The sequence below is a fragment of the Molossus molossus genome, unplaced genomic scaffold, assembly GCF_014108415.1.
Source record: "Molossus molossus isolate mMolMol1 unplaced genomic scaffold, mMolMol1.p scaffold_m16_p_1, whole genome shotgun sequence".
Classification (NCBI taxonomy): Eukaryota; Metazoa; Chordata; class Mammalia; order Chiroptera; family Molossidae; genus Molossus; species Molossus molossus.
The window spans coordinates 170447905-170592083 of NW_023425344.1; the positions used below are offsets into that span (position 1 = coordinate 170447905).

A 144179-nucleotide genomic window follows, 5' to 3' on the forward strand; every position below is an offset into this window, starting at 1 on the left:
TGTAAACCAGACAAATGTCAGTATATGGTACTATTCTGTGTATGTTCCTGCAACATAATTAGGAGATCAAGTATAAGAAAATTCAGGACTCTTTAATGCACTTAAAATCACTGTCATGAAGCAATGGATGGCAAATTTGCATGTGAAAGGACTGCGAACAGCATGTAGGAAGAATTGTAAAATTACTATAGTATTTATTATTATAACTTAGTGTCATGCTAGTCTCATTTTAGAATGAACTATAAGAATAGATTAAATTAGTGCCATTTTCTTTCCTTGTTAACATCTTTGTCACAAGAGCAAGCTGTCAGAATTTTAGTATCTAAAATAGTCCACGGACTATGCCTCATGATAGTTGGCCATTTCTAAACTCTGGGCTTTGATTGGTTGTTCTCAACCCTGTCTTTGCAGACATGAGTTGAACACAGGGAAATTATAATTTTTAAGCAACTAATCAGATTGCAGACACCCTGATAAAGGTAGGAAAGACAGTATAATGTTACAATTTTAAAACAGCATTTTGATCATAAAACATTATCTCCTAAGAAAATGCTTTCAACCACTGCCAAAATATGCTGTTTGACACGTGATTTTAGAATCATGACTACTCAGATATGTATAATTCTAATAGCTGTCTCTCTGAGTTTGTTCACTGTCATAAGATAATGTACAATGAACATTTCTCTGAGGGGTCAGGAATACCATGGCCTCGTCAACCTCAAGATAGATGATGATCAAAATTCAACAATTTGTTACTCTCTTAACATGTATCTTTGTCTCCCTCACTGGTCCCCCTGGGTTTTAGTTTCTACATGTAACATGGATGCTGTATTAGTTAGGGTTCTCTAGAGAAACAGAACCAAGAGAATATAAAAGAAGATTTATTATGGAGAGTGACTTACCCAATTATGGAGGCTGAGAAGTGCCACATTCTGCCTTCTGCAAGCTGGAGACTCAGGAATGCTTAGCCAGATGTGTGGGCATCCCCTGATGCAGTCAAATTGACACATAAAATTAACTGTTACAGATGCCCCTCTCCACTGTGATCTTCCTCTCCCACAATTCCCCACAATGAAGGTGACTATAAGTCTTGGTTTGCTGGGGACTGTCCCACTTTATGTCTTGGCTTAATTATCAGCAACATCATCTTTAACTCTCAAAAGCATCCCAGTTTGAACAATACATCATATGATGATTCTACTCATAATGCTTTCTCAGAGCCTCTCTAAGATTTGTCACCGCTTATGCTATATTGTACTAACATATGGATATATATTAGCTTCCTTACTAGGCTATGACTTGAGGACAGAATCTAGCTTCACTCGTCTTTTTTTGTTATCATAAGGCCTTGAACAGAGTAGGTAATCAATAGTCTTTCTTTCCGTCCAGTCAGTTTTAATGAATGACAGTACTGCATCATATACTACACCAGTTCAGAGTGAGAACTTTCTAATAAACCTTTCTGACACTAAAATTGCTTCCTTTCCAATCACCCAAAGGTACATCCCAAGGAGAGGGAAGAGAAGGCTGGATGAGCTCTAAGTTTCTCAGGGGGAAATCCAAGTTGATGTGTTCCCTCTTTGCAGGGAGATGGGACAGGGAACGTGAGTTCTAGCCCACAAAGAAAGGATTAATAAGCAATAAACATACTCCTCCGTCCTTCCTATGGGGCCTGCCTGCCCTCAAAAAAGAAACTACATCCTCAACCCACAGGTACTTTTCCATTGTTACTTGCAGCAGAGAGCCCTGGGCTCCTCCTGGAACCTCTAGCCTCCTTCTACCACCAGCGGTAGGGGCAGGGCACAGTTGGCCTGAGCCATCTTGCACATATCATGGTTCCTCTTGGTCAAAGGACCCTGGTTGTAAAAAGCCGCCAGCAGCTCATGCAACAGCGTCTCTGGCATCAGCATCCACTGGCGCTTCTCCCCCCCGCACTGCATCCACTTCAGTAATCGTTCACTTCATGCTAAGAAGCTACCACGCAGGTCCGCCAGTGGCCCTGGGCCCTGGTGCAAGTGGCCACCAGCCCACTCCCGGCGCGCGGATGCTCAGTGCTTGCTGGAGGCTGCGGAGGGGCTGCCTTCAGAGGTTGCCTGTTCCTCTGCAGACGCAGCATGGTGCTTCTCCAACGACCTCCTTTCACGGCTTCCAGGCTCTGTGTCACGAAGGATCTGGCCAGCACTTTGCCTCCTTTCATCATCGTGTTGGTGAATTGCTGATCAATGGGTCTTCAAACACTGAGCATGTTTTCATGGCTGGGGCAGCTTTCACAAGCAGAGAGTTCCTGAGCCCCCGCCCAAACTTCTCCTTCAGCTCTGCCAAGGGCTTGCTCCTCGCCAGCCTGGGGAATCTCTGTATTCAAGACCAAGCGGCTTCACTTCGTCTGGGTGGGCCCTGAAGCCGCAGGCCGGCGCTCAGCAGCCCCACGCTAAGCGCACGGCCCTCGCACGGCCCTCGCACGGCCCTCGCACGGCCCTCGCACGGCCCTCGCACGGCCCTCGCACGGCCCTCGCACGGCCCTCGCACGGCCCTCGCACGGCCCTCGCACGGCCCTCGCACGGCCCTCGCACGGCCCTCGCACGGCCCTCGCACGGCCCTCGCACGGCCGCCATCTTGGCCTGCGGAGGACCCCGCCGCGAGTGCCCTCCGCGTGCCTGAGCGGTGACGGAAGCCCCCGGGCTTCATGGGCTCCTGGGTCCGCGCATCGCCCGCTATCTGAGCACCTCTCACTCCCAGATCCCAAGGGAAGGATGGAAAGGAAACACTCATCCTCCTATTATCCGTCACGGTCTGACAAAACCCACCATGGCAGCGCTCACTCAATATTTTTTTAATTAATGAAAACATGAGTGCTGAATCACTTCAGTGCCTCAACTACCATCATTAACATAAAAAAAAAAAAAAAGCTCGTACTAGAACGATAGTGTCTAGGAGAAGACAGTGTTGGTTTATACCAAAAAAATTGAGCCCCACTTGAAAGATCTTGTCTAGCAAGTGATGGGGCTGCTGTGTCGAATCTTCGATGTGTGCCTTGTACAGAGGGCACCAGCCCGGGAGCGAGGCAACTGGAATTGGCCTTGCTCCACGTGCCATTCAATGTGCTGTCTGGGGGAGTGGAGACCGCCTACCTGGCTCCCAGAGGCCACAACCGGTTTTATGGGGGCCTGAAGTTTATATAATTGTGGGAGGTGCTTTCAGGAAAAAAAGAAAATATGTGTAAAATTATGAATACAAAACTAGGTATGAAAGTGAATATTTATTTAGAATAAGAAGTCAAGCAAATTTAGAATAAGCTACCAAAGTATCACAAGTCCATAACAATAACATAATATTTGTATTACCTAACTGCCTGACACACTTCTTTAATACTTTTTCTTCTACTTTTGGCTGCATAATACTTAAGTGGTTCTTTGGCATGTGGATATCTAGTTTTCCCAACATCATTTGTTAAAGAGGCTGTTCTTTTCCCACTGAATGGCCTTGGTGCCCTTTTGAAAATCAGTTCACTATATATGAGGGTTTATTTTGGAGTTATCAGGGCTATTCCATTGGTCTATCTCCTTATCCCAGTATCATGCTGTTTAAGTTACTGTAACTTTGTATTAAATTTTGGAATCAGGAAGTGAGTCTTCCAACTTCTTTCTTTTTCATGATTATTTTGGCTGTTCGGGGCCCTCTGAAAGGTCGTGTTTTTTATTTAAAATTTCAAATCAGGACTATGGTGGCTAAAATAATTTAAAATTATTTTAAATGGATACCACTGAATCTAAATAATATGCATTTTAAATTAACGTCCTCTTAGTTATATCCAAGAATTACTCGAGGCCATAATGATGCCACCCTACCTGAAAGGAAGTATGATTGATGAAAAGTTGAATTGGAAAGGTACAGACAGCAGTGGTAATAATATCTTCTTTTAGCTAGTTTTAAAAAGAGATGTGCCCATATAACCACATTACTAGGGCCCCATGTGAGTGAAGTGCCCTGAAATTTAGCTTCGCTGTGACTCTTGTCTTCATGCCTTTACAGAAACAGAAAATATGATTTAAAGCAGAAGAAAAAAAAACAGAATAGAGAAGACCTTATGGAGACATAGAACAACCCTCAAATACCGTCATATAAAAGTTAGATTAGGATTTAACTGAGTGGAACTACGTTGAAGATACTGAATATGTGGATTTTAAACTCTAAGCATGATTGATTTAATAATCTGTATCTTTTCTTTTTTAATCATTTAAAAATTTTTATTTTATTTTATTTTTGTTACAAATGTTTCTCCTTTTTTACCCCATTGACACCCTCCTCCCCATCCCCCCCGCCCCGTCCCCGTCTTTGTTGTCCATGTCCATTGGTTGTGCATACATGCATATAATTTCTGTGGTTTATCTCTTCCCACCCCCCTCTACCCCCTCTTTGAGGGTTGTCAGTCTGTACCCTACTTCCATGTTTCTAAGTCTACCCTATTCCTCAGACTATTATATTCATTATATTCCATATATAAGTGAGATCATGTGGTATTAGGCTTTTTCTGCTTGGCTTGTTTCACTTAGGATAACACTTTCCAGGTCCCTCCATGTTGTCTCAAAGGATAAGAGATCTTTCTTTCTTACCGCTGCATAATACTCCATTGTGTATATGTACCACAGCTTTTTTATCCATTCGTCTACTGATGGACACTTGGGCTGTTTCCAGATCTTAGCTATTGTAAATAGTGCTGCTATGAACATGGGGGTACATATATTCTTCCTGATTGGTGTTTCAGGCTTCTTAGGGTATATTCCCAGCAGTGGGATCACTGGGTCAAATGGAAGTTCAATTTTTAATTTTTTGAGGTAACACCATATTGTTTTCCATAGTGGCTGCACCAGTCTGCATTCCCACCAGCAGTGTATTAGAGTCCCCTTTTCTCCACACCCTCGCCAACACTTGTTGTTTGATGATTTGTTGATGGTGGCCTTTCTGACAGGTGTGAGGTGATACCTCATTGTTGTTTTAATTTGCATCTCTCTGATGATTAGTGATGTTGAGCATTTCTTCATATGTCTTTTGGCAATTTGTATGTGCTGTTTGGCGAGGTGTCTATTCATCTCCTCTGCCTATTTTTTAATTGGGTTTTTTGTCTTCCTTTTGTTGAGTTATATGAGTACTCTATATATTTTGGAAATTAACACCTTATCTGATGTATCATTGGAAATGAAGTTCTCCAATACAGTGGGTTGCCTTTCCATTTGGATAGTTCTTTCTTTTGCTGTGCAGAAGCTTTTTAGTTTGATGTAGTCCCATGTGTTCATTTCTTCCTTTGTTTCTGTTGCCTTAGGTGATGTATCAGTGAAAATTCTGCTGCATACGATGCCCAAATTTTGTTGCCTACATTTTCTTCTAGAATTTTTATGGATTCACGGGTTACATTTAAGTCTTTTATCCATTTTGAGTTTATTCTTGTGTATGGTGTAAGTTGATGGTCTAGTTCCATTTTTTTGCATGTAGCTGTCCAATTTTCCCAATACCATTTATTAAAGAGGCTGTCTTTACTCCACTGTATGCTCTTGCCACCTTTGTCAAATATTAATTGAGCACATTGCCTTGGGTCCATTTCTGGGTTCTCTATTCTGTTCCACTGGTCTATATGCCTGTTCTTGTGCCAGTACCAGGCTGTTTTGATTACAGTCGCTTTGCAGTATAACCTGATATCTGGTATTGTGATCCCACCTACTTTGTCCTTCTTTTTCAAAATTGCTGTGGCTATTTGGGGACTTTTTTGATTCCATATGAACTTTTGAAGTATTTGTTCTAGTTCTGTGAAATATGTCGTTAGTATTTTAATGGGGATTGCATTGAATCTATAGATTGCTTTGGGTAGTACAGTGATACCTCGGTTCTCGAACGCCTCGGATTTCGACCAAATCGGTATTCGACCAGGAGATTCGAGAAACTTTTGTCTTGGAATCCGAACAAATATTTGGAACTCGAACTTCCGAGATGAGCCGAGTTGAGCCGAATGGCATTCATTCGGCCCAGCGCGCCTTGCTTGCGTCATCAGTGTGAGTGCAGAGAGAGAGTCACGCTTTGTGGAGAGAGTCACGCTTTGTGGAGAGAGTCACGCTTTACACTGAATTTAACCCTTAGACATACTGTACACTTTTATTTCTTGCTGAGACTTATGTTTTTCTACATATTATATACAAATTAGGCCAGTAAATAGGCATTTTCTGGGGCTTGGAACGAATTAATCCAGTTTCCATTATTTCCTATTGGGTTTCATTGCTTCGGTTCTCGAACAATTTGGTTCTCGACCGTCCTCCTGGAACGAATTATGTTCGAGAACCGAGGTATCACTGTATAGGCATTTTAATGATGTTAATTTTTCCAATCCATGAACAAGGTATGTGCTTCCACTTTTTTATATCTTCCTCTATTTCTTTTTTCAATGTCCTGTAGTTTTCTGCAAATAGGTCCTTTACTTCTTTGGTTAAGTTTATTCCTAGGTATCTTAAATTTTTTGCTGCAATGGTAAATGGGATTGTTTTTTAGTTTCTCTTTCTGTGAGTTCATCATTGGTGTATAAGAATGCTGTTGATTTCTTGACATTAATTTTGTATCCTGCTACTTTGCCAAATGCATTTATTAAGTCTATTAGATTTTTGATGGAGTCGTTAGGGTTTTCTGTGCATAATATCATGTCATCTGCAAATAATGACAGTTTCATTTCCTCCTTTCCAATTTGGATCCCTTTTATTTTTTCTTCATGTCTGATTGCAGTGGCTAAGACTTCCAGTACTATGTTAAATAAGAGTGGTGAAAGTGGACAGCCCTGTCCTGTTCCTGTTCTTAAGGGAAATGTTTTTAGTTTCTGCCCATTGAGTATGATGTTGGCTGTAGGTCTTTCATATATGGCCTTTATTATGTCGAGATTTGATCCCTCTATTCCCACATTGCTGAGCGTTTTTATCAGAATGGATGCTGGATTTTGTCGAATGCTTTTTCAGCGTCTATTGATATAATTATGTGGTTTTTATTCTTCATTTTGTTTATGTGGTGTATCACATTTATTGATTTGAGAATATTGTACCAGCCTTGCATCCCTGGAATGAATCCCAATTGGTCATGGTGAATAATTTTTTTAATGTATTCCTTGATCCGATTTGCTAGTATTTTGTTCAGGATTTTGGTGTCTATGTTAATCAGGGATATTGGCCTGTAGTTTTCTTTCTTTGTAGTGTCTTTTTCTGGTTTTGGAATTAGAATTATGCTGGCCTCATAAAACTAGTTTGGAAGTATTTCTTCTTCTTGAATTTTTTGAAATAGTTTGAGGAGAATGGGTATTAGTTCTTTGAATGTTTGGAAAAATTCCCCCGTGAAGCCATCGGGCCTGCGCCTTTTTTTTTTCTGTGAGAGTTTTGATTGCATCTTCAATTTTTTTACTTGTTATTGGTCTGTTCAAGTTTTCTATCTCTTCCCAGTCCACTTTTGGGAGACTGTGTGTTTCTAGAAATTTGTCCATTTCACTTAAATTGTTGAATTTGTTGCCATATAATTGTTCATAGTAGCTGTTAACGATCTTTTGTATTTCTGTGCTGTCAGTTGTTACTTCTCATCTTTTGTTTCTGATTTTGTGCATTTGGGTTCTTTCTTTGTTTCTTGGTGAGTCTAGCTAAGGGTCCATCAATCAATCTTGTTTATCTGTTCGAAAAAACAGCTCTTTGTTTCATTGATCCTTTGAATTATTTTTTTGGTCTCTATGTCATTTATTTCTGCTCTGATCTTTACTATTTCCTTCCTTCTATTGCTCTGGGGTTTTCTTTTTGTTTGCTTTCTAATTCTTTAAGTTGTGAGGTTAGACAGTCAATTAGAAATATTTCTTGTTTCTTGAGGTAAGCTGCAGTGCTATAAAATTTCCTTTCAGAACTGCTTTTGCTGCATCCCATAGATTTTGTGTTGTTGTGTGTTCATTTTCATTGGTTTCCAGGAAGTTTTTAATTTCTTCCTTGATCTCCTCGGTAACCCATTCGTTGTTTAATAATATGCTATTTAGCCTCCACGTGTTGAAATGTCTTTGCATGTTCTTGTTGCAATTGATTTCTAGTTTCATGCCATTGTGATCTGAGAAGATGCTTGATATGATTTCAATCTTCTTGAACTTGTAGAGATTTAGTTTGTGTCCTATCATGTGGTCTATCTTTGAGAACGTCCCATGTGTCCTTGAGAAGAATGTGAATTCTGCAGTTTTGGGGTGTAATTCTGTGTAGATATCTATTAAATCCATTTGGTCTAGTGCTTCATTTAGAGTCTCTGTTTCCTTGCTAGTTTTTTGTCTAGACGATCTATGCAGTGCTGTCAACGGGGTGTTGAAATCCCCTGTTATGATTGTATTGCTGTCTATTTCTCCCTTGAAGTCTTCCAGAAGATTTTTAATATATTTTGGTGCTCCTATATTGGGTGCATATATGTTTATCAAGGTTATATCTTCCTGTTGGAGAGATCCTTTCAATATTATGTAGTGGCCTTCTTTGTCTCTAGTTATGGTCTTCATTTTGAAATCTATTTTATTAAATATGAGTATTGCTACCCCAGCTTTTTTGTTTTTTGCTTTTCATTTACTTAGAAAAATTTTTTTTTCATCCCTTCACTTTCTACCTATGTGCGTCTTTTGTTGTGCGTTGGGTCTCTTGTAAATGACATATATGTGAGTCATGCTGTCTTATCCAATCAGCTACTCTGTCTTTTTATTGGAACATTCAGACCATTTACATTTAAGGTGATTATTGATACGTACCTATTTATTGCCCTTTTTGTTTAGTTTGGTTATATTTTTCTTCCTATTTCTTCTACTAATTACAGCAGTCCTTTTAACATTTCTTGCAGTGCTGGTTTGGTGCTAATGTATTCCCTTAGCTTTTTTTTTTTTTTTTGTCTGGGAAGCTCTTTATTTGACCTTCTATTTTTAATGACAGCCTTGCTGGATAGAGTAGTCTTGGATTCAGATTCTTGTTTTTCATGATCTTAATAACCTCATGCCATTTCCTTCTGGCCTGTAGTGTTTCTTGTGAGAAGTCATTTGAGAGCTTTATGGGGTTTCCTTTGTATGTAACCTGTTGCTTATCTCTTGCTGCTTTTAGGATTCTCTCCTTGTCTTTAATTTTTGGTATTTTAATTGCTATGTGTCTTGGTGTGGGCTTGTTTAGGTTCTTCTTACTTGGGGCTCTCTGTGCTTCTTGAACTTGAATGCCTTCTTCCTTCACCAAATTAGGGAAGTTTTCTGTCACTATTTCTTTGAATATATTCTCTAACCCTTCCTCATTTTCTTCTTCGGGGACTCCTATGATGCAAATATATTTATGTTTCCAGTTGTCCCACAGTTCTTAAGCTGTCTTCCTGTTTTTTAATTGTTTTTTCCTTTTGGTTTTCTGATTGGTTGATTTTTTTCTACCCTGTCTTCTAATTCACTGATCCAGTCCTCAACTTTGTTCTTTAGACCTTCCAATGTGTTCTTTATGTCTGATATGTCATTTTTTTATCTCTTCTTGGTGGTTTTAATTTGCAATTGTTTTATTTTCAGCATCTCTATGTCCTTACTCATGCTGTTGAGCTTCCTCAAGATCATGGCTCTGAATTCTAGCTCTATTAACTTGCCTAACTGTTCCACATTGATCTCATCTTCGGTGGAGGTCTCTTGGTCTTTCATTTGGCTTCTGCTTCTGTGTTTCACCATTTTGGCTATCACAGTGGGCTTTTGAGCCCGTCACATTTTCCCTGTGTGTGTTGTTGTTCTGCTGTTTGTGTCTCCCTTTTCTGGGTTTAGATGAGCGAGGGAGGACCCACATTAAATACCAGTGTCAAGTCTTACTTTCCTGGTTAAAGTTGCTAGCCCAGGAAATGTACTGTTATCCTCTAGCTCTTTGTCTGGAGGCTAGCAGTGGAGGATACTTGATGAGTTTGGGTTGTTAGTTGATTGAAAAACTCCCTCAGGTACTCAGGCTAAGGGGATTTCCCGAGGGTGGAGCAGATGCTGGTTGTTAGTGAGCCTCAATTTGCATTTCTATGGCCCACAGGGTGGGTTTGAATTTCTGAGGGCAGGGCTGCTGCCTCTCCCCAGAGTTCTGGGAAGGAGCAATATGGCCACCGTCCTGCATGGCTGCAACTCAGCAAAAGCTCTGAGCGCCCTCCAAATCCCGTGTGTCCCCACACACTTCCAGTCCAGTCTGCCCTTCCTCTGCCAGAGTCCAAGGTGAGTGGCTGTGGGTATTTTAGCCTCTGTTCTGGCTCTGGGCTGTGGAGCCCCCTGGGAGTGTAACCTGAGGGCGCAGCTCACAGCTAAGGCCGCTGTCGAGCTGCCGACCGTGGGCTCCCAGCCCCTGTCTTGCGCCTTCGCAATCCTACCGGGATCGAATCAGTGTCCCTGGTTATATGGTCCTCACAGGCTGTTTTACTGTTGCTTTGTCCCGTCAATTTGTCTGTGTTTTAGTCGTAATTCCAGTTTGGTCCTGGGAGATGGTCTGTGTAGCTTCTGTTCCCTCCACCGCCATTTTGGAATCTCTCTTTTTTTTTTCGTATGTGCCGCTAGCAGGAACCGAACCCGGGACTCTCTGGTCCACAGGCCGACGCTCCAACCGCTGAGCCAAACTGGCCAGGGCAGTAATCTGTATCTTGAGGTATATACCACACCAAAGCAGCATTGTGGAATGTGAGTAATAAACCCAGTCAATCATCTGAGTATATCAATTACACAATCTTGAATAGCCAGATATACACACAAAGCTTTTGGCTCCCCAGTTTAGAAGATTATCAGTGAGAAAGCTACCTTTTTGCATCTTTTGGTCTGTCTCCCTTTATTGCTCTTAGATTTCTTATATCCCCAGCATCTAGCTCAGCATCTAGCCTATACTAGCTATATATTAGAGGTACAAATATTTTTCAAATCAGTCAAGGAATCAATAAAAGTTTAGATTATGAATCTACAATTATTATTTAGCAGTTACTGTACACAAAGCATTATGTGGAAAAACTTATTTTTTATCCCTTAGGAATCACATTTCATTTCAAGAAAATAATAATTATAGCTCTGGCTGGTATTCTCAGTGGTTAGAGCATGGACCTGTGCCCTGAAGGGTTGTCCATTCAATTCCTGGTCAAGGGCAAGCACCTGGGTTGCAAGTTCAATCCAAGCCCTGGTTGGGGCATATACAGGAGACAACCAATCAACGTGTCTCTCTCAAATATCTCTCTCCTTCCCCCCAATCTTCCACTCTCTCTAAAAATCAATGAAAAAAAAATATCCTCAGGTCAGTATTAACAACAAAAAAAGAAAGAAAGAAAAGAAGAATTATAGGGAAAATATGATAGTTAATTCAAAGAAATTAACTGGACCTAAATGAAATAATAGACTATTAGAAGTGGCTTGACCACTAGTTTCTGGCCAATGTCACATTTGCTCAAGTTTATTTAAAGCTTGCAGAGTGCAGATGCTCCATGGATATTTCAGTTAAAAAAGAATCATTCCCTCAATAAGAACTGTGTACAGACTGCATGGCAGCACTGCACTGTCCCTTAGGAATACACTGAGACTTCCATGTGGAGTTAATATTCTAGGAGAACTAGACACACATTACCATAAGGCAAAACTAGGATTCAGCAGCACGATTGAGAAGCTAATGTTATCTTACTATTAAGGGTTATCCTGATCCCAATTTTCAATGGTAGGGGGTTCACTATCAACAACAATATTTACCCAAGATAGCATCAGATTTCACAGGTTAAGAACTCAATCTTACAAGACTGCCCTCACCTCACAATGCACCCTCAGTTTCAAATGCCAATGGCAAGTCCAGGTTGTCATCTAGGTTACAGACCCAAAGGCTGTTGATTGGAGATTTCAGTGATGCCCTCCTTGAGTTTGTTATGTTTAAAAGAGACAAAAAGAGGGAGTTGTCACGGACTTTAGAACAAAAGGTGCCCTCAGTGAGAGGTTGTATGGCTGGAATGATACATGCAGGCCTTAGTAAAACACAGCCTGGGTTGGAATCTCAGCTCTGCTCCTTCCTAACTCTCAAGTTGGAGCATGTAATTTAACCTCTCTGTGCCTCAGCTTCCTTCTCTGCATACTGGACAGAAAGTAAGATAATATTTGTACTCTGTATTACTATATGTAACCGTCTATTGTATTCCTACTTTAATTATACTAACTGGTGTTATGAGGAGTAACTTAGTTGATTCATTCAATCTACTTGGCTCAGTACCTGGCACTTTGTAAACACTCAATAAACTCTCAAAAAAATATCTTTCAGATTTTACTGACATTTTCACCTGGTTCTATAAATTCATAATGTCACTTTTTCTAAGATGAGCTTTAAAAGACTGCTATTATTACTATAAATATTGAGTGCCTATTACTACATCATAAAGTGGGTAAGAGCATCTAAGTACACTGTATGGCAACATTCAGCATTTAATCCAAAAGGGCAATCCTAGACCCTCTTGCAATTTTTTCCATCTAGTAATTTGTTATTAGGTTCATCTGGAGGTGCCATTTGTGAGACCCCACACAACCAAACCATTAATCAGAATTAATCACGGAAGTAAGATAAAAGCCCATGGCCAGCCCTGGGCCAGAGCAGCCTGTTACACAATCAGAATGAATTACAATCACAGACACCGTAATTTCTTATAAAGGCTGCAGGGGAGGGGAGAGAAAATAAGCAAACCTATTTTAAAGATCATAGACAATATGCTCTTCAAATGAACCTAACTTAATGCCTCTTGCAAGGTCAGACCAAGGGTGAAGAAATGAGAATTGGCCAAACACTAGAGCAATTTCCAGCTAAATAGAAAGCCAGATATTCTTTTCTTCACTGACAACAGAAAATACACTGAGAGACAAGAAGGGTTGGTCATTGATGCCAAAAATGTACTTTCCATTCTTTGAGGCGTCTAAAGTCTCTTCTTTTATCCATTTTCTATTTTTCCTCTTATTGCCATTCTCTGTTTTTGTCAATGACCTTACTTCAATCCAACTCAGCCTCTGTCTAATGGCCTGAAGAGGACTTCTTCACATGATGGAAAGCTTTAGATTTAAGATCCCCCTCCTTCATTAGAGGGAAAAGTGAACAGCCTCTATGTGCTGGGTGTTAATGAATGTGAAGAAAGATTTTTTTTGTATGTGTTTTACACATTATGTTCTTGACTCCTAGAGGTGCTACAATAAATTGCCGCGCTTCATTTACAAGGAGCCATAACAGAAGCAAAATGAGAATCTGGCGACAAATTGCTTCTCAGTCACCCTGGGTCAGGCTGTTGGGGCTAATGAGAAGAGGGGCTCTAATTTTAAACTCCTCCTCAACCAAGCCATTCCTGCATTAATGTTCGCTGTTGTAAATTGTAAAGTCAAATGAAGGAGCACTGTTGAAAATTAACCAGTATTTTTATCCTTTGAGTACCCAATAGAGCATATTTTGGCTTCTGTAGCTGGTGGTTATCGAAGGCGGCTCAGCTTACACCAGGGGTGCCAGCCTTCCCTGTGGATCTCCGCTTCCTCCTCACAACACCACTCTCCTTATTCCTCCTCTTTTTATACCCAAGCCTTCCTTCCACCTTCACAAAGAAAAATCCACCAGCAGAAGTAAATAGTATAGATTTTCAACAAGATTATAAAGTGGCCTATAGCAGCAGTGTTTGAAACCAGCCTCTTCGTGGGTCCATTTAGCAAGATACTACATACAGACATTAAAAGTCAGAGAATTATACTATCCATTTAGTCCTGCTGCATGCTTAATGATCTGTAATTGTGCATATGGAGGAAGAGTCAGTAAATCACTGACCCTGTGATGGCTGGAAGCACTTTGTTGCTGGAAGACTAAAGCAGGATTTGAACAAATAATGAGAAACCAATGCAGCACCTGCCTCACATAAAATACTTTCATAATCCCACATTTTACCAGTCTATAAAAGCTAACAGCAGGCAAAAAGAGGTGATAATAAAGAAAGATGTTTTATTAAAGTATGCAGGATTTTGATCCCACATGGATGTCCAGACAATGATTCAAAATTCAGGTTTGTTTTGGGGGTTTTTTGGTCATGTGTTTTAAGTGTGGATTAATGAAATGAAAGTTCCCCTTGTGTGTAAAGTGTCTGTCCGGGTGCATTCTTCCATAAAATCACTACATAAAATACAAATTAACCACACTACCCTAGTCTAATCATTGTAATCAGTTATGTTTTCATGTGTACATTACTGATATATAAGGCTGTTGTAGTTCTTGTGTGTGGTTTAATTGCTTGTTTTTGCATATCTTGTGTGATTGATGATGTTCTAGAAATCTTTTCCCCTAAAGGAGACTTTGTAAATTACTTTGTTTAGATGCTAATGATTGTATTTCATTAGTGGCCCTCTCATCCAGAATCATCTTTAAATGAATGAATATGCCATAATTAAAAATCTGAATTATGAATTACTTTGAAAGGAGACAACATTGTCCCGATTTCCCACTGCGACACAGTGTTATTTCAATTATGTAAATATGTTTAATCATTCCCCTTTTGTTTTTCTAATTATTTAATATTAATGTTGCTTTACCCCTTTATTGCTACAAGAAGGGATATGGCATCTTAAATGAGAGTACTTAGACAAGTGATACACAGATGACTAGATTAAAGCAGACATTTATCAGAATGCATAACCCATTTCAAAAACAAACATGCTATTAACATTCATACTGATATAGCAATACTAGCTATAATTGCACTTCATGAATGTTTTGTCTGTACAAATCTAATGTATTCACAATGAACAATTTCCAATTATTGTATTTTTCTTATAAAAAGTCCTGGTGAAACTTTCTTGAGGTGTACATCTGAGCCCACCATAAGACCACCATTTTTTCTACAGTAGGAAATTTGCAGCTGCTCAAGTACTACTACACTTGACATATTCAAATTTCATCTAACCAACTTTGGGCCTTCAAAAAAATGTTTGCCAAAGAAGAATGTGCTTTTAAGTCCCTCTGCCCTTTTTACTCCCTCCCTGAAGTAAGAGAAATATTAGGAAATGTACTCTTCTACTCAACAGCTCTCACATAAGCCTTCAAGATGCTTCCCTTGCAAGAAAAGCATGAACCCAGCAGTGGAGAACACCAGAGGTCACCGTGTATGACAGTCAATTTTATACATTCACACTTCAGAAATCTTTTTCAAACCAACTGCAGAGGTCTGATTTGTTCTTTGGGAAACATTCCACTAACTTCAATTTAGACATTTCTATTTTAATGCAGCTAGACTACATAGGAGTATGTTTCTCTACCAGTTAGCAATTTAGATACTTTCAGTATTATTATAAACTGACTCTCAACATACAAGAGCCTTAATTATGTTGGTTTAATATTTTGTACTTAAATATTGTTATTTGTAAACTAACAGTGGGAAATGTTACAACTTCCCCCATGTTTCTTTCTTATTTTAATGTTACAATAAAATATGTAATTGTTGATTGAGTTGTGAAGTTACATTAATTATATTAGTAATATTAAGATTATGATTAAAATATTTGGTCTTCCTATACATATTAAAAGTGTGAGCAATCTTTAAAGGCCTCCTTTCCAAATCACTATTTTTTTCTAATTTGAACCCTTAACTTTAGCAATGATAGAGACAAAGATAGGATTTAATAGTGTATCTGGGTATAACTTGCACACAAACACAAATTATTTTGGAAAGAGCATGGGAGATGAGAATTCACAGAAATCTGCGGTTCAGTTTTTAAATCATGATTCTATTGGATTTTTAAAAACTCATCATGGGCTACACCTACAAAGCACTCATGAAGTCTTATAGACAGACAAAATGAAGCAATATTTATTTACATTATAAAGAAAAGTGGGTAAATTATTTTCTGCCTAATTTAACACATTTTATTTCTCATATTTTTTTCTCTCATTGAGAAAAACTTATACTCAGGGAACTAATGATTTTCCCCAAATTAAGGGAAACCTTTCTATTATGAATATTTGTCATGATTAACAGAATAAAGCCACAGGTTGTCAAGATCAAAGAAAAAACAAACTTCTGTGTAGATGACAAGAAATTAAGTCTTTTTACTGACAACACATTGATTTTAATGACAATAATAATCCCTATTGAATTTTTCAGATAGATATAATTGTATAATTATTTTTTTTATTATTTTTTTACACATGTAACTGGAAATCCTGAAATCTTATAACACCAATATAGAGAAACATCCCAAGAATCCTTTAAAACTAATGTTTTGTGTCTACAGATACATTTTGCTTTTGATCAGCTCAATATTCTATCAATTCTATGGAATCCATAGGAAGGAAATTCATGAAAAGAGCATGAGAGATGAGAATTCACAGAAATCTGCAGTTCAGTTTTTAAATCATGATTCTATTGGATTTTTTAAAACTATATAATTAGGATTTGGTCTAAATATGCATTATCAGGAAGAAAGATGAGGGAAGTATTGGGAAAACCATACCTACATTATTTGGATATTTCATTTTAATTAAAATTGAAGAGTAAAGAAGGACCTGGAAAATATATTCTCTTGAAGGCCAGGTCTGTTGCTGTCCAAGACAAAAGACAGACTGGACAGGCCATGAAACTGTGTGACAGCAGCATGTCAGGGGAATCAGTTAAGGCAAGCAATGTCCTTTCTAAAAGCATCTCTGTCTCCAACACAGGAGGAAACCACAATACTTTCCACTGAAGAAGGCTTAGATGGTCTTTCCACTCAAATCTTCCTCAGACCAAAGTGCCCTAGCAACTTGATTTCAGTACCTGAATGGAGACAGACAATTAAAAACAAAAGTACACTTGTACTTATCCAAACCTGGCATTTCAGGAAGATAAGACTCACCAATAAGCTCTTACTAGACATGCTCAAAATAGCCAAAGAAAAGGTCCTAACCTCAGATCCCTAGAAAATTCCTCCCTAGGAGTGTTAAACCCATGGAAAATGGTTTAGGGAGATCCAAGTACAAGCACCAACTCTATTCATCCCACTTCTACCTGAAAAAGTCAGCATGAGGCAATTGTACCCTGATTATTAATCATCACAGTTATGGGAAAGCAAGATGGAAGGCAATCATTTTTCCTTCATTCATTCAATAAATGTTTTGAGTGCCTAAAATGAGCAAAGCTCTCTTCTTGGGGCTTTGGAGGCTACATAAGTGAAACACACACACACACACACACACACACACACACTTATTTTATTTACTCAACGTACTAAATTATGCCTGGTATTTCTTTATCTTGTTTTATTGTACTAGCTAACATTTCCAGTATAATATTGAATAGGAGTGAGGAAAGCAGACATTCTTGCCTTGCTCCCAATCTTAGGTATACATAGCACTCAGTTTTTCACCATTAAGAATGATATTATTGGTAGATTTTTAGTGTGAATGCCTTTTATCAGGTTGAGGAAGTTCACTTCTATTTCTAGTTTTCCGAGAGTTAACTTTTTCCAAGTATGTTCATGAGGGATATTAGTCTGTAGTTTTGGGGATTTTTATTTGTTTTTGTAATACCTCTGACTGATTTTGCTATTAGGGTAATTTGGCCTAATAAAATAAGCTGGAAAGTGTTTCATCTTTCTCTGTTTTTCAGGAGGACATTGTATAGAATTGATGCCAATTCTTTTATAAATTGTTCATAGAATTTGCCTGTGAAACCAATTGGGTGGAGATTTCTTTTGCAGGAAGTTTTAAACTACAAATTCAATTTCTTTAATAGTTATACAGCTGTTGGGGTTATCTATTTATCTGGGGTAAATTTGGGAGGAATTTGTTGTTGTAAGGAGTGCTTTGTTTCATCTAATCTGTTGAAATGATATGCATAGAGTTGTTAGATTCCTTTATTTTCCTTTTAATGTTTGCAGGGTTTTTGGTAATGTCCCTTCCTACTCCTGACATTGGTCTTCTTTTTTATTTGGCAGTCTTGCTAGAGTTTTGTGGGATTTCATTGATCTTTTCAAAGTGTCAGCTTTTGATTTTCTCTGTTATTTTTTTGTTTTCAGTTTTATTATTTCTGGTCTTGTCTTTATAATTTTCTTCCTTCTGACTAATTTGGGTTTGATTTTCTCTTTCTCTACTGTCTTAAGGTAGAAGCTTAAGTTCTTGATTTGAGGCCTTTCTTCTTTTTAAAATATGCACATTTAATGCTATAAATTTCCTTTTAAGCATTACTTTAGTTTTATCCCACAGTTTTCATTTTCATTTTTATATGCCTCAAAATATTTTCAAATTTATTTTGAGACTTACTCTTTGACCCATTAATTATTTAGATATTAAACGATTCATTTTCAAGTATTTAGAGTTTTATTATCTTTCTATAATTGATTTCTAGCTTGATTTAGCATAGTCTTAGAATATAATTTGTGTCATTTCCATTCTTTTCAATTTGTTAAAGTATTTTTATGATCTAGAACATAGTCTATATTGTTGAATGGTCCACATGCAAGTGAAAAGAATTCTGTTTCTGTTGGGTGAAGTGTTCTATACATGTCAGTTAGATCCAGTTGGTTTATGGCATTCTTTATTTCTTCTATATCCTTACTCATTTTACATCTATTCATCATACCTATGACGAAGAGGAGTGTTAAAGTCTCCAACTACAATTGTGAATTTGTTCATTTCTCCTTTTATTTCTATCTTAAAGTTCTGTTATTAGTTACATATACATTTAGTATTTGTATGTATTCTTGATGAATTGATCCTTTTAACAGTATGTAATATCCCTCTTTCTCCCTGTCAATATTCTTTTCTCTGAAGTAGTCTTTGATATTAATATAGTCACTCCAGCTTCTTTTTATTAATGTTCTATGGCACATCTTTTTCTATCCTTTTACTTTTAACCTACCTACATCACTATTAAATTAGAATTGCCTAGAGTGGGGAATGAGGAGACTAGTGAATATGAGATTGAAGAAAAGAGAAAGAGATTGGAAAACAGGAGAGAGGTCATTTCTACACATTCCCTGAGCATTGGGCCTCTCCTTTCCTAGGCCACAAGCCAGGGATGAAAGACTGGAACTCTGTCTGAACTATAGTGCTCGCTTCCATGTTTCTAGGCACACTGAGTGCAGATTAGAGTATACCAGAGGGAGAGAAATGATAAATGCACCACCTATTGGATTGTACTTCAAATTCTATGTTGTTCCAGTCTATTTGCCACTTTCATTCTAAAAATCCTTCAATAGTTTCCCCATACATTCTGTCCACATTGTATAATTATATTTAGTTAGAAAGAGAAGGCAAAATTTGTATACTTCACTTCACTCACAATCATAACTCCAGTTTTGATCTTCTTTTTAAATATCAGACCTGAAAGTGGTCTATATAACTGCTGCCCACGTCTCACTGGCATGCTGAGGCCAGATGTACCTGTTTAAGAGATTTTAGGATAATCTAAAGCATGAGCCAAAACAGGCCATTCTTATGGAATAGCCACTGGAAGCAGGTTGGGGGGACTTGAAAGTTGGGTGGGGCAGGACCTTAGGGTATCACCAAGGTGGGGCAAGCAGTCTCACTGGTCAGGACTCAGTCTATATTGCATAACTATTTGCAGAATCCATCACTTCTGCTAAGAAAATTGACACTGAAAAATGTAATTTTTATATCCAGAAAGAAAAAAACACTATGGTGAATGGATGGGATTCTTTTTCTTATGTACTTTTTCTTTTTAAAAATTTTTTCCCCTTTTATTGATTTTAGAGAGCGAGGAAGTGAGAATGTGAGAGAGAGAGAGAGAGAGAGAGAGAGAGAGAGAACCATCGATGAGAGAGAACATTGATTGGCTGCCTCCTGCATGCCCCCCACCCCCAGCCCAGGGATTGGGCCCACAACCTAGGCATATGTCCTGACTGGGATTTGAAATGGCGACCTCTTAGTGCATGGGTCGACGCTCAACCACTGAGTCATACTGGTCAGACTCGATATGCTTTTGATTACTGAAACATTTCATTCTTCTTTCCATATGAAAACACCCTACTCCATGGAAGAAAACCCAAAGGCCTATCTAACGCTGAACCTAGCTCAAAATCCAGGCTCTCTGGATAATATTCAGTCTTCCCCTTGGGGCTCCCTTTGGGTTAGTAACCTATAACTAAAAAGACTATTCTCTGCTTCCCCCATATCTATTATACAATAAGACAGCAAGGACATGATACCCACAATAAATGTTACTATTATAAATGGGAAATATGAGGAGATATACAGCATTCTCTGGTCTACAGCAATTTTTAAAGCCCTACCAGTAAAAACTGTGAAGCCATTCCCCATTCCCCAATTCCTTGCATCCTGCAGGAAAGGAAGATTCCTTGATCAAACCTGATTCTTCACTCTGGGAGGAGCTCCCTTGTCCATTTTTCTTCCTTTCATACCTTCAGGTACAATCTGAAACTTCAGCAGATAGGTTGTACCCACCAGCATATTAATGCTAAAAAGTGTGTGTAATCTTAAATGATACTAACTCATCTGAAATAAGATTTCCAAAGTGGAAGAACACCTCTATTCTGATAAAGCATTTATCTCAACAACTTGAAGGAAGAGAAATAGTGGATTTTGAAAAAGGGATTCTGAATAGAATGAAACCCTACTTGTACTGGGCTTGAAGGTGCCTAGGTGAGGCCAAGTTGTGAACCAAGACCAGATGCTGTTAGTGCCAGGCCTAAGCCTAGTTAGGGAGAGGTAGGGGGCATGCTGGGGCCAGATGTACCTGTTTAAGAGATTTTAGGATAATCTAAAGCATGAGCCAAAACAGGCCATTCTTATGGAATAACCACTGGAAGCAGGTTGGGGGGACTTGAAAGTTGGGTGGGGCAGGACCTTAGGGTATCACCAAGGTGGGGCAAGCAGTATGAGCCAGGTAAATGGATACTCAGACATGGCACCCACCTGCTGACTCTGTGGTGGAGAGGGCTCATCAAAGGAATAATAGCCTCTGACAACACTTCTGTCTGGAAGAAAGCTGACCTCTGAGTTCTCATCCTGATGCTGGACAATTCAGTTCCTCCCCATATGTCTCTGGTGCCTTTCAAGCTGCTGCCCCAGCTCTGGAGTTCAGAGGAAGTGAGTATGAAAAAGGTCGTGCATAGGTCCTTTAAAATTAACTACCTGGAACTCCTGAAACCCTCTGTCTCCCTCAGTGTCAATTCCCACTGGTTTTTACAGTCAGAAGTTATGAGGAATACTCCACCTGGCACAGAAACTCTGGGCTGAGGCGGGGTAGACAAGGAGCCTGGGGTAGGTCTGGGACTCCTCACTCCTCAGGGTGGACATCTGCTGCCTAGATATCCCTCCCAATTTTATCTGTCACATGTGGGTGTGGGACCAGCCCATTCTGTGTTTTTACCCCTCCTACCAGTCTCGATGTAGCTTCTCCAAGTCCCTAGTTGTAGGACTTCCATTCAGCCAGATTTCAGGCAGTTCTGAATGATGATTGTTCTGTAGTTTAGTTGTAATTATGATGTGGTTGTGGGAGGAGACAAGTTTAGCTAGGCCACCATCTAATAATAAAAGTGTCTGATATTTGTATAGTATCTGATACATTTTCTAGTGTTTCCACATATCCTAAATAATCTGGTAAAGTCAGGAAAAGACTCTTATGGCACACATTCTAGAATATGGAAACCTAAGGCTCAGAGAAGCTAAATGGCACAACTAGTTACAGAGGGTGCAAAGTGGTCCCAAGTTTTATTCAGTACTCTGTCCCCTACACCCTGCTACCATCAACATTATTCTTGACCATAAATGTAAGGCTTTATTTCTAAACAAAACCTAGGATAAAGGTATAGAAATAAGTTAACTTGACTTAATAAACTTCTAGTGCTGTTCACATTCTCTTTTTTAGATAGATTTCAATATGTTTTTGCTTGTTTTGTTTTGTTTGTTTGGTTGGTTAATCCTCACCTGAGGATATTTTTTCCATTGCTCTTTAGATAGAGTGGAAGAGAAGAAGGGGGAGAGGGACAGAGAGAGAGAGAAACATCCATGTGATAGAGACACATAGATTGGCCACCTCCCACACGATCCCAACTGGGGCCAGAGATTAAACCTGCAACCCAGGTACTCACCCTTGACCAGGAATTGAACCCGTGACCCCTCAGTCCACAGGCCAATGCTCAAACCACTGAGCCAAACCGTCCAGGGCAGATTTCAATGTTTTTAAAATAAAAAATTACCATTTATCCCTCAACTTTTTATTTAAAGTTGAAATAATTAGACTGTATTTAAAAACTGAAAATTTATCTCATTCTCCAGTCCATATACACACTTGACTTGTAAGGTGTTGGAGCAGCCATCTAACTCTATCATGCCTTGGTTTTCTCACCCACAAAATCAAGGTAATACTAATAATGCCTCTCACAGGGACGCATGAGTTTTAAATAAAACACTTATTATGACACATGTAGCCCTGTGCTTGGTAGCAAGTGGAAGAACCAGAATTTGACTCAAACTTTTCTTGCTCTAAACCAAATGCTTAACCTCTACCACTATAGCAGGTTTCATGGCACATATTAATAAATAAGAGTAGAAAAGTAGAATACAACATACTAAGCTAAAACAGTTTGGCATTTGGAGCCACTGCAGGTGTTTGAGCAGAAACAAAAATGTTAAAATAAGACATCTAGAAAAATTATTTTGGAAACATACATACATAGGATAGATTAAAAAGATAGTGTAAGAAGTTTGATTTACTAGAAAGAAACTAGTTCACTTTTCTTACCACTAATATAATCAAATTGATCATTATGAACTAATTTTTCATAGCATACAATATTTTCCTAATTTTGTAATAAGTCAAATTAATTCACAGTCTCCTTTAATTGTCAGTTCTTGCCTTTAGTAACTAACTGGTTTATAGATACTCTTTACCACAAAAAAGCTAAGGAGAAAATGAACAAGCAACCAAAGAAACAGCTCACAAAAATAAAAATAAAACAGTTTTAGAGATGGTCTTGGTTTATGAAATCAATTTCTATGAGGAATGTAAAAATAGAATATAAAACTGGAATGTTGATACCTAAAAGATCACTTCTGTTCTAAGAATATTTAAAAAATAAGTTTAGCCCTGGCCGGTTTGGTTCAGCGGTTAGAGCGTCTGCCTGCGGTCCTGAGAGACCCGGGTTCGGTTCCCGCTAAGGGCATGTACTTCGGTTGCAGTTTGTCCCCGGCCCTGGTCGGTTGTGCGGGTGGCAGCCACTCGATGTGTTCCTTTCACATCGATGTTTCTCTCTCTCTCTCTGTTCCTCTTTCTCCCTCCCACTCTACCTGAACAAAAAAAAAAAGTGGAAAAAAAAATATCCTCGGGTGAGGATTAAAAAAAAAAAAAAAAAGTTTATAATAAAGTTAAAATATTTAGCTTTTTATTTTTATATTACATGAACTTTATTTTTCAATGAATATTTATTTAAGAATACTAACTTAAAATTATAGAGCTATAGCTACTTGAATAAAAAGAATCGTAGTATCAATTAAATAACAGTAGCTAAACTAAGAAGAAAGAGATCATCAAAATTGCTTTAAAGAGGAAACAATGCAGATGTTCTGCTTGGTTGTGGGTGTTCAGGATGCAGCTGCTGTGGAAACTGAATCAAACTGGAAGGTAACTCTGGATTCTTGAGCTCTTATTGCATAACCCTCCTCCTTCCTGGGGGATGTAATAACCCAGGGGACCCCCTGACACTTTCTGGCCTCTGTGAACTGTGGGAAGCAGCAGGAACAAAAGGGCCATTTGGGAAAGGCTGGTACTTGGACTTGACTGTGGCCAGCATGTGCTTGTTGTGATCTTTTCTCAGCTCCTTGAGTTTTCTCTCAGTCAACATGGCTGCCATGCAGGTTTCTTGAGCCTCCTTTCCATGGTGGGAAGGGCTTCTCTCCAATTCCCTGCCCATGTCTTCCACCACCTTCCTGTAGAGGTTGGGAATCTGATATAGGGAGCTCGTGTTTTTACACACATTGAGAAGTTTCTTCTCCATCTATAATCAGCTAATTTCCTCCTCAGTTTTTTTCTGAAGTTGCCTTAACTGATCTTCATGTGATTCAGGCAGAATATGAAGCTTCAGCTTCAGCTGCTGGACCTCACATTCTCAGTTTGAATTTCCATTCTGCACTGATGCTTGTTGCACTGCTAACAAGCACAAGGTCTGAAATGTGGGAGGAGTGGGCTCCACCCAGGTGGCCTGAGGGAGTCATTGGCTTGTGTCATTGATCCAACATATTCACGACCTCTTCCACAACTTTGTCACGGGCGGAACACCTTTTGCCTAGCGTCTTCACACTCTTAGAGTGTGCCCTCTGTCTCTTTACTATCAAAGACACCACCACCGCAGCATATACCGGGATCACCCAGGGAAATTCACTGAGCCGTGGGCCCTCTCTCAGGTTTTCAGAAATCACCAGCAGAGCACTGCACAAGTGCTCCAGGATGAGCTGGAAGGTGGATATGGTGGCAGAGAGCAAGCCCTCTATGGCTGGTCAGGCTCACAGCTCTGCCTCCGAGTGCCAGTGTCCCGTGGGCCACAACCGACCACTCAGAACCCTGCAGAGCATCCCGTTACCAAGGGAAGAAGGTATCTAGCAGCCAGAGCAGATCAGTTGGATTGGAGGAGGGGAGGCCAGCCGGTTCTAGAAAAGAGTTTTCCCTTACTTGGCTCTGAAAAAGAAAATGACCTTATGTATACAGGCACTGAGGCAGGTGATGAGGGTTGATTGCAGCCTGGAGTACAGAGTTCACATATATGCATTTGCCTCCCCCACAAAGTGTCCCTTACTAGTAACAGCTGGTATTAGTGTGGCGCATTTGTTATAATTAATGAACCAATATCCTTACATTATTATCAACTAAAGTCCATAGTTTACATTAGGGTTCACTCTTTGTGTTGTGTAGTTCTGTGAGCTTTGACAAATAAATGTCATGTATCCACATTACAGTATCATACAGAATAGTGTCACAGCCCAAAAATCCCCTGTGCTCCACCTATTCATCCCTCCCGCTCTCCTCTTGAACCTCTGGAAACTAATGATGATTTTCATTGTTCTGAAGACTACTCTGCTTGATATTAATATAGCTACACTTGCATTCTTTTTAAATTTAAAAAAAATTTTTTAAATTATTGTTAACATCCAATATTATTTTATATTAGTCTCAGGTTCACAGTATAGTGGTACAGAGACATTTATATAATTTATGAAGTGATCCCCTTGATAAATCTAGTACCTATTTGACACCATAGTTATTACAATATTATTTACTATATTCCCTATGCTGTACTTTACATCCTCATGACTATTTTGTAACTACCAATTTGTACTTCTTAATATTGTCACCCTTTTCACCCAGCCCCCAACTCCCCTCCCATCTGGCAACTCTCACTTTGTTCTCTTTCTATGAGTCTTTTTCTGTTTTATTCATTCGTTTATTTTGTTCTTTAGAGTTCACATATAAGTAAAATCATATAGTCTTTCTCTGATTTATTTCACTTTGCAAAATGCCCTCCGGGTTCATCCATGTTGCTGCTGCAAATGGTAAGATTTTATTCCTTTTTTATGGCTGAGTAATGGTGTATATATATATATATATATATATATATATATATATATTACATATATATGAACATTTGATAGATAGATAGATAAATAGATAGATATAGATAGATAGATAGATAGATAGATAGATAGATAGATAAAAGCACTTTTTTATCTATTTGTCTATTGATGGACACTTAAGTTGCTTCCATATCTGAGCTTTTGTAAATAACGCTGCAATGAACATGGAGGTGCATATATCTTTCAAATTAGTGCTTTGGATTTCTTCAGATAAATACTAAGAAGTGGAATTGCTGGGTCATAACATAGTTATTTCTGTTTTTAATTTTTTGAGGAACCTCTGCACTGTGGCTGCACAAATTTGCAATCCCACCAACAGTGCATGAGTGTTCCCTTTTCTCCATATTCTCACCATTTGTTTGTTGATTTATTGATGAAAGCCATTCTGACAGGTGTGAAGTGGTATTATATTGTGGTTTTAATTTGCTTTTCTCTGATGATGAGTGACATTGAGCATCTTTTCATATGTCTTTGGCTATCTGTATGTCCCATTTGGAGAAATGTCTATTCAGGTTCTCTGCCCACTTTAAAAAAAAAATGTTTTCATTGATTTTAGAGAGAGAGAAAAGGAGAGGGAGAGACAGAAATAAATATCCATGAGAGAGAGAGAAACATCAATCAGCTACCCCCTGCATGGCCCCCTACCGGGGATCGAGCCTGCAACCTGGGCATGTGCCCTAACCAGGAATCAAACTGGTGATTTCTTGGTGCATGGATAATGCTCAACCAACTGAGCCACATGGGCCAGTTTGTTTGTTTGTTTTGGTGTTAAATTGTATGAGTTGTTTTCAAATTTTAGATATTAACCCCTTATAGGATATATCATTGACAAATATCTTCTCCCAATCAGTAGGTTGTCTTTTCATTTTGTTGATGGTTTACTTTGCTGTGCAAAAACGTTTTAGTTTTATATAGTCCTTTTTGTTTAGTTTTTCTTCTGTTTCCTTGCCCAAAAAGATATATCATAGCAAAATATTGCCAAGAACAATGTCTAAGATTTTACTGTCTCTGTTTTCTTCTAGGAGTTTTATGGTTTCAAATCTTACATTTAAGTCTTTAAACCATTTTGAGTTTATTCTTGTACATGATGTAAGAAGGTAGTCTAGTTTTATTTTATTTTGCATGTATCTATCTAGTTTTCCCAACACCATTTATTGAACAGACCAAACCCTATTGTATATCTTAGCCTCTTTTGTCATGTTAATTGGCCACATAAGTATGGATTTATTTCTGGGCTCTCTATTCTATTGATCTTTGTGTCTATACCATGATGTTTTGATTACTGTAGCCTTATAATATAGTTTAATTTCAGGTAGGATGATACCTCCAACTTTGCTCTTCTTTCTCAAGATTGCTGTGGCTATAAGGATTCTCTCATAGTAACATATAAATTTTAGAATTATTTGTTTTAGTTCTGTGAAAAAAATGCCATTGGTATTTTGATAGGGATTGCATTGAAGCTATAGATTACTTTGGGTAGTATGGACATTTTAATGATGCTAATTCTTCTTATCCTTGAACATAGTATATGCTTCCATTTATTTGTATCTTCTTCAGTTTCTTTCTTCAATTTCTTATAATTTTCTGAGTATATATCTTTTAATTCTTTGGTTAAATTTATGCCTAGATATGTCTTTGGGGATGGGGTACAAGTATAAATGGGATTGTTTCCTTAATTTCTCTTTTTTTTTTTTTATCCTTACCGGTGGACATTTTTCCATTTTTTTGTTCAGATAGAGTGGGAGGGAGAGAGAGAGAGAAACGTCGACATGAAAGGGACATATTGAGTGGTTGCCACCCACACAACCCAGCCAGGGCCAGGGACGAACTGAAACCAAGGGAACCAAACCCAGGTCTCTCTGGACCGCAGGCCAATGGTCTAACCACTGAGCCAAACCGGCCAGGGCCTTAATTTCTCTTTCTGATAGTTTGTTATTGGTGTATAGAAATGCAACCAATTTCTGAATATTTATTTTCTGTTCTGTTACTTTACTGAATTCATTTATCAATTCTAGTAGTTTTTTGGTGGAATTTTTAGGGTTCTCTATAGACAGTATCATGTCATCTGCAAATAATGAGAGTTTTACTTCTTCCTTTCCAATTGGATGCCTTTTATTTCTCCTTCTTGCCTGATTCCTGTGGCTAGGACTTCCAATAGTATATTGAATAAAAGTGGTGAAAGTGCACATTCTTGTCTTGTTCCTGATCATAAGGGAAATGCTTTTAGTTTTTCCCCAGTGAATGTAATAGTAGCTGTGGGTTTGTCATATATGGCCTTTATTATATTGAGGTACCTCCCCTCTAATCCCACTTTGCTGAGTGTTTTTATCTTAAATGGATGCTGGATTTTGTCAACGCTTTTTCTGTCTCTATTGATATGATCATAATATTTTTATCCTATATTTTGTTTATATGGTGTATCATGTTAATTGCTTTGCGGGTATTGTATCAACCTTGCTTCCCAGGAATAAATCCCGCTTGATCATGGTGCATGATCTTTTTAGTGTATTGTTGAATTCAGTTTGCTAATATTTTGTTGGGGATTTTTGCATCTATGTTCATCAGGGACATTGGTCTGTAATTTTCTTTTTATGTAATATCTTTGTCTGATCTTGGAATCAGTATAATGCTGGCCTTACAAAATGAACTTGAGAGCCTTCTGTCCTCTTGAATTTTTTGGAATAGTTTGAGAATGATAGGTGTTAATTGTTCTTTGAATGTTTGATAAAATTCATCTGTGAAGCCATCTGGTCCAGGACTTTGTGTGTTGAGAGTTTTTTGATTATTCATTTGATTTTGTTGGTAGTAATTGGTCTGTTTTGGTTTTTTGTTTCTTCTTAATTCATTCTTGGAAGATTGTATGTTTCTAGAAATTTATCCATTTCTTTCAGATTGTCCAATTTGTTGGCATATAATTGTTTGCAATATTTTCTTACAACCTTTTGCATTTCTGTGGTGTTCGATGTCACTTCTTTCACTTAATTTCTGATTTAATTTATTTGGGCCCTCTCTCTTTTTCTTAATGAGTCAGGTTAAAGGTTGATCAGATTCAGCTTTCTTTAATATAAATTTTCACCATTTAAGCATGGGGGCCGTTTTTTAAAAAAATATTCTGAATGTTTATAACTATTATAATGAAGGTACTAGAAATTAAGGAGATTAAGAAAAGTAAATATTTATAGAAGTTACTATAAGTTTGTTAATGCTTTTTAAAAATTACATTATTTGCAATAGTATCTACCTATATCTTTTAAATAGTTGTGTGCATATGTGAAAATGTATTATTTAATCAATCTACATACAATGTTCAACATTTTTATGAATTTAAGGATCCTTTGTAATAAATTCAGAGTCACCCAGGAGATTGAAGCTTCCAACTTTTCTTATAAATATTACTATCTTCAAAAAAATATCAAGAGTACCTCTCATTGTAGAACTGTGAATAGAATTTTTTAAAAGTGTCTTTCAATACAATGAAACTGTTAGGAATACTAGTAAGTGACATGGTTCTCATAGTATTTTTCAAATAGCAATTTTTTTTTTACCTATTCTGCTCTCATCCCATCTTCTATCAATATTTATTTTAGGGTCCAATTTAAAATCTGAGAGTCGTTCATTCTATTCCTTCTCTTAACAAATAATTTACTTTGAGTTCAATATGTGCCAGGCAGCGATAATGAACTAACCAGTCTTAGTCTTTGCCTCATAATACATTCTAGAAAAAGATAGACAATGTTCCAAGCATAATACAAATAAACACTTCTGATAATGCCATAAGGGAAAAGTACAAGGTGTTAAGAATGTGGGGGCAGGGGAACTGACAGAATTTCATATTGTGAGTTGGTCAGGAAAGAAGTGACTTTGAGCTAACATTTGAGGATGATAAATGAGACTAGAAAAAGGGATACAATACTAGTGTGGAGAAAATCATTGTATCATTAAGAAATTAAAAGAAGGTCAGTATGTTTGGCTATAGCAGTATGGTAGATTTGTACACCAGAACCAGATCATATAGGATTTTGTGAGGTACTTTAAGGTATCTGGTCTTCATCTTAAAAGCAATGGGGAACTCCTGAGTGTTTCATTTACTAGTTGTGGAATCAAGACAATTTATTTACCCCCATGCATCTCAGTTTCTTTTTTTGTTAAATAAAAATAATACAAGTAGTTATCTCATATAGATATAATGATGATTACATGAGATTATATGGGTCAGTGCCAGACACATAGTAAACACCATTTAATATTACCTATTTTTATAACAATGTTGTGTTTTTTGCCACTCTCCTTGCTTTTGAGCTAGTTTTTCCAAGTACATACACTAATGAGATCTTTTCTTTCTAATCCACTGCCACTCTGTTGGATATTCTGGGACCCATCTGCATGCTATTTGGTTTACAAATCTTCAGGTACTTTATGTATATGAGGAGGGAGGGAGGAAGAGAGAGAGAGAGAGAAGTTCAACTTGTTTAAGCTCTATAGTAACCAACCAAAGTCTTGAAACACACATAAGTATCAAGCTCAGTCAACAGAAGACTGACTAGCTACTGTGGAAAGGACCAAGTCTGAAAATAGCATACATCATTTTGACTGATATTTCATTTTCCAAAATTCAGCCATATGGTCCCAAATCTATCTAAAAGGGAGGCTAGAAAAGGTAACCTTTCTGTGTGGTAAAAAGACAGCGCCAAGTGTGCAGAGCACTGTCTCTGGCAGTGGGTGAGGGAGAGTGCTCTTTCTCGGGATGTTTTTTACATGCCCTGAGTCCTTTTCTTTCCAACAAAGTAGACTCATAGACTCACTAAACATTCAAACCTACAGCTTACGCTTACCATTCTTACCTAATGAAAAATGTTTTATCTCCATCTTAAAAGTGGAAAAACGGAGAATTAGAGAGTAAAATGGAGTCAGTGACTAGCCTAGACATGCCTGAAAAACCTCAAGTCTTGAGAAGAAAAAGAACCGTAGGCTCCCTCAAGAATAACCATTATCATTTTTAAAGATTTTATTATATTAGAATCTGCATGTCAACTTGATATTTGAATTTAATTCATCCACTATATTTATGGTGTGCTAACTCTCTCTAAAACTGCCATTGGCAACTATGGTTATACAAAGATGAAACCCACATAGACCTTGCCCTCAAAGAATTTATAGTCGAATGGGGAGCAGGAAAGACAACATTTAACAACTAAATATAAATTTTTTTTATTATTTTTATCATTATTTTACTTAGATTTTTTTGATATGTTATAATAAGCCAAAAGTATGGAGAGAGACCCATATATTAAAGCCCAAAATTATTAAATATCCTTCAGAAAATTTGGTAAAAGTTCAGTGATGAAATATTTTGAAACAGGAGTACATTTAAAAAAAAAAAAATCCAGCCATCTCTAATCAATATCTAGAATGGAAACTTTGATTCCACATGAATACGAGACACAGAAAAAGCCCTAGAGCCCCATTACATAACCACAGAATGGACCTGAGGATCCCAGGGATGAACCTCAGCTGAGAATTACTCTGTGAATCTCAGCTTTTCTTCCTTTAAGAAAAGGAAGCTTGATCATTGCCAACTCACTGCCAAACTTAAAAATTTTATTATAATTTAAATTCTGCTAAGTAAAGTTAACTTTGAATTCCACCAATCAATGGAATCATTCAACTAGAACCAAACAAACTAAAAATGCAAATGACAGGTGCTTGCTCTGCAAAGTGTGGGTATTCCAGAACAATCAGCAGCAACAGGAACTTGTCAGAAATGCAGAATCTGGGGCCCTGTCCAATACTTACTGAATTAGAATTGCATTTTAACAAGATCCCCAGGTGATTTGTATGCACATTAAACTTGGAGAAGCACTGGTATAAAAAAAATTATATCTCTATGCAAATTTGGGATAATACTTCCAAGATCCTGCAAAGATTTATAATCACCAAATGTATATTTTGCTTCAACATAGCATTTTGCTTTTAGTGTTTCCCCTATATTATGAAACAGATGAGAATTTCCTACACCAATAAGCAATAAGATTCTATTACAGTGGCCTAAATTTTAGCATTTCTAAAAACAAATGGCAAATATTTAAATTCGTGCAAATGAAATCCAACAAAAGCAAGAATATAAATAAATAAAATGGAAGGTAGTGTTTCCAGGTAGATACCAGTTTATGAACTCAACTACTGTGTTTATTTTAAATATATTTTTATTGATTTTTTTTTTTTTTTAGAGAAAGAGAAAGGTAACGAGAGAGAAACATCAATAATTGTCTGTCTCCAGTACTCTCCCCACCCCCTCTGGGGATCAAGACCAAAACCTAAGCGAACCCTGAAGGGGAATCAAACTGGTGACCTCTTGGTGCATAGGATGACTTTGAACCCACTGAGTCAAATTAGTCGGGCTACTGTGTATATTTTAATAAATATTTTTTCCTTTTGGTGGTCATCTTTTATTATTAAGGGCACAGAATTTCTTACAAATGCACAAATTAATAAATTACAAGTGTTCAAAAGTCCATAGTAATTTGTGGGTGATGGCTAAAACAGACATGAATTGATAAAAAATATTGTCTTGAAGCATCCATCCCTATTACAGCTAAATACTCAGACAGCAGGATGAAAAGAAAAATAAAAGAGCATTTTTTCCACGGTCTCCATTCTCGGGACAGGAGAGTGAAAAGAGAAGGGAATGGCCAAGAGTGTTGGAGGCCACTGGCCACCAATTTCCAATCCCTTTCATCACACCTCAAAATAGTAGATTATAAATTGGTAAAGCAGACATTTTTTTGAAGGCTTTTTACAACTTGCTCCCACTGTCACATTACCAGTAGAGCTATTCTTGCTAACCTGACTTTTTTTTTTTTAATTAGAGCAATTGTTTGATAGGATGAGTGATAGATACCTTCCTTAAGATCCCATCCCTGCTGTTTCTAAGCCTCTTTGCCTGGAGTACCCTTCTGCACCAGTGAGCCCAACGCAAGCCTTGCTTCGAAAAGCGGAGTGCTGCATTTCAATACTGCAACTACTTCAAAATCATGTTTTCATTACCCAGAAAGAGTTTTTTAAAATACCCTACACTTCAGCAGCTGTATCTTGTGTGAATCTAACACCAAGGAGCACCTCAGCAAGCTCCAGAGGAACTCACTTTCCTCTTTTTGTTGAAAGTTAAAGGCAGGTCAAGAGGTGGGCTGAAGTGCTGACTCGGAGAAGGCGCTGCACCAAGTGAGCCACATTCAGAAGGTTGTGTCTGGTCGTTCCCAGGACCCTGCCCTGGTTCAGCAGTAACTGCAGAAAAAAGGCGAAGCCTCACCCCGATTCTCACAGCCAGTGAAAGCAGAGTTGGGGAACAGCTGCTCTGAGAACTCCCTATGCACAACTTCTGAAAGAAATCCCCAAATTTTACCCCCTTTACCTCTGCCCCACGGGGAAAGCCTTAAAATTTTTACCTCAGACAATGAGCTCCACAAGGAAATAGGCATTAGACCTTTAAATAATAATAAAATAGTGAAATATAAAACTTCGATTCTGAAGAGTCTATTGTGCTTTTACATCTGCTTTTTCAATTGCCCATAGAGATCTTTAATTTAACCTTTGGTGGCAGGCATTCCCAAAAGAAGAAAATGGTAAGTAGACAGACCTGCATTTTAAATCGTAGAAGTAGCGACTTCAGATTCCCCAGGCTCTTGTTTGTTCTATAGTGTTTTATTTTAGATCCACACTTTTTATTACTTTAGGGAGAGAGCAATTTACCAAACATACACTAGGCAAAGATTAATCAATTTTCACAAAAGGATTCATTTAAATAGAATAGCAAATGTAAGCCTTGCTTGGGTTTACAAAATTATTTACTATAAAATAGACAGAGTATAATCTCTAAGCACTGGCAATATCAAAATAAAATAAAATCGAACAAAATTCTAAAGAGTTATTATTATTATTTTTACTTTCAGGTATTTTGACTAGTATACAACTATTAAGCACCTACTATATGGCAGTGTTAGATTCAAGAGAAACCAGATCTAGTAGGACATGCTTCCTGCCTCTGAAGACTGGCAGATTTCTAGCGCTGCAGGCCACTAGGTATGGGTTCTGAAAGTGATACTTCTGAGTTTGTATGTATAGTTCTGAGAGAGCCGCCAGACACAACTACTCCCTCTCCTGCAGGCTCTTCAGCCCTCAGGCCTCCCCCTCAAAACTACAAGTAACAAGTTAGGTCCCAAGTAAATGCCTAAATGTTCTTTGGGAAAGGAAATTAATCGCTGTGGTGCCAGTTTTCTTCACCTATAATTGCAGTGTCTACCATCTGTTCACTTCATTAGAAGTCAAGAAGGAGACAAGAGAAAATAAGACACCCAGATTTATTCATTGGCATCTACTGTACAAATCTGAAGGTGGGTGTTAAAACTTAGCACTTACCAGGAAGTTGGAAAGTTAGATGATCAGTTTGGGGTTTTCTTCTTTCATTTATTCAGGATAGTGCACTCACTCTGTACTAGCATATACAACTGAGAGCCCACTTTGAAACAAACAAGGCACTGAAAGAATTGTTCTTAAAGTCGGGAAATCAACAATGTTCAACACGGTGAAACTAGACACCCAAAATGCCTATTCATTTTATGAAAAAGCTAACTAACCATTTTAAGCGTAAAGTGAATAATATGTAATATTTGTTGAACATATATTATGTGTCAAACACTAAGCTAAGTACTTTACATACAGGAACCCAATGAAATAGGTATTATTATTGCCTCCATTTTACAAATGAGAAAATCCAGGTACAGAGAAGGTTAACTAACTCACCCGAGGGTACACAGCTTGAGATTAGTGGAGCTAGGAATCTTAGCTGAGCCACTAAACTGGACAGCCATATCATGAAAGAATATTTCTATGAAACCTCAGTGAATTTGATATTTGAAACCACCAGCAGAAAATATTATGAATACCACCCTTCACAGAATATCTGAGCAAATAGGAAAAGCAGAACACCATCCCTTTTTCAAGCACATCATATGCATTACTTCATTTACTTCTCACTGCCTTATCAGGTAAGTACTATTTCACCAGTGAAAAAAACTGAGGTATGGAAAAAGAATAGCACAGTGGCCCAAGATCAAGGAACAGATTTTAACTTAACTCTCACTGAGTTCAGGGCCAGAAATTTTACCACTTGCTAAATAATACTTTATATTTAATTTTTTAAACTAAAAAATAAATGGGTAAGATATAGCTTTAAAACAAGAAATTTACCTAATCCCAAACTCTAACTCTAGCAAAAGTTCTCTACCAATTTGCTGCCCTAACTCTGTGTCTGACCAACCTAAATTCAGGGGCATTGGATTATATCAGAGGCAGAGACTCCAGGAATTTAAGCCAGACAGTCTAAAAAGAATGCCATATTTTTGTTAGGCAGTGTCCTTCCTTTATATAAATTTAATCACGACAACACAATTCTTACTTTTAAAATAATATTTTAAAATGCTAAAATTCTCACGGAAGCATCAAAGCATTGAGTGGGTAGAACAGACTCTTATTTCCCTTGAGTGGCTAGAACAGTCTCTTGTGTGAGTATCTAAAACACCTTATTTAGATCATTCAAATGCCATACACGTCAAAACACTCCAACTTAACACTTCCTTTGAAGTCACGACAATCAGTTTTTTATTAGTGTCATTATTTAGCATTTCTATAGCACTTCACTTTTGTCAGGTGTTTTATAATTATCTCTACTCTAAGTTAACTCCTACCCATTCATTAACATGCAGTTACTTTACCAATAAAATGTATATAGATTCCTTGACAAAACTGAACCTACCCAAAACCAAGAAATTCAAGCTTGTATCCAAATTTCAGACGAACATGGATCTACAGATAGAATAAGGCAGAGAAAGAGAGAGAGAGAAGGTGAACTATGAGAAACTAATTCTAGCCTGGCTGGTGTGGCTCAGTGGATTGAGCATCATTCCATGGACTGAGAGATCCTGGTTCAATTCTTGGTCAAGGCACATGGTCAGGTTGCAGGCTCCATCCCCAGTAGGAGGTGTGCAGGAGGTAGCCCATCGATGTTTCTATCTCTCTCTAAAAAAATCAATAAAAACATATTTAAAAAAAGAAAGAAAGAAACTAATTCCGAGAACCAGTAACAGTCTTGTGTTCTTGTCTTGGTTCAACTGCAGCTTGCAGGTGTTATCAGTCACACCCCTATGTTGCCAATGACAACATAAATAAAAAGGAAACCCATGGTCACATAAAAATTAAAATTGATGGAGGAATAAGTGAATATGGCAAAGTCTGCTAGTTACTGGCCATTATGCATTCCTTCTTTCTTCCTTTGAGCAATACAATTTCTTGCCACTTTTCTTGACAGGATATTTCCCAGCACCCTCAAAGTTCAGGCCAAAGGAATTCAAGTAGTGATTTGTGCAGCTTTTAAATCACCTCCTTAATCACCATGGCTGCTGGACATGAATCTCCTCTGTTCCCTTCCCCACTGGTTGAATAAATGGCACTAATTTCTTCACTAAACTGGATGCTTAACATGGAGGCCACATATTTAGTGTATCACAGCTGACTCATCAGCCCAGATCCTCAAATGACCTCATGGGAAAGAATTACGGCATTTCTGGGTCTCTTTGTTACAGAAATTTAGCCTGCATCATAACTAATGAACTAACACAAAAGGAGAGTGGGAAATATATAAAACTTTTAAAATACTATTTTAAAATGCTAAAATTCTCACAGATGCATCAAAACATTGAGTGGGTAAGGCAGATTCTTATTTCCCTTGAGTGGCTAGAACAGTTTCTCTCTCTCTCTCTCTCTCTCTCTCTCTCTATATATATATATATATATATATATATATATATATATGAATTAAAATTGATGGAGGAATATAAAGAACTTGATTAGTTCTTTATAAGAGTATAGGTAACAGAGGGTGTGAAAATGGAGGCGGAGTGAATGGAAGCTACACAGACAATCTCCCAGGACAAAACGGGAATTACAACTAAATTAAAGACAAATCCTTGGAAAAAAGCAACAGAAAAGCAGCAGGACAGGACCATATAACAAGGGACACTGGTAGGATCTGTGGAGGAATGAGAGGGTGGCGGGCTGGGAGCCCTCAGACGGCAGCAGTCTTAGCTGTGAGCAGCACCCTTGGGGAATAAAGACCAAGCCTGCTCCACAGTGCAGAGAACCGAGACAGAGCGCTAAAATAGCCACAGCCACTCACCCGGGGGCAACAGCAGAGGGAGGGCAAACTGGGGTGGAACTCTGTGGGGACCAACAGGATTTGGAGGGCACTCAGAGTTTTTGCTGCATTTCGGCCACAAAGGATGGTGGCCAGTGTGCTCCTTCCCTGAGCTATGGGGAAAAGCAGCAGCACCCACCCCTCAGAAATTCAGCCTTTCCCAGGTGAGGCAAAGAAATGCAAATTGAGGATCATTAACAACCAGCATCTATCCCACCCTCTGGAAATCCTCTTATGCAGAACACCAGGGCTACATTCCAAGGCACTGAGTAACTGAGACTACTAGCCTCCAGGAAAAAGCTAGATGATAACTGAACCTTTCCTGGGCTTGCAAATCTACCCAGGAAAGTAAGACTTGACAGTGGTGTTTAACGTGGGCCCACCCAGGCTCATCCAAGCCTAGTAGAGGGGGCCACAAACAGCAGAACACCAACACCCACAGGGAAAATTTGGCAGGCTCCAAAACCCACTGAGATAGCCAAAATGATGAAACATATAAACAAATTCCAAATACACAAAATCAGAAATGAAAGAGGAGAAATAATAACTGACACCACAGAAATACAAAGGATTATTAACAAATATTATCAACAATTATACGGCAACAAATTCGACAATCTAAGTGAAATGGACAAATTTCTAGAAACACAGAGTCTCCCAAAACTGAATGAGGAAGAGATAAAAAACTTGAACAGACCAATAACAACAAAAGAAATTGAAGATGTAATCAAGACTCTCCAAACAAACAAAAGCCCAGGCCCAGACAGCTTCACAGGGGAAGTTTACCGAACATTCAAAGAAGAACTAATACCCATTCTCCTTAAACCATTTCAAAAAATTCAAGGAGGAAGACTTCCAAACTTGTTTTATGAGGCCAGCATAATTCTAATTCCAAAAACCAAAGAAAGACATTACAAAGAAAGAAAATTACAGGCCAATATCCCTCATGAACATAGATGCCAAAATCCTGAACAAAATACTAGCAAATTGAATCCAGCAATACATCAAAAAAATTATCCCCCATGACCAAGTAAGATTCATCCCAGGGCAAAGCTGGTACAATATTTGCAAGTCAATAAATGTGATACACCACATAAACAAAATGAAAGATAAAAATCATATGATCATATTAATAGATGCTGAAAAAACATTAAACAAAATCCAGCACCCATTTCTGATTTAAAAAGAAAACAAAACACAAAAAAACCTCAGCAATGTGGGAATAGAGGGATCATATCTTGACATAATAAAGGCCATATATGAAAGACCTACAGCCAACATTATACTCAATGGGCAGAAACTAAAAGCATTTCCCTTAAGAACAGAAACAAGGCAAGGATGCCCACTTTTGCCACTCTTATTTAACATAATACTAGAAGTCTTAGCCACAGCCATCAGACAGGAAGAAAAAAATAAAAGGGATTCAAATTGGAAAGGAGGAAGTGAAACTGTACTTTTTCACAGATGACATGATACTATACTCAGAAAACCCCAAAGACTGCATCAAAAATCTACTAGACTTAATAAATGAATTTGGCAATGTAGCAAGATATAAAATTAATGTCAAGAAATTGATAGCGTTCTTATACACCAACAATGAACTCACAGAAAGAGAAACTAAAAAACAATCCCATTTACCATCAAGGCAAAATAATTAAGATACCTAGGAATAAACTTAACCAAAGAAGTAAAAGACCTGTTTGCAGAAAACTACAGGCCATTAAAAAAAGAAATAGAGGAAGATATAAAAAAGTGGAAGCACATACCTTGTTCATGGATTGAAAGAATTAACATCATTAAAATGTCCATACTACCCAAAGCAATCTATAGATTCAGTGCAATCACCATCAAAATACCAACGACATACTTCACAGAACTAGAACAAATACTTCTAAAGTTCATATGGAACCAAAAAAAAACCCGAATAGCCACAGCAATCTTGAAAAAGAAGAACAACGTCATCAGGATCACATTGCCAGATTTCAAGTTATACTACAAAGCCACTGTAATCAAAAAAGCCTGGTACTGGCACAAGAACAGGCAGATAGATCAATGGAACAGAATAGAGAACCCAGAAATTGACCCAAGACAATATGCTCAATTAATATTTGACAAAGGGGGGCAAGAACATACAGTGGAGTAAAGACATCCTCTTTAATAAATGGTGTTGAGAGAATTGGACAGCTACTTGCAAAAAAAATAAAACTAGACTATCAATTTACACCATACACAAGAATAAACTCAAAATGGATAAAAGACTTAAATGTGACTCATGAATCCGTTAAAATCCTGGAAGAAAATGTAGGCAACAACATTTCAGACATCATATGCAGCAGAGTTTTCACTGATACATCACCTAAGGCAACAGAAGTAAAGGAGAAAATGAACACATGGGACTACTCAAAAGCTTTTGTACAGCAAAAGAAACAATCACCAAAATGGAAAGGCAACCCACTGTATGGGAGAACATAATTGCCAATGATACATTAGATAAGGGGTTAATTTCCAATATATATATAGAAGGCTCATACAGCTCAACAAAGGGAAGACAAAGAACCCAATTAAAAAATGGGCAGAGGAACTAAATAGACACTTCTCCAAACAGGACATACAAATGGCTAAGAAACATATGAAGAAATGTTCAACATCACTAATCATCACAGAGATGCAAATTAAAACAACAATGAGGTATCACCTCACACCTGTCAGAATGGCCGCCATCAACAAATCATCAAACAACAAGTGTTGGCGAGGGTGTGGAGAAAAGGGGACTCACACTGCTGGTGGGAATGCAAGCTGGTGCAGCCACTATGGGAAACACTATGGTGTTACCTCAAAAAATTAAAAATTGAACTGCCATTTGACCCATTGATCCCACTCCTAGGAATATACCCTAAGAAGCCCGAAACACCAGTCAGAAAGACTATATGTAGCCCCATATTTATAGCAGCACTATTTACAATAGCTAAGATCTGGAAATAGCCCAAATGTCCATCAGTAGACAAATGGATAAAAAAGTAGTGGTACATATACACAATGGAGTGCTATGCAGCTGTAAGAAAGAAAGATTTCTTATCCTTTGAGACAACATGGAGGGACCTGGAGAGTATTATCCTAAGTGAAACAAGCCAAGCAGAGAAAGACAAATATCACATGATCTCACTTATTTGTGGAATATAATGAACATAACAGTCTGAGGAATGGGGTAGTTCCAGAGACGTGGAAGTGGGGTACAGACTGACAATCCCCAGAAGAGGGGATGGTGGGGGAGAGATAAACCACAGAACTTATATGCATGTATGCGTGAACAATGGACATGGACAACAAAGCTGTGGACAAGGCAGGGAGGGAGGGGAAGGGGTGTATCAGGAGGGGAGGAGAAACATCTGTAACAGAAATTAATTATTTAATTAATTAAAAATATAAATAAATAAATAAATAAAAGATTTAGACACCTCTGACAAAAAAGAAACAGAGTATAGGTAACAACCTAAAATCTATGAAACACAAAAAAAGCAGTCCTAAAGGGAAGTTTATAGCAATACAGTCCTACCTCAAGGAACAAACAAAATCTCAAATAAGCAATCTAAGCTTACCCATAAAAGAACAAGAAAAGGAACAACAAACAAAGCCTGAAGTGAGTAGAGGGAAGGAAATAATAAAGATCAGAGTGGAAATAAACAATATAGTGTCTAAAAAAACAACATGAAAAATTAATAAAACCCAAATCTGGTTCATTGAAAATCTACACAAGATTGATAAACCCCAGATTTGTTGAGAAAAAAGGATGACACAAATGAATAAAATCAGAAATGAAAGCGTAGAAGTAACAACTGACACCACAGAAATACAGAACATTATAAGAAAATGATATGAACCATTATGTGCCAACAAAAAGGACTATTTAGAAAAAATGGATAAATTCCTAGATACACACAATCTTCCAAAACTGAATCAAGAAGAAACAGAACATTTGAACAGAATGATTACTACCAACAAAATCAAATAATTAATTGAAAACTCACAACACACAAAAGTCCTGGACCAGTTGGCTCCACAGGTGAATTTTACCAAACATTCAAAGACGAATTATCCTATCCTTCTCAAACTATTCCAGAAAATTCAAGAATACAGAAGGCTCCCAAGCTTCATTTATTTATTCATTCATTTTTTTGGTACATGCCCCTAGCGGGAACTGAACCCAGGACTCTCCCATCTGCAGGCTGACACTCCAACCGCTGAGCCAAACCAGCCAGGGCCCAAGCTTGATTTTTAAGGCCAGCATTATACTGATTCCCAAACCAGATAAAGACACTACAAAGAAAGAAGTTATAATATCCCTGATGAACATACATGCAAAAATCCTCAACAAAATATTAGCAAACTGAATTCAGCAATACATTAAAATGATCATACACCATGATCAAATGGGATTTATGTTGGCATGCAAGGTTGGTTCAATACCTGCAAACCAATTAACGTGATACAGCACATAAAGAAAATAAAGGAAGAAGAGTTTAGGAAGTTTAAAGGGAGGTAGCTGGAAACATGACAGAAATTACTGTAGATTGAAGTTAGAATAAACTACTAACCCTCAATTCCAAGTAGAAAGTTCCATAAAATTATATTTTTAAACTATGACAAATTTCAAATAAATTAACAATTCTCTGCTGAAGTTGAGAAGCTCATACAGCATTAAAATGATTCATCAGTATCAAAAATTTCTTATATTGATACTGGACCTGATTCCATAAGATCTCAAAAGGTAGGAATATGCCTTCCTTTTTTTGTACCCTAACCTTTCTTCCTACCTTACACCTAATATGTAGGTAAGTACCAATGTCTTGGAACAATCTAAGAACTAAAAACAAGTGTCTACTACAGAATTTATTACTGTCGTCTTTAACTCAATAATCCTCAACTTCTGCCATTTGTGGTTCTAAGAAATGCAAGTATATTTTCAATCTTTTGAGATAGTGTAGACCCTGTGAAAAGTTAGAGCTACTGACATTAATTTTATTACATGTAGACTTAACAAAGATTTGTTCAGTATCTAGTGCATGCCTGGCTCTGTGCTAATCACCTCTACGCAATATTACTGATTTAAAGTAGACATCATCACCTCCATTTAAATGACGAGGAAACTAAAATGTAGATTGAGTGGCCTGCCCAAAATTATAACAACTGGTTAATAACAGAACTTAGACCAGAACCCAGGCTTCCTGACTGGCAGTCTAGTCTTCTTTCTGAAAGCTCTACTCTGTTGTCTTATCACCTTCTGATATATTTTTACATTTCAAACCTCAGGCCAAAGAAAGGGGCGGGGCGGGGGGGACCTACCAGTATAGTAATGACTGCAAGTGTTGATGGATAGGAAAGTGAAAGAGTAGTCCTACCCAGACAGATCAGGAAGGACCATGGGTAAACAAAGCAGAACAATTCTTCTCAATAAAAACTGGAAAGCTTTACAAGATGAAAGTGCGCTATTGGACACCACTATTAACATAAACATTTTTATTCACTTTGAAAGCCGTTGCCTAGTTCAACATAATTCTTCACCATAGGTCTAGTTGGAATCTGTTTGGATCCAAAGGTACTGACAAGAATGGATATATCAATGTCAGGCATTTGTCCAGCTGTATAACTCTAAGTGATTGAATCAACTGTACACACCTTCCCATAAAACTTCATACCTGTTGGAGGAGATAAATATTCCATATGCTCAGGTTCTGATCCCTGATCAGAAAAGATCCAGGAGTAAGAAAAAGCAGTACCTTTTTAAATATCTAGTCTGATGCGGTTTTATTTGTTTGATATTATTTGTTATCTGAATTGACTCTAATTAAAGCCAAAGAGAGAAAGTTATGAAGGAATGAGACTAAGACAATTGGTGAAATGAGTTATCTATGCAAATTCTTGCCTCTGATAATGGGAACATAACGGTGTCTAAGAATCTCAGATGCCAAGAAAATACCAACCTGGTCTCGCCTCTCAGATTCAACTTCCCATTTTCCAGACAGAGGAATTTGGTGTGAGATCATAAACAAGCCTTTTATAAGAGGAAATTAGACTTGGAAGTAGAGATGTTAAAATTCATGATTCCAAGAAGTGTTATGACATGGTTTATGGTAATGACTCTCACCCTTTCTTATGAAAAGCATGACTCTAATCAAGAAGCCCATCTCCTTTGCTCACTGATACACTATGGGCAATTTTGCCTTTCACAAAAAAAAAAAAAAAAGCTTTCAGAGTTTTAAATAAGCACACAAGAGTTCCAAGTAGTAAGTTAAGAAATTCTAGATTACATGCCTCCCTCCAACTAAATACTAAATAGGTAGAGCTAGGAGATAAATGCAGGGAACCAGTGGAATTGCATGAAAAGACCTATGTGTGAGGCACATTGTTTGATGGACCCAGTGAGCACAGATAGTCCCCTCCCATTCAGGGTGTCTAGAGCGCACCCTTGATTCTCCATGCTTCTGATGAAGTTTCTGCTTCAATAGGACAACGGCTTTCTATCAGAGAGTGTCATAACATCCAATCAAAGAGTGTCATAACACAGAACCCTTCTAATTGGTGTGGAGAGCTCTGCAAGAGCATATTAGTTGTAAGCCATAGCATCACCTCTTTTTAGGGAAAGGGAACAAAATTTAAATACACAGCGAGACAGAGAGATAATTAATTGCCTTCTTGGCAACCCACCACTCTACTGCCAATGGGATCACTGTGACAAGTTACGAAATTCAAGTCAAAATATTTAACTCTGTCACTTATTCAAGTGGTAGACCCAATTTTAGGCACCCCACAGTTAGGGTGCTGATAGAGAAAAGTCTTCTATTCATTTTCTGAAGTAGCACATTTAACTATTAGTATATATGGGTGCTTTGTTTCCTCTATGAAATATATATCTGTCTGTAAAGTATATCTTTGTATTTCTATCATTGTAAGGAATAAATGATGAATTCAGGAAATTGTGATCATCTGGATAGATATAGAAAAACAAAGGAATAAAAATAGAATAATAACCTGATAGAAAGTGGACCTAATAAACAGGGTTTAAGAGAGTGAACTTGTCAATATTCCTTTAAAAAATACCAATTACATCAACTTAATCTATAGCTCCTGGAAATTTAGATCTCTGGGTCACCCTAATAAGCCTAATGATGTAAATTCTACAACCAAGACAGGAATTCTGTGACCCAAGATTCAAGGGTGAGGGTGAAGGACATCTTCACCATAAACATATCCATCACCTCCAAGTTTCCTCTTGTCCTGTTTATTTATATTATTATTATTATTATTATTATATTATGTAAGAGCTGCCCTATTAGCAATTTTTTTGTCCTATTAGCAATTTTAAAGTACACAATATAGCACTATTAACTATAGGCATTTTGGTTTATAGTAGATCTCTAGGACTTACTCATCTTGCAAAACAAACTTTGTACCATTTAACTAATTCCTCCCCGTTTCCCCTTCACTTCAGCCCCTTGAAATCACCATTTTACTCTCTGCTTCTATGAGTTTAACTATTTTAGATTCCTTATATCAGTGGTATCATGCAGTATTTGTCCTTCTATGTCTGGCTTATTTCACTTACTGTAATGTCCTCCAGGTTTATCCATGTTGTCACAAATGGCAGGATTTCCTTATTTGTTAATGCTAAATAATATTCCATTGTATTTGTATACCATATTTTCTTAATCCATTCATGCATCAATGGACTTTAGGTTGCTTCCATGTCTTGGCTACTGTGAGTAACAGTAGTCTTCCCTTATCTGTGGGAGATATGTTCCAAGACCCCAAGTGAATATCTAAAATCACAGATAGTACTGAACCCTAATCAACTTCTTCAACTCTGCCCAAAATGTGGCAGCAGCTTCTTCATCAGTAGACACAGCCTTTCCCGTAATTTATATATTTTTCAGTCTAAACCTATTCCTGAATCTGCGTGACCATCCCTTACTTGGAGTAAATGGCTTGGTGTCACTCATTTCTGGGAATCACTTGCTGAAGTCTTTGTATATATAAGCTCAATACTTTCTGGCACAACATGTTGCCTTCAATCTGAACTTGTCTTCTGTTCATGTCTTCCACCCTCAAATTTCATGCCTTTTTCATCTTAACTAACTTTCCATGCAGTGTAGCCATAACTTTTGCAGTTTGAGGTGAAACAGGAAAACTAGCACAAATTTCTTTATCCTTCTTCACAATTTCACAGATAGAAGAACTTGTTCTTATTATGGGTCTTAGCTCCCTCAGCATATAAATTTTTTTCTCTTCTTTCCTTATTCTGTTGAGAACTTTCACCTTTTCACTTCATGCTTCTCTTCGGCATATTCAAATTGCCAGCATCACTACTCTTGAGCTTTGGGGCCATAATTAAGTAAAATGAGGATTACTTGAGTACAAGCATTGGCATACCAATACCACTGTAGTTGATCTGATAACCAAGATGTTACTAAGTGACTAACAGGTTAATAGGATATAAGACATGGATACACTAGACAAAGAATGATTTACGTCCTGGGTGAGATACTGCAAGATTTTATTATACTACTCAGAACAGCACGTAATTTAAAACTTGTGAAATGTTTATATCTGGAATTTTCCATTTAATATTTTCAGACCACAGTTGACCAAGGGTCGCTGAAACCTTGAAAAGTGAAATCACAGATAACAGAGGACTACCAGACATCTTTGAGATCCCTATTTCAATCCCCTTGCATATATACCCAGAAGTGGGATTGCTGGATCCTACGGCGGTTCTAATTATTTGAATCCTATCACCTCATTTCTAAGTTTTTCTAATTCTGATTTGTGATGGGATTTTTTGTTTCCTGTCTTGTATTTTCTTCATGTCGTTTAGTTCAAATTGAAATAAGAATTTACAGTTTTCATCTGTTCTGTTGGCATGTCTTTCTGGTATGCTTTAATTGTAAGGATGATTTTTTTTTCTTATAACTTTGTGTGGCATTTTACCTCAATAATTTTGGTGTTGGTTGCAGGTATCTGTGAATTTATAAAAAACAAACAAACATTGAATTGCACGCTTTAAGTGAATGAATTGTATGGTCTGTGATTTAAATCTCAATAAAAATTTATTTTAAAAAACGAGTTGTGCCCAGCCAGTGTGGCTCAGTGGATAAGTGTGACTCCAGGCACCAAGAGGTCACCAGTTCAATTCCCAGTCAGGGCACATACCCAGGTTGTGGGCCTGATCCCCAGTGGAGGGCGTGAAGGAGGCGGCCATTCAATGTTCTCTCTCATCGATGTTTCTGTGTCTCTCTCCCTCTCCCTTACTCTCTCTCTAAAAAAAAAAAAAAAAAAATCAATAAAGAAAAAAATTAAAGTCTTAAAAAAAGACTGGGAGATGGAGGAAGCAACCCTCTTCCTACTTTTGGCTTCTAATGACATATCTGGTGGCAACAGCAGCAGCGAGGATAGTGTCAACTTGTAACAGGAGCAACAATAACACCAAAAGCAGCAGTAGCAATGGTCAACAGTGAGTGGGGAGAGAAGGCTCCTGGGTCCTTCACAGCAGCCGACTCCAAAAAGCAGGAGCCTCTTTGACACAGTGCCCTTGACTGCTGGGAAACACTGTCCTTCAACCCCAAGTTCTGGTCATTGACTGTAGTTACTATTTTTAGTATCCTTACCTTCCTCCAGTCTTTTCATTATGTTTACAATCAATTCCCATACGAAACTTCTCTTTTATACATGTAGAGTGGTTTCTATTTCCCTGAGTGAACCCTAACTGATAGACATAGTAAGAACATTTTTTTTTTCTATTCAAATTTTAGCAGTACTTCTCATCTGAATGGATGTTGAATTATATTAAATGCTTTTTTAAAAATTTGCTAAGGGAATCCTATTGCTTTTCTCTATTAACATACTGATTAATTATATTAAGTGATTTTCTAATATTGAATCATTTTTATGTCTTAGGTTAGATACTCCCAAAAGCAGAGCCTGAAACAGGGACCACGGTACATACAGGTAGTTTACCTGAGAGGAGATTCCAAGAAACTAGAGATAACAAGTGGGGAGAGTGAGACAGAAAAGGAGGATAAGAAATAAAGGATGTTCTGATGAGTTAATGACTACAGAGAATAACTGGGCTTCCATTTCCTTTGGGAAACCTCAGAGTAGTTATGTGTGATACACTTGGGAATACCTCCTCACTGAGTTTTTATACCAATGGTTGAGAGTTGTCTCTGAGGACATAAATTTCCCCACACCTCTAGGCTGCACCTGAATAATAGACTGCAGCTCCCAAGGCTTGGAAAAGCTCCAAGGCAGAAGAGCTGAGGGTCAGCAATGGTGGACGTCAGAGGCGGGACAGTAGGATGTGGGTGGAGCTCCAAAGCATCTGTGACACCTGTGTGACAGAGGAAACCTCTCTTAGTTCAGCTTGTCTATTTTCTTTAATCTGATATGTTTGTATTTAAGTTAGTTTTGTATGTGGTTTCCTTTGAGCATCAAAGTTATTACAAAATGAACTGCAAAGCTTTGAAATGTTTAAAATATTGTCTCTTTCATGAAAGTTTGCAAGAATTGCTTGTAAAGCTATTTAGATCCAGTGCTTTTGCAGAGGTCTCTAATGACCTTGTACATTTCATTGACAAATGCTTTCAATTGCTTAATTTAAATCAACTATGGAAACAGGATGTGATTGGTTTTTACTTATGGGAACCAGCATTATCAGATAAATAACAGAGACCTGCTTTTACAATTCATGTAAAAAAGAAACACAAAGCAAAATTTTCTATCCAGTTTAGATATAGATAGATATAGATGTAGATCATAGACAAAGATATGAATTCTAAACTGTATTCATCTCTGTCCAGAAAAAGAATAATGGAAAGAATATCAGAAACCTTGCCCACCAAAAAAGCCACAAAGTATTGCCAAATTTCTCAGTTTATGATATTCACTATCCACAATTGAATTCTTCACACGTGGCATTTCTGTTACAGAGTATCTAGGCATATAGAATATACCCTATGAGATAAATAGGAAAATATACCTGATAAAAGAGGCAGCAAAGGTAAAGGGGTCCCTGAGGTACCAGCAAAAAAAAAAAAAAAAAAAAAAGTTTACATTTGGAGAAAGTTTTTTTCTTGTCAGAAAAAGACAAATTATTTTAAGATTTGCATGCAATGTTTTGACTTTCTCTTCAGTGCAAAACCATTTTCCTCAAATAATTTACCTAATAGACATGAAGAACTGCCATCAAGCCTTTTCTACTCCAGTTCTAGCAGTGAGAAAATTATTTTACATCAGCTGCTGACAACTAGTATCCCTCTCAGGGGCACGTAATGAGAGAACTGTCAGGCATGATGAGTGTCCAATACAGAAATATGTAATTAATGAGCTCTTGTCTTGCCTCTAGGTAATTCCTTGCAGTCCTAAGGATATATAGAAAGTACCCTCTCCCTCTGATCAGTCCAAAGAACTAAGAAAAAAAAAAAGATGCTGCTGAAAGAATTTCATTTTTCAATGTTTTAATCCAAGTTACCTGTAAAATTCTATGCACCTCCTTTTTAACATGATTAAGATTGTAAAGGAGCAGGCTGCCGTAGAGTCTAAATTTTAGGTCTATATTTTAGATCTTAAGTTAATATTGAGAAAAAATACAACAGAATGTTACTGTGACTTCATCCCCACAGAACTGTGTGGAAGTAACTTCATCAATTTGGTCATTAAAACAGCAATTGCATGTATTAGAATACAGCAGTGCAATATGTGTGAAGTGTTTATTCAGTGTATTCACAAAGCGGGATATGTATTCAGGATTCACAGAGACTTGGAAATATTTCCGTGGTCCCCAATTTGGGAACCACCCATACTCAGGACTTGAACAATGCCAGGCTGCTCAGGAATGTTGCTCTCTTACATCAAAGCCTTTTTACTCTTTTCAGCAGGGGGCAAGGTAAAGACAACAGATGTTCATTCAAACACAAATGTGATTTAATGCAACTGCCTTTTGTTTAGTTGTCAGCAAAAATCATTGCTCTAAATATCATAAACATTAATACTTATTTTTTAAATAAAACAAAAAAACATGAGTAGGTCTCCTTGCAGTATCCTGTTCTTTTTGGTCACTCTTCTTTTTTATCAAGGCTAAGTTGTCACCTAACTATTTTTACTCTCACTTTTTATTTTAGAAATGATTTTTCTCTACCAGGATTTTTGTTAGTGGGAGGAAACCAACAAGAGTTTGTTTCTGTTGTTGACTCTGGTTAAATTGCTCTACATCCTGCCAACAAATCTGCTTCCTGTTGCTACATGTCAGCATGAATCAGAAGCAGAAGCTCGTTTGAATTCTGACTCTGTCACTTACGAGCTGTTCACTTAATCTCTCTTAACCTTTGGAACTTTTCTAAACCTATAGTGGCTCACAAGCTGATATAACTGAAGCTGACATGATATAACCAAAGTTCCTATAAATTTCCCATAATTTAAAAATTAAAAATCAGTCCATAATCTGTTATTTGGAAAACATTTGTGGTCAAAAGTGGTTACCACCAAAAAAAAAAATAGTTTGTTATCTTTACATATTAATTCAGAGCCTAGAAAGTGTAAAGGTGTGTTACTCCAGGCAAGTTATTCGCCCATTCTGCCTCACTGATGGGATACGTTAGGAGGATTAAATGATTAATATATGAGAACTGCTAAGACAATGCCTGGATCAAAGCAAATAATCAATAAATGCCATCTGGGATTATACAGGTTTTGCACATACAGGTGAGGGATGTCAGGGGTTCCAGTGACTGTGGCAGGCAACAAGGCCTCGAGGTGCAACAGGTCAATGACTCCTCCCACATCCCCAGACAACAACCCAGGCACACACCCATTCCCCTTCACAACTAAGAGAAGTCTCAAAGGAAGGAAAGGTAAGAATGATAATTTGAAAAGATTGCCAAGGTACATGGTATGGATTATTTGGACTAGTTCTGCTGTGATCTTACCTAACTTATTCTCTGTCCTTATTTCTCCACCTGGAGAAAAAAAAGCGAACTCATTAAGGGCCTTTTTCGTGTCCCGGTGAATGGTGCTGTTGGCGTTGAAAAAAATGTCATAGATTAACAACCTTTCTAATTATTTTAAATAGTAGCAAATGTTCCAACTCAAAAATTGCCATAGTTTTAGTAGCCTGGAAAATACTGCAATGTATTTACACATCAATAGCTGTTACTTCTGGATTCTATTCAGTACCATTTACCTTGGAAGCCTGGAAGATGTGTGGCCTGTGCAAGTGCGCCATCTGCTGGTCCTAGAGGCTCTGACTGGGCCCTGGGGCAAGGACTAGTCCAACACAGCTGTTGCATGGGCCCACTAGCAGTGAAGTCTCCAAAGCTGTTTCCACCATCTCTCGCCTTGGTACTAAATTAGCACAGTGAACACATTGTTTTTTTTTTTGGTTTTTTTTTTTTCAAATATACGTGATTTAAGAGAGTGTACATTATCATCTAGAGAGAAAAGATCATTTCATTGCACTGTCAGAAATGAAACAACTCCAAGAAATCATCTTTTCCAAATACCTCATTTTACACATGAGAAAGATATTTCAAGAGCCACACAACTTTCTCAAGTTACTCGGGAGCAGCAGGACAGGACTCCATGGCTCCAGCCCGGACAATTAATCCTGCTACACAGAGAAGGTGGAGGAGGGCAGAGACATGTGCCAAAACAAAGCACCCGTCCTAACCAGTTTCCCAGACCTCCTGCATATGTCTTACTGGTAGGAGCACTTTAAGCCTGTTTTGCAAAGAACCATAACTTTTCTTACAACCATATAAAAACCTTCACCTCTGATCGTAGCCAAAAGCAAAAGCCCTTATATGATTTTATTGCACTTATCAAAGACAAAAAATAATAGGTAGGAACACTCTCGCTTGTGATTATTATTACTTCTCCAGAAGACAAAGGTAACACGGTTTAATCACCACATCTGCCAGGCCATTCAACAGCAGATGCCAGCCTCTTACCAGGCAGATACCAGAATGGAAGCAAGGACCTTTCAGGCCAGAAACCCTAGACTCTTACTGTTCTGGTCAGAGAGATGTTTCTTTTAGTTTACACAGGCCAACTATTGAAAAAAAATTGGTTTTAGTTCAATACTGACTTACTTGCTTGGGTCACCTGCCACAAGACCAGGAGCATTCATTCCATTGCGGCCCAGAGAAATGTCGGTGCCATCCGATAGAGGGCAGTAGTGCACAGACTCATAATCACCCTGCTCTACTCCCCTATTAGGAAAAAAGGGGCACATGTGCATGTTTTTGCAGCTCTGGGGCTGTTTTTCTGAGAGTAAAGCCAATCATTTTTCAGATGCCAAAATTAATCCTAAAATCAGTGATCTGACAAAGACAAATATTAATCATGAATTCTCCTTATTTTTCCCAATTTATGACTCCAGATCCATGTTATACTCCCTAAGCCTCCAAAATCAAAGTTCTTTTACAACACTGCAGAGACACATTTTGGATCCATCTGAAAACAAGGCTGACAATTTTCTCTCCACCTCGTAAAACGAAAAAACACTAAACACTGTCCAAAAAAATCCCCAAGGAAAATAGCTTCGAGAATCTTGAAAATCATACCTATTTTTGTTTGTAACGTGTGAAATTATTACAAGTGTGTTCACCAAGAGGACTATTGATGGATGACTCACAATTTAGCTAAATTCAATGAACCACACACTGTGCCTATCCCAGTAGGTGACTCATGCATTTTTTATTTCAAGTATCAAGTGTTTGCCAAAAACAGTATTTAAAAAAAGTAATGAAAATTGTTCTGAAAGAGCTCATGAATAGGGTAGGACTACCCACCGACAGCCTCATTTGTGCTCTGACCACTTACATGGGATTTGGTGGGTCGGCTCCAGCCATGCTCCGCGGAGAGGGCTCTCGCCACAGCAACGCTGGCAGGCTGAGGGCAGTCCTCTGCTCACTGCGCATGCTCATCTCCCTCAATACCCACGTCTCAGGAAAGGCTTGGAATATGTGAGGGCACCCCAACAGTGTGTGTGCTTGGGGGTACACATAGTTTTGCTAAAACATTGAAAATATGTGCATTCAATTCCTTTTATCTATTGACCTTACCTCTTTTTCCCCTACCATTTTAATTTATATTTTTTAAAAACTAATTATCAGGGAAAAAAAATGAGGGGTGAAAGGTCACCCATGGGAAATATTGAAAATGTGCCCTGGCTGGTTTGTCTCAGCGGTTAGAGCGTTGGTCTATGAGTTCAATTCTGGCCAAGGGCACGTACCTCGGTTGTGATTTGTCCCTGGCCCTGGTTGGGGCATGCGGGAGGCAGCCACTTGATGTGTCCCTTTCACATCGATGTTTCTCTCTCTCTCTCCCTCCCATTCTATCTGAACAAAAAAAACAAAAAAAAATGTCCTCAGGTGAGGATAAAAAATTAAAAAAAAAAAAAAAAAAAGACTGCTAGTGAAAAACAGTTAAGGGGCATACACTTTATTCTGAACATGAATGTTTTCATATGCACCTGCTACTAGGCTATTCCCAAAGCCCCTTTCTCAGCCTGCCTCTCTGTCAAACCAAAGGAAAAGTTTATAGGCCCCACTGGCCCAATGATGTTCTCCTCCCCCCAAAATGTTGCATTTGCTCCTCACTAAATAACATGCTTATAAAGCTCAGAAAGACATTACTACATATTAATTTGGGTGTTTTAATAAGTATTTAAAGTTGAAATATTTCAAGAGAAAGGATTTTAACCCTTTCAAATGCATTTTTAAATGATGTGAGGATGAAAGGAGACAAAGCTACCAGTGCTTTTAGAATTTCTTCCTAAAGATTATTATTCTTTTTGCTGGTTTTTCGAAAAGATAAACAAGATTGATGGACCCTTCGCTAGATTCACCAAGAAACAAAGAGAGAGAACCCAAATACACAAAATCAGAAATGAAAGAGGAGAAGTAACAACCGACACCACAGAAATACAAAAGATCATTAACAGCTACTATGAACAACTATATGGCAACAAATTCGACAATCTAAGCAAAATGGATAAATTTCTAGAAGCACACAGTCTCCCAAAACTAGACCGGGAAGAGATAGAAAACTTGAACAGACCAATAACAACTAAGGAAATTGAAGAGGTAATCAAGACTCTCCCAGCAAACAAAAGCCCAGGCCCGGATGGCTTCATGGGGGAGTTTTACCAAACATTCAAAAAAGAACTAACACCCATTCTCCTCAAACTATTTCAAAAAATTCAAGAAGAAGGAAGACTTCCAAACTCGTTTTATGAGGCCAACATAATTCTAGTTCCAAAACCAGAAAAAGACACTGCAAAGAAAGAAAACTACAGGCCAATATCCCTGATGAACATAGACGCCAAAATCCTGAACAAAATACTAGCAAATTGGATCCAGCAATACATCAAAAAATTATTCACCATGACCAAGTGGGATTCATTCCAGGAATGCAAGACTGGTACAATATTCTCAAGTCAATAAATGTGATACACCACATAAACAAAATGAAGAATAAAAACCAAATGATCATATCAATAGACGCTGAAAAAGCATTCGACAAAATCCAGCATCCATTTCTGACAAAAACGCTCAGCAGTGTGGGAATAGAGGGATCATATCTCGACATAATAAAGGCCATATATGAAAGACCTACAGCCAACATCATACTCAATGGGCAGAAACTAAAAACATTTCCCTTAAGAACAGGAACAGGACAGGGCTGTCCACTTTCACCACTCTTATTTAACATAGTACTGGAAGTCTTAGCCACAGCAATCAGATAGGAAGAAAAAATAAAAGGGATCCAAATTGGAAAGGAAAAAGTGAAACTGTCATTATTTGCAGATGACATGATATTATACATAGAAAACCCTAAAGACTCCATCAAAAATCTACTAGATTTAATAAATGCATTTGGCAAAGTAGCAGGATAAAAAATTAACGTCAAGAAATCGACAGCATTCTTATACACCAATGATGAATTCAAAGAAAGAGAAACTGAAAAAACAATCCCATTTACCACTGCAGCAAAAAAGTTAAAATACCTAGGAATAAACTTAACCAAAGAAGTAAATGACCTATTTGCAGAAAACTACAGGACATTGAAAAAAGAAATAGAGGAAGATATAAAAAAGTGGAAGCACATACCTTGTTCATGGATTGGAAGAATTAACATCATTAAAATGTCCATACTACCCAAAGCAATCTATAGATTCAATGCAATCCCCATCAAAATACCAATGACATATTTCACAGAACTACAACAAATACTTCAAAAGTTCATATGGAACCAAAAAGTCCCTGAATAGCCACAGCAATTTTGAAAAAGAAGGACAAAGTAGGTGGGGTCACAATACCAGATATCAGGTTATACTGCAAAGCGACTGTAATCAAAACAGCCTGGTACTGGCACAAGAACAGGCATATAGACCAGTGGAACAGAACAGAGAACCAAGAAATAGACCCAAGGCAATATGCTCAATTAATATTTGACAAAGGTGGCAAGAGCATACAGTGGAGAAAAGACAGCCTCTTTAATAAATGGTGTTGGGAAAATTGGACAGCTAGCTACATGCAAAAAATGAAACTAGACCATCAACTTACACCCTACACAAAAATAAACTCAAAATGGATAAAAGATTTAAATGTGACTCCTGAATCCGTAAAAATTCTAGAAGAAAATGTAGGCATCAAAATTTCAGACACTACATACAGCAGAATTTTCACTGATACATCACCTAAGGCAACAGAAACAAAGAAAAAAATGAAGACATGGGACTACATCAAACTAAAAAGCTTCTTCACAGCAAAAGAAACAATCACCAAAATGGAAAGGCAACCCACTACACGGGAGATCTTCATTGTCAATGATACATCAGATAAGGGGTTAATTTCTAAAATATATAGAGTACTCATACAACTCAACAAAAAGAAGACAAAGAACCCAATTAAAAATGGGACAGAGAGGCTGAATAGACACCTCTCCAAACAGGACATACAAATGGCCAAGAAACATATGAAGAAATGCTCAACATCACTAATCATCAGAGAGATGCAAATTAAAACAACAGTGAGGTATCACTCACACCTGTCAGAATGGCCACCATCAACAAATCATCAAACAACAAGTGTTGGTGAGGGTATGGAGAAAAGGGGATTCTAGTACACTGCTGGTGGGAATGCAGACTGGTGCAGCCGCTGTGGAAAACAATATGGTGTTACCTCAAAAAATTAAAAATTCAACTGCCATTTGTCCCGCTTCTAGGAATATACCCTAAGAAGCCTGAAACACCAATCAGGAAGAATATATGTACCCCCATATTCATAGCAGTGCTATTTACAGTAGCTAAGATCTGGAAACAGCCCAAGTGTCCATCAGTAGACGAATGGATAAAAAAGCTGTGGTACATATACACAATGGAGTACTATGCAGCTGTAAGAAAAAAAGATCTCTTATCCTTTGAGACAACATGGAGGGACCTGGAGAGTATCATCCTAAGTGAAACAAGCCAAGCAGAAAAAGACAAATACCACATGATCTCACTTATATACGGAATATAATGAACATAACAGTCTGAGGAATACAGTAGTCCCAGAAACATGGAAATAGGGTACAGACTGACAACCCTCTGAAGAGGGGGTGGTGGGAGTGGGAAGAGATAAACCACAGAACTTATATGCATGTATGCATGACCAATGGACATGGACATCAAAGCCGGGGACGGGGCGGGGGGTTGGGGAGGAGGGTACCAATGGGGTAAAAAGGGAGAAACATCTGTAACAAAAATAAAATTCAAAGAAAAAAAATAATAATAATAATACAAGAAAAAAAAGATTATTATTCTTTTAAGTCACCAACAATCATTTTCAGGTCATGGGTTGGCTTTTTAGTTCACTCATCTTTTCAGGCAGATAATAATAAAGTATGCACTGTTCTTTTAAGGTCCTTAGGGACCTTCCTCCCCACACACTGTGGACATCACTTCTTCCTATAACAGGTGTAAAAAAAAAATTACATCAAGAACATAGTAGGCTGACCCAATGCCTTGCATTCTGTGGTCACCCCTTCTAGGTTTTTGATCTCTTGTTGCTTAGCAATGTCTACATAGATATAATTTCCATCTAGTGGTGAAATCAAGTATTGTTGACCTCTGTTAACATCAAGAGAAGCAGATCTCTAGATACCCTACACAGCAAAGGGTACTTGGGTGCTATTTTATCCTCATAAGGAGTTAAAAAAAAAAAAGCAGATGAGAGAAGTTTTTCCTTCTCACATGCTTCTTCTCTGTTGTGTTTATCAACGGCTGCATAATAAAACACTCCAAATTTAGTAGCTTAAAACAACTACTTGTATTATCTCTTACAGTTCTGTGGTTTGACTAGGCTCAGCTGGATGGTTATGGCTTCTGATCTTTTGTGTAATTGCAGTCAGATGGCAACAGGGGCTAGAGTCTTCTGAAAGCCAGAATGGTCTACACATCCCAAATGACTTCTTTCAGATCCTGGTGCCTTGGCTGGGATGGTTGGAGGACTGGCTGGACATCTCCGTTTCCACATGGCTAGCTTAGGCTTTACCACACTGGCTTACAGGGTGTGTGTGTAGGGGGGCAGGGGACAGGGAGGCAATGGTCCACTCATGGGAAGGGATATTGATCACTGACATTGTTTAGAATTGCTTGTGCACGGTAATAATAAAAAGCAGGTTGACTTTTGGTTGGTTTTAATATTGTTATTTATTTATTTATCCTCACCAGAGGACATATTTTTGCATTTACTTGAGATAGAGTGGAAGAAAGAGAGGGAAGAGAGAGAGAGAAACATCGATGTGAGAGAGATACATCGAGTGGTTGCCACCACACCCCAACCAGGGCCGGGGACAAACTGTAACCGAGGTACGTGCCCTTAGCAGGAACCAAACCCGGGCCTCTCTGGTCCACGGGCTAATGCTCTAACCACTGAGCAAAACTAGCCAGGGCAGTTTTAATATTGTTTTTCATTCTCTACAGACAATTTACCCACTTATTCTCTACCCTAGGTGAACTACTCCCACTGTATCAGTACACCACTGCCCCATAACATCCTGTGTCTGCTTAGTTGGACTTCTTGCCTGTTCAGTGGTGTCCTCCTGAGTGAGCACTCCAGAAGAATAAGCGAAAACTGGGAGCCTTCTTATGGCCAAGCCTCAGAAGTCATGGAGTGTCCCATCCACTGCATTCTATGAGTCAAAAGCAAGGATCATGGCCGTCCTAGAGTCGTGGGGAGAAAACTAAAGTGTGAGTACTGGAAAGCAGACTTCACTGGGGCCATCTACAGAGACAAGCTGCTTCTTTCTCCATTATCATTTGTAGTTCAGAACCACATGATTATTTGACCAAAGCTGTAGTTGACTGGATTTCAACTAGGAACCTACCACAGCTTTAAAGGACTTCATTCAAAGAGATTTTTGAATTCAGGATTTTGTTGAGTTTGGGGATCCTCTGATGAATTTTTAAAAACTACTTCTTGCTGAGATAACAGAACTTCAAGTGCATAGTGCAAGCCTATTGCCATGATTTCTGCATCAATTCATTTCTTTCACCTTAACCTTCTGACAAAAGTCTTCCACATGGTTGTATTTATAGCTCAACTTCATTTTTCATATGTACTCATCTGAACAACTGGGAACTTTCTGGAGCTATGTCATTTCATTATAACTCAAATTTACTCACAGAGGTCCTAGGCCAGCTGTGAATAGAATCTTCAGGTTTTCTTAACCCATACATTATGACTAACCTAAATGTCAAGACCCTAGGCTTAAATATTTCTTGAAATAGCAATAGTGACCCCTTTCTATGTGCCAGGCACTATTCTCTGTGCTTCATGTATATTGACTCATCTAAAGCTCATAACCCTATTAGGTAGTAACCATTGTTATTCTCATTTACAGATGAGGCCCAAAGAGGTTAAGGAATTTGTCTCGGATCCCAAAGCTAGCAATGAGAAGAACCAATGCAGTTTGATTCTAGATCCCAACCACTTAATAACCATGCTATGTTGTTCCACAAATCACAGAGTAGGTATCACTGGGGCAAGAAAGAATATGTATATGATCATGTATCAAATCCTTAAGAAAAGTTTTTGTAGTCAACAGTTAAAGCAGCTCTGTGTCTTAGACATGTTGAGGGATACTAATGATATGATTTGCTCCTCACATACAAACAGGTCAATAGCTACTGAGGGAGACAAGACTAATAACCAAACAGTAACTGAACAGCATCAAATGGTACTGTACATAAATAAGTCCTAAAATGTGTGGTGATTTAGGCAAGAAGGTTGTAGGGACCCAGCTGGGGTTGGAGATGACATTGTGACACTGGACAGAAACTTTCTCATTCAGCCAAATCACAAAACTCATGTTTCCTTTTCACATATGCATTGCCACCTGTGACTTTCAGTTCCTCTGTACATCGTTAATGCAGAGTGGTCCATGAGAAGTCAGACCCAGGATGGACACAGCAGCCTCATTTCAGTAGACCTCCCTCACAAGGCCGTCACTCTGAACTGTTAGCGTGTCATGAAGCAATAACAATGAACACATTTAAAAAATATATTTAACAAGGAGTGTGACTTACTGTCTCAGAGAGTGGCGATCCTGAAGAGGGAAAGCTGAGCCCTCAACCGATTCCTCCACTAAAGAAGAAGCTTGGCGTAGCTCAGACAATAAAGCCCCTTGCGGCTGTCAGATTCCAAGCTCCAAATCTGGCCCTGACCTTCGGCTGGTCACTTAACTTGCAGAGAGGACAGGCAATAAAGGTAAAGAACTTACAGATGAACAAAGACATTGAAACTGCAATAAATCTATTCTTTTAGACACAAAAATGCCAGACACTGCATTTGGTGTAAGCCATCCTTCGAGAGCACTGACCTACTCAAATGCAGCTACTTTACAGAATATTCTGAGTCTGCTTTAAATTAGGATCCATTCATATTTTTTACCAATTAAGCAAAAGCTAAAAAACAACAACATGGGGGAGGGAGCTAGATATGGAACATGGAACAACACTGCTTTGCTGCCTCTGTGAGGAAAATGAAGTATGTGCCGTCATGATAAAATTAAGTTGATTTATTCCTATCACATCTAATAGGACTACTTGAGGAACAATCATAAAGTGTCAGCAAATAAAGATTCCTACTTCAACGGTAAATAAATATCTGTCACAATGTTATTAAATGCTCAAGACTAGACTCTGAGAGCATAATAAATTATTGCAGATCTTAAACTTTGAGCCCAGAGCATATTTCAAAGAAATGCCTTCTTTTAGGAGGAGATTTCTAAGAATCCGTTATATTAATTGAGACTTCCTTAAAAATTGACTTAGCAAATGCTTCTTACTGTTTTCTAAGCACCTCATTAGCATGGACATTGAACAGTCAAATTCAAAATTTATCAACACCTTAGATTTAACAACAGCTATCATAAGAGCAGATCTTTTAATATATTATCTTTTATGAAAATCTCCAGGTATTGAAAAATACACACTATTTTTCATTAGCAAATTAATTTAACAGAAGTTTATCTCAAAAAAGTTTAAAGCACTAAGTTTAGCTCACAAGATGGAATGAGAATAAAACTGCTACAAAAACAAATAAAAGATTAGGTAGACCATTTGACCTATCAAAACAATTATGGAATTTTGTTATTTTAAGAAACATAATCATAGTCCCTCTCACCAGCCCCACCCAGAGGACTGCCCTGGACCTGGGTGGGAGCAGGGAAATAAAGCCAAAAGGGGACAAGACCAGTTCAGTAAACCATGAGGTTGTGTGGAAAAACCCAGGAGAAGCTGCCCAAAGAGCTGGTCAATGAGTGGTCATTGAAGATAAGAAAGAAAATGAGAATTATTGACAGGCAAGTAAGAGCTATTCAAAGAGAAGAAGAAACAGTGAAATGGTCTGTGATAGATGCTGCCAAGAAGGGTCAGAAAGATATCTGTGTGGTCCTGGCCAAGAGATGATCAGGTCAAGGAAGGCTGTAAGCAAGCTCTTTAGATCCAAAGCGCACATGAACTCTGTGCTCATGGGGATGAAGAACCAGATGGCGGGTTTGCGAGTGGCTGGTTGCCTGCAGAAGAGCACAGAAGTGAGGGAGGCCATGCAGACTCTTGTGGAGATCCCAGAAATCTAGGCCACCATGCGGGAGCTGTCCAAACAGATGACGAAGGCTGGGATCATAGAAGAGATGTTAGAGGACACTTTTGAAAGCATGGATGACCAAGAAGAAATGGAAGCAGCGGCAGAAATGGAAATTGACAAAATTCTGTTTGAAATTACAGCAGGGGCTGTGGGCAAAGCACCTAGTAATGTGATTGACGCCCTTCTAGAGCCTGAACTTCGTGTAGCGATAGCCGCCTCAGAAGATGTGGAAGAGGAGAAGGAGGCCCTGGAAGCCATGCAGTCCTTGCTGGCCACACTCTGCAACTAGGGGCTGCCCAGATGGGCCCTCCAGCTCTTCTCATGGCCTGTCCCCCAGGTGTGCGCACACTCCACTGAAATGGCCGCTATTTATATATCTCTTGCACTACAGCTCTGCGACGAGGCTTTGCATTCCGGAGAAGGCTTTCTTCACTCTCTGCAGAGGTTTGGGGTCTAAAAGGATTGTTCTTGAGATGTGGTGTAATAAATGCATCATTTTCAGAAGTAGGAACAGAAGTATCTTTTTGGAGGGAGGGCAAAGGATTTGGTCTCGCAAAACACTTCTGAAAATAGAGTTCATTGCCTGAATGTTGAGGACTCTGTACATTATTTGTTTTTTTCTGTAAAACAGTATATAAATGAATTTTAATAAATTTCTGCTTTAACAAAAAAAAAAAAAGAAACTTAATTATATGTTCTTGATGCCATTAGTTGTGTCAGCCCCATTAGTTAACAATGGACGTTATAAGAAAAACAATCTATTTATCTTTAAAGTTTATAGAAGAACAAAAATCTTTTTCTTTCACACTCCCAAAAAACACCAAACAGTCTATGTTACAGAGTTCCAATGGTCTTAATGATCTAGTTTTTAGTTAAAAGTTAAAAATTCCAAGAAATCCAACCTCAAAAAATAAAATAAGAGGCCATATTTGGCCCTAGAGCTCTTGGTTCAGCTCTCAATATTCCATGTCACAGAAACTGAAATTATGTTTGGTCCAGCTTAGAACTGTCTTATTGTTCCTTCCCTGCTTTTAAAAACTTCATTTAAGCCTGGCTAATGTGGCTCAGTGGTTGAGCATCGACCCACCAAGAGGTCACCAGTTTGATTCCCAGTCAGGACACATGCCCAGGTTGTGGGCCTGATGCCTAGTGGGGGGCATGCAGGAGGCAACCAATTGATGTTCTCTCTCATCAATGTTTCTACGTCTCTCTCCCTCTCCCTCCCTCTCTCTAAAATCAATAAAGAAAAAAAAATTTTAACTGCATTTAAGACTTACCTTTTTTATCTTTTTGCGAAGGATCCAGCATTCTATGCTTTCCCCAAGTACCATTGATCTGGAAGAGCATTGTGGGTCTTCTAACTGGTGCTTGGGATTCACCAAGTGACTCCCTCTGTGATCCTGGAAGTCCTTTAAAAGCTTGGCATGATTTTTATCTATAAAATAAGAATATATTCATTCATCTTCTTGTCCAGAATTATAGTAAGACTCTGGGGTTGGAGGGGTGGATCATTACTTCTTACCTAATTTGTGATTCTTTGTAGAAAAAAGTAAATCTAGTTTGAAATGATAACTACATGGGTATATACAATTACCCAAATTCATCAATGACAGCACTTAAAATCTGTGCATTTTATTGTATATTATTTATGTCAATAAAATAATCTTGCCAAAACAATTCCTATAGGAGTTAAAATTTTCTGAGGACTCTTCCCCAGACCATAAGAATTGATTTCTGGGGAAGAGGAATGAAGACCAAAATCAGAGTTATTGGTCAAAGCAGACTCTAAGTTTATCTGTAATATTCTTTACCAATTTAGCGCCTTGATCTTTTCACTTAATATATCTAGCAGATCAATTCATATTGGTATGATGTGGAGTTGCCTCATTGCTATTAAAGATTATATTTTAAAGTATCATCCAGGGTTTAATCAGGGAATCATTTAGAGTTATGGTACAACAGATAAATTATAGAAATTAGTCCTATACAAGTGTAGGAGGAGCTGGGGAAGCAAATATCTGAAAGGGGAAGTTGACGCTTCAATCTAAGAAGCCAGGCAGGACCACAAGAGGATCTAGAGCAAAGTCTATGGGAAGCCCTTCCCACTGTGGGTCCCTAGCAAAGCACGAGTCAAGAGGAGAAGTTGGACATGGAACACAGAGAAGTGAGCGCTTGCTGCAAACACAGCACCTGTCTGTCTCCACACCTCCCCCCATGACCTAAGAGAGTAATGGTGCTGTTCACTTCCACATTCCAATCCCACCAATTCTTCTTCGGGTCAATTCTAACTCAGAATCCTACAGGGTAGGGGATCCTGGGAAATGAAGTTCTAGCTTTACCCAGTTAACCAGATGCACACTCCCATGAAAGCATTTCTTTGTGACTTTATTTAATCAGTCACCTATTGATAAACGGTCCAATGGCAACTGATCTTTGCTGTTATAAACAATGCTGAATATTCTGGTCAATCTCCATGCACACATGCAGGAGTGCCTCTGTAGGATGTACCCCAGGCAGGGATTGGTCCAAATTGATTTTTTTTATCCTCACCTGAGTACATTTTTGCATGTATCTTCAGATAGAGGGAGAAAGAGACAGACAGAAACATCAATGTGAAAGAGACACACCGAGTGGTTGCCACCCACATGACCCTAACCGGGGCCAGGGACAAACCGCAACCGAGGTACATGCCCTTAGTGGGAACCGAACCCGGGACTCTCTGGTCCGCGGGCTGACGCTCTAACCGTTGAGCCAAATTGGCCAGGGCAGCCAGACTGATTATTAATGTCCATTCTTGGGCATATGGCTTTGGAAGTGGGGCTCCAAAATTGGACCCAGCTGGTGAGCTGTTTCCATTTGAGTCAGAGAGTAGAGACCATGGTTTGTGGCTCCACCAAAAGCACATTGTCTAAGTGAAGAAAAACAATCCCCGAAAGGAAGATGGACACTTTCTGTATACCTGGTTTCTCAACCTCAGCACTGTTGACATCTGGAGCTGCATCATTCTTTGTTGTTACTCAACAATGTCTTCTGGAGGATGGAATTTCGCCCCACTGTGAACGACTGGGGAAACAGGTTTCTACCATAAGATATTTTTGTTGTGAAAGATAAAGTTTACTGGGCATGAAATGAAAGCTAAATTTAGAATTACTAAGTTACTTTTCATAATAGGAAAGAATAATGTGATGTTTGAGGGTGACAGCCTGAGTAAATGAAGGCAAAGATATATATAGTACAGAGCAAAATGTAACTGAAGGAAAGTGTATGAGAGAAAGTAGTTTGGTCACAAGACAGAAAAGTACTATCAGGAGTTGGAGGATGACCAAAGAGGAACTACTTTGAAACTTTTACATTTTAATTTTCCCTGCTTTGAGAACAATCATTTTAAATGTTATGTTACTAACTTTTATTCTAATTTTTAATTTTTTCCTTTATCCCCAAATCTTTAGGAAAAGTTTTCTACCCACAAATGCCTTATTTATGTTAGTGGTATTTTCAGAAAAAGAGGAGGGTGGTATCCAGAGATGAAGAGAGAATAGCCAATGCAAAGACAAGATACTGCAGGAAAATAGGATTCAGAAGAAGAATGTCCTGAACCATGAACACTTCCAGGAAATCACAGAAATAACGGGAGGGGCACATTGGACTCCCCACTTCACATGGAATGGGGTCTTGAGCCATTTTAAGTGGATATTAAAGGAAAGGTTGACCTGCAGGAGGTGGACAAACTTAGAAACACTTACATAGATTTTTATTGAATTTAGAAACACTTACATAGATTTTTATTATATGCATAAACTGAGAACAGGAAGGGTGTACAGAGGCCCGATGCATAATTAAGAGCATGGACTCTGGAGTTAGACTGTGTTTCAATCTCAACTCTGCCACTTAACTATGTATCTTTGTGCACGATATTAATGCCCCTGAGATTCCATTTCCTCTCTGTAAATAGGGAAATAATATCTACCTTGTGGGGCTGTTATGAGGATTAAATGAGGTACAATTGTAAAGTGCTTAGACAAGTGTTTGGCATATTGTAATAACTGTACAAGGGCTTGTTAAGTAACATAAATAAATATACATCAAATCGTTAACAGTGATTATTTCTGGGAAATAGGATTATGGAGCATTTGAATTATTTAAATTTAATACTCATTTCTGAATTGTTTAAATTTTCTACAATGAGAATGTATTACTTACAAAATCAGGAAAAAATAATAAAAATATTTCCATTTAGGGAAAATGCAAAGTATCTACAAGAATCTTCATGGTAAGCTTCAGGAACACATTCTTTTCTGTATAACAAATGACAACATAATCTACTTATTGTACTTTTCAGTTAAAATATACTCCCTATGTTTTAAAGAAGTTCAAATCTGGACATGTGTCTGGCTCAAGATTCAACTTATCATTGGAAGACAAATAAGACTAATAATGCCATTGTTCAGATTTTGCTTCTATTTCTAGAGTCTGTTACCTTCATAAGACTCATAAGTGTCTGCTTGTAAGAGATAATGTGCTTGAATCATACAAATCATGCTTTTAACAGGGACCCAGATTCATCATTTTATATATACATACATATTATATATATATATATATATATATTATTCTTAACATTATGGTTGACAAATAGAATTACAAATAGGACTCTGCTCTGTCATTCTCTTTGGGACACAATAGCAACATGCATATTAGATACAAAATGCACATGTTTGAGGATCTTTACAAATCGCAACTACATCTCCAACTCCATCTCTGGCTTTACTATACAGGTTAAACTTGATTCAGATTAACATCAAATCCACAGATATTTGTTACACTCTTGCTTTGTATAAGGACTATAGCCAGAGCTCCTCAGGATTTAAAGACACACACCCCTCCTGAGCGGCTTGCAGTGCACATGTGAGGACCACACAGGTTTATTGGCTGGTAGGAACAGAGTACAGGGAGAAGTAGGAAGGGGACTTGTACTAGAAGCTCTCAGAACTCCTGTACCTACCGCAAATACCATCTGTCAGTCTATCCTTTCCTTTTCTTCTGTCACTCAAACTAATCAATTACAGAAGCAAAATAACCCCATTACCTGGATGAGTGTGAGGCCCAGGAAACCCTCTGGCAGTTTTATTTTCTAATGTGTAGAAAATGAAAGGCCTCTGCCCTGGTTGGTGTGGCTCATTTGGTTGAGTGTCATTCTGTGCACTGAGAAGTTGCTGGTTCAATTCCCAGTCAGGTCACATGCCCAGGCTGCAGGGCTCGATCCTCAGTAGGAAGGACGCAGGAGGCAGCCAATAGATGTTTCTCTCTCATCAATGATTCTCTCTCTCCCTTCCCCGCTCTCTAAAATCAATAAAAACATATTTTAAAAAAGAAATGAAAGGCCCCTGAAGCTTATATGGTGGAAACTATAGAACATCTAGCACAGAATTTCCAGTCTTGAATTTATAACCGGTAGGGGGCACAAGTAGTACTAAACAAAGCAAAGATAAGATGCTACTCCAAACTAGATTATTGACCAACACATTAGGAGCCCTACCCAATCCTTTACCTCCATTTTCTGGCAAATACATCTCTCCCTTATTTAAATTTTTTTTCTTTATTGATTTTAGAGAGATAGAAACATCGATGAGAGAAAACATCAACAGGCCACTTCCTGCATGCCCCCGACTGGGGATTTGGCCCATAATCTGGGCATGTGCCCTGACCAGAAATTGAATCGGTGACCTCTTGGTTCATGGGTCGGCGCTCAACCACTGAGCCATACCAGCCAGGCTCTCCCTTATTTTAGAAAGTAGTGTTCTCCTTCCAACTCCAACCATATGGTTACAATAAGAGTTGACATGTTCTTATATCATCCTGTCCTCCTTGTCACAGCTGATTGGTCCAAGGGCAAATAACCACCTGAAACAGTCAATCACAGTTTTTCCACAGTATTTTTTGAAATAGATCAGGTAAAATTAATTTGTCTATCTCCCTTATGGAAGTAGTTGTAAAATGAGAAACTCCTAAGCCAGGAGAATGCTGCTCTGCGGTGGGAGAAAATACGTTGGCACTAAGAGGGATAGAAACCAAAACAGAGAGATGAAGTCCAGGAAAGTTGGCGTGTCTTGTTCAGGGATTCCTGGGACTTGCTGCAATTCTCTCTGCTCTTCCTGTGTATTGGTTGCCTGCTTCTCTTTTCAATTATCTCAGCTACCACAAGGTCTTTCCAGAATACCGCTTTTTCCTAAATTGGTTAATATGGATTTCAGACACTTGTCTAAAGTCTAGTAGCTCAAGTAAGTTTTCCCCAGACCAGATAAATTATGGAGTAATTGTTAAATATGGCTTGCATATAACCAGCCTATTTCTTTTTTTTCTTTTTTTAATCCTCACCCGAGGACATTTTTCCATATTTTATTCAGATAGAGTAGGAGGGAGAGAGAGAGAGAAGCATCGACGTGAAAGGGACACATCGAGTGGTTGCCACCCACACGACCCAACCAGGGCCTGGGACAAACTGCAACCGAGGTACGTGCCCTTAGCGGGAACCGAACCGGGTCTCTCTGGATCGCAGGCCAACACTAACCGCTGAGCCAAACCGGCCAGGGCCAGCCTATTTCTTTACAGAACAAATTCATCATTATGTCGACATACTATTAGATGGATTATGGTAATGGATTTATCTAATTAACAGAGGTTTCATACCAAATTTGTATGATAGATTTTTATCACTGGGCTACCAGATTATTTTGATGGTAAGACATTTGTATCGGATATTTTCTCTTCTTTCTTCTCTTTCATCAGCATTGCCTTGTATTAGACAGCAAGCAGCAAACCTCAGGAATCCTTTGGTCAACCTCTTTCTCCCTAGGTAAATTGTCCTGTATGTAAATTACTGTTGGTCAGATTTCATGGGGTCAAAGGACTGGTAGGAATCCTATCACTTTTACAGATCTTTTGTTGGAAGCTGTCTGAAGTCTGGTAAAAATCTCAGGTAATCAAATATGTGTACATGCAATCAATACACCTCTTTAGAACACTTCTAAATTATTACTGTTGACTCAAAAGAGCAATAATACTGTTTTTCATATAAACACTGCCACATTCAGTTTGGGAACTTTAAAGTGTCCTCTTTCTTAGTCCTTTAGGACAGAGACCAATATGCCTTTATATTAAAGGAACAGCAATAGTAAAACAAAACTGTAGCATAAAAATAAACCGTGCAACCTCATTTTCTTTGTGAAATAAGTGATGGCAGTGTATGCTGATTACCTGCAGAGGCAAAGTGCTACCAGTGGCAACTGCAGTGAATTAACTGAGTCCTCTGGCATTCTTTCAAGAATTTTAAATGACTCATGGAATGATGTTAATGGAATGAAAACCTCCAGGCCATCTACTCAGCCCATAGCAAGCCAAACTGATTGTTGTTCCCTAAAGCAACACAACAACTAAGAATTTAAGCAGCCCATTATTTCCATTCATCCTGGAAGAAGCAGGAGTCTTAAGAGAAGAGATCTAGGAAATCCTGAGATTTTTCTTTTTTCACTTTTTAGATTTTCTGAACTTGCACTACATGTTTGAAATGCAAGATTAAACAATCAAAATGACTGCATTTCTAGGTAAGCACAGTGTCCAAGGGAGAAACTTTATGTTAGTAAACAAATACTTATTGGGTACCCACTATGGACTAAGTAAGCTCTGTGCTTGACACTCTTCATAATTGTTTAACCAAGTTAGAAGGAAAACATTATTGAACAACTCTGAAAAAGGGAATGAAGGCATAAGCAAAACTAATGTGTACAGTGTTCATCCAACCCCTTACGACTCAAAGTGTGTTCTGCTGACCAACAGCATTAGCATCACCTGGGAGCTTGTTAAATGCAGAATCTCGAGCACCACCCCAGACTTCTGAAATCAGAACCGCACTGGGATAATGTCTCCATTTTCACGTTCAAGTTTGAGAAGCACTGATTCAACCAACTCCCTCACCTCATTACTGAGGAAAATAAGGCTCAGGGAGGTTAAGTGAAGTGTCGTCACCAAACAGGTAGTTAGGGACCTGGTTGGGACTCTCAGGTCTTGTAGCTGTAGGCCAATGGAACTCGGAGTATGGCAGGAGTTTGACAAGGGGAAGTTGTGTTTCATTCCCTCAAATGACCATTGATTGTTCCCATCATCTCTGAAGAAAGCACACACAGAGGGCCTCAGCGAGCCAATCTTACTCAGACTCCTCTGGGCAACCCCACAGACCCAGCTCAAGCCCCAGCCCTCCGTGGAGCACTTACCCCTCACAGGTCCTCATTCTAACCTTTTCTCCGAGGACCAGTTAAACAACCAGCCACTTTGTGAAGCCTTTCCCAAAGACTCCAATCCTCTTCAGTCTTTCCTTTCTTTTTTACTTTTTTTTTTAGTTTTTCCCTTCTTAATTCAGATTTGCTCCTACCATCCTGCATGGTGCATCTTAAATATGTCCTTATTGTAGCCTGACACATGTTCTAATTTTCCACTCTACACATATTACCCTTTTCAGAAACTGTGTCTATGTCTCTTTTCCTAAATAGATTGTTTTTATTTTATATTAGATGATCACACAATCCCAGGCACAAAAATAATTCTAAAGTCTTAATGGTGGAAGGGATCAACCTCTTTCCCAATGCAGGGCTCTCTCTAAAACATCCCTGAGACACTGTCGTTCAGTTTTTACTTGCATACTTTCTGTCTTAGGAAGCTCTCTACATTTTTAAGGTTCCACCTTTTTTTATTCTGAATAACTTTACGTGCTAGGAAAGTCTAGGCTGAAATCTACTTTCTTCTAACGTCTACCATGTGTCCTCAGTTCTGCCTTTGAGGTAATTTAGAACAGGTCAAATCCATCTTCTACAGGAAACTGCTGCAAGTATTTGAACTGATTTGCCAAAAGTAATTTGGCAACGCAAGCCAGGCCTAATACTTAAAAGAAATGAAGACCTTTTCAATTCAAGCCTGTGTCCTGTATTTCTTGCCCAATCCTTCTGAATGAACTCACACTATCAAGAAATTTGTGTTGAAACCTACTATGTGCCAGGCTCTACGGAGGACATGCATTTCTGAGAGTTTATAGGACCGAGGAGGATGACAAGATCACATCATCTGCTCATGGCTGCCCTCCTAGATAATCCTTTCCATATGCCTTTCAGAATTCCAACTCCAAAATAAATAAACTCCTCTAAACCCTCGACCTTTTCCCAGAACGCGCTCTCACTCACACGCTAGAATTTCCTCTGAGGATGCTGTTTCCCCTCCCTATTAAAGTGACGGCTGCTCCTTTTCCCAATGCCAACACACCACCTTGCCAGGGAAGGAGGACTTGCCATCTTAAAGTTTCCCAATGGCCCTCCAGATTCCTCACATACACTCTTTCACTCATTCATCAACAAATATTGAGTACCTCCTATGTTTCAGGCACACACTAGGGTCCTTCACCCAGTATACAAATAGTTCTTTTAAGTTTGATACAATCTAGTTACAAAATAACCATACAGTCATGGGACAGTCCTTTTCTGCTACAAAGACAATTTGTTTTTTCTGGACAACTGAGGTAAAAACTGTTGAGTTGAGGACATGTTTTCAGCTGCATTTCTGAATTTCATTTCCCTTCCTCAGGGAGTAAGTGAAACCTTTCCTACTATTTCATCATATTACAGGTTGGGTGTAGGGGCAGGGATTCTTTCACAAAGTCAAAGGAATGGAGGATAAACAAAGGAAATTAGTAATGTAAGGGCTGGTGGAGTTCTATCATGATCTAGGAGATACCTGAGAGCAAGTGCTATTTTGAAGATCTATGTTTTCTGCTTTCTCTGTAATGATATAAGTCCCGGTGAAACTGGTGTTTGCAATTTTCCCTAACCACTTTGGACTATATGAACCTGAGGACTAAGGGACAGGATGAAAATACGGGCAATTGTTACGATGGCTTTGTGTGGAATTTGCAAAGCTGCAAAGGCCATCTGGCTGTAGAGAACCCCACTGGTTGACACCCAGGCCCTATCATCTGCTCTCTCTCACCAAGGTTTCGCCACTTTGGTGAGTCTTCTAGTCTAACCTAGCTGACCATCCTGCACTGAAAAGTCATCACTACAGCTATGCAATGTATTTATTGCATTCTATTTTGTGTTTGTTTGTCTTCTCCTTCCCAAGTAAAGCTGTCTGAGAGCAGGGACTATTCTTCCCACTTCTTTTGTCTATTAAAAAAAAAAAGAAATAAAATCAATGTGTGTTGAATTGAGACCTCTCATAATGTTCTCATCAGAATATACAGTGTTTCAAGAACGGAATGCAAAATCTATTAGTGGAGGGCTCCATATCAAGGAAACCCCTTTTTGACTCACCTAAGATAGAGTTATGTATAAATAAGTACCTGATAAACTCCTCTTAATGACAATATATTTAAAAATATTATGACATTACCCCTGGCCAGCGGGGATCAGTGGTTAGAGCATCAGCCCATGCACCAAAGGGTTGAGGGTTTGATTCCTGCCAAGGGCATGTACCTGGGTTGCAGGTTCAATCCCTGACCCTGGTTGGGGCGTGTGCAGGAGGCAACCAATGGATGTGATGCATAGATGTCTCTCTCTCTCTCTCTCTCTCTCTCTCTCTCTCTCTCTCTCCCCTCCCCCCCTTCCACTTTTTCTAAAACTCAGTGGAAAAAATATCCTTGGGTGAGGATAAAATACACACACACACACACACACACATACATACATACATGCATTTAATAGCTGTCTGTCACATATACAAATTATAGATTTAAAACATCATCTAATATTGAAGGGTTCTGATGTTTTACCTCGGTTGAAAGCTGACTTTTAAATAGCTGCAGCATGCTGGTTAGCATCATATAGGTGAATCTGAATTTCCAAGTAGGAATGTTTAACATTTCTGAATATATGAATAAATTGGTTGTTCTAAGATATTCAACACACACACACACACACACACACACACATTTTGATCATTGGCAACTTTTCCCTGGATTACTCAGTTTGAGTCAAGTATGTTCACCCACCCTGCCTTTCACCAGTGCCATCTCTTCATACACCCATAACTATCTGGCACAGGGTGAAATCATGATTTAGTAAAGGGGCAAGTAGGAGGCGAAATGGAGTGCTATCTCCCCTAATTGCTATTTAAACGAGACAATAAAAAGGATGAAACCAATTAAATTAGCGAAGAAGCAAGAGCATCCCAATGAACTGGCCAAGATAATCAACTTGGAAAATTAGCTATTAAACCTCAACACATGCTCATTTTCATAATTTTTTGTGTGTGCTTATGAAACGCAACCCCCCATTGAAACTGCTGGGAAGAAGGTGCTCTTCATTTCTGAGATAAGTCATTTGCAATTGGTCTTGATGAAGTTGGAAGTGGGATTTTTTTTTTTTAATTCCTGAGTTCATCATTTCCCATTTCAGTGCTAGAGTGTTTTGATTGGGGTTGAGGAAGTATGTAAAAGAGGAGAGTTGACTCAAACTAATCACCTTTCTGAAGTCTTCCACCTGATTTTATTCTCCAAATGTGTGTGCTAGAGTATGGGTTTGGTTTTTAATATTATTACCTTTATGTCTCACCATCATCATTTCAAGTACCTGATTTTTACTATGTTTGGACTACCTCCCATATATGTTTTATGAGATTTATTAATTCCTGTTCTTAAAATATTATATCTCATCATCTCAGTTCTCTCATTATTAGCCCCTCTGACATATAGTTCCTCATACTTATAGACTGTTAATTCTTCATTACCCATGGTAGCCATTGAAAAGACCACACACATTAATATAATCTGCAGACACTAAATTTCCATGCTTAATTTTTCTTAATAATTATAGTCCATGGAGCTGTTACTAGAACACAAAATAAGTAGCCAAATGGGTTTATTTGAGGTTTTCCTTTTGCACACCCTTTCTAATCATTGCTTTGCTAAAACATAATTGCTATCCAGGGCAAGACAGGTATTGGAGCACATAATTTAGATGGAAAAATTTTTAGTAGGTAGAGAAGTAATGAATTTGAATGATTCACAATCAAGAAATGTGAGAGCCACTGTCCTGAAGATTAGCTATTCAGATAAAAATGTTTTAATTGAAGATTATTATGGTTAATTTTACGTGTCAACCTGACTGGGCTAAAAAAGATGCCCAGATAGATGATAAAAAATTATTTCTGAATGTGTCTTTGAAGGTGTTTGTGGAAGAGATTAGTATTTGAATTGTTCAACTGAGTAAAGAAACTCACCTTCACCATTGCAGATGGGCATCATTCAATCCATTGAGAGCCTGAATAAAACAAAAGGCAAAGAGGAAGGGTGACTTTGCTCTCTGCTTGAATTGAGACATTCATCTTCTCCTGTCTACTCACACTGATGTTCCTGATTCTTGGGCCTTTGAACTCAAACCAGGACTTACACCATCAGCCCCCAGTTCTTTGGTCTTCAGACTTGGACTGGCTTCCCAGGTTCTCAGTCTTTGGGATTGGACTGAACTTACACCATCAGCTTTCCTGGTTCTCCAACTTGCAGATGGGATTTCTCAATCTCCATCATGTGAGCCAAGTCCTATAATAAATCTCCTCTTGTGTAAACTATGTATATCCTATTAGTTCTGTTTCTCTGGAGAACACTGACTAAGACAAAGATTAAGAATACAGTTGTCCCTCGCTACTTCACGCTTCGACTTTTCACGACTTCACTTCATTGTGGTTTTTCAAATATATGCATCAAAAAGTTGATCGAGACAGTGAAAATGATACATTGCACACTCGGTTGTCTGAGTCAAATATACACCTCTGTATTACAGTTAAAATTAAAATTACTGTACGAATGGACTGTAGGCCCATGTATTTGAGCACCCCAGGAATCCTTCAACACCAGGTACAACCGCTAGAGTTTGGAACGGATTAACTGCGATAAACAAGGGACGATGGTACATCTTTTCTTAATGAAATATTAGTGAGGCCTACCCATATTTTTCTTAGATTATCTTCATGAGCTTTTTTCTGTCATTAAATGTTTAAATCTATGCCCAAACAAAATAGTTTCTATAACTCTTTTCCTCTATATGTGAATAAACTGCATTTTGATTTTAGAGCAAGATTGAATAACTTCAGAACTCTCAGATCTGAATTACAGAGATTCCAGGTGTGTTATGGGACAGCTTAAGAGTAGGGTTCCACAGGCCTTAGGTTGCAGAAAGAAGCTGAGCTTATCCCTGGTACTGAGAGATCCAGTGTTCAGACTAAGTAGTGCTCTGCATATTCAGTCTTATGTATTTTTTTATTTTTTATTAATTTATTTTTGTTACAGTTGTTTCTCCTTTGTCCCCCATTGACATCCTCCTCCAGATCTCGACCCTCCCTCTGCCCTGCCCCAGCACTGTTGCCTATGTCCATTGGTTACACACACATGGTTTCTCTTTTCCCTCCTCCGGATCCCCTCTTCTGAGGTTTGTCAGTTTGTACCCTACTTCTTTATCTCTGGGTCTATTTTGTTCATCAGCTTATTTTGTTCATTATATTCCACAAATAAGTAAGATCATGTGATATTTGTCTTTCTCTGATTGGCTTATTTCTCTTAGCATAATACTCTCCAGGTCCCTCCATGTCGTCTCAAAGGATAAGAGATCTTCCTTTTTATGGCTGCATAGTATTCCATTGTGTATATGTTCCACAGCCTTTTTATCCACTCATCTATTGAGGGACACTTGGGATGTTTCCAGATCTTAGCAATTGTACATAGTGCTGCTATGAACATAGGGGTACATATATTCTTTCGGAATGGTGTTTCAGGCTTCTTAGGATATATTCCTAGAAGTGGGATCACTGGTCAAATAGCAGATCAATTTTTAATTTTAATTTTTTTGAGGAAACACCATATTGTTTTCTATAGTGGCTGCACCAGACTACATTCCCACCAGTAGTGGGAACTAGAGTCCCCTTTTCTCTACACCCTCACCAGCACTTGTTGTGTGATGATTTGTTGATGGCAGCCATTCTAGCAGGTGTGAGGTGATACCTCATAGTCATTTTAATTTGCATCTCTCTGATGGTTAGTGACGTTGAGCGTTTTTTCATGTCTCTTGGCTATTTGTACGTCCTGTTGGAGAAGTGTATATTTAGATCCTCTGCCCAATTATTTTAATTATTAAAAAATTCATCTATATTGTTGAGTGTTTTGCAGATGTCCCCCTTTTTATCTCCAATTGACCCCCTCCTCCCCAATCCCTCACCCCTCCTGCCTTCCCCACATTATTGTTTGTGTCTATTGGTTATGCATATATGCATAGAAGTTCTTTGATTTATCTTTGCCTGCCCTCCTTCCCCCCTTCCCTTTGAGGTTCATCAGTCTAACAGCCAATTTGTACTTAATTCCCTCATCGTTTTCACCCATCTCCCAGCCCCCTCTCATTTGGCAAGCAACAAAAAATTCTCTGTACCTATAAGTCTGTTTCTGTTCTGCTTGCTCACTTTGTTTGTAGACTCAGTTGTTGATAGGTATGTATTTATTGCCACTTTATTATTCATATTTTTATTCTTCTTCTCCTTCAAGAAGACCCTTCAACATTTCATATGATACTGGTTTGGTGGTGATGAACTCCTTTAACTTTTTCTTGTCTGGGAAACTATATCTCCATTGATTCTAAACGATAGCTTTGCAGGATAGAGAAATCTTGGTTGTAGGTCATTGCTTTTCATCACTTTGACTATCTCTTGCCACTCCTTTCTGGCCAGCAAAGTTTCTTTTGAGAAATTGGCTGACAGTCTTATGGGCGCTCCTTTGTAGGTAACTAACTGCTTTTTTCTTACTGCTTCTAAGAGTCTCTCTTTGTCTTTAACCTTTGACATTTTCATGATGATGTGTCTTGGTATGGACCTCTTTGGGTTGATCGTGTTTGGGACTCTCTCTGCTTCCTGGACTTGTATGTCTGTTTTCTTCACCAAGTTAGGGAAGTTTTCTCTCATTATTTTTTCAAATAGGTTTTCAATTTCTTGCTCTCTCTTTTCTCCTTCTGGCACCCCCATGATGTGAATGTTGGTATACTTGAAGTTGTCCCAAAGGCTCCTTACACTGTTCTCATTTTTTATATTCTTTTTTCTTTTTGCTATTCTAAGAGGGTGGTTTTTTTTTTCTTCCTTATATTCCAATTCAATGGTTTGCTTCTTGGCTTCACCTACTCTACTATTGATTCCCTGTAAATTATTCTTCATTTCAGTTACTTTATCCTTCATTTCTGACTGGTACTTTTTTATGTTGTTAATATTCTCACTAAGTATTTTAGAGTTCTCCTTAAGTTCCTAGAAGTTCTCACTAAGTTCCTTAAAGGTCTCACTAAGTTCCTTGAGCATCCTTATAACCAGTGTTTTGAACTCTGCATCTAATTGATTGCTTATCTCCATTTTGTTTAGTTTTTTTCCTGGAATTTTGTTCTGTTCTTCCACTTGAGACAAGTTTCTTTGTCTCCTCATTTTGGCTGCTTCCCTGTGTTCCCTGTGTTTGGCTGCTTCTATGTACTAGATAGAGTTGCTATGTCTCTGAGGCTTTGTAGGGTGGCCTACTGTTGTAGGTGTCCTGTAGGGTACAGTGGCACAGCCTCCCTGATCTCCCAGCTGGGCCCTCAAGGTGCACTCCTTGTGTGAACTGTCCACCCTTCTGTTGTAATTGAGTCTTGACTGCTGTTGGCACATCAATGAGAGGGTTTTACTCAGGCTGATCATCGGTAAGGACTGGCTCTGCCCACTATCCACTGACCTCTGACTACCTTGGATGATCAGCTGTGCAGGGCCCACCACACAGAGCAAGACTTACTTCAGCAGGGCTCTGGTATCCACTGAGTCCACTCACTGAATGTGTCACTTGTGGAGATGGTTGGGTGGTGGTGCTTCAATGTGGTATGAAGCTGTCCATTGGGGGTGCTAGCTCTGGGGCAAGGTGAGCCTCTGCCTGTGTTCTATCCATGGTCACCCAGCATAAGCTACAAAGTGATCTGCAGGAAGCTGCTTCTTGTGCTGGGTTTGGAGGTGCCCAGGAAAAGTCAAGGCTGTGAACCAAGGCTGGCTGCTTCTAGTGCCAGGCCTGGGGCCACTTAATGAAATGTATGGGGCTCGAAGAGACCAGATGTTATTTGTTTGAAAGATTTTAGGAAAATATGAAGAAGGATCCAAGAGAGGCCAATAGTATGGTAAAGCCATTGGAAACAGCTTGCATAGGTCTGAAGGTTGGGTGGGGCAGGACCTCAGGGAATCACCAGCGCAGGACAAACAGTGTGAGCCAGGTTGCTGGAGTCCCAGATATGATGGCAGTCTGCTGCCCCAGGGAAGGGCTCACCAAAAGAACAATGGCCTCCCACCCCAAGTCTGTCCAGGAGAAAGCTGCCCCTCCAGCTCTTGCCCCAATGCCAAACAACTCAGTTCTTCCCCGTATGTCTCTGGTGCCTTTCAAGCAGCCTCCCACACTGGAGCATGGAAGGAGCAGGTCTGAGTAAGTCTGTGTGCAGGCCCTTTAAGAGAAACTGCCTGGGATTCCAGAAGCCTCAGCCTCCCTCAGCATCCCTCAGCCTCAGTTCCTGCTGGTTTTACAGCCAGAAGTGATGGGGACTTTTCTTCCTGGTACTGGAACCCTGAGGTAGGAGCCTGCTGTGGGACAGGGACCCCTTGTTCCTCAGGGAGGACCTTCACAGCCGAGGTAGCCCTGATTTTTATCTGCCACACATGAGTGTGGGACCAGCCTGTTCGTGCCATTGCACCTCCTACCAGTCTCGTGGCTTCTTCTTTAATTTTGTAGTTGTAGGACTTCCATTCAGCTCAATGGCAGGCAGTACTGAATGGTGGTTGTTCTGTAGTTTAGTTGTAATTTTGATGTGGTTGTGGGAGGAGGCAATTACCATGTTTATCTATGCCACCATTTTGACCAGAAGTCTCCCCTGCTCATTTTTTAATTGGATTCTTTGTCTTCCTTTTGTTGAGTTGTATGAGTACTCTATGTATTTTGGAGCTTAACCCCTTATCTAATGTATCCTTGGCAAATATTCTCTCCCTTCCATATAGTGGGTTCCCTTTCCATTTTGATGCTTGTTTCCTTTGATGTGCAGAAGCTTTTTAGTTTGATATAGTTCCATTTATTTTTTTCCTTTGTTTCTCTTGCCTTAGGTGATGTATCAGTGAAAATTCTGCTGCATGTGATGTCTGAAATTTTGTTGCCTACATTTTCTTCTAAAATTTTTGTGGATTCACGAGTCACATTTAAGTCTTTTATCCATTTTGAGTTTATTCTCGTGTGTGGTGGAAGTTAGTGGTCTTGTTTCATTTTTCTGCATGTAGCTGTTCAATTTTCCCAACACCATTTATTGAAGAGGCTGTCTTTACTCCATTGTATGCTCTTGCCACCTTTGTCAAATATTAACTGAGCATAATGTATTGGGTCAATTTCTGGGTTCCCTGTTCTATTCCATTGATCTATATGCCTGTTCTTGTGCCAGTACCAGGCTGTCTGATTATAATGCTTTTGTACTGATATTTAGTATTGTGGTCCCTCCTATTTTTTTTTTCCCCCAAGACTGCTGTGGCTATTCAGGATCTTTTCTGGTTTCATATGAACTTCTAAAGTATTTTTTCTAGTTCCATGAAATATGTCATGAGCATTTTAATGGAGATTGCTTTGGGTAGTATGGACATTTTAATGATGTTAATTCTTCCAATCCATCAACAGGGTATGTGCTTCCACTTTTTTATATCTTCCTCTATTTATTTTTTCAATGTCCTGTAGTTTTCTGAGAACAGGTCCTTTAATTCTTTGGTTAAGTTTATTTCTAGGTATCTTAATTTTTTTGTTGCAATGGTAAATGGGATTATTTTTTTGGTTTCTCTTTCTGTGAGTTCATTACTGGTATATAAGAATGCCATCAATTTCTTGATGTTAATTTTGTATCCTGTTACTTTGCCAAATTCATTTATTAGCTCTAGTAGATTTTTGATAGAGTCGGGGTTTTCTATGTACAATATCATGTCATCTGCAAATAATGACAATTTCACTTCCTCCTTTTCAATTTGGATCCCTTTTTGTTTTTTCTTCATGTCTAATTGCTATGTCTAAGACTTCCAGAACTCTGTTAAATAAGAGTGGTGAAAGTGGGCATCCCTGTCTTGTTCCTGTTCTTCAAGGAAATGTTTTTTGTTTTTGCCCATTGAGTATGACGTTGGCTATAGGAGTTGTTTTATATAGCCTTTTTTATGTTGAGATATGATCCCTCTATTTCCACATTGCTGAGCATTTTTATCAGAAATGGGTGCTGGATTTTGTTTAATGCTTTTTCAGCTTCTATTGATATGATCATATGGTTTTTATCTTTCCTTTTGTTTATGTGGTGTATCACATTTATTGATTTGTGAATACTGTACCAGCCTTGCATCCCTGGGATGAATCCCACTTGGTCATGGTGAATAATTTCTTTAATGTATTGCTAGATCCGATTTACTAATATTTTGTTAAGGATCTTGGCATCTATGTTCATCAGAGATATTGGCCTGTAGTTTTCTTTCTTTGTAGTGTCTTTTTGCTGGCCTCATAAAAAGAGTTTAGAAGTCTTCCTTCTTTGGGAGTTTGGAATAGTTTGAGGAGAATGGTTGTTAGATCTTCTTTGAATGTTCAGTAATACTCCCCCATGAAGCCTTCTTAGTCTGGGCTTTTGTTTGCTAGAAGTTTTGATTAAATCTTCAATTTCTTTAGTTGTTATTGGTATGTTCAAGTTTTTTATTTTTTCCCGGTTCAGTATTGGGAGACTATGATTCTAGAAATTTGTCCATTTCACCTAGATTGTCCAATTTGTTGGCATATAATTGTTCATAGCATATTTTGATGATCCTTTGTATTTCTGTGGTGCCAGTTGTTACTTCTCCTCTTTTGTTTCTGTTTTTGTTTATTTGGGTCCTTTTTGTTTTTTGGTGAGTCTGGCTAGGGGTCCATCAGTCTTGTTTATCTTTCTAAAGAACCAGCTCTTTGTTTCATTGATCTTTTGAATTGATGTTTTAGTTTCTATGTCATTTATTTCTGCTCTGACCTTTACTACTTATTTTCTTCTACTTGCTCTGGGATTTTCTTCTTGTTTACTTTCTTGTTCTTTAAGTTGTAGGGTTAAAAAGTCAATTAGAAATTTTTCTTTTTTCTTGAGGTAGGCCTATGGTGCAGTGAACTTCCCTCTCAGGACTGCTTTTGCTGCATCCCATAGATTTTGTTTTCTTGTGTGTTCATTTTCATTGGTTTCTGTGAAGTTCTTAATTTCTTCCTTGATTATGGTAACTCATTCATTATTTAATGACATGTTATTTAGTCTCCATGTGTTTGAATGTTTTTGTTGTAACTGATTTCTATTTTATGCCACTGTGATCTGAGAAGATGCTTGATATGATTTCAATCTTGAACTTGTAGAGACTTAGTTTGTGTCCTATCATGTGGTCTATCTTTGAGAATGTCCCATGTGTACTTGAGAAGAATGTAAATTCTGCCATTTTGGGGTGTAATTCTCTGTAGATATCTTTTTTTTTTTTTTATGAATTTTTATTTATTTATTTATTTATTTTATTTTTTGTTTTTTTGTTACAGATATTTTACCTTTTTACCCCATTGGCACCCCCCCACCCCACCCCCCTTCCACCCTGTCCCCGGCTTAGTTGTCCATGTCCATTAGTCATGCATACATGCATATAATGTAGATATCTATTAAATCCATTTGCTCTAATGCATCATTTAGAGTCTCTGTTTCCTTTTTAATTTTTTGTCAAGGGGATTTATCCAGTGATGTCAGCAGAGTGTTGAAGTCCCCTGCTATGATTGTATTGCTGTCGATTTCTTCTTTGAAGCCCTCAAGAAGTTTTTGGGTTTTTATTTTTATTTTCTTTTTTTTATCTTTATTGTTGAATGTATTACAATGTTCCTCATTTTTCCCCCATTGACCCCCTCGACCCCACTCCCACCCCCCTCTTGCCTTTTCCCACACTGTTGTCTGTGCCCATTGGTTATGTATATAAGTTCTTTGGTTTATTTCTTCCCACCCCCTACCCCCTTCTGTTTGAGGTTTGTCAGTCCAGCAACCAATTTGTACTTCTTAATCCCTTCAACGTTTTTATCCATCCCCCCAACCTCCCTCCCATCTGGCAACCAACAAAATGTTCTCTGTATCTGTAAGAATGTTTCTGTTCTGCCTGTTCATTTTGTTTGTGGATTCAATTGTTGATATATATGTATTCATTGCCATTTTGTTTATTCATATATTTTATCTTTTTCTTCAAAGAGACAATTCAATATTTCATATAATAATGATTTGGTGGTGATGAGCTCCTTTAACTTTTTTTTGTCTGGGAAACTCTTTATATGGCCATCGATTGTAAATGACAGCTTTGCAGGATAGAGTAATCTTGGTTGTAGGTTCTTGCTTTTCATCACTCTGAATACTTCTTGCCACTCCCTTCTGGCCTGCAAAGTTTCTTTTGAAAAACCAGCTGACAATCTTATGGGAACTCCCTGGTAGGTAACTAACTGCTTTTCTCTTGCTGCTTTTAAGATTCTCTCTTTGTCTTGAACCTTTTGCATTTTGATGATCATATGTCCTGGTGTGGGCCTCTTGGGGTTCATCTTGTTTGGGACTCTCTGTGCTTCCTGGACTTGTATGTCTGTTTCCTTCACCAAGTTAGGAAGGTTTTCTGCCATTACTGTTTCAATTAGGTTTTCCATTTCTCGTTCTCTCTTTTCTCTTTCTGGCACCCCCAAGATGTGAATGTTGGCACACTTGAAGTTGTCTCTGAGGCTCCTTACACTATCCTCATTTTTTTGGAAGGTTTTCTGCCATTACTGTTTCAATTAGGTTTTCCATTTCTTGTTCTCTCTTTTCTCTTTCTGGCACCCCCAAGATGTGAATGTTGGCACCCTTGAAGTTGTCTCTGAGGCTCCTTACACTATCCTCATTTTTTTGGATTTTTTTTTTCTTTTTGCTGTTCTGATTGGGTGTTTTTTGCTTCCTCATATTCCAAATCAATGGTTTGCTTCTTGGCTTTACCTACTCTACTACTGATTCTGTGTAAATTATTCTTTATTTCAGTTAGTGCCTATTCCATTTCTGACTGGTCTTTTTTTACGCTCTTGAGGCCCTCACTAAGCTCACTGAGGTTCTCATTAAGTTCATTGAGCATCCTTATAAGCAGTATTTTGAACTCAGTATCTGTTGGGTTGCTTATCTCCATTTTGCTTAGTTCTTTTCCTGGAGATTTTTCCTGTTCTTTCATTTGGGACCTGTTTCTTTGTCTCCTCATTTTGGCTGCCTCCCTGTGTTTGTTTCTATGTATTACTTAATGGCAGGTATAGGGCTAGCTGAGACCAGATGCTGCTGGTTTGAAAGAATTTAGGAAAACCTGAAGCAGGATCCAAGACAGGCCAATCCTATGGTTAAGCAACTGGCAACAGCTTGGATGGGCCTGAAATTTGGGTGGGGCAGGGCCTCAGGGAATCACCAGGGTGGGACAAACAGTGTGAGCCAGGTTGCTGGAGTCCCAGATGTGGTGGCTGTCTGCCACCCCAGGGAAGGTCTCACCAAAGGAACAAAGGCCTCTGACAGCACATTTGTCCCAGAGAAAGCCCCCTCTCCAGCCTTCCCTACAATGCCAAACAGCTCAGTTCCTCCCTGTATGTCTCTGGCGCCCCTCAAGCTGTCTCCCCGCTAAGCTTAGAGGGAGAGAGTCTGATAAGTTTGTGCATGGGCCCTTTAAGAGGAGCTGCCTGGGGCTCCAGCCTCATCAGCCTCCCTGAGCCTCAGTTCCCGCTGGTTTTTCCAGCCAGAAGTTATGGGGACTTCTCTTCCTGGCACTGGAACCCTGAGCGGGACACATGGTGTGGGATGGAGACCCCTCAGTCCTCAGGGAGGACCTTCCCAGCCGAGGTATCCTCCTGATTTTTATCTACCACAAATGGGTGTGGGACCAGCCCATCTGCTTTCACTCCTCCTATCAGTTCTATGTGGCTGCTTCTTTAATTCTGTAGTTGTAGGACTTCCATTCAGATTGATTTCAGGTGGTTTTGAATTACGGTTGTTCTGTAGTTTAGTTGTAACTTTGATATGGTTGAGGGAGGACTCGATACTGCATTTACCTACACCGCCATCTTGACCGGAAGTTCCCTCAAGAATTTTTTTAATGAATTTTGGTGCTTCTATGTCGAGTGCCTATATGTTTTGCCAAGGTTATATCCTCCTGTTTGGTAGGTCCTTTCAATATTATGTAGTGGCCTTCTTTGTCTCTAGTTATGTTCTTCATTTTGAAGTCTATTTTATTGGATATGAGTCTCGCTCTCCCAGCTTTTTATTCCCTTTCCATTTGCTTCAGTAAGTTTTTTTCCATCCCTTTATTTTCAACCTATATGAGTCTTTTTTTGTGAGATAGGTCTCTTGTCAACCACATATATACAAGTCATGCTTTCATATCCATTCAGCTACTCTGTCTTTTCATCAAAGCACTTAATCCATTTATGTTTAAAGTGGATATGTACTTGTTTATTGCCATTTTTGTTTATTATGGTTATGTTTCTCTTCCTATTTCTTCTGCTTATTATAGAAGTCCTTTTAACATTTCTTGCAGTACTGGTTTGGTGCTTATATATCCCCTTAGCCCAGTGGTTCTCAACCTTCCTAATGTGTGACCCTTTAATACAATTCCTTATGTTGTATGTGGCATATCTGCATGTGAACAAACCTGCCTGGAGACAGATGGAGAAGTGGTATGTGTCTCAGTGTCTAAGACCATCAGAAATATGTGTTTTCTGATGGTCTTAGGCAACCCCTGTGAAAGGATCGTTGGACCCCCAAAGGGGTCGCAACCCACAAGTTGAGAACCGCTGCCTTAGCCTTTTTTTGTCTGAGAAGCTCTTTATTTGACCTTCTATTTTGAATGATAGCCTGTTGGATAGGATAGTCTTGGATCCTTGTTTTTCATTACCTTGATTACTGCATGCCATTCCTTTCTGGCCTATGGTGTTTCTGTTGAGAAGTCAACTGATAGCCTAATGAAGGTTCCTTTGTAGGTGACCTATTGCTTATCTCTTGCTGCCTTTAGGATTCTCTCTTTGTCTTTAATTTTTGGCATTCTAATTATTATGTGTCTTGGTATAGGAGTCTTTGGGTTCTTCTTATGTGGGGCTCTCTGTGCTTCTTGAACTTTTATGCCTTTTTCCTTCACCAAGTTAGGGAAGTTTTCTGTCAGTATTTCTTCAAATATATTCTCTAACCCTTGCTCATATTCTTCTTCTTGTGGCACTCCTTAGATGCAGATATTGTTATGTTTCATATTGCCCCACAGTTCTCTTAAGCTGTCTTCCTGTTTTTTAATTGTTTTCTCTTCTTGGTTCTCTAATTAGGTGATTTTTTTCTACCCTGTTTTCTAATTTACTGATCTGATCCTTGGTTTCCTCTACTCTGCTGGTTATTCCTTTCAATTTGTTCTTTATTTCTGCTATGTCATTCTTCATTTCCAATTGGTTGATTTTCAGTGTTTCTATATTTTTGCTCATGCTGTTGAGCTTCCTCATAATATTACTCTGTACTCTACCTTTGATATCTTGCTTAATTCCATTTCATTTATCTCTTTTCCTGTAGAATTCTCTTGTTTCTTCATTTGGGATTTGTTTCTTTGCTTCACCATTTTGGCTGTCTGATTGGGTTTTGGAACCTGCTAATTTTTCCCTATAGGTGTTGGTGTTCTGCTGGTTGTGGCTCCCTCAATTGGGTTTGGATGAGTGTAGGAGGACCCATATTAAACACCATTGTCAAGTCTTACTTTCCTGAGTAGATTTGTAAACCAAGGAAAGGTTCCATTATCCTCTAGCTTTTGCCTGGAGGTTATTAGTCTCAGTTACTTGATGAACCTTGATTTGTAGCCCTCAGCTGAATAAAAAATCTCTCAGGTGTAAGAGGATTTCCAGCAGGTGGAGCACTTGCTTGCTATCAGAATCTAGATGTTAATGAACCTCAATTTGCATTCCTCTAGCCCAACCTGGTTGTGTTGAATTCCTGAGAGAGGGGCCATTGCTTTTCCTCAGGGTTCTGGAAAGGGGTTCTTTGAGTAAATGACTACTGTCCTATGAGAGTGTGATTCAGCACAAAACTCCTGGTGTCCTCCCCTCCAGCTCTCTCCTGAGCCAGGAGCCCCGGACTTGCTCCACACAGTTCCAGTCCAGTCTGCCCCCCCTCTGCCAGACCCCAAGGTGAGCAACTGTAGTTGATTTGGTGCTCTTTAAAATCCCCACTTTCTCAGCAGGAAACACTCACAGGGAAAACAGCCCTCAGCTGCTGTCTGTGGGCTCCCAACCCACCCTCTCATGCCTCCACAGTTCCTACCAGGTTCAAATTGGTGGCCTCTTTCTGTACCTAGTTATACAAGTTATCTCCTGCTGCTTTTCAGTTGGTTTTTCCCAAAGATTTGTCTTTATTTTAGTTGTAATTCCAGTTTGGCCCTAGAAGATGGTCTGTGTAGTTTCCATTCACTCTGCCACCATTTTCCTCATATTTATTCTTCATCATGTCTGAGAAAGACAATGGAAGACAAAATGAAGAGGGAAACTCTAAATCAAAATGAGTAGATGGTACTTCAGGCTAGGTCTGGTATTAAAATTAATTTTTGCTAAATAGAAAATGCAAGCCCTGACCGGTTTGGCTCAGCGGTTAGAGGGTTGGCCTGCGGTCTACAGAGACCCGGGTTCGGTTCCCGCTGGGGGCATGTACTTCGGCTGTAGTTTGTCCCCGGCCCTGGTCAGGTCGTGCGGGTGGCGGCCACTGGATGTGTCCCTTTCACGTCGATGTTTCTCTCTCTCTCTCTCTCTTCCTCTCTCTCCCTCCCACTCTATCTGAACAAAATATCGAAAAATGTCCTCGGGTGAGGATTAAAAAAAAAAAAAAAAAGAAAATGCAAAGCAGAGTAGAGGAAGCTGAGGACCGGATCAGTGAATTAGAAGATAGGGTAGAAAAAATCAACCAATCAGAAAAACAAAAGGAAAAAACGATTAAAAAACAGGAAGACAGCTTAAGAGAACTGTGGGACAACTGGAAACATAATAATGTTCGCATCATAGGAGTCCCCGAAGAAGAAGAAAATGAGCAAGGGATAGAGAATATATTCAAGAAAATAGTGACAGAAAACTTCCCTAATTTGGTGAAGGAAGAAGGCATTCAAGTTCAAGAAGCACAGAGAGTCCCAAGTAAGAAGAACCCAAACAGGCCCACACCAAGACACATAGTAATTAAAATGCCTCAAATTAAAGACAAAGAGAGAATCCTAAAAGCAGCAAGAGATAAGCAACAGGTTACCTACAAAGGAAACCCCATAAGGCTCTCAATGACTTCTCACAAGAAACACTACAGGCAAGAAGGGAATGGCATGAGGTAATCAAAGTCATGAAAAACAAGGATCTGAATCCAAGATTACTCTACCCAGCAAGGCTATCATTCAAAATAGAAGGTGAAATAAGGAGCTTCCCAGACAAAAAAAAGGCTAAGGGAATACATTAGCACCAAACCAGCACTGCAAGAAATGTTAAAAGGACTGCTGTAATTAGTAGAAGAAATGGGAAGAAAAATAGAACCACACTAAACAAAAATGGCAATAAATAAGTACATATCAATAATCACCTTAAATATAAATGGATTGAATGCTCCCATAAAAAGACACAGAGTAGCTGATTGGATAAGAAAGCATGACTCATCTATATGTTGTTTACAAGAGACCCACCTCACAACAAAAGACTCACATAGGTTGAAAGTGAAGGGATGGAAAAAAATTTTCCAAGCAAATGGAAAGCAAAAAAAAAAGCTGAGGTAGCAATTCTCATATCTGATCAAATAGATTTCAAAATGAAGACCATAACTAGAGACAAAGACGGCCACTACATAATATTGAAAGGATCTATCCAACAGGAAGATATAACCTTGATAAACATATATGCACCCAATACAGGAGCACCAAAATATATTAAAAATCTTCTGGAGGACTTCCAAGGGGAAATCGACAACAATACAATCATAGCAGGGGACTTCAACACCCTGTTGACAGCACTGGATAGATCCTCTAGGCAAAAAATTAGCAAGGAAACAGAGACTCTAAATGAAGCACCAGACCAAATGGATTTAATAGATATCTACAGAGAATAACACCCCAAAACTACAGAATACACATTCTTCTCAAGTGCACATGGGACATTCTCAAAGATAGACCACATGATAGGACACAAACTAAATCTCTACAAGTTCAAGAAGATTGAAATCATATCAAGCATCTTCTCAGATCACAATGGCATGAAACTAGAAATCAATTGCAACAAGAACATGCAAAGACATTTCAACACATGGAGGCTAAATAGCATGTTATTAAACAATGAATGGGTCACCGAGGAGATCAAGGAAGAAATTAAAAACTTCCTGGAAACTGCCCTGGCCGGTTTGGCTCAGCGGTTAGAGCGTCGACCTGCGGTCCGGAGAGACCCGGGTTCGGTTCCCGCTAAGGGCACGTACTTCAGTTGCAGTTTGTCCCCGGCCGTGGTTGGTCGTGCGGGTGGCAGCCACTCGATGTGTCCCTTCACATCGATGTTTCTTTCTCTCTCTCCTTTCCTCTCTCTCCCTCCCACTCTATCTATACAAAAAATGGAAAAATATCCTCAGGTGAGGATAAAAAAAAAAAAAACTTCCTGGAAACCAATGAAAATGAACACACAACAACACAAAATCTATGGGATGCAGGGAAAGCAGTTCTGAAAGGGAAGTTCATAGCACTACAGGCCTACCTCAAAAAACAAGAAAAATTTCTAATTCACTGTCTAACCTCACAACTTAAAGAATTAGAAAGCAAACAAAAAGAAAACCCCAGAGCAAGTAGAAGGTAGGAAATAGTAAAGATCAGAGCAGAAATAAATGACATAGAGACCAAAAAAACAATTCAACGGATCAATGAAACAAAGAGCTGGTTTTTCAAAAAGATAAACAAGATTGATGGACCCTTAGCTAAACTCGCCAAGAAACAAAGAGAGAGAACCCAAATACACAAAATTAGAAATGAAAGAGGAGAAGTAACAACCAACACCACGGAAATACAAAAGATTGTTAACAACTACTATGAACAACTATATGGCAACAAATTCGACAGTCTAAGCGAAATGGACAAATTTCTAGAAGCACCCAGTCTCCCAAAACTGGACCGGGAAGAGATAGAAAACTTTATCAGACCAATAACAACTAAGGAAATTGAAGAGGTCATCAAGACTCTCCCACCAAACAGAAGTCCAGGCCCAGATGTTCTTCACGGGGGAGTTTTACCGAACATTCAAAAAAGAACTAACACCCATTCTCCTCAAACTATTTCAAAAAATTCAAGAAGAAGGCAGACTTCCAAACACGTTCTATGAGGCCAGCATAATTCTAATTCCAAAACCAGAAAAAGACACTACAAAGAAAGAAAACTACAGGCCAATATCCCTGATGAACATAGACGCCAAAATTCTGAACAAAATATTAGCAAATCGGATCCAGAAATACATTAAAAAAAATTATCCACCATGACCAAGTGGGATTCATTCCAGGGATGCAAGGCTGGTACAATATTCACAAATCAATAAATGTGATACACCACATAAATACGATGAAGAATAAAAACCACATGATCATATCAATAGATGCTGAAAAAGCATTCGACAAAATACAGCATCCATTTCTGATAAAAACCCTCAGCAACGTGGGAATAGAGGGATCATATCTTGACATCATAAAGGCCATATATGAAGGACCTACAGCCAACATCATACTCAATGGACAGAAACTAAAAACATTTCCATTAAGAAGAGGAACAAGACAGGGATGTCCACTTTCGCCACTCTTATTTAACATTGTACTGGAAGTCTTAGCCACAGCAATCAGATAGGAAGAAAAAATAAAAGGGATCCAAATTGAAAAGGAGGAAGTGAAACTGTCATTATTTGCAGATGACATGATATTATACACAGAAAACCCTAAAGACTCCATCAAAAAATCTACTAGACTTAATAAATGAATTTGGCAAAGTAGCAGGATACAAAATTAACGTCAAAAAATCGACGGCATTCTTGTACACAAATGATGAACTCACAGAAAGAGAAACTGAAAAAACAATCCCATTTACCATCGCGCCAAAAAAATTACGATACCTAGGAATAAACTTAACCAAAGAAGTAAAGGACCTATTTGCAGAAAACTACAGATCATTGAAAAAAGAAATAGAGGAAGATGTAAAAAAGTGGAAGCACATACTCTGTTCATGGATTGGAAGAATTAACATCATTAAAATGTCCATACTACCCAAAGCAATCTATAGATTCAATGCAATCCCCATTAAAATACCAATGACATATTTCATAGAACTAGAACAAATACTTCAAAAGTTCATATGGAACCAAAAAAGGCCCCGAATAGCCACAGCAATCTTGAAAAAGAAGGACAAAGTAGGTGGGATCACAATACCAGATATCAGGTTATACTACAAAGCGAAGGTAACCAAAACAGCCTGGTACTGGCACAAGAACAGGCATATAGACCAGTGGAACAGAACTGAAAACTCAGAAATGGACCCAAGGCAATACGCTCAACTAATATTTGACAAAGGTGGCAAGAGCATACAGTGGAGTAAAGACAGCCTCTTTAATAAATGGTGTTGGGAAAATTTGACAGCTACATGCAATAAAATGAAACTAGACCATCAACTTACACCATACACAAAAATAAACTCAAAATGGATAAAAGACTTAAAATGTGACCCGTGAATCCATAAAATTCTAGAAGAAAATGTAGGCAACAAAATTTCGGACATCAGACAGAGGAGAATTTTCACTGATACATCACCTAAGGCAACAGAAACAAAGGAAAAAATGAACACATGGGACTACATCAAACTCAAAAGCTTCTGTACAGCAAAAGAAACAATCATCAAAATGGAAAGGCAACCCACTGTATGGGAGAACATCATTGCCAATGATGTATCAGATAAGGGATTAATTTCAAATATATATAGAGTGCTCATACAACTCAACAAAAGGAAGACAAAGAACCCAATTAAAAAATGGGCAGAGGAGCTGAATAGACACCTCTCCAAACAGGACATACAATTGCCAAGAGACATATGAAGAAATGCTCAACATCACTAATCATCAGAGAGATGCAAATTAAAACAACAATGAGGTATCACCTCACACCTGTCAGAATGGCCACCATCAACAAATCATCAAACAACAAGTGCTGGTGAGGGTGTAGAGAAAAGGGGAGTCTAGTACACTACTGGTGGGAATGTAGTCTGGTGCAGCCACTATAGAAAACAATATGGTGTTTCCTCAAAAAAATTAAAAATTGATCTGCTATTTGACCAGTGATCCCACTTCTAGGAATATACCCTAAGAAGCCTGAAACACCAATCAGGAAGAATATATGTACCCCCATGTTCATAGCAGCACTATTTACAATAGCTAAGATCTGGAAACAGCCCAAGTGTCCATCAGTAGACGAATGGATAAAAAAGCTGTGGTACATATACACAATGGAGTACTATGCAGCGGTAAGAAAGAAAGATCTCTCATCCTTTGAGACGACATGGAGGGACCTGGAAAGTATTATCCTAAGTGAAATAAGCCAAGCAGAAAAGGACAAATACCACATGATCTCACTTATATACGGAATATAATGAACATAACAGTCTGCGGAATACGGTAGACCCAGACACATGGAAGTAGGGCACAGACTGACATCCCTCAGAAGAGGGGGTGGGGAGGGTGGGAAGAAATAAACCACAGAACTTATATGCATGTATGCATGACCAATGGACATGGACAACTAAGCCGGGGACAGGGCGGGGATAGGGTGGGGAGGGGTTGCCAATGGGGTAAAAAAGGTGAAATATCTGTAACAAAAAAATAAATAAATAATTTTTAAAAAAAAAGAAAATGCAGTGCTAGAAGCAGCAGGGAGGGGGGAAGCGCATGGCTCAGGAAAATGCTTAATGGCATGCAGTTAGATTAAAATACACTTTCACTAAAATGACAAAGAGGTAGACCTTTTGAGGTAGATATAAATAAGGACCCTTGGTAGATATAAAGTTGTGTTTTAATATTAGCTTCTTTACATATTTTGAATTTCTTTATCAGAGATAGAATGATATGTATTACAAGTGTGCTAAACCAATTTAAATGAAAACTGCACTTACTAAACTGTCACACTACCAGATGAATTTCTGCTTCATTAGGAGTCAACACATCAGAGTCTCAATAAGACAGACATATGTTAGTAAATTAGAGTTGAATATTGTTTTAAATGTTTTAAAATTGTTTTATTGCTGTTGAGTTTCATTCCCCAAATATTTAAACTGAATATCTACTATTTCCAAGGATACTGTATTTATTCTGAGGATACAATATATAGGCTGAATTAAACATAGCCCCTGCCCCAAAAGAGCTCACAGGCATGGAGTTTGATGACAGACAAGGCAATAATTACTATGCAACTTAGAAAGTAAAGTGATTATGTTGTAAAAGATAAAATAGAATATTTGTACTTTCAACCACCTTAATCCACTTTGTTCTTCTGAACTGTAGTTAATTGTTTATTGTTTGTTAAATCTTATACTTGCCTTAAAGTGAAAGGAAAATTGATCAATGATCAACATATATAGAATTGCAACTATATTCCAACTACATTTAAAAATAATGCATCCTTATCTCAAAGAATCATAGACCTGAAGAATTACAAAAAACTTATATTTTTAAAAAGTAAGACAAATGAAAAATGAAAAATAAGCTGATAGAGAAAGAAAGGTTAAAGATAAGTTTGAAGAACATAAATCTAGGTCACATATTAAATACATAGGTTTTTTTATGATCTATTCTGGGTGCCTGTGGTAGATTAAAGATGGCTTCAAATTCTTTGCCCCTTTTTTCATCTAGTGGGAGACTCCTTATATCTGGGATACAGCAGAATTTTGACCAATAGAATGCAGCAGAAATAATGCTGTGTTAGTTGCGCAGGCCCAGCCTATAAGAAACTGGCAGCTTCCACTTCTTATCTCTTAGAACACTTCCTCTTGTAATACAGCCACGTCCTGTGAGGAAGCCTAAGCAACACCATGTAGTGAAGAACCATGTGGAGAGGAACCAAGAACTCTGACCAATAGCCATAGTCAAGGTCCCAAATAACAGCCAATATAAAATCACCACTCATGGACGTGAGCCACATCAGAAGTGAATTCCCCAGTCTCCGTATGGTACCTCAGATAACACCACATGGAGCAAATGCAAGCTGCCCAGAGGAGCCCTTCCTGAATTCCTGACCCACAAAACTGTGCATAAATTTTTTTTAAGTTTTGGTGGGTGTCAGTTGTCATCAACCTAATCACAATACCATCACCTCAATGTAGGAAGTGGTTAAGGGTACAAGTTCTGGAGTCAAACTGCCTGAGATCAAGCTGTGTGATCTTGGACCATTTAATTTCTCTGCGCCTCCAATTCCTCTATAAAATTAAGTTCATTATGCCCTGGCCGGTTTGGCTCAGCGGTTAGAGCTTCGGCCTGCGGTCTGGAGAGACCCGGGTTCGGTTCCCGCTAAGGGCACGTACCTCGGTTGCAGTTTGTCCCCGGCCCTGGTTGGGGTCGTGCGGGTGGCAGCCACTCGATGGGTCCCTTCACGTCGATGTTTCTCTCTCTCTCTCCCTTCCTCTCTCTCCCTCCCACTCTATCTGTACAAAAAAATGGAAAAATATCCTCGGGTGAGGATAAAAAAAAAAAAAAAATTTTTAAGTTAATTATAACCTAAGTGACAGGATTTTTGAAAGATTAAATGAGACAATTCACATAAAGCACTTAGAAAGTACTCAGTGCATAGCTAACATTGAGAATTCACTATTATTATTGTAGGAATATGCTGAATTAGAAACTACTGATTTTTAAATGAACTTTGAGAACACATCTGTTTACCATTTGGCAGCTTATCTGTCTATAGATCAGATTTTTCAGCTTTACTCTGTGCAACTTCCCATATAAAATCGTGAGTATTTCAATGACTATCACCCTCAGGGTAAGAGCTACCCCCAAGCTCTTATATTTCATGTACTGTGTGAGTATTGTTTTCAGAAATGGTCTGCTCATCAAAATCATGTATCTCAGTTGTGTTAAGTACATAATGATGCCATGTTAGCAAGATAAATCCAGAGTTAATTTAATGTTTTGAGATTTTTTTTTCTGTCTCTGTGAATTTAAACATTTCTTCAGCTTAGTTGTTTTTCCTGTGTTTAGTTAGAAGCATTAGTCTAACAAGCAGATCCATAGGCCACATTTGTAAATAACCAGTTTCCAAACTTCTGAGTTGTTGAAATTGAGCAAGAGTTCCATCCCCAAGAGCATTTTTTAAATTGTTTATGCGGCTCTTAAACATCACTGAATTCTGCTACTACAAATCAGTCAAATAACCTATGGTTTGACTTGGGGTCTGAAATTCATTTTGAGCAATTCTCTTTTTTGGTACGTGCCCCTAGTGGGAACTGAACTCAGGACTTTATGGTCCGCAGGCCGACGCTCCAACAGCAGAGCCAAACCAGCCAGGGCCCATTTTGAACAATTCTGTTAGCCATATCTTGTGGGACTGCTTGTGGGGATAAAATCAAAGAAAAGCTAAAATACACATACACAGAAGTTTGCAAATTAAGGTCTGATTAATAAACCAGTAGTATTAAATTAATGTTACTAATCCAAAAACAATGAGTCTTCCTATGAAACATGTGTATGTAGGAGCATATTCTTAGTAGATTGTTATAAGGAACTCAGAATAGTATCACGTATCAATCCATAATAATCTCCTGACAGATTATGAATGGCATTACTTGAAATATCATAATTTGTGCATTAGGGTCTTCTAAATGGGAAATTTTCCTGAATATTTGTGCAGACTGAAGGCAAAGAACACTATAAATTGAAATGCAATAAAAGGGATTTTTTTCCAAGCCACAGCATGGAATCATCTCTGTTTTGAATGTTGCTGGCAAAGAATGCATTCTTGATTAGGCTTTGTTGATAGGCAAAATGTGGAGCACATTTCCAGTTCCCTAAGTCCCTGAGACTCTAAAAATCTAATTCAGAGCTACAAAAAATAGCTCAACACATTTCCCCCAAATCCTTTCCCCTAGAAAGCAATACTCAACAGGGATAAAAACGACAACATACAAGAGATTTAACAATTTCTAGAGTGGTCTCTGAATACATATACAAAAATTAGTTTTTAAAACAGATGTTCAAAAAGCATCATGAAAGAGAGCAAAGTTATCATAAGGAGTCCGCTAATGCCAAAGGAGAAAGAGGAAAAAGATGGAGAAGTGGGGAAGGACCAAGAGGCCAGCACATTTGGGCAGGGGAGCTAGGAGATCCTCACAGTGGAATTATATCATGTGTTACGAGAACTGCTTCTAGAGCAGCTGTGCCAGAAGTTGCTGCCTCCCAAGCCTGCTGATATCTTATAGAAGTCGGAGGAATCAGTCTCCATTCCACCACTAACCAGTTGGATAATGGTAGAAATATCACTGAAAGGTCTGCTTTTGTTTCCCCAGCTATACAATAACAGCAATGTCCACACGCCCTCGAACTGTCCTATTGAAATCCATGAAATGAAATTCCTTGAAAGTCATATGCAACTTGTAACTTAAATGAGACAGCTTTGCAGTTATAATTTTTGTCATCCTCATTCCAAGAGCCCGTCCAAGGCGTAAACCTTCATGAGCATTGAGGCCATACCTATTTTTTTAAGTGCTGATTCTTCAGTATCTTGTTAGTTCTGCTTCTTACATTGCAGGCAAGCTCAAAACCCCCACAGAACCACAGCAAATGTCACTAGTCGCCTTATTTTTATTGTTACCATTGACCCTTACCTACAGGTCTCCCTATTGGCAGGCCCCCACCGCCTCTTTGACTCTGCATCTCATGGGGCTACATTTTTGTCATTAGATTCCCTCTAAATACAACAGCCGTGGCAAACATTAAGTCTAATGAAAACATTACCAAAAGGTATTAAAAAGTGAGCCTGCATGTTTTACATTTCCTCTAGAGTCTTACTGTTGGTGATTTACATAACTGCTTCAGAATATTCAAAATGCATTTTTAAATGTCATCATTTTCAGGGATTATTTGTATATTACTCTTAATTAACTTCAACTTCAAAAAAATGGTAGGGCACAATCGGTTTTTCTGTGCATAGTATCTCCTGGTCTCTCTCAGCTCTGGTTTAATTAGGTTCCCAGCTTGCTTTCACCTAGATCAAAAACAGGAAGAGGGGACTTGAGGAGGATTATCATAATAAATAAAATATGCCTGCTTGTTCTTTGGTTCCTCATTCTGTGTTTTTTCAGTTTGTACTGTAGAAATAATGAAAGCACAACATGCCTATTCTATGTGATAATGCATCCAGGGTTTGCAGACACTTAAATATTAAAACAACAACTGGGTTATTTAAAAACGAAACCTCGTTTCAAGCTCAACATTTTGTCTAAAGAGAATGCAGGAGAAATAACTCATAATATGTTTTTAATGGTCTACACTTTTCAGAAACAATGATATCAAGAGAGAAATGCCATTCAAACCACTTACTCATTAAATTATACTCATACTTATTTTTAAATTGACAGAAAAATTATGGGATGGACTCATCTATATTCAGAATAAGCAAAGAGAAATGAGAGATCTCAGATCCATGGAAAAATAAAATATAAGTGAAATACAAGCTAGAGGAAACCTCATGCATATCATTTAATCTACTGATGCTCATTTGAAAAATTTTCAAATACAGAAATATACGGTATAAAAAATTAAAGTTTATCTTACTCCCTCACAACCCTTCAACTAAGTCTTACTCCCTTCTCATGGTAGCCACTACTCAGAACTTAAGTAAATCTTTTCAAAACATCTAACACCATACACACACTGATATGTACATATAATGTTTATAAATATGATGTTGCAAATAATATCTATATGGATGTACACATTCGTGCATTCATTTAATTATTTTCTTTTTGATGAACATTTAGGTTGTTGAATGTCCTAACACATACATCTCTGGGCACATGTTTAAATAATTTGGGAGTATATATTCCTAGAAGTGCAATTGCTAGTTTTTATTTTGATACCTACAGCCAAATTTGCCTTCCAAAACAAAATGAGGCAATTAAACTCTCACTAACTGTGTATGAAATTGAACATTTTCCTACATTCATGCACACCCGACACTGTCTTACCTTTCCTGTTTTCCAGGTCAATTACGAATTTATTCTTTGTTCTATCATTTCAATGGAATCCTGGAGCAGAACAGAGATAAACTGTATATTCAGTCTTCAACCTTTTACTAAAGGTACCACTAAGTGAAATATCTGAAACCAGAAACAAAATACAGAAACCTTTTTTCTAAACAAAATTTGATTAAACACATACACATGGTTATCTCTGAAATATCCATATAGGGCTGGAGTGACCATGTGGAATTCTTAAAAATTACAAAGGGGCCATTAGGTTGCAAATACCAGAAAGCCACAGTTGCTCCTGAAATTTTGTGTAGTTCAAACCATAAGCCCTAGAGAAATTGTGGAATTTTTAAGATTGGAGATAGTTTGGTATTTAAAAGCATCCCAAAAAAACTGCCATGAGTGATTTTAGAAATAAAACATATTATAAAAAGTACATATATTAGGACATCTGGTTACAAATAACAATCCAGACAGCTTTATTATAATAATTCAACGCAATCACCATATGGCAGTAACCATGAACGATTTGCCCAGCCTTTGTTTGAATGGAGACAACATAACAAAAGAGCCACATCACTAACTTCTACAGGAGCTATTTGTGAAGCAAACAGAATTAAAACTAGTGTAAGTTTGCGCATTTTAACCAACATAACAGAATACAGAGATAAAAATATGGCAACTATACAGTTTAAACTGAATATATTATAAAATAATATATTATTAGATATGGATTATTGAATAAATTTAGAGTGATTAAATCAAAATTCCATTTAAAATGTGAATCTGTTCTTTACACCATCTAAAGAAAATAAACTGCAGATAGATTAAAGAGAGATATAAAAAATCCTTTTTTTAAAAATTACCAGACAGAAAATCGAATGATTGTCAATTGATGGAGAAATACAAACTTTTTTTTTATCTTTGTTTCTCATTGATTCTTTTTTAAAAATTAATTTGTTTATTTTTGTTATAGATGTTTCTCCTTTTTCCTCCTACTGATTCCCCCCTCCCCCCCTCCCCACCCTATCCCCAGCTTTATTGTCCATGTCCATTGTTCATGCACACATGCATATAAGTTCTGTGGTTTATCTCTCCCCCACCATCCCCTCTTCTGAGGGTTGTCAGTCTGTACCCTACTTCTACATTTCTGGGACTACTCCATTCCTCATATTGTTATGTTCATTATATTTCCACAAATAAGTGAGATCATATGATACTTGTCTGTCTCTGTTTGGCTTATTTCGCTTAGGATAATACTTTCCAGGTCCCTCCATGTCATCTCAAAGGATAAGAGCTCTTTCTTTCTTACAACTGCATAGTACTCCATTGTATATATGTACCACAGCTTTTTTATCCATTCATCTACTGATTAACATTTGGACTGTTTCCAGATCTTAGCTATTGTAAATAGTGCTACTACGAACATGGGGGTACATATATTCTTTCTGATTGGTGTTTCAGGCTTCTTAGGGTATATTCCTAGAAGTGGGTCAAATGGAAGTTCAATTTTTAATTTTTTGAGGTAACACCATATTGTTTTCCATAGTGGCTACACCAGTCTGTATTCCCACCAGCAGTGTATTAGAGTCCCCTTTTCTCCACACCCTTGCCAACACTTGTTGTTTGATGATTTGTTGATGGCAACCATTTTGACAGGTGTGAGGTGATACCTCATAGTTGTTTTAATTTGCATCTCTCTGATGATTAGTGATGTTGAGCATTTTTTCATATGTCTCTTAGCCATTGAAATACAAACTTTCTTATCCTTGAAGTATATAAGATGTCACAAAGGTACAACTGACGTTCAAATATGAAAATTCGTTTTATTTTTTAATGAAAATAAAATGTATATAAGCGACAGCATTGCTATTTTTAAGAAAAATATCAAGGCCAAAGATATAAACAGACAATTCATAAAAAGAGTAAATCCACACAAAGGTGCAAAGCTATTCTTGCTGGTGTTCATAACAAACTTGAGGCATTGAGACCGCATAGACTGGTGATGTTTTAAAATGTGGCTAAAACTATTGCAGGACCCGTTTGGAAAGCAATATGGCCCTAGAAATAAAGAGCCAGTAAATTGTGCATACCTTTTAATAATAAATACCCTAGAAATTTATTCTAGAATATAAAATAAAACTACTATTTACTGTGCTTGGTACATTATAGATGTTATCTTATCCAATTCAACAAAAGAAAAAATCCATAAGCACAAATACATTCATTGTAGTGCTTTCTACAAAAGTAAAAGCATATGAAATGCCAACCATAGGAGAAAACATTAAGAAAAGTGTGGTCCTCTGACATAATATGCATCCACTTAAAAATAACAACAAAAACTATTTTGAGGCCTGAGTAGATAATATTAGAGATAAGATAAAATGTATTTATTTGAGGACATTCCAGCTTTCTCCTTTTTCCCTCTCTTTGCCTCATACCTGGTATATATTCTCATATCTCTGTACCTTGTAGAAATGGTTCCTTGGACAAATTTCCTCTAAAATTATAGTCAAGTTTGGGGGTGGGGTATAGGAAGACAATTAGCCTCCCAAGAGTCTGCATTTGCTGTGGGACAGAGGGGTTGCTGTTGGGGAACTGCAGATACAAGGAGAGAGAAGAATATTGAGGGACCATGGAAGCAGCAGCAAGATGAGAGAAAGCAAGTTCCACAGAGGACGCAAGAGTGAGAAGCTCCCTGGGGTTTCCAGCTGTTGGAAATAAGCAAACATCAGACTTCAGCATGATTGCTGGTATCTAAGGACATGAAGTTCTCTTTAATGTTTGCGAGAAAGGTAAATCAAGTTTGACATTCCTTTCTGGCACCCCCGCCCTTTTTGTATCCTCACCCAAGGACATTTTTGCATTTATCTTCAGATAGAGTGGGAGGGAGAGAGGGAGGAAGAGAGAGAGAGAGAGAGAGAGAGAGAGAGAGACACGTTGACTGGCTGCCACCCACATGACTCCAACCAGAGCCAGGGACAAACTGCAACCGAGGTACGTGCCCTTAGCGGGAACCTGCCCATCACTTACTAGAAGAAACAGGAGAAAAAGGCCAGTAGACCCTGCTTGTGAGAAGTGTTACACAGGTCTGAGTGTGACCCCAAATTCTGAGTTCATAGATCAGACCTCCCTGGCAACAACCAAAGCTTAGGAACCAAGAAAAGCTGGAGGAGCTAGTGGCAGGAAGTGGCAAGCATTTGGTAGTCAACAATGGGGACACTGAATCAACAAGGAGGTTCTCAAACGAGGGCACCCACTGAGGCCTACCCTTTGTGAGGCCCAATCCCCTTCTCTGACCTGGAGGTGGACTATTAACAATGAAGCTTGAAACATGTTAAATTTTAATCATAAAAAAGCCAAAAAGAGGAGGTGAAATGATGCATATGGCCAATGACTAAAAGATAATACCCCCAAATTAGCAGTTTGATTAAAGTGTGTGATTTGGTACTTCCTAAATTTTTCATAAATATAAAGATTGTTTTTTAAATTAGTTTTGAATCCTTTACACAATGAAAAATCTAAAGTGCTGGGAGTGGTCATACATTTCTATGTTTCAGTGAAATACAGTAGAGAAATAGCATGGAGCAAGGTATTTCCTTCAACAAGGTAAGATAATATCTAAAAGTTCATCTTTCTGCATGATACTTTTCTCACAGAGACATGGAACCTTGAGATATACATTCTTCACCCCCTATAAAACTAGTTCTTCTTATAATTTAATACTATTTAGTTGACCATTCATTTTGGCAGGCCACATTTGTGGCTTCAACCAACCGCAGATAGAAAATATTTGAAAAAAAGTTGCTGATGTGTTCTATACAGTTAGGCCTACAATGGTTGTGTCTGTACTGAACACGTACAGAACTTTTTCTTGTCATTATTCCCTAAACAGTTATAACAACTGTTTACATTTTACATTGTATTAAGTATTATAAGAAATCTAGAGATGACTTAAAGTATACAGGAGCATGTGCACAGGTTATATGCAAATACTACCCCATTTTATATAAGGGACTTGAGCATCCATGGATTTTGGTATCCTCTAGGGATCCTGGAAACAATCCCTCGACCATTCTAAGAGATGATTGTATTTCAAACTACTCGGCCCATTTGGCACTGAACAGATGAATTGCAACAATCTGCCTAATCCATCAAGTTTTCATTGACCATCTCAGATGTATATAAGTTTTGAGCTAAGCTCTGCAATAATTTTTCTATTAATTAAAATCACTGTAGGTAAAAGGGTTTTCAAATTAGAGCTTATTGCAATTCAGTTGCAAATAATGTTTGCATATCTGGGGTATGAGTACAACACTCTGCAGGGAGGACACCGGTATCATCTGTACTGTGAAATGAGTCTATGCTAGTGGAATTGTGATCACAGTTGTAATTTAATACAAGTTTTATAATCTTAAACCTCTTTACCATCAACTGCTGAAATATAAATGGTAACTTTTTCTTATTATCCAATTAGGAAACATCCATTCATTAATTATTTGTGAATTATCTTGCCATTTTAAGTAGTGAAATAATCAGTGGAGGTCATAAAATGATGTCATAACTGTGCTGGAGTCTTTACCATACTGCAGTGTGTTAATGACTTCTACATCAAGCCTTATTTGAACATTAACCGAGTATACAATTACTTGTTAGCACCCTCAACAAGTAGTTTCTGGGAACTTTCTCTCAACTAACCGTATCAAAAACAGAAAAACACCCCAAATCAAGGATATTAAAGCATTTGTCTCAATGTGCAAAGAATTGTGTGTATGTGTGTGTGTGTGTAAATACATATACATGTAATTTTTAAGTAGTTTTTTATTTAGCATCTTGAATCAAATAAAATAATGTATGTTGTTTTATATTTTTTTCAAAGCATAGTATAGTAACTTTTTGCATTGTAGGCTATACTTAAGGTAATTAAGATTCTTGAGAATTAACTAAAAATTAGTTCCTAAGAATCAGATATACCTAATATGTATTATTGAGACAAAACATTTCCTGGGCCAGAAATAAGAAGAATTAGAACCTGACTTTAAGCTAATCAATGGTATAACATTCTTAAAGAATTTATCCAAGGAAAAGGGTGACCTCACTCAGGACTTGACCAGTCCTAGGAGAGGAATTTCCTCACAATGGTCATAGTTTCATCAGACACTCATAGGCTAACACTCTGATGCCTTAAACATCCAGAGTATATAATTAACTCCCCTTGACCTGATTCCAAGCTCATCAGGTCACCTTCTGACTCTAAACCTTTTGAGGTAGCTCTGCAGTGAAAACATATTTCTTTTAAATTCTTCCCTTATATTTCTTACTGCAGATGAATAAATTATTCTATTACAACTGTCAAGAGTTTGGTTAATATGACTCTATCCCTGAGAACCTGAACCAATTTTAGTGTACCGATTAAATCCTATAAATAAATCAATCCCTTACACATGTGCACATGCACAATGTTCAGTTTTTTGTAGGATACTGCGTTAAATGTTTTAAAGGTCTACCATGCTAGATGGTCTTCAGCAACTTTTTAAGAACCCGGTTTGCCCCCTGTAGAGAGACAGGATCCAAGGCAAATCTCATTTTATTTACCTATTTTTTATACCTAGTGTGTGTTTTATTGACATTTTAGAAACTATTTGTCTTCTATGACTCTTAATGGAAATTTTAAAAACAGACAAATAAGATGCAATAATTTCAAAAACTTACTTCTATACATCTATGATTATAAATAATTAAGAACTGACTATAGTCTGGCTGGTGTGACTCAGTGGTTGAGCATTGGCCCATGCACCAAGAGATTGCCAGTTTGATTCCTGATCAGGACACATGCCCAGGTTGTGGGCCAAATCCCCAGTGGGGGGCATGCAGGAGGCAGCCAATCAATGTTCTCTCTCATCGATGTTTCTATCTCTCTCTGCCTCTCACTTCTTCTCTCTCTAAAATCAATAAAGGAAAAAAATAATAATAATTACAAAATAAAAGAACTGACTATAGTTAGAATAGCATTAATATCCTGAAATGGGTTTCACAAAAGCCAGTATCAGGCCAGATATTGGAGTCCAAGACACAACAAACTATTGCTAAAGTCTCATTCTGGTTCTAAAGACTCCTGTTCATCATAAAACTTGTTTTCATTTTCTTGTTAAGACTTTCCTTCTATCCCCTACATTTTTCTACCTCCTCTCTGTCCCTTCCTGAAGCCTGGTGTGGAAGGACGTGTGCTCCACCTTCTCAGAGGCAGCTGTTACCCAGCTATGTTGGGCAAGGAGGAGGAAATAGAAAATGCCCCTCTCTGCTTTGTGTTGTCTTGGTCTAACTCTCACGGGGTCATGGTTCATCTTCATGGCTGAATTCAAATGCCAACTCTCTTGTAGGGTGTGCTTGTGGATCTTTGGAGGCCTCCACACAGTGCCTCGATGTGGGAGAGCCCAGCAACCCTTGCATTCCTGCAGGCCACACAACAGAAGTGCCCCTCTTCTTTTGAGTTCGATTTACAACTACTTCTTTTTCTTTTAATTTTTTTTTCTTTATTGATTTTAGAGACAGGAAGGGAGAGAGAGAGATAGAAACATGGATGGGAGAAAACATCGATTGGCCGCCTTCTGCATGCCCCCCACTGGGGATCGGGCCCACAACTTGGGCATGTGCCCTGACCAGAAATCGAACCAGTGACCTCTTGGTGCATGGGTCGATGTTCAACCACTGAACCACACCGGCCGGGCTACAACTATTTCTTAACCAAAGCGAAAGCAGCCTTTTCTAACATGTCTTTGGATAGGCTTACAGATCAGTGCTCACCACTTTAGTAACAATAGTAGAGTCATCCTATGTCAGTTCTGTAATCTAGCCATGCCTTTTTCCAGAAGTAATTGGAGGAATTCCTCATAATAATCAAAATAAAATTACAAGTCAATTGTCACAGACAAAATATGAAAGCACAGAAAACTAGACTTAGTCTAGTATGTATTTGCAACAAGGGCTGAAGAGGTGGAAAAAAATGCACAAAATCACCAACGAAAGTGCCAGATTGTTCCAGGACATGCCTAAGTTTAGAGTTGCAGTTAGCACACCCCTAAGGCTAAACAACCATACGTAGATTCTTTGCAGAAATATTTTTTCCCTTTTCTGAGAATACCAGGCATAACACAAACTATTTCATTGAGGCTAGACATGATCCCACCAGGTCAAATTTGGAGACGTGTGTATAGGAAAGCTTGCTCGTTAATGGGTTGCCTAGGCTGAGAAAATAGAAAACGTCATTTTCCAGTGGTGTGTATTTAACCACCCTCAATACCAATAAAATTATATTCATTATTTTTTCCAAGGCCTAAAGGGGTTGAAAAGAGTCAAGCAATATCAAAATAATTACCACCATTTGAAGGTGCTGTGGCTTCAGAATGCAGCAGGCAGCCCAGGAGTCAGACCGGGACGCTGGGACACTTGGAGAGCTGCCAGCTATACCCTTCCCTCTACAAATGCTGTCACACTTTGCTCCCACATCACTAACATTCAACCCCAAGGTCACAAGAGCTCAAAGAATAACTAGGTTGGTGCTTTTTTGTGCTTTAGGAAATCCAGTTGAGAGCCTATAAAGAAAAAGAGCTTCTCTCTGGAACACAACCCGAGCAAATCAGGAGACATTACTCTCCTGTCAAGTAGCTGAAATAGGAGCACAAATTCCGAAAAATACCATTGGATTTGCTGAAGCTACCATGCTACAGTTCAGGATGATAGCCTCTGCCTCCCTTAGGGGTTTCAATCCCTGCCCAATCATTAAGGCATCATGCATGGCTGGGGTGGTTAACTCACTTGTCCCTGCAAGCCCCGAAAGAACTATTTTCTTTATCTATAGGATGGATGTCCAATTATATGGGACCTTTAAAACAAAACAACCAAATACCAGAAAGTATGCTACAGAGAGCAGCCTGAAACGACCACCCAGGAAATAATCTGATCACTGTTAATTTTCAATGGTCATTGTTCAGACATTGCTACCCCATCTCTTACATGTACAAGGCCCTGAGAAGGTAAACTATAGTCACCCTGACTCACTCTTAGTAAACTGCATAGAAAAAGCAAGTAGCCCTGACTGGTGAGGCTCAGTTGGTTGAGTATCATCCCTTGCTCCGAAAGGTTGTCATTTCAATTCCTGGTGAGGGCATATACCCAGGATGAGGGTTCAATCACCGGTCAGGGTGCATGCAGGAGGCAACCAATTGATGTTTCTCTCTCTCTCTGTCTCTCTGTCTCTCTCTCTCTCTCTCTTTCAAATCAATAAAAACATATATATATATATATTTTTTTTTTTTTTAAGAAAAAGCAAGTAAATGGTGGAACATGATACACATTTGTCTTAACCAAAAAATACTGAGGACTCAAAAGGACCTACTAAGAGAACCAAAAAAGTTTTAAAAATCATTGGCAAAGAAAGTAAGACAAGTGCATTAATCTACCCTCGACTTGATAGCAGCAAGCCAAAAGTTGATATAAATGACTCCTTGTTCCCATTCTAATCTTGGCACTGTGTTGAAAGATAATGAAAGATAAGAGAAGGAGGCATGGTTTTTTACCAGCTTTATCATCATCACCACAGGATGATGCCACTTAGGAGAAATGGGGGACCTGAAGAAAAGAGAGTGAGAAACTGTTTATCAGCAAAATATCCACTCTCTGTAAATTCTGCATCATATTCCAACACAGAATAAATGGGCTAAAAGAGTCACACAATGAACTTAAACTTGTCAAACTCTGAGTGACAAAAGAATGTCTCTATTTTGCTAAAAGAATCAAAATCTTTATACCTTAACTTTTCTCGAAGTGGTATTAGGAGAATTGGAGGATTTATCATGACCACATTGAGATTTTTGAAGAAACACTAGGGTGAAGAATAGACTTGAGGGAGAGAGTAGTGGGAAGAGTAGAAGCAGGGAGACCAGCTGAGAAACGATTATGATGGTCCCAGAGGAAAATAATGGTGGCTTGGACCAGGGTACCAGAAGTAGAAATGGTAGAAGTAGAAGTAGAAGTGGTCAGGTTTGGGATTTATTTTGAAAGTAGAACTTCCGACAGAATCTGTTAATGGATTAGATACAGTGTGTAAAAGAACAGGAGAAGCAAGAATGATCCCAAGTTTTTTTGTCATGAAAACTAAGTAAAAGGTTTTGCTGAGATGGTGAGCAATGAGGGGAAAGCAGGATTAGAAAAGGGGGGGAAAATGAAGCTTTGTTTAGATGCTGAATTTGAAATACCTAGTCGACATTTAAACAAAGATGTCATAAAAAAATAGCTACATGAGTCTGGATGTCAGAAGAAAGGCAGAGGCTGAAAATATAAATTTAGGTCATCTGCATATAAATGATATATAAAGTTATGAGCCAGGATGAGATCACAATTTAGATACAGAGAAAGAAGTCCACTCAAACATTTGGTAAGCTGAGGAAGATACAGCTAACAACTGGGAAGGAATAGACAGTGAGACAAAGAAGAAAAGAAACAGCAAATTAGCCTTGGCCGATTTGGCTCAGCGGTTAGAGCATTGGCCTAGGGTCCCAAGAGACCCAGGTTCAGTTCCCACTAGGAGCCTGTATCTTGGTTGTGGTTTGTCCCTGGCCCTGGTTGGGTCGTGCGGGTGGCAGCCACTCGACGTGTCCCTTTCACATCGATGTTTCTCTCTCTCTTCCTCTTCCTCCCTCCCACTCTATCTGAACAAAAAAAAAGTGGAAAAATGTACTCAGGTGAGGATTAAAAAAAAAAAAAAGAAACATCAAACCAAACACTGATTCACTGGAGGCCCAAGAAGAACATATTTCAGAAATGGACAAGATTATCTGTGTCAAATGATGCTGAGAGGCCCAGTATGGTGAGAACTAAGAACTGATCATTGAATTTGATAAAATGATGGTCACTGGCAACTTTGACAATGAAAAACAAAATGTGAGAAAATACAGATAACATAAAATTTATCATTGTAACCATTTTTTAAATGTACAGTTCAATGGCATTAAGTACATTCATATGGCTGTGGAACCATCACCATCTTCCATTTCCAGAACTTCATCTTCCCAAGCTAAAACTCTGTACCAATTAAACAGTGATTCCCTATTCCCACCTCCATCCAGCACCCAGCAATCACCATTTTACTTTCTGTCTCTATGACTTTGACTATGCTAGGTACCTCATATAAGAGAATCATACTATATTTGTCTTTTTGTTACTGGCGTATCTCCTTAGCACAATGTCTTCTATGTTCATCTATGATGTAGCATGTGTCATAATTTCCTTTCTTTTCAAGGCTGGATAATACTCCATTGTATGTATAGACCATATTTGGTTTATTCATTCATCCATCAATGGACATTTGAGTTGCTTCTATCCTTTGGCTATTGTGAATAATGTTGCTATGAAGATATGTGTACAAATATCTGTTTCAGTCCCTGCTTTAAATTGGGGGGGTGGGTATATACCCAGAAGTGGAATTGATGGATCATATGATAATTCTTATTTAATTTTTTAAGGAATCACCATACCATTTTCCACAGTGGCTGCATTATTTCACACTCCATCAACAATGCACAAAGATTTCACCTTCTCCACATTCTTGCCAGTACTTATTATTTTCTGTTTTGTTTTGTTGTTGTTGTTTAGAATAAATATCCTAAAGGATATGGACAATAAAAAGTTTTTAAAACCTGTTTATCACTGCAAAAAATTGTACTTGAAAACTGTGGTATGATCTATTTTTCCATTTTAACATCTTTTTAGGCAACAATTTGTCCAAGGAGTACAGAGGATATTGACACTGGGCATTGATTTGACAAAAGAATCACTCTAAAACAAAAATCTTAGTTTCCAGATAAAGTAAGGAAAGTTTCTAGCTTCAACTTTGGATAATAACCCATTCAACAAATATTAATTTAACGTCTGCTATATACCCAGTACTGCTCTAGGCACTGAGGGTGCAGCACTGAAGAAAAATGCAGACAGCCCAGCTGGTGTAGCTCAGTGGTTGAGCGTCGACCCACGCACCAAGAGGTCGCCAGTCGATTCCCAGTGAGGCCACACGCCCAGGTTGTGGGCCCAATCCTCAGTGCGGAGCATGCAGGAGGGGGCCAATCAATGTTCTCTCTCATCAATATTTCTATCTTTCTTTCTTCCTCTCGCTCTAAAATCAGTTGGGGGGGAAAGAAAGAAAGAAAAGAAAAATGCAGACAAAATTCTCAAAGAATTTACATCCTAGTGGGAGGAAAAAAGTATTTTTCTAAATTACAAGAGTAGATATGTATATACAAATCAGTGATTACCAAACTTCTTCCATCCAGAGACCACTTCAGTGGGGTAAACCATCCAAACCTACCTACCCATGATTAATGTCGATCTAAACGTCTCTGGAGAGAGATTAAAGGGGGAAATGGCACTGCTGCTGAGACCCAATGAGCTCCATCTTACCTATCACAAATAAATGTTTTATTCATGACAAAAGCAAAGTTTTTAGCATAATAATAATGTTACAAACATTAATACTAAAGAAAATAAGGCCATATACCACCTTACGACCACGTTGAAAATTAAAGCTTTAATTTTTTTTTCTTATATAAAAGCTTTATTGAAATGGAATACACATACCATACGATGCATCCCTTAATGGGTACAATTCAGTAGCTGTTTGTATATCAGATATGTGCAGTCAGCACTGTAATTTTTGAACATTTTTGTTGCCACAAAACAAAACCCCTGTGCACTTTAGTTATCATTTCTCTAGCTTCTCATCTTCTTCCTCCAAGCCACAACCCGAGGCTCATCCTCTTCTCAGCTCATTTTCTTCCTTCCCCAGGATTGTCCAATCCTCAGGAACTTCTCCTCCCTACATGGTATTGTATCTACTCTGCAGAGCACTTCAATTCACTGTCTGAAGAAGACATAGGGACCAGTGTCCTGGTGGGGAGGCCACTCTTCATTAGAGCACTAGATAGACCAGGGATTCCCCCGTGTAGCTGGCAGTGCTCACTCAGTGAGCTGGAGCCTCCTGGGATGCAGCACAGCCTTGGGCTTGGCCTGACCTGGTTGGCAGGGTCTCTGATTCTCCCTGGGACTTTAGGTCAGCAGTTCTGCTTCAGGAATCAGTTTTATGAAATGTCAGACCCTGGATTGAGCCAAATTGGAGATTTTCCAGTTTCCTTTGCAGCAAGAGAACTCTTCCAACTTAAACAACACTGGTCAAAACAGATCTGCTGAGTAGAAATGAGAATGGACAACATGAGAGCTCAGGGCTCAGAGAAAGCAGTGAAACCCTCATCCAGGCTGGTTGGATCTTCTGCTACTTAAATAAGAGTGATTTGCTCTCATACACCTCCATAATAATCATAAGTTTCTCCTTTCTTCTTTCTCTCCCCTCAGAAAGAGCTCCCCAAAATTGAAAAGGCTGTGTGCCACAGGCCAGTGTCTGAGAAGGGAGCTGACCATGGAGGCAACATGGAGGCTGGAGATCTGAAAGGAGGGAGAAAGAGGTGATGGGGGACTGGAAAGGACATGGTTTGGTTAGTTTCTCACTTAGAGTTCTCTGAAAAATCCCAGGCTATCCTGTCCTGATTGAGAGGAAGAGGGGTCTAGGTAGTCTATGGGTAGATGGAGGCAGTTTGGAGATAAGAAACCCTGGCCTCAAGACAGAAAGAAAGATGGTGGCGTAGGTCAAAGCAGTATCGCATCCTCCCACAACCACATCAAAATGACAACTAAACTACAGAACAACCATCATTCAGTAGTCCTGCCTGCCATCAAGCTGAATGGAAGTCCTACAACTATGAAATTAAAGTAGACACATCAAGACTGGTAGGAGGGGTGGAGGGGGACAGGCTGGTTCCATACCCATGTGTGTCTGATAAAAATCAGGAGGGACACCTCGGCTGGGAAGGTTCTCCCTGAGGAGTGAGGGGTCCCCATCCCACACCAGGTGCCCAGCTCAGGGTTCCAGTACCAGGAAGAGAAGTCCCCATCACTTCTGGCTATAAAACCAGCAGGAACTGAGACTGAGGGAGGCTGAGGCAGCTGGAGCTCCAGGCAGCTCCTCTTAAAGGGCCTGTGCACAGACGTACTCAGACCCACTGCCTCTGAGCTCTGAGGGGAGGCAGCTTGAGGGGTGCCAGAAAACAGGGAAGAACTGAGCTGTTTGGCCCCCGGATGAGGGCTGGAGGGGCAGCTTTCTCCTAGACAGATGTGCTGGTGGAGGCCGTTTTACCCTTGGGGAGCCCTTCCCCCACAGGGCAGGCAAACAGCCGCCATAGCTGAGACTCCAGAAACTTGGCTCACACTGTTGGCCCCGCCCTGGTGATTCCCTGAGGCCCCGCCCTACCCAACTTTCAGGCCCGCCCAAGCTGTTTCCAAAGGCTTTACCATAGAATTGACCTGTCTTGGATCCTACTTCAGAGTTTCCTAAAATCTCTCAAACAAGCAGCATCTGGTACCTGAGCCCACCAGTGCACCTGGCACCAATGGGCCAGTAGACACCCTGTGTCAATACAGACCAGTGCAAATTAGTGGAGCTGTCAAGGTGCCGGTTGTGGAAACTGCAAATGGTGGGAGCCCAGCACCATCCCTGGCAGTAGCAGCCTAATCAGAGTTGAAATATACCCCCAGCAACAGAAGCTGAGGAGCAGACATCCATCCCCAGGCAACAGAAGCACAGACCAGCAGCAGAGAACTATCCACCCCCAAAAAAATACTACAGCAAAAGCTGAGCAGGAGCTGAGCCCTACTGGGCAGCAGCACTCCCCAGCCACCAGCAGTGGGACGGGGGCTCCATAGGGCCCTGTGCAACCCAGCGGCCCACAAGAGCAGCGTGGAGCTGAGGTTCCGGATGGACTTGTGCCACCCAGTGGCTCACACGAGCAGTGTGAAGCCGGGGCTCGAGAGGGGCCAGTCTCAGTGAGCCCCATACCTCTCGGTAAGTAGCCCCAGGCCTGGCACTAGGAGCAGCTAGCCTTGGTTCACAACTTGGCTTTTCCTGGACAACTCCAAGCCCAGCACAAGAAGCAGCCATCTGCAGTTCACTTTATAGTTTATGCTGGCTGGCCCTGGATAGAGCACAGCCAATGGCTGACCTGGCTCCAGAGCCAGCACACCTGGTGGACAGCTTCAGACCACATCGAAACACCACCACCCAACCACCTCCACAAATGACACACTCAATGAGTGGACTCAGTGGGTACCAGAGCCCTGCTGAAATAAGTCTTGCTCTGTGTGGTGGGCCCCTACACAGCTGATCCTCCAAGGTAGTGGCTAGAGGACACAGCCAGTCCTTGCAGCTGACCAGCCTGAGTAAACCCCTCCCATTGATGTGCCAACAGTAATCAAGACTCAATTACAAGAGAAGGGTATTCAGTCCACACTAGGGGTATATCACAAGGGCCCAGCTGGGTTGATCAGGGAGACTGTGCCACTAGATCCTACAGGACACCTACAACAGTAGGTCACCCTACAAAGCCTAGGAGGCATAGCAACTCTGCCTAAAACATAGAAATCACAGGAAAGCAGCCAAAATAAAGAGACAGAGAAACATGTCCTGAATGAAAGAAAAGAACAAAACTCCAGGAAAAGAACTAAACAAAATGGAGATAAGCAATCTAACAGATGCAGAGTTCAGAACACAGGTTATAAGGTTGCTCAGGGAACTTGGTGAGACATCCAAAGGACTTAGTAAGACCTTCAAGGAATTTAAGGAGACCTCTGAGGAACTTAGTGAGAACATTAACAACATAAAAAAGGGCCAGTCAGAAATTAAGGATACACTAACTGAAATAAATAATAATTTACAGAGAATCAATAGTAGAGTAGGCAAAGCCAAGAAGCAAACCATTGATTTGGAATACAAGGAAGCAGAAAACGCCCAACTAGAACAGCAAAAAGAAAAAAGAATCCAAAAAATGAGGATAGTGTAAGGAGCCTCTGGGACAACTTCAAGTGTGTCAACATTTGAATCATAGGGATGCCTGAAGGAGAAGAGAGAGAGCAAGAAATTGAAAAACTATTTGAAACAATAATGACAAAAAATCTCCCTAACTTGGTGAAGGAAACAGACATACAAGTCCAGGAAGCAGAGAGAGTCCCAAACAAGATGAACCCAAAGAAGTCCACACCAAGACACATCATCATCAAAATGCCAAAGGTTAAATACAAAGAGAGAATCTTAAAAGCAGCAAGAAACGCAGTCTATTACCTACAAAGGAACTCCCATAAGACTGTCAGCTAATTTCTCAAAAGAAACTTTGCAGGCCAGAAAGGAGTGGCAAGAGATATTCAAGGTAATGAAAAGCAATGACCTACAACCAAGATTACTCTATCCTGCAAAGCTATCATTTATAATCAATGGCCATATCAAGAGTTTCCCAGACAGGAAAAAGCTAAAGGAATTCATCACCACCAAACCAGAATTATGTGAAATGCTGAAGGGTCTTCTTGAAGGCAAAGAAGAACAAAAATATGAATAAAATGGCAAATAATACATACCTACCAAGAATTGAATCCACAAACAAAATGAGCAAGCAGAACAGAAACAAACTCATAGATACAGAGAAATTTTTGTTGCTTGCCAGATTTGTGGGGGCTGGGGGGGATGGGTGAAAAAGATGAAGGAATTAAGAAGGGAAAGGGGAAGGGAGGGTGGGATGAGATAAACCAAAGAACTTCTATGCATATATGCATAACCAATGGACAACAATAAAGATGAGTTTTGAAAAAAAGAAAACCTGGCCTCAGGGTATAATGGTGTTGACTGGATTATTCCAGGAGGGTGAGGAGCTGGAGAATTGGCAGGTCTCTGGCTCCATGTTGGTACATTACCTGGCACTTATCTTCTTATAGGCTGGTGGGTGAATGGGGTGGGTTGGGGTCCTTTCTTCCTAAACCACAGCAAAGTGAGCAGCAGTGACTTTACTGCTGGTGAGAAGAGTATGGAAGTCAGAGAGACCCCTTGGCAGTACCTCTCTGCCCCACCCCTTAAGTCTTACATTTAATGAGAGAGTTTTATACACAAAGTGGGGGAAATCCATGGAATTGGCAGGTGGAATGAAGGATGACTTCCTGGAGGAGGTGTTAGGGCCTGGATGAAATTGGAGGGAAGGAGGGTTCCCTTGTGAGCAATGAACCCCCACAAGGCCCCTGAGGTGTTCCATACCCAAGCTCTGTCCTTCCCTCTGTTTCAGAAAATCAAAGTAATTAGGGAGATCCAACTCCTTTAGGTGGGGCTGCACATCAGTACAACATGGATGTCCTAGCCAGTGTGGCTCAGTAGGTTGTAGGGTCATCCCGTGCACTGAAGGGTCACTGGTTCGATTACTGGTCAGGGTGCATATATGAGACAACTGATAGATGTTTCTCTCATACATTCATTTCTCTCTCCTCCTCCTCCTCCTCCTCCTCCTCCTCCTCCTCCTCCTCCTCCTCCTCTTCCTCCTCCTCCTCTTCCTCCCCTCTTCCCCTCTCTAAAATTAGTAAACCTCAGGTGAAGAGTTAAAAAAATACAACATGGAGCAATTTGGAGCCTGGTTTCAGGCTGTGGAGCCACTCAGCCAGGATGAGAGGTGAAGTAGGAGGAGCTGTGTAGGGCAGGGCTAACTCTTTAATGGGCAGCTCCAGAGAGCCTACGAACATGGCTCCCTCCCTGGTCAGTCCTGGTGACCCCTGGATTACCAGGACTTTAGTTGCAGGCAGGTGCTGGGAGGGACATCTAAGATGTGTCTTGTGGGAGCTCACAGGTACACCTTTGTCCCATAGCTACTGCCTGTCCTGCCAGCTGGAGCCCCCAAATCATTAAACAAGCAAGATGCTAATATTCTTCAAGGCCAAGAGGGACTGGCCATCATCAGGATCAGGGCTGAGGGAGTGTCTAGGCCAGCAGCGGCTGGATCCAGGGCCTTTGTAGAGATTTGGGCTGAGCTGGGGAGTCAGACAGCCTGTACTGGGATCCCAGCTCTACTGCTGACCAGTCCTGTGACAAGGGCCATTCTCCTCACCTTTCTGGGATTTGGTTTCCTCCTCTGTGAAATGAGTGATGCTAGTGACCACTCCCATGATAGAAACAAATGGGGTGCTGTTGATTGACATAGCACTCAGCACAGGACCTGGTCAAGGAGTACCGTGTGGTAGGGGAGATGGACGGTGATTCTGGAGGAGGATCCACAAAATAACCAGACTCTTCTGTTCAGCCTTCAGGTCCCAAACAGTGAGCTCATTTCCTGTGGTTGATGATAATCTTGAGACCACTCAAGTGAGTCCCCTTCATCAGGTGCAGGACCAGATTCTGTTCAGCCTTCAGGTTCCAGAGAGTGAACTAATTTCCTGTGGCTGATGATAATCTTGAGTCCCACTCAAGTAGGGCCTCTTCATCAGGTGCAGGGACACACAGCTGGAATCTTCAGGGTGCACTGGATCATCTCCTCCCACAGTGGTATTAATCATTTCCCGGCTTTTGATGTCCCCTGGTGTGTCCCTTTGGCTTCCCCAGCCAGTGCATGTCACAGCGGGACTAAACTGGACCCTTAACTATAGAGGAGATGCGATACAGAGCACACCCAGGAGTGTCCACATGATTTACTGAGTCTAAATTAAACATCTTAAAATGATAAGATTCGTCACACATGTGTCCTTTCATTCATAGGCTCTCCTCCTCACAAAATCTTGGCTTTCAATAGCCCGTGTAAGCCAGGCTCCGAAATCCCCTTCTCCCATTCCAAATGAAAAGAACCTAAATATAAATTTCTTATATGAGAAAGAATATAATTTAACTGAGATTTAAGAGAAACAGACCTACATTTAATTCCTTTTTAAAACTTTCTGGGTCTATCTTAACACACACACAGACATATTTTTAACTGCTATGGAATTTTCTGTAAAGTAGTTCATGAAATTCTACATGTAAATTATTGTTTTATACATTTACCCCAAATTTCTCTTTTATATTAATTTCATAACTCAAAAGTAAATACTGATAATTATATGACTGATGGGAAGGAGCAAATAACCCTATATAAAGGAATTTTGAATAAAGAAAGTTTATGTGATAAATCATCAAGCTCAAGGTTAAAATTACAGCTCAGTTCCTGATCCACAATCTTTCAAACTGAAACCTCAGTGATTTGCTAAACCTCAAAAAAAAAGTATACATGTTCCAAATAAAACAATAATTTTAAGTTTAAGAAGCCCACTTCTTTTATTGTGGAATAAAAGAATGTTACATGCATAAATAAATCTTCAATTGCAGCAATAATAAAATTGTCACTTTTAAATTTTAAAATACCATGACTAGTAACTTTCTTTCCACAAGTAATTTGCTAACTTTAGGCTTAAAAATAAAATTGGTCTTAAAGTTCATTCTTTGAGCATACATTTGTTTTATCATATTTTTATTAATTAGATATAATTTTACAACTTTATTTTATTTTTTTCTTAATTTATTTATTTTTGTTACAGATGCTTCTCCTTTTTCCCCCACTGATTCCCCCCTTCTCCTTCCGCCCCACCCTGTCCCCAGTTTTGTTGCACATGAACTTTGTTCATTCATACATGCATATAAGTTCTGTGGTTTATCTCTCCCCTGCACCCCCTCGTCTGGGAATAGTCAATCTGTACCCCACTTCCATGTCTCTGGGACTACCCCATTCCTCAGACTGTTATGTTCACTATATTCTACAAATAAGTGAGATCATATGATACTTGTCTTTCTCTGTTTGGCTTGTTTCACTTAGGATGACACTTTCCAGGTCCCACCATGTCTTCTCAAAGGATAAGAGATCTTTTTTTCTTACAGCTGCATAGTATTCCATTGTGTATATGTACCACTGCTTTTTTACCCATTCGTCTACTGATGGACACTTAGGCTGTTTCCAGATCCTAGCTATTGTAAATAGTGCTGCTATGAACATGGGGCTACATATATCCTTTCTGATTGGTGTTTCAGACTTCTTAGGGTATATTCCTAGAAGTGGGATCACTGAGTCAAATGGAAGTTCAATTTTTAATTTTTTGAGGTAACACCATATTGCTTTCCATAGAGGTTGCACCAGTCTGCATTCCCACCAGCAGTGTACTAGAGTCCCCTTTTCTCCACACCCTCGCCAACACTTGTTGTTTGATGATTTGTTGATGGCGGCCATTCTGACAGGTGTGAGGTGATACCTCATTATTATTTTAATTTGCATCTCTCAGATGATTACTGATGTTGAGCATTTCTCTTTTTTTTTATCCTCACCTGAGAATATTTTTCTATTTTTTGTACAGATAGAATGGGAGGGAGAGAGAGGAAGGGAGAGAGAGTGAGAAACATCGACGTGAAGGGACACATCGAGTGGCTGCCACCCGCACGACCAACCAGGGCCGGGGACAAACTGCAACCGAAGTACGTGCCCTTAGCGGGAACCGAACCCGGGTCTCTCCAGACCACAGGCCGACGCTCTAACCGCTGAGCCAAACTGACCAGGGCTGAGCATTTCTTAATATGTCTCTTAGCCATTTGTATGTCGTGTTTGGAGAGGTGTCTATTTAGTTCCTCTGCCCATTTTTTAATTGGGTTCTTTGTCTTCCTTTTGTTGAGTTGTATGAGCACTCTCTACATATTGGAAATTAACCCCTTATCTGATATATCATTGGCAATTATGCTCTCCCATACAGTGAGTAACCTTTCCATTTTAATGATTGTAACTTTTGCTGTGCAGAAGCTTTTGAGTTTGATGTAGTCCCATGTGTTCATTTTCTCCTTTGTTTCTGTTGCCTTAGGTGATGTGTCAGTGAAAATTCTGCTGCGTATGATGTCCAAAATTTTGTTGCCTACATTTTCTTCTAGGATTTTTATGGATTCAGGAGTTACATTTAAGTTTTTTATCCATTTTGAGTTTATTCTTGTGTAGGGTGTAAGTTGATGGTCTAGTTTCATTTTTTTGCATGTAGCTGTCCAATTTTCCCAACACCATTTATTAAAGAGGCTGTCTTTACTCTACTGTATGTTCTTGCCCCCTTTGTCAAATATTAATTGAGCATAATGTCTTGGGTCCATTTCTGGGTTCTCTATTCTGTTCCATTGATCTATTTGCCTGTTCTTCTGCCAGTACCAGGTTGTTTTGATTACAGTGGCTTTGTAGTATAAGCTGAAATCTGGTAATGTGATCCCTCCTACATTGTTCTTCTTTTTCAAAATTGTTGTGGCTATTCGAGGTCTTTTTTGATTCCATATGAACTTTTGAAATATTTGTTCTAGTTCTGTGAAATATGTCGTTGGTATTTTGATGGGGATTGCATTGAATCTATAAATTTCTTTGGGTAGTATGGACATTTTAATGATGTTAATTCTTCCAACCCATGAACAAGGTATGTGCCTCCACTTTTTTATATCTTCTTCTATTTCTTTTTTCAATGACTTGTAGTTTTCTGCGAATAGGTCCTTTATTTCTTTGGTTAAGTTTATTCCTAGGTATCTTAATTTTTTTTGCCGCAATGGTAAATGGGATTGTTTTTTTAGTTTCTCTTTCTGTGAGTTCATCATTGGTGTATACAAATGCCATCGATTTCTTGATGTTAATTTTGTATCCTGCTCCTTTGCCAAATTCATTTATTAAGTCTAGTAAATTTTTGATGGAGTCTTTGGGGTTTTCTACGTATAGTATCATGTCATCTGCAAATAATGACAGTTCCACTTCCTCCTTTCGAATTTGGATCCCTTTTATTTTTTCTTTATGTCTAATTGCTGTGGCTAAGACTTCCAGTACTATGTTAAATAAGAGTGGTGAAAGTGGACATCCCTGTCTTGTTCCTGTTTTTAAGGGAAATCTTTTTAGTTTCTGTACATTGAGTATGATGTTGGTTGTAGGTATTTTATATATGGCCTTTTTATGTCAAGATATGATCCCTCTATTTCCACTGCTCAGCGTTTTTATCAGAAATGGATGCTGGATTTTGTCGAAGGCTTTTTCGGCATCCATTGATATGATCATGTGGTTTTTATTCTTCATTTTGTTTAGTTGGAGTATCACATTTATTGATTTGCGAATATTGTACCAGCCTTGCATCCCTGGGGTGAATCCCACTTGGTCATGGTGAATAATTTTTTTGATGTGTTGCTGCGTCTGATTTGTTCGTATTTTCTTCAGGATTTTGGCGTCTATGTTCATTAGGGATATTGGCCTATAGTTGTCTTTCCTTGTAATGTCTTTTCCTGGTTTTGGAAGTAGAATTATGCTGGCCTCATAAAACGAGTTTGAAAGTCTTCCTTCTTCTTGAATTTTTTGAAATAGTTTGAGGAGAATGAGTGTTAGTTCTTTTTTGAATTTTCGGTAAAACTCCGTGAAGCCATCCGGGCCTGGGCTTTTGTTTGCTGGGAGAATCTTGATTACATCTCCAATTTTTTCTGTTGTTATTAGTCTGTTCAAGTTTTCTATCTCTTCCCGGGCCAGTTTTGGGAGACTATGTGTTTCTAGAAAGTTGTCCATTTCGCTTAGATTGGCTTTTTTGTTGCCATATAGTTGTTCATAGTAGTTGTTGACGATCTTTTGTATTTTTGTGGTGTCAGCAGTTACTTCTCCTCTTTCATTTCTGATTTTCTGTATTTGGGTTCTCTCTCTTTTTCTCTTGGTGAATCTAAATAATGGTTCATTAATCTTGTTTATCTTTTTGAAAAAACAGCTCTTTGTTTCATTGATCCTTTGAATTGTTTTCTTTTTTTGGGGTGGGGGGGCTCTATGTCATTTATTTCTGCTCTGATCTTTACTATTTCCTTCCTTTTACTTGCTCTAGGGTTTTCTTTTTGTTTGCTTTCTAGTTCTTTAAGTTGTGAGATTAGGTAGTCTATTAGAGATTTTTCTTGCTTCTTGACGTAGGCCTGTAGTGCTATGAACTTCCCTCTCTAAGAACTGCTTTTGCTGTATCCCTTAGGTTTTGTGTTGTTGTGTGTTCATTTTCATTAGATTCCAGGAAGTTTTTAATTTCTTCCTTGATCTCCTCGTTGACCCATTTGTTATTTAATAATATGCTATTTATCATCCATGTGTTCAAATGTCTTTGCATGTTCTTTTTTTTTATTTTTTTATTTATTCATTTTTTTATCCTCACCCAAGGACATTTTTCCATTTTTTGTACAGATAGAGTGGGAGGTAGAAAGAGGAAGAGAGAGAGAGAAACATCGACGTGAAAGGGACACATCGAATGGCTGCCACCCGCACAACCAACCAGAGCCGGGGACAAACTGCAACCAAGGTATGCGCCCTTAGCGGGAACCGAACCTGGGTCTCTGCAGACCGCAGGCCAACGCTCTAACCGCTGAGCCAAACCGGCCAGGGCGCATGTTCTTGTTGCAATTGATTTCTAGTTTCATGCCATTGTGATCTGAGAAGATGCTTGATATGATTTCAATCTTTTTGAACTTGTAGAGACTTTGTTTGTGTCCTAACATGTGGTCTATCTTTGAGAAAGTCCTATGTGCACTTGAGAAGAATGTGAATTCTGTAGTTTTGGGGTATAATTCTCTGTAGATATCTATTAAATCCATTTGGTCTAGTGCTTCATTTAGAGTCTCTTTTTCCTTGCTAATTTTTTGTCTAGACGGTCTATCCAGTGATGTCAGCAGGGTCTTGAAGTCCCCTGCTATTATTGTATTGCTATCGATTTCTCCTTTGAAGTCTTCCAAAAGATTTTTGATATATTTTGGTTCTCCTATATTGGGTGCATATGTTTATCAAGGTTATATCTTCCTGTTATATAGATCTCTTCAGTATTATGTAGTGGCCTTCTTTGTCTCTCGTTATGGTCTTCATTTTGAAATCTAATTTATCAGATATGAGTATTGGTACCCCAGCTTTTTTTTTGCTTTCCATTTGCTTGGAAGATTTTTTTCCACCCCTTCACTTTCAACCTATGTGAGCCTTGTTGTGAGGTGGGTCTCTTGCGAACAACATATAGATGAGTCATGCTTTCTTATCCAATCAGCCACTCTATGTCTTTTTATCGGAGCATTCAATCCATTTACATTTAAGGTGATTATTGATATGTATTTATTTATTGCCATTTTTTTTTAGTGTGGTTCTATTTTTCTTCCTATTTCTCCTGCTAATTACAGCAGTTCTTTTAATATTTCTTGCAGTGCTGGGTTGGTGCTAATATACTCCCTTAGCCTTTTTTTTTTTGTCATGGAAGCTCTTTATTTGACCTTTTATTTTGAGTGATAGCCTTGTTGGTTGAGTAGTCTTGGATTCAGATTCTTGTTTTTTATGACCTTGATTACCTCATGCCATTCCCTTCTGGCCTGTAGTGTTTCTGTTGAGAAGTCAGCTGAGAGCCTTATGGGGTTTCCTTTGTAGGTAACCTGTTGCTTATCTCTTGCTGCTTTTAGGATTCTCTTTGTCTTTAATTGTTGGCAGTTTGATTACTATGTGTCTTGGAGTGGGCCTGTTTGGGTTCTTCTTCCTTGGGGCTCTCTGTGCTTCTTGAACTTGAATGCCTTCTTTCTTCACCAAATTAGGGAAGTTTTCTGTCACTATTTCTTCAAATATATTCTCTAACCCTTGCTCATTTTCTTCTTCTTCAGGGACTCCTATGATGTGAATGTTATTATGTGTGCTGTGTCCCACAGTTCTCTTATGCTGTCTTCATGTTTTTTCATTGTTTTTTCCTTTTGGTTTTCTGATTGGTTGATTTTTTTTCTACCCTATCTTCTAATTCACTGATCCAGTCCTCAGCTTCCTGTACTCTGCTATTTACACCTTCCAATGTGTTCTTTGTTTCTGATATGTCATTCTTCATTTTTTTCTTGGTGGTTTTTAATTTCCAGCTGGTTGATTTTCAATATGTCTATGTCTTTACTCATGGTGCTCATGTCCTTACACATGCTATTGAGCTTCCTCAAGATCATGGCTCTGAATTCTAGTTCTGTTTACTTACTTAACTGCACCTCATTTATCTCCTCTTCGGTAGAGGTCTCTTGTTCTTTCATTTGGCTTTTGTTTCTGTGTTGCACCATTTTGGCTATCACAGTGGGCTTTGGAGCCTGCCAAATATTTCCTGTGGGTATTGGTGTTCTGCTGTTTGTGGCTCCCTCTCCTGGGTTTGGACGAGGCAGGGAGGACCCACTTTAAATACCATTGTCAAATCTTAACTTTCCTGGTTAGAGTTGCTAGCCCAGGGAATGTTTTAGTTATCCTCTAGCTTTTTGCCTTGAGGCTATTAGTAGTGGTCACCTGAAGAACCTTGGTTTCTGAGTTGACTGAAAAATTCCCTCAGGGGCTCAGTTAAGGAGATTTCCCAAGGGTGGGGCAGATGCTGGCTATTAATGGGCCTCAATTAGCATTTTAATGGCCCCCAGGTGGGGTTGAATCTCCAAGGGAGGGGTCGCCGCCTCTCCCCAGGGCCCTAGGAAGGAGTAAGATGACCACAGTACTGAGTGGCTGCAACTCAGCAAAAACTCTGAGTGCCCTCCAAATCCTGAGTGTCCCCACACAATTCCAGTCCAGACTGCCCTCCCTCTGTCAAAGCCCAAGGTGAGTGGCTGCTGCTATTTTAGCCTCTGTCCCGGCTCTGCACTGTGGAGCTGCTTGGGAGTTTAACCCGTGGGCGCCACTCCCAGCTAAGGCCCTCGCTCCGGGCCGAGGCCGCCACTGCTCCCGGCTGAGGCCACAGCTCTCAGCCGAGGGCTCCATAGCTCCCAGCCTAGGCCGCTGCTGACCATGGGCTCCCGGCCCCTTCTTGTGTCTCTGCAAGCCTACCAGGATTGAGTCAGTGTCCCTGGTTATGTGGTCCTTTAAGCTGCTTTTCGGTTGCCTTTTCCTGACATTTTGTCTTTATTTTTGTTGTAATTCCAGTTTGGTCCTGGGAGATGGTCTGTGTAGCTTCCATTCACTCCACCGCCATTTTCCCTGCCTAATTTTACTATTTTTAAAATAAAAATAGAAAATGCTCCATAGTTTTAAGTGAAAATTCTTTCTGGCCCAAAAAATTACTTTGAACTTCTTTTAAAATGCAAAATAATTGCTGTATTTAAAAGAACACTACATAATTAGATAAAGTGAGAATAAAAAGGGATAGGTTTGTTATTCCCAAATGCTTACATTCTGCCAAAGAAATGTCACTAAATCCATATTACAGTTCAGAGTTGCACCATGAAATACTAATATTTAAAATAATTTTGGACTAAGCATGGGTCTGTGGAACTCATTTTAATCAGGAACAAGTAAATGCATTTGTAGACTTACAAAATTCCTCACCACACATTTACAGTTCAGATGTTCTGTTTTGAGATTTCCCTGGTGATCTTCCTAGAGTATTTTCTCAAATTACCTATGAAATCAGTGAAAAGTACGGTACAATTTGTTACAAGGTATGTCAGATCAGGCGGTAGCAGGGAAAGAAACAGACTAATATTTTTCAGATATTGCAAGGTTATTCATATTTAGGTCAAAAACAACCAAGCCCAAATCACTATACGGAAACAAAGACAGTGCATCTTAATGGAAACGTAAAGCTCTAACAGCTTATTGCTGGTGAGATATATTACCTCCTGTATCAATCGCAGTTTAATCTCTACACATGCTACAGTTCACATAAACAGTCTGTTTAAGTTGGTTTTACTTTCCTCTAGTCTGATAAGGTTCTAGTGTTACTGGTGGAAATGGGGTGCTTTTAGGGAGTAGCAAGGAAAGCATTCCGAGGACCCACATATGAGAGGATGGGGTGTAGGGGTAAGATTTACTGCCAAAGTGCAGAAGTTCTGTGCCATTGGTTCAGCCCATGTCTGTTCCTGTGCAGCTAGCTAGTCTGTTCCTGGTCGCTCTTTGGCTGGTTGTATTGCTGTACCCAGTCTCCCACTTAGAGCTTGTATTTGGAGTCCAGCGGCTGCCAGACACAGGCGGCTGCAGGGTTACATGGCTGCTATAGAGAGAAAACCCAAGAATGAACGGGGGAGCACTTTGTTAGGCTGATTATATTATCTCAGGCTTGGGAAGGACCAGGTGCCCTTTGAAACTAACCAATCAACTTCCCAATCATTCAAGAGCTTTCGATGGGTCTTTCCCCCTAACCAATCCATTTCCTACATCCTCCGGGGTTCTGGCTTCCTTATCCAATCCAATCCTTTCCCAGGCTAGACAGACAGGCCTTTGTGGTCACCATCTTGGCTCCCACTGCACATGTGCCCTGCAGAGGAATTTCTCCTGCTGTTTATATTTCTTCCCTGGTAATAACCAGTACGGATCCTTCCTGCCCACTCTGGAGATTAGGGCCCACGGAGGACCGAGGATGCAGTGTCCCCTGGGGAGGGTGTGAAACTGTAACTTCCTAGTGAAGCAAGCAGATTTATTATCTGATTCAGCTCCCCAGTTTATTAAGCTTAAAAATGTCTGATACCCTTTGCTCCCATCCTTTATTAGTATCTAGCTGCCTACACTAACACTGGGACCTAGAATGTGAATATATTTGTTCAGTAGTCACAAAAGGTATTTAACAACAGCATTATCAGATTCAAACCTAATGAGCTCAGCACATGTCAGATATTAGATCTCATCTTAAATATCTCTTCACTGCACACCCACTTAACACACAGCTTTACATATAGTATATCAAAAAGTACTTTCCAACTCAGTGCTGGTGAACATGGGAAATGGGTAATTGGCTATCTTATACATGCGCAGCTGTATATATGCCCTTTATGCTGAGCATAATTTGGAGGAAGAAACATCCTAGACAGATGTCCGCTCCGTGATTTATAAGAGTATGTGATACCATCCACACTTTTCACAGCTAAACCCTTGAAAACTAGGAGATGGACAAAGGAACCCAAACGTGAAGAGCATTCATTAAAAGATGCAAATAGCCAAGATCCGTGCTGTTTTGTTTCAATCTTCTTTATACTGTTGAAAACAGGAAAGCCTCCTGTCATGCTGGCTCTGGGATTCTCAGGGCTCGATAACGGTTAGTGACATTTTCAATTCATGTTTGTTTTCATTCTTCTAATCCTGAACCCTGTGTCGGCTTGAGAAACCAGCTGAGCGTAATCCATAACCTTTTACAAGTGAAACGTTAACTCATAGCTCGTTCTGATGTCTTTTTAATGTAATGCAAAAGCTAAAACACTGATATTATACATGATAAACACAGTAGCCTAATGAGAAAGTTGGTTGAAACTTTCACAGCCCAAATCTCCACCTACTTTAATGGGCAAATAGCATTCACTAACACTAACTAACCCTAGTCTAAACTGAGAACAAATATAAGCACACCAACCAGAGTAACATCCAAATAGACATGAGGAAATTACTAAAAGTTTTCAGTTTTCCCATTAGTTACCAATGCAATGTCCATAATAGGCATACACCACAGAAAATACCTGTTCTTAGTCCATAATTTGTACACATGCATCACTCCTTGAGAGAGAGTCTTTTTAGCTAAATGAATGAGTTTCTAAACTAACCAGAAACATACTATTGTATCATCTTCCCTAATAGCAATGCCCACCTGCCCTATTAGGTGCTCAGCAATATTGGCTATTAGCTCAAATCAAAATTGCAATACAGTATACGGATCCTAATCATTTTGTCAATGTTAATAATTTACCAGGCTGAAGCTCGGTGTCCAAAACCATCTCCTGAGAGAAAATGGGTATGATCGCCCCTGGAGAGTACACTCTTAACCAGAGTCTAAGAAACTGGCTTTGCCATCCCAGTTGTGAATCTTTTCATCAGGGAATTAAGTGGAATGAATGTCAAAGACTTAGGGACACCAAGGAAGTGACTAACAGGCAGAATCCAATTGAGTTACACCATGGAGCAGCACTAGACCTGAATGGTCAACTCTACAATAGGTGCAGAAGAAAAGATCTACACCAAAAAATGCCCATTTTCTATTCCAGGTCAAGGAAAGTGGTCTAGGAAAGCAGAAGTTCTATGGAACAAGACATGGTTTATTCCCAACATTGATGGAAGAAAATATTCAAGTGACTATAACAACCTAAAGTTTGAAGGAATCAAAAGGAAAAGGGCAGAAATGGGCTAGGGATCCTGGTCTTTATTAGCATTTATTTCATTAGCTCTAATTGCCTCCTTATTATAAACATTGTTATATTCATATTTGTTTCATCTCAAACTAATTTAATTGATGGAATTCCGTGTCCTTGCTATTATATGACACAATTAGCTCTCATTAGTTCACATTTCACTTATTTTCTCCTGACTGATTGTACTACATTCTGATGCTCACTAATATCAATATGTAATGTAATCAGTCAGGAGTAAAATGTTGTTTTGGTGTCTCTAAAACTATCACACTTATCATTCTGATTGTCTTCCAAGTACCAATATCCTTTCAAAAATTTTCTATCTTAATACTGTAAAACTTGGTATTAGTAATAAAAATTTGCTATACTTACTGACACATTGATTAACCATCATTTAAATAATTAAAGAGCAAATTATTAATACATTTAAAAGATAAGCTGTCATTTTGCTCATGTAGCCTTTAAAGCACAGAAAATGAAACACTGAATTCTTTGGTCTTCTTCTGAATCATAATGTTTGTCCTTTCCTCTCCCCGGTGGTTTGTTTGTTTGTTTATTATGATCCTCCTGTAACCATGTGGGAAGCTTTGGGAAAGCAAGAACCTACAGCTGATGCTTTCCATGGGAGGTGAAGAGGTCCTTGGAATCCCGCTCCTGTTAATTTGCCCTTTGAGTATCTACAGCGGGGAGTCTAGAATGACAGAAACAAAGCAGAGACTTGGCTACCTGATTATCACATCAGAAATGCTAAAGACTAAAAGGGAAGAACAGGGCAAAAGGTTTTTTGTCATGAATTTTATAAAATACATTGGGTTTTCCATAGGGCCCATTTGGAAAAGCCCTGCTAGTTTAATACACTCAGCTAAAATACACACAGAGAACCTACATTCTCCTCTTGTGCTGTTTTAGTGATATTACTCAGAATGGGATTTGTACATACATTGTATAAATAAAACACTTGCTTTACTGTTTTTCTTCCACCAAGAATTATGACCTGTTTTTTTCCCACTATACGATGATGGATCGTTCTGAGAGAAATAAAGGCACAACAAACCCAACTGTATTATTCCTCTGAGCAGAGCTCCTCAACAATACATGTATTTAACAGTCTTTTCAACTGGTCTTGAGCGAGATCATAGGTTTAAAAAACAAAAACAAAAAACATTGAATGCCAGAAAATTCAAAGCAGCAAATGGCTTAATGGTTTTGATTTTTTGAAAACTTCAAAACAAAAATTATTTCAGGTAAATTTTTTAAAAAAGGAGGGGGAGACAAATCAACATTACTTCTGCCAAGCTAAATCCTACCTCAAAGAATGGCAGAAGACATTTAAATACCAGGGTTGCTATAATAATCCCTGTTTGAATCATGGTTTCCCTGAACTGGGTTAAGCCTTTAGACAGAAACTAATTGCTACAAACACTAATTTTCAAGTCCCTTTTGTTTCCCTTTGCAGGCACCTCTGGACGCAGAAGGTACCCAATTAGCAGAATTCATGGTCCTGATTGTGTATTGTGGGGCCAGTATGTGAGCTGTATAAACACGGTTGATTACCATTCCTCAGTAATGGCTGATTTTTTGATTGCTTAATAAGGCCATCTATTCTGATCAGGGTCTGGCAAAGCAGTTGGTAAAATCAGGTCACTTTTTTTCTGGTCCGAGTAGCAGGAGGAGTCTGTGATGGTAGCAGTTGACTAAAAACATAATTACAGGCTATTTAATCGCATCTGTTTCCCCACTTAACATTGTTTGTTCAAGTTAGACATAGTTAAGTAAATCAAAAGGACAATAATGGCAAAAACAAGAAAAAATTACTATTACATGGTTAAAACTCTAGGGTTTGGTATAATTACAGAAAACATAACTTGCAGTGATTTTTTTTAAGGCACTAATTTTTATTAGCTTCTATACACACATTTTGCTTATTTGGTTGTTGCTAGTTTTTTAGGGTCCTTTTTTTTTTTAAGATTCCATGTTATGTAAATAACTATTTGTCTGGCAGGACTGATTTCATGTGAAGGGTTCCACAAGAATGATATTATTTATTAGGATGGTTTTGATGTGGTCATCCAGTGTTATAATTAGCAGTCACCTAACTCCTATCCTGTTTTGTGCTGAATAACTAATCCCATAAACACACCTTGCACTACATAGGATGTCTAATGGATGAGTCCAAGTGAGCGTCATACTCCAGGGCACTGCCATTCACTCTGAGCTGCCCCTTTCCTCCCTCTGAGTACCATACCTGTAATTTATCAATATCACAAAACTGCTCTACAATCAAAGGGATAAAACTGAAAGGCACCCAGACAGCCAGAGCTGCCAACAGGCATCAGGCCCATGTGCTGATGCTACTGAACAGGCCATTGAATCCAGTGAAGATGATGAATTGGTATCGGGTCGGACTAAAAGAGAGGCAGTTCTTTCAGAAATGCACACTGTGCTCAATACCACACATAGCATGTTTGTAAGATGACACAACCATATAAGGCAGGTATTTGATTAAGCAGTCCATGCTATTGTTTTAGAATAACTCCCTTTTGTTAATCGACACGACAGAGAAAGCTGCCTTTTGTTACCGCCCAACAAGACTGCTACAGTCCAATGCTTACCAGCACAGGATTTATAACAGAGCTACCCTCGACTCCCAGGGTTCAGAAAGGAATGCAAAGGAGTGGCTCTGTGCAGGGCCCTTAGGAAAGGGGTGTCATCTCCCTCAAGAGCAATTGTCTTTTTTTAAACATGTTTCTCAGGGCAAGAAGACTACAATTTAAATACTGATTTTAAAGGAAGCAAGAGTGATATACATTATAAATATGAATTCTTGATGTATACCAACTGCCTGACAAATCCAAAGAGATCCAATATAGCAGAATATGCAACTTAAACTCATTTAAGGGTTTTGTGTAATTTTAAAGTATCTAACAGTTTATATGTATGTATGCATGACCAACGGACATGGACAACAAAGCTGGGGACAGGGCGGGAGGGATGGGAAGGAGGGTGTCAATGGGGGAAAAAGGAGAAACATCTGTAGCAAAAATAAATAAATTAATTAATTAAATTAAATTAAAATATTAAATAAATAAATAAAGTATCTAACAGTTTTAAATTGTGTAAAAGCATCCTGAAGACAATAAGCAAAGAGCACAGTTGCGATAAATACAATTAATATAAGTTCTCACTAATTTCCAGCTTATATAGAGATACAGTGCCATCCCAGGGAGCATTGTACTCAGCTGCTAGTCATTATTTGTTTGGTGTTAAAATATTTATTGAAGGCTACTGTATACAGGAGGTACCCTGCTAGGCAGGTGTTGAGGTTATGAGGATAGAATATTGAAGAAGGCACAGTCCCTGGCTTCAGAGAGTTAACAGTCCAGTGATAGAGACAAAGAAGTAAATAAATAAGCAAATCATTGTGATCTGTCATAAGGGCTATGAAGGAGACGTATGCCCTGCATAATGGAATGACCAGGAAATTTGATTCAGATAAGTCCTTTACAGAGATTCCTTTTCAGCTGAGACCAAAAAGGAGCCATGTGAAGATGAGGGCCTGGAAAATGGTGGAGAAACAGAGAATCCCAGGCAAAAGTGGGAAAGGTGGTACAGATTCGAGGGGTCAGTTTCTTGTGACTGCATCACAATTGGTACGGGGAGAAGATCATGAGATTAAAAAGGAGAGGTAGGCAAGGGAGGACAAAGCAGGTCCAAATAAGTCAAGATAAGGTGTCCAGTTAAATTCAAAGTCAGTGAGGAGCTCTAAGTAGGAGAGCACCATGATCTGATTTTTAAAAAGTAATTCTCTGTGATAGATCATATCAAAGGGGGCAAGACTGTAAATGGTGGGAACAGGTAGAAAGCTGTGGTAGTCTAGGCAAGCGGGGATGATGCCCAGAACTCGGGTGCAGAGTGTGGCGATGGAGAGAACTAGGGGGTGCATTACAGAAATGGAAAGAAGTGAGCATATTTGAGAGACATTTTAGAAATAAAACAAAAGGTTTCACAGGTGCCTTATTTTCCCAAGTAGACTGGAACCTTCTGGGGAGCAGAAACCTCCTTCAGACTTGTTACCTCATCTGTACATTCTAAGGTCTTAAAAAGTATTTTTGAAATAATTGATTTGCCCAAAGTCATGTCAGACATGCAGTTGGAACCAGGACCTTGCCGCCTGATTTCCACCTCCCGAGACCTTCCATCACTGGGGCCAGCTGGTCTGCTCTAAAGAGAACTTCATTTAATGTTATAACAGGAGTATGCTAGTGCCTGACACCTCTCAGCAACAAGCCCAGTGGGAAGAAACAGAAACATCTTGGTGGGACAGAGCCCCCAAAAAGGTGGTCAGCAGTCCCACACCTACTGTTACAGGGGCACAACACTGACCAATACCAACAGCTAGAGAGTACTTTCTAGCAGGCAGGTCACTGCCAAGGGGGTGAGGGTGGGGGGTACAGAGTCAACCAGCCATGTCAATAGAATCAAAGCCTAATCCTGAGGACAATACTGTCAAGTTTCTGATTTACTTCTGCCCCCATCACAGTCAGAAACTGGGGTGACCCTAAGGACCATAGAGATATGGAAGCTTAAAGGGAAGGCAGAGTTTTTACTCAACAAATATTTATTGTATACCTTGGCCAGGAACTAGTTTAAGTTCAAGGGTAAGGCAACAAACAAGAGTCTATGCCTTTAAGGATCCTATATCCTACTAGATGAGATAGATGAAAAATATAGATCAGAAAGAAAACCATGCAAAAAAAAAAAAAAAGGTAGGAAATGGTGAATTATTCAGTTTGGCTAGAACATAGGATTTATCATAGAAAAATAGAGAGGATAAGACTTAAGCAAAAGACTGATGGAGGACAGGTTTGCCGGGAAGAGAGCTAGTGAGCTGTGAAGACACAGAGGAATTGAAGCTCATGGTGATGGCAGTGTAGAGACTCAGTTGGGATTGAAGAGCAACAGAAGAATAGGATATTACAATTCTAGAGGAATTGGAGCTAGAGGGGCCTTAGAGATTGTCTAAACCAATCCCTTAATTTTGCAATGGGGTGAGATGTAAACCACTAGCTGTCAGTGGTTTAGAATCTCTGCCATTCTCTCCTCTTGCCCTGTTGCTGGGATTCCAGCATCCCTGTGCCATCCTGCCTCCCCATGGCGTATGGTGGCTCTAGAGAGGAGCTCCAAATTCAAGGCCTAGAGGCAGAGCAAATCTGAGCGATAGGTAAGACCCAAGGTGTGACTAACCTTGTGAGTGGCTCTCATGTCCAGAGAGTAATGAATTGTCCTTAGCTAATCATCTACTATGTGCTAAGTGCTTTACATTCATTACCTAATTTAACCCTCTCAACAATTCTCTAATGTAGGTATTATTATCCCCATACAATAGATGGGAAGACCTGAGGTTACACAGCTGGAAGGAATGTAAACCTATGTACATAAAACTCCAAAGCCCCTGTCCTCTGCATCATGCCACCATCCATAGCTATGACAAGTCAGACAAGAGATTGGGAACAATGCTTCCATATGATGTACTGAGCTTCAAGGGTTGGCAGAGTAATCATGTAAATGTCGAAGTTACTGTGAATGGTGTCTTTAGGTGGTATCAGCCTAAATTTCTAGGTAAGTGAGGGAGATGAGAGACCAACCTAGACCAACATAGCTGGAGTTGAAATGAAATCTGTGAGCTAGGTGTTCTGTGACTGAGTATATAAAAGTGAATACCAGTGGTTTCTCACACTCTGATTTTGAAAACTACTCAAGAAAGTCCAGAGATGTATATGCAAAAAATCTAAATAGTAACTGTTCTGCAAGAATAAAGCCGATTTGCTACCAAAGACACCAGCAAAAGTATGGGTTTTTAATACTCCCAAGTCAAAGGGTAGGGAAGCTGACTCTGGTCTGTGATATGAGAAAAGCCCCACATGGTGAATATGTCAAATTAATTTTTTTAGATCACCAGATAACATCTCCAAAGGACAAACAAGGTTATAGAGATGATGAATAGTATTTTACTTCACTGGACTCAGTTTCAAGTAAAAAGAAAACGAAAATCTTTAACCACATAGTGATCACAAAATCTTGCATTTTATTCTGCAGGAGAGGCGTCCAGTCACCTTCAGCTAGAGGGAGCACCTAGGAGACATGCTGGCGAACAGAGGCAGAAGGCTCTACCAGGTGGTGAAGTGGTGAGACGTGTGGGACAGCAGCAGCAGCCGCATCACCACTGCATAGCAACAGTGCTTTCACCTCAGTCACTCCAGAAGGCTACTGTGGACTTGATCCTCATGGTAAAGAATTACAGTAGTCCTCCTGTACCCACTGTTTCAATTACCCAGTCCAAAAATAGTACCTAAAAAATTCCAGAAATAGTCCCGGCCAGTGTGGCTCAGTGGTTGAATGTCGACCCATGCACCAAGAGGTCGCTGGTTCGGTTCCGGCCAGGACATGTGCCCAGGTTGTGGGCCTGATCCCAGTGGGGGGCATGCAGGAGGCGGCCCATTGATGTTCTCTCTCATTGATGTTTCTATCTCTCTCTCCCTCTCACTTCCTCTCTCTCTAAAATCAATAAAGAAAAAAAATTTTTTTTTAAATTTCAGAAATAAGCAATTCATACGTTTTAAATTGCACACCATTTTGAGTAGCATGATGAAATCTCATGCAGCCTGGCTGCATCCCACCCAGGATCATCCCTTTATCCAGCATATCTGTGCTGCAGACACTGCCTGCCTGGTAGTCACTTAGCAGCTGTCTTGGTTACCAGGTGATGTGAGATCACATTCACATGACTTTTATTGTTATTTATTCTATTTTATTATTAGTTGTTTTTAATCTCTTACTGTGCCTAATATGTAAATTGAACTTTATTATAGGTATGATAGTAAATATACAGTTTGGTACAATACACAGTTTCAAACATCCACGGGAGGTCTTGAAACATATCCCTTCAGATAAAGGGGAACTGCTGTAATGCTCATAATTATGACACCATTTCAACAAGTAAAAGCAAAATTATGCTCAGCATGCTCTTTAAGATGACCAAGTCCAATAAAATCTTGTAAGTGAGGCTTAGGGGGTAAGCTTTAGTTATCTAGAAAGCTAACATAAAACATTTAAAACCTGTTTCTTAACAATGTCAAATAAATGAAGTCATGTCTTTTTTCTTTTAATCATACAGAAAGAATACTGGAAAGGAATCTGAAGCTGGCAACCAGTTGTGACCACTGCACCAACAGACTTCGAAGGAGCAGGAGGGGTTAGGTAAATGCTAACGTTCCTCGTAGCTTTAAAAATCCTCATCTATTATGAGTTGACACTGCAGTCTCACTCCCAGCCCGGAAATGTCTCCCTTTAAAGCTCTCTCACCTAAGAATCTACAAACTCCCTTAGGAAACCATTCCCTCCCATTCTCTCTGTCCTCAGAAGTTAGAAGATTTAACAATTCACCTGAAGTGGCTGCAATTCTAACTTCAGTATTCTTGGAAAAGGAATGTCATACTACATTGTATTTTTTTTTTCCAAGAAACTATTTAATCTATGTAGTTATTTGACTCTGTCATTAGCGATCTTTGTGCCAAGATAGCTCCTAATCAAATTCTGGCAGAAGAGAAGTACCATTGAGAAGAAAGCATACAGATCTTTCTTCCGAGAAGTACGTATTTTTCTTTCTGGTTGAGCAATGTTATGCAACAAATGTTTCCAACTGGCTTTTTATCAAGGAAAATCATTAAAGATGAAATGCTCTAAGGGACATGATCATAGGAGCCTGAGATGCTTGTAAGTAATTACATTCATGCTGATAATTAGAAGAAATAGTCTGTGTAGTGGATATAGTACAATCACCTTTCACCACTGGTCTTGGATTTGATTTCTCCAAGGAATGCCAAGAAAAGCCTTTATTTAGCAGCAGTTTATGCTTCACTCAATCCACTTATTTTGTAATGTAAAAAGGAGAGCCTGAAAAAAGAGAATGGGCACCTTGACATTTTAACTGCTTTGTTTTTAATGAAAATTTTCTTCTTTGAAGTGAATATAAAGCAGGTATGGGCATCAAGCCAGTAAGTGCTTATTTATCACCCAATAGCCTTCTGTCTTAAAATGCCTGACCGTAGCCTTTAAAATGCCCTCATTAGATTTCTCCACTAGCCTGTATACCGTGCTTATACAAATTAAAGCAATTTTTAGCAGCCAAAACAGCAACCCATATATGTACACAGGAAAAGTGTGCACCCCCAACTTTGGTGCCAGGTCCCAATGCTCAGAATTTAAGAATAAAATTTGCCTCCAAAGCCATCACTAGGTCATTGTACATACATGGATGGAACAATTTATGAGAATTGATGTTTCTCCCCCAACAGCACATTGACTGTGGTGAACTTGGAACAAAATTGACAGTAATTCTCTTTTTTATTTTATAGTGAATCTGTTGCCCGTAATCACTGTGGACGGAAATTTGTTCTAATTTCACTTCTTAATCAAATGGACGTTCCAAGAGCAGTGAGAGCACTAAACCAGAGAGACACTTGTAGGCCCTCAGCCTGTCTAAAACAGTTCGTACTGTGGCTCTCCCCCCGCTCCTTGAAAGATCTATTTGGGATTTCCAGGGGCTTTCTTTACTCTGTCCGGTTCCTCTCTTCCCTTTCACAGGCTCCCACTGTCGCCCTCCAATCATTCCTCTGAAATTCTCCTCTGGTATTACCCCACCCTTTTCTTGTCCTACATTCTTCTTCCCAGGAGGAGGCAGCATCTTTCAGTGAAATCAAATAAACCTGGGTGCAAATTTCAGTTTTGCCGTCCTCCAGCTTGGGGCCCTGGGCTTTGGTTTTCACTCAAAACTTCCCTCACTGGATCTATGTGAGGAATAAGCAAGATCAGATCTCTATGCACTGGGCAAAAAGACTCACTCAAAGAGGCACTCAATGAATTTATGTTCTTGCTCTTCTTCCCCAGGCTAATGCTCCCACTCCTGTAGCTATAAAGTACTCCTTGGTACATGCCTCTATGTAGATGATGACCAAAGCTCTGTGTCCAGCTCGTATCTCCATTCCCATCAGCCTGCTGACACAGGACCCTCCAAACTTAAATTTAGCACATCCAAAACTAATCATTGAGTCACCTACCCTACTGTTGTGCGTTGAATTGTATCTTAACAATGTCACCCAATAGTCTTTCATGTCTTAAAAATTCATATGTTGAAGTCCTAACCTGCAGTACCTCAGAGTGTGATGCTCTTTGGAAATAGAGTCATTGCAGAGCCAAGTAATTAAGACGAGATCACACTGGAACAGTGGGTCCCTAAGCCAGTATGACTGGTGTTTTCATGAAAAAGGGAAATTTTCACACAGACATGCACACGGGACAATGTCACGTGAAGACTGGAGTTATGCTGCCACAAGCCAAGGAACTTCCAAAAGCTAGACGAGAGGCCTGTTCTAGGCCTAGAACCTTCAGAAGGAAATGACCCCGTGACACCTTAATTGGGGACTTCTAGCCTCCAGAACACTGCGATATAAGTTTCTGTTACCCAGTTAGTAATGTTATATCTCCCTGGAAAACTAATACACTTACCCTGAGCCTCCCACATGCCGGCCCCTACGCAGACCTGCTCCCAAGTTTCTTTTCAGTGAGAACCACAAGGTCATCTTCTCAACCAACTAAATGTGGGTGACCTTTGACTCATTCTTTTCCTCCCACCATCTCATCCATCTAGCACCAAATCCTTTCAACTCGATCCACGAAATAACTTTCTCATCCTTTCCCCTTCCTGCCGACTCTCGCAGGCAGAGTCTGCCACATTCTCCTTCATTAGGCAACAACATAATTGGTTTTCTGACCTTCCCCTCCTCTAAGGCAGCTTCCACTATGCCACGAGACTCACTTTTTGAAATCACGGATGGATCACTGACTTTTAGCGGTCCTTACAATCTGACCTCAATCTATCTCTTCGTTCCATCTTACAATGTTGTCTCTCTAACCTAACCTCCCCCACGCCAGCCGCTACTGAAACATCACATCTGCAGACACTGGGCAGCCTGGCCATCCCCCACACCTCCACGCCTACGTGCCTTTGCTGGTGCTTTTTATCTGTTTGAAGTGTCCTGCGTCTTTCTCCTTCAAATGTCAACCATTATCCAATGGGTAAGAAGAGAAGGCTGGATATTAGTAAGAATCAATCGGTGAGCAACTATTAGAAGAAAAAGATGGTTAAAAGGTTTTCACTTCGATTATAAGGGTCAATAATTCAAACATCTAAATCTCTACATCAAGGAGATTGCCCTTGTAGTAACACTGTAAATTAGCCAACTATGATAGTATGTCTTAGTTTGTATCTGGATGACACTATCAAGTTTGAAACATTGAGTATAAGACATCTCTGCTCATCCAATGGCAAAACCGGGTAGGAAAAATTCTATAGAAATTAACAAATGCCCACAGTGAAATATGCCTCCAAATAGCATGGCAGCAGCCTATTTGCCTAATTACATTACAGCCAATTACATTGTATTCCAACAATATTTCATTAACATAAAAAATATAAAATCCCTCCTGAAAATTTTTCAGGTTTCATACCATAGGAGGCATTTTATTTTTAGGTTTCATCCTCAAGTTTACTATTTCCCCCAAACCTTGCCAATTATAAGGTTTTTAGCACATTCTTTTTTAGGAACATCATAACAAAGTTGTATTTCCAAGCTCTCATTCCTACCATCAGCCCCTTCATCCCTCTCTTGAACTTAATAACAAATACAAAAGTTGCTAAATCTAAAATCTAGACCAACGATTTTAACCAGTGTTCAATGGCAGGCACACTGGTGTGCCACAAGAATTTCTAAAACATGCAACACCTGACTAGTTAGTCCAGAGCACTGACCTCTTTCCCCTTAGACTGTCAAGTAAAACAACGACAACAGCCAACGTAACAATAGATGTCTGATGTGAATGAATCAAAATTATACCTTTTATTTTTTTGTCAGATTGGCAAAAAATATATTTTGGGGTATTCTACATAATTTTAGTAATTAGTTTATGTGTGCCATGAGATGTGAAAGGTTGAAAATCGCTGACCTAGGCTATTCTATCAGTCTGTCCCTGTATATGCTATGGAACCCAGCTAGACTTCTTCCTAACACTCTGACCAACTCCATGGCCTGGACTCATGCTTTCTCTGGAGACCTTGAAAAAAATCTAAGATAGATAGATGGATGGATGGATGGATGGATGGATGGATGGATGGATGGATGGATGGGCAGGCGGACGAACGGACAGACAGACAGATAGATAGATATGCCTTACATGTATACACAAAAAGGATTTGTAACTCACATTCCACAAGCAGCTTGACTAAAGAATCCCAGATTCAACCCTAAACCCTCCAAACTGAAATGCTTTCCCACTGCAGGAAGTGAACCACAGACATTGTCTTACTCTTCACTGACCCCCTTCTGGACATGCACTGGGTCTTTTTTTTTTTTTATCATCCTCACCTGAGGACATTTTTCCAATTTTTGTTCAGGTAGAGTGGGAGGGATAGAGAGGAACAGAGAGAGAGAGAAATATCGATGTGAAAGGGACACATCGAGTGGTCGCCACCCATACAACCAACCAGGGCCGGGGACAAACTGCAACCGAGGTACGTGCCCTTAGCGGGAACCGAACCCGGGTCTCTCCAGACCGCAGGCCGATGCTCTAACCGCTGAGCCAAACCATCCAGGGCGCACTGGGTCTTTTGATTCCCTTCATGACTCAATACCAGTAATCCCCTTCTGCCACTCTGGCAAGAGGTGGGGGTGAGGACTGAAAAAAAAAACTATTTTCAAAAGTAATTTTTCCAAGTGGCACTAAGTGGCAAAAGGAAGGCGATAAAGAGCATTATTGTACCACTGACCTTTCCGCTTACACACATGAACAAACAAACAATGAATTTTAGAACCATGGGCTCCTCTCGCACACTCATCCCTGGACCCCATGCCAACTGCTCATTTTTCTCTCATTTGTGAAAATTCAAGTGGGGGTAGCGTCATAAGCTCAAATTTAGGGCAAAATAAAGCAGGCATTCTATTAATTGCAAAATGGAAAGCACTTCATTGGAGAAGGGTTCGCCAGCTTCCCGCCCACCACGCCCCTCAGTCATAATGAAGAGGCTGCTTCTGGGGCTGTGCCTGCTCTTCCTTCTCTGCTTTCATTTCTGTGGTCAGGAAGTTAGGAGAAAAGCTTTTAATTAAATAAATTTTAGTAATTTCATTTTTAATTCAACTCAGGTGTTTTCACTTTTTTTTTTTATAAACTATGCTTCCACTTGTATTTTTTAAATTGTTGTGTTTTTTTTTTAACTTATTTTCTAAGCTTGGAATAGACCCTGTTTGCCAAATTGTAAAATCCAGGTTCATTTGCATACAGGCCATCACAAAGCCACTAAAAGAAGCAAACCTGAAGTGTCCGTCCACCTCACCATGAGGCATTATTGCACCGCTGACCTTTCTGCTTACACACATGAACGAACAAACAATGAATTTTAGAACCATGAGCTCCTCTCGCACACTCATCCCTGGACCTCAAGCGCTTTCTACCTACCTACACACACACACACACACACACACACACACACTCACACACACCCTTATTGGCATGTTTAGATGCCTCAAACCTTTTAAAGAAATATGTCCAGGACTTCAAATGGTAATAGGTTTCACACCCAACACTTAATTTTCTAGTGTTAAAGACAGAAATCCAAGTATAAAAATTTTTAAATTGCTAGGATTTAAACACATGCTTACGTCAGACCTCTTATTACCTCAATAGGTCTCTGTTAATGTGTAAAGCTATTTTCACTTCTCTCCATTTCTCGTCCTACCTGCTGATGAGTGAAAATTAAATACAAGTACTGTATTTAAGAAGACAACTATGCTATTGTGCTTGAAGCACTCAGAAATGGTTTATTCCTTTTTAATCTTTCATTCAAATTTACTTTCCCCAATATAGTGCAACATGATTTTTTTATTTCTGTCTGCCCTAGACTGCAGGGACCTAAATTGCAAGAATTAGTTATAAGAGGGCATTTAATAGTACTGGAGTTTGCTTTCATACCAGGCTCTACATCAAAGCAACAATCTTCAAGGGCCTATATATTCCTATTGTATGAGATTATGAATTGTTCTACATTTTGATATATCTTCACGTTTTAAATGCAGCAATTTCCGCATATAAAAACACTGAGTAGTCTGAGAAAGATGTTGAAACATTTAGTGTCTAATTGTTCATTGCCAAGCATAAGCCCTGGACTTACTAAAATTTCACCTTCCTATAAAAAATGTTCTCTTTCTATAAAAATAAATAAAATGGGCCAATGTGAGCACAGTGCATTAATATTATGTTCAAAAAGGAGGCAAATGGAAAAGGATAAAAAATTTGATTTTAATTTATATATTTTTGCATTTTTTATCTTCAGATAGAGCAGAAGGAAGAGCAAGAAAGAAACAGACACATTGACTAGTTGCCACCCACACAACCCCAACCAGGGCTGGGGACAAACTGCAACCGAGGTACGTGCCCTTAGCAGAAACCGAACCTGGGCCTCTCTGGTCCACGGGCTGACTCTAACTGCTGAGCCAAACCCGCCAGGGCGAAAAGGATAAAAACTTTTAAACCAAGAGTTAAAAATAAGCCCACTGAAAAATAATATGGTATATATTATTACTTCCATTTTACATGAGAACACACAATTGAGAGACAGGGCCATCTAGATAACTGCAGAGTCCTGTGAACATTAAAATGCAGAGCCCCTTACTCAAAAATTATTAATAATTTCAAGGCAGTGGCGAGAGGACATTCAACCAAGTGCAAGCCCTGAGCCAATGCATGGATTACACGTATGTGAAGACAGTCCTACTCAGAGAAGTTAAAAAACTTGCAGAAGATGAAGAGTTAACAAGTAGCACAAGTAGCTGGAATTTGAACCCTTGCAGTTTGACTTCAGAATTTAAAACACTCACTCTCAGCCCTGGCCGCTTTGGCTCAATGGTTAGAGCGTCCACCTGCGGTCCGGAGAGACCCAGGTTCGGTTCCCGCTAAGGGCACGTACCTCGATTGCAGTTTGTCCCCGGCCCTGGTTGATCGTGCGGGTGGCAGCCACTCGATGTGTCCCTTTCACATCGATGTTTCCCTCTCTCTCTTCCTCTCTCTCCCTCCCACTCCGTCTGTACAAAAAATGGAAAAATGTCCTCGGATGAGGATTAAAAAATAATAATAATAAAACACTCACTCTCAGACGAACACCATTTATTGTTTTCTCTGTGCCAAGCATAAAGATTATCTCTTATAATCCATATAATAGTCTAGATAGCCATTGCCCCCATTTTACAAATGAGGAAACTGAGACTTAGAAAGGCTGAGTAACTTCAACACTGAATTGGACAGCTGCTTTGGGTGCAGAGGGCTGCTTAGCATCCATTATTCTTTCCTAATAGTACATCAATACCCTTTGGAAGAATTACCTTTTTCTGCCATGGCCAGTGTTGCTCCGTGGTTAGAGCATCAGCCCACAGACTGAACGGTTGTGGGTTCGATTTGGTCAAGGACATGAATCTGGGTTGCAGGTTCGATCGGAGGCAACCAATGTGTCTCACATCAGTGTTTCTCTCTCCCTCCCTCCCTTCCATGCTCTAAAAAATCAATTGAAAAATATCCTCGGGTGAGGATTAACCTTTTGCAGAACATAAGCACACTGAAGGCAAGAACGTTTTCTTGTTCTGGAACATATCCCCAGTGCCTAAAACAGTGGTAGATAAGAGATACTAAGTGTTTGCTGGCTGAGATGTGTATACTCTTTTCCCAAGAGCCTTACATGCTTAGTTCTTTCCTCCCCCCACCAGCACATCCTAAGCTGGCACTGTTCTGGGAATCTGACTCTTAAGTAAGGTGCCAAAAATACAGACAAATTAGAGCCTCGTCATTTCAATGGCCCCAGGCTGACCGGGAGTACAGTGGACCATGCTCTTTCTGCAGGTTCTGTCTTGATTCTAAGCCTCACCCTCTAGCCTTCTCATTATATGTTTGAGTTATTCACTGTATGTACATCTGATTCAGGGGTCCCCAAGACCACCTTCCATTTTGAAGATTTGCTAGAACTCACAGAATTCAGAAAATCTGTTATACTCATGGTTGTGGTTTGCTACAGCCAAAGGAAGCAGATTAAAAACATCGGATGGAGTCCCGGAGAAAACGGGAGCAGGTGCACAGTAGTCCTTTCCCCATGGAGCTGCATGGACAGAGTTTAATTTCCCAGAGTGCTGTGTGAGAACACATGTGGAGCGTTGCCAACCAGGGAAGCTCACCCAGGGAAGCCTTAATGCCCAGGGTTTTTATGAGGGTCAGTCACATAGGCAGACAGCCCCTGTGTGACTGATCTCAGCTTCTCATCTCAAGACCTCAGAGATTAAATAATATAGTGTGGCCCAGGGCCTCAGGTGAACAAAAATGATGTTCACGCCGTGGCCAGTTTGCTCAGTGGTTAGAGCATCGGCCTGTGGTCCAGAGAGACCCAGATTCGATTCCCGCTAAGGGCACGTACCTCGGTTGCAGTTTGTCCCCGACCCTGGTTGGGTTGTGCTGGTGGCAGCCACTCGATGTGTCTCTTTCACATCGATGTTTTTCCCTCTCTCTCTCCCTCCCACTCTATCTGAACAAAAAAATGGAAAAATGTCCTCAAGTAAGGATAAAAAAAAAAAATGGTGTTCACTATAAGTCACATTGTGGGCATTAACTGTCTGGCCAAAAATACAGCATGGCCCAAGGCCTCAGGAATACAAAAACACTCTTACCAGGCAGTATATTCCAAGGACTCAGAGGTTATCTCCCAGGAGCCAGTCAAGAGCAGTCCTTCTAAAAACAGGCCTTTCTTTGGAGTGTCCAAGGCTTGAGCAGCCTGGGCCTGCAGAGCTAACCTTTTACTGTACAATATCCAATAAATCTCTTTGCTTAAATTAAGTAGAATTGATTTCTGTTGCTTGCACTCAAGGAAGATATGCAATCACACAGCTAGTAACTATGGAACCAAAATGTAGGTTTAGGTCTGCCTGATTCTAAAATCTATGCCACTGAGAACTGGTAGTTACAAGGCATCATTTAGGATGGGAATGTATTCACTAAAACACTAATGGTCTATAAAATCTAAGGCACCACTCAACAGTCTTACCTCTTGGAATTCACCCTAAGGAAAGAGTGAGTGATTACACAGAGATGGGTTTACACATATATTCACTACAACACTATTTCTATGGTACAAAATTAGAAACAATCTACACATCCAACTAATAGATGATTGGTTAAATCGAAAGTCAGCAAAATTTTTCTGCAAAGAGCAGTATAAAGTAAATACTTTCAGCTTTGCAGGCTGTACAATCTCTGTGGCAGCTATTCAGCTCTGCCACCGTAGGGCTGAAGCAGCCACAGACAAATCGTAAACAAATGAGTGTGGCTGTGTTCCAATAAAACACGAACAGGTGCAAGAGGGGGGCAGGGTTTGGCCTGCAGGTCATAGTCTGCTAACCCCTGGGTTAATTATAATAACTATTACTATACACAAGAAAATATTCTCAGTCATTTTTTAAAAGTAAGTAAATCTGTATGTACAGATATAAAAAGATGCCTGTGACATACAACTAAGTGAATAAAACATGTTAAATCACACCCTACATATAACTCTGAGCAGGGGGAAGACTTAGGTACACACAGGAAAAATGTTGAGATGATATACATGAGACTGTGTATAGTTATCTCTGGAAGGCTGGGATTATGGAGACTTTTACTAGATCATACATTTCTGAATTGTTTGAAATTGTTTACTATAAACATGCATGCTATTTACAATCAGATAGAAGAATCTATTTCAGAAAAAAAGCTTAAGGATCCAGCTGGGACACCTTTTAATTCTCATACTAAATTATTCAGGCTCCTAACAAGTAAAACAACCTGAACACAGGATGACTTCTCTATTTAGTAGGTCAGGAGCAGACCTCCCAGCATCAGCATCCCTTCCACATCAAGGTTCTAGAGAATCCTTGTAACTCTCTGGTCAAACTGAGACAGCATGGCCCACGGCCTGGGGAATATAAAATAGAATCTTAAGGCCAATGTTTTTGTTTGTTTGTTTGTTTTTCCTCTTTTCAGCACAATTAATATCCCTCCAACAGTCTTATCTCAAAAGGAAAAGATTTTTAACCATCTCCAAAACATATGAGCCCTGACAGAGAAGGTATTGTATTGTGAGCTTGGAGGAATCATTTTTATTTACAGATCTGTCACACTGCGAATGCTTGGAATTCCAGTTAAGTTTCTAAAATATCACACAAATGCCTGAAACCAACCTGTTCAAATTAACACTCCAGCAGCACCAAAGCACTCAGAATCCTTAGAAGCTAAAAATAGAATACCTTCTTGAATTGAATTTACATGCTGCATAAATGTAATTCATATACCACAATACACAAAATATCCAAGGCTAACTGAAACACACACACATAATCTTATCATTTTCTCTTTTAGTACATTTTTTCAAATTTAATTTTTTTCCATCATCATTTGTCCCCTTTATACCTTCTCCCACCTCCATCCAGCCCCTCCCCCCGCACTCCCATAATCACCATGTCCTTGTCCGTGTCAATGAGTTCTTTCTCTCCCTCTCTTTTTTTTTAAATGACTACTAACCTCATTGATAGTTTACAGAAAAGAGCAAAAGACAAGATCAGGAAACTTTGTCACAGACCTTGTTTACTTCTGCGGGGGTCACCAGTATCTGTCTTTCATAATGAAAGACCAGCAAGTCTCACCAGCCGCCGCTGACTGGAGGCTGGGTTTTCCCTCAACGGACATCATATAATTTCAGATGAATAACTCTTTTCTAGAATTCCCTGCAGTAGACATTCTATCTGGAAACAGTCTTGTTTTTAAGTGCCTTTTAAAAGATTGTTGCTAACTTTTTCGTGTGTCAAAAAGATGACAGCCTAGTATCTCCATGTTTCTAACATAAGAAAACTAATGTGTAGACAGGTTGCTCAGAGCCAATCAAAGGAAGCCTCCCTCTCTATTAATTGGATAATTAATGACATTTTTAAAAACTAGCACTGATCCAAGTACCTTTTATGCTCATTGGCAGACTGATTATCCATGAAGTTCTCTGTTATCTTTATTATCTGTTTGGATGAGAAGGAAGGCCTTGGGGAAGGGACAAAAGGATCAGCTTTGTATACTCCCCACTCCACCCTTCACATTCAGCCTCCTTTGTGAGTTGGCCGTGATTTGAGTCTTAGCGAGAAGGCATGAATCTTGATAAAAAATCTTTGATAGAATTTAAAATCTATTCCAGGCATCAAAAACAGAATTTTGATTGTGTCCTTGCAACCATGGTGTCTTAGGGGAAATGGGGAAATAAAACTCTTTGCCCACTTGCCTCTATTTATCTGCCAAGCTTCTTTTCTGTCTCCCTGTCTCCCCATCCCCACCTCCATCGCTCACATATTTCTATGACTGAAAAACAAAACCATGAGCTGGTTATTGCTACAGTATCATTTATTTGTGTTCTTCAAGCAGCCTGCAACACAGCCAGAAGATAATGGACACCTCATTTATTCGAGCTCTGAATGATCATATTTAATTCCCTGTGACAGCTGTCTTCCCCACATTAGCATTGCAAATAAGTTCGGTTTTGTAATGGCCTTCTATTGAACATGATTCAATTATGTGTGGTCTGCATCGAGGCAGGATACGGTCCTAGTATCTATAGCAATATTCCTGCGAGCTGCTGCTCTTTACACTGATCACATTTAAGCGGGCTGTTTACCACAATGCTTTCCTTGAACTATACTGAACTAACTATACTTTCAAATAAAATAGAGAGGAATGAATGTAATTCGAAAAAGCAGTTGATGGGCATATAGATATTACATACCTTCTCCCCTTTATATGTGTCATCAACCTGGAAGCACAAATCATTATGGCCAATTAAACGATTAGGCAATGCTAGACACACTGGGGCTCAAAGCCTGGTGTTGGAGATCACCAACACACTATAGGGTGCAAGGCAATAAGTCTGACTTCAGAGTCAATTTCACGTCACGGAGGTGAGAAACCTATGCATGGAAGAAAAACAGCTGCTTTGTGGACTGAAGGAAGATTCCAAGGCACTGATCTTAGCATAGGGTGAAAGGCATCCCTCTTCAAAACATGTACAGCTTCCTGCCTCCTGCCTCCAGGAGACCCTCTGCAGATTTGGCATCACCAGGGTTTCCATGGGTTCCCCAGCTCTGGCAGCTGTGCAACCAGCATGTTCTGGGAAGACAGAAAAAGGCAGCTGGGTAGGAGAGAGGGACTACCTACCCAGACTCCCCAAGATGTCATCTCAGACCCTCTGTCACAGTGACCCTGGGGCCACCTGGCTGGCTGCCCCATGTAGCTTATGGTCTCCCAAGGGACAGAAAGCTCTCTGGGAAGCTTTTTACATTCTGATGTTAGAAGGAACCCTAGGTGGAGTGACTTGCCTAGATAGAACCCCCGGCTTTCCTAACAGCAAGGAGGGGTGAGTGACCGCTAGTTGGTGGCAAGTGAAAACTTGCAGTCTTGGCTCAGTCCTTTCCCTCCTCCCGCTGGGTCTGTCTGCAGGGAGGGTGAGTTCTGGTCTGGTGCCCTGGTCACTTGGGAGCCCAGTGGGGCAGAGCTGCAGGGTAAGCCTGACATTTGGGTGGTTACATTCGGCTCAGGACAGGGTCGATACGCATACTCAACTCCACCGAGGCTCGTCCTCCAACACAGCTTTTCTCAGTAAAAAAGTTGTCATTCTGCCCTGGCCAGTTTGGCTCAGCGGTTAGAGCGTCGGCCTGCGGTCCAGAGAGACCCGGGTTCGGTTCCCGCTGAGGGCACGTACTTCAGTTGCAGTTTGTCCCTGGCCCTGGTTGGTCGTGCGGGTGGCAGCCTCTCGATGTGTCCCTTCACGTCGATGTTTCTCTCTCTCTCTCCCTTCCTCTCTATCTGTACAAAAAATGGAAAAGTATCCTTGGGTGAGGATAAAAAATAAATAAATAAATAAGTTGTCATTCTGGCCCTGGCCGGTTTGGCTCAGCGGTTAGAGCGTCGGCCTGCGGTCCGGAGAGACCCGGGTTCGGTTCCCGCTAAGGCCGTGTACCTCGGTTGCAGTTTGTCCCAGGCCCTGGATGGGTTGTGTGGGTGGCGGCCACTCGGTGGGTCCCTTTCACATCGATGTTTCTCTCTCCCTCTCTCCCTCCCACTCTGTCTGAACAGAAAATGGAAGGATGTCCTCAGGTGAGGATAAAACAAAAAACAAAACAAAACAAAACAAAAAAGTTGTCATTCTGATCCCCTTCTGTCTGATTCCTGAGTCTGTCTCTCAGTTGGTTGAGGGTTTGGAGAAGAAGAGCTGATTACCCATTGCGCCCAACCCCTGACACCTGGCAGGGAAATCCTTCCCCTGCTGTTTGGCATTAACTTAACGTGGAGCAGGGTTTTGCAGACTTTCATGTGCATGCAGATCACCCGGAAATCTTGTTAAACTGCAGAGTCTGATTTATCAGGGCTGAGATGGGGCCTCAGATTTTACATTGCTAACAAGTACCAGGTACTGTCAATGCTGCTGGCTCATGGTCCACACTTATTTATTTATTTATTATTATTTTTTTTTATCCTCACCCGAGGACATTTTTCCATTTTTTTATTCAGATAGAGCGGGAGGGAGAGAGAGGAAGAGAGAGAGAGAGAAACATCGATGTGAAAGGGACACATCGAGTGGCTGCCACCCT

The 144179-nt window shown here is 39.3% G+C and overlaps 2 pseudogenes; one reads left to right on the forward strand and one right to left on the reverse strand.

The window, feature by feature from the left end:
* Positions 1-1777: 1777 nt before the first annotated feature.
* Positions 1778-51827, reverse strand: LOC118618573 (annotated as a pseudogene).
* Positions 51828-59665: 7838 nt separating this feature from the next.
* On the forward strand, positions 59666-60333 carry LOC118617885 (annotated as a pseudogene).
* The last annotated feature ends 83846 nt before the right edge of the window (positions 60334-144179 follow it).